Genomic DNA, 141,202 nt, shown 5'->3' with positions numbered 1-141,202 from the left:
GTCGTGAAGTTCGTTTGCTGGATTAGGGGGTTTTTGTTCATCGTTTAGGACGTTTCAACACCTGCCCCGGGATACCTTACCCGGAGTGGCTTTAAGCGAACGGATTTATGCACGCTGCCGTTACAGACGAAATGATGAACACGCTCCCCGAGTGGGTTTCGCCAGCAATTCATAATTCAATCATTCGTCGGATCAAGTTGTCATGATTCATATTTTGAGGAGCACGTTGCGGGTAAATCCGCCCCAAAAAAGGATTGGCTTTACGGTTGCAAATTGAAGTCGTTACGAGGTGGAGAAGAAAACTTAACAAGCTTACCATTACCTCTGTTAGCTACTGGGTTACTGAGTTATGAATGATCATCTTTTTTTTTGGGCTGAAAGATGATCTACATCAGCGTAGTGATTAGTTTCTTAATGGTGAAGGAAACGATTTGCAATGGAGCTGTCATTGGTAATGAAGTTTGTGTTGAGCGAGTCGAACAGTTTTGAATTCTTAAACTTATGGAGTGATTTAATTTCTTTTTTTTTGTTTAAATGATGGAAATAAATCAAGGAAATTTCTAATTTTCATTCACTTTTGATACTATTTATTCATCGTTTTAAACAATCGCGTTTATTAATTAAATTTTTTTAACTCAAACTATTACAAACATTATTTATTCTATTCACTACCACATCTTACAACGAGAAAATTAATTGCATTTCTCATCTCAAAAGAAAAAAAAACAGGAGTAAAATAAATCACAGCCATTTATCAACCCTTCGTTTGTTAATGCGCTCGTCCACAAAGTGCACTGAAAAATTCGCTTTAATTTATATCCCGACTCAATGACATGCAGTAAAAAGCAACAACAACAGCAAAAATAAGGATCTCTTAAAAAATTCCCTCTGATTTTGGCATTTATTTTCAATCACGCTAGAAGCAAACTGATGCAACGACCCCAAGTAGGGAGATGAGAAAAAAAACGAGAAAGAGTTAACCCCAAAAATTCCGCAATCCTTCCGCGAAAATGGGGCGGTATTCGGGCCAAGATTGTGTTTTGACTTGCTTCGCTCTTAAAGTCGTTTGCAAAAAAAAAAACACGCGATCCTTTCCAGCTTGAGGAAAACCGGACAGAAGTAACTTAATCCCGGCTTCCCCAGTGCCTTTTCTTCGCTTGCAGCTCTACCTCACACCCAATTACGGCTTGATTTAATGCTCATCGTTTTCTTTCACTTTTCCCGCGATGCAATTATACCCCGTTGCGTTTGCTGAATCGCTGAAATCGAAAGCAATTTATTATCTTTCCGTTCCGTATGTGTGCTCGTCCACCGTCGAAGAAGCGCATTTTTGATCATTCCCATTTTTCTCTTCGTTACTTTTCTGACCTTTTTTTTTTTTGCTTGTTGCAGTGTGCGTTCGTGTGGTATTTTCCACAAAACCACCCTTTTCCAGCGGGAAAGCGCCTCTCCACCGTCCCGTCCCTGCGCCTCGACCTGTTTTGGCAGAACGTGCGTTGAACTGCCGTCCGGTTGCAGTGCACCGTGAGGCACGGGAGTTGCATCAGCACCGATCGTAAATCGACAAACTCTGGTAAAAGCAGTGGAGTAAAAAGTAGCACATTCTCTTCGACCACTCTCGTGCGCACACATACACATCCGTACACAGTCGGTGTCAGTAAGCAGCCGGAACGATGGCGGCGCAGTACGTGCTGTTTGCGGTGTTGCTGGTGCCGCTGAGTGTGCTGATTGGGGGCGCGTACGGTGGTTCCTGCCGGGAGGCCACCCTCTGCTGCAATGGGCGCGATTCGTCGTGCGTGGTACAGAAGGCACCGCTGAACGCGATCATCGAGGACCTGAACGATAAGCCGTGCTACTGTGATCACGCCTGCCTGAAGCTGGGCGACTGCTGCGAGGACTTCAAATCGCACTGCGGAGGTAAGTTTGGGGGAAAATCGGGAGAACGTTATGTGGCCAAGGGCTACACTCCACGGGGAGGTACAAAACCGATTTAAACGGATTGAAGTGTTTAATGTGATTTAGTAATTTGTAAAAGCTTCTTGCGAGCGGGCAGACAGCACACGGTTCGCACGAAACCGATACCAACGATATGAAATGATTACATGGCTGGGTAATGTGTAAGAAGTGCACAAAATGTTTTAAGCATCGTTTATAACGCTGCATCACCCGTACATTATTATCCCATTTCATTTTGAAGGTCTTTACCGTTCTTGTAGAATGAGTGTAGAACCATTACGGTAGCTAGAGTTTTCAATTGCTCCTACTTTGGTTAATACTCAAACAAACGTGATTCATTGGTAAATTTTGAATATAAACAAAACAAATAACAGCTGTTCGGTTAGTTTTCACCATTTTTTACCAGGAAAAGTCATTTAACATCTCTTCCGTGCATCGTTTATATTTTACATTGAATATTAAGTAAAAAAATGCAGAAAAAAAAGAAATTGTTTATTCTTACGATAATTAGCTTAATCGCGCCTTAAACTAAATTGCATATAGAATGCTATCACAATGTTTAACAATATTAGTAAATCTTACATTGAGGCAACATTAATTTTAAACAGTTATCAAAACAGTTGCCAAGACATTTGAAATTGCGTACTTTAAGCTTAATGGGCCTAATCTTGCCTTAAACTGATATTTTAAAAACTATTTCGTTCCGTTTTTTTCATTTAACGAGAAGTTCAACTACAAAATAATATCAAACAAGTTTTTATCAATTAAACTACGTATACATATTTTTTTGTGATGAAACGTCACTTTTGAGAATAAAATTTTCTGTAAAAATAATGCAAATATGATTGGCATTGAATTTGTGATAACAAATAATCGTATGAATAACACCTAATCAGAAATAATAAAATTAGCTAATGAGTTTAAACGCATCTTGATCTGTTATATTTAAAATGAATTTTTTGCAAAAGTGTTTCAAAACATTTATAACTTAATGTTTGAAATAAAACCACATTGGAAAACACTTTACAACAATGTAACCCTGCCATATATGCATGATTTGCAAATGGATTCATATTTTACTTTAAATCGTTCGAAACCTTCCGATCGTGATTTATCGAGCAGATTAACAACTAACCGAGTGCAAAATCTAATCATCCATCAATCTTACTTTGTCAATTAATCAACCCGATTGCATTTACCTGCACGAAGCACCGGCCGCCCAATCCCCGTTGGCATTGTGATTAAACATGCGCCCATTTTGCTCGTCCAATGTCCTAACCCTTCCGGGCGATTGGTTAACGCACATTAGAAGACCGATTTGTACTAACCACGATCGACCGATCGTGGATCGACCGTTGCTGGACTGGTTTTTGCAACAACAGAAAATGCCATTCGAACGAAATGTAGCCCGGTTTGCCCCACCAATGTTTGATGGTCATTGATTTGCAGTATTTTTTTTGCGTTTTGTTGCTCCTGCAAATCAGAACCATTAATCCTGGGGCCCCCTTTGTCGGGATGGAGGTCACGGTCAGTTGAAAGAAGTAATTGGAAATGCTGGCGAAAGTGTACTAGCAGCAAACGCAAAAAAAGGATTAGATGCGTTGAAACATTCCTCTTCCTGATCGAATCCTTGCGCGCTTGGTTTGGTGCCGTAATAGGACGGAGTTTTTTTTTGGTTGCTCCATCCCCACTTTGCCACCCATAAATCCCACCAGGATTTTGATCGGCCCCGAACCAACGCAATGATTGCATAATTAATCGTTATGCTGAGCTATGAATCACGCTGGTACGTTACCGCAACGGAAAGATCATAAATCAAGCACTCAGGCCACACGACCGTTCCCATACGGTTCACGGAACTCTTCATATTATTTTTAGTAAATCCCGATACAGCCGATTGCTGTCTAGCTCATACCCACTGCCCGGCTGTTGCAGTCTTTGCCGTCCCGCGGCAATTGATTGCAGTTCACGCGGATCGGTACACTCGCTGGCGTGGAAGGGGTCGCATCGGTTTGGGGATATATATTGCAACAGTGCCCGTTTTAGATGTTTTTTCCCCCTTTCATAACTGCCACGTTGCGTGGTCAAAAATAATTCCTGCATCGTTTGAATATGCATCAGCCCTTGCGCCTGTGACAGTGCGCCCGTTCGCTTTTGGGGCGAAACTGGGCGCGTGAGCGCATCGATAGACAGCGTAGAACGCTCCACAATCTCCACCCAACATTATCCCACATTATTTATGGAAATTTTCACCATTCAAGGGGGTCTCACAATTTAGAACCCAACCAGCCACACACACACACACACACCGACACCGTCCAAGATTTGCATCCGGATGCAATTTCGTCAAACATTTGCCTTTCAAAAGGGCAAGGAAAATGAAGAGTCACACCGGAACGAACCGGGCTTGGAAGCCGTGATTGGATGGGAAGTTTTTCCAAAACTTTCCACACACCATCCCTCGGTGTCATAGTTTATGAATATGTTGATGTTTTTACCTTTCTGCCATTTTTTGTTCTTTCGGGTTTGCTCCGGTGCCGTAAAATCTGAATACAAAAACCAGTGGTAAAAGCAAAATAACCTGAACCCATCGTGGCAGCGATTCCGATCCTTCGTTTTTTACGGCCACTCTATGACTCCTTCTCTCCTCGCTCTTAATAATATAGAATAAAAATTTAAACAAACCACACCGTAAAATAACCATTTCCGGTCCTAACTAACTTCCCTTTTCTTGGGTAGGGGGTTTTGGCCGGGAGTCGGGTTACCGGAGGATCGTTACCGTCAACCATCAACTTGGCCGTCGTTGTCGTCATCGTTGTCATCGGCAGCATCCGATCTCGTACCGTGCGAGATCCGAGATGCGGAATGAAATTCATGGAAAAATTCATCCGATTCACGTTGCAGCGTGCCGAAACGTCGCTGGTAAAGTTTTACACATCGAGATCCGGGGAGAACTGTTCAACATAAAAAAAACAACCTCAAGAAAAATCTCGAATATAAATGAAAATGGTAATGGCCAGTTGGGCAATACGGGTGGCCAAGAAGGTGACTCGACCGCTGCAAGATGCTGGGCGGCAGAAACAAAAGGAAACCCTCCCCCGGAGCGGCAAGAGTTGGGACCGTCTTTACCGTTTGCCCATTTGTGGTGCGGAAAATGTCCAACTTTCTGTTCCGGAGTTATGTTTTATTTTTGCGTAATAGAACGAGCGAAAGGGAGGTAATGGAAGGTTTTGGCTCGTTCTATTTGTATTTGTTTCTGTTTTCATTAAAATGTTTGGTCTGACTTCCTTCCCGAGGATTTCCGCACCTGTTGGCAGGTTGCATAGCGGTTGAAAGATATGGAAATTTTTACCATTCGGACAGGTGATGTTTTACGGTAGTTTTAGCTTTTTACGCGCCAGAATGGATGGGTCGTCAAAAATAATGTTTTTGAGTTTTGATCAAATATACGTTGCGGAATGAAACTTTTTAAATTATTTTAATTATTATTTTAAATATTTTTGTTTTACCTTTGCAAAGAGGATCTAACAAACTATACATAACTAAAACTCCTCGATTATTATGCATGATGCATTTTTAAACTGCATATTTAACGCAACAAGCGCTCAAGACGGTCCAGTGCATGATCAATCCCTATTCAAATTTCACAATTGTCATACCACGCGCTGTGCGACATCCGACTTTGCATACGATCAGAACGCTCTCGCCGCTACTAGTACGTGGTTGAAAGAGCATGCAAATTTTCAATAATTCATCTTCCAACCGTTCGCCACCGGGACTCCAAGAATCTGCCGAGGGCGTGAGAGAGAAATGCAACCGAGAAATGCACCCGTACGTGCGGAGAATGCTTAAACACTGTTCTGTGGATTCTCTTTCCTTCTGTCGTGGCTTCTTCCATTCAGCAAAGATACATGGACCCGTTAATGACTGGACAGGGATGGTTCTAAAACGAGCATTTGATGATTTGATGATGAGCGTGCCCGGTGAAGACGCTGTCAGGTTCAACCATCTACCCAGACCATAACCATAACCGACATCTACCGGTGCCTTGTGCAGTACCCCTGTAAGGTAGACACTGCGCATAGCATTCGACGTACCGTCCGCCTTTTGGTAGGCAACGACGGAGCACGACTGGAATAATAATAACTCAATATTGCACTAATTCCACTTAGTGTCTTACCGTAACCGCATGGAAAAAAATATGGCCGCTCGCTTTTGCTAGACACACGGCAAACAAACACAAATAACAGAACTTCCTGGCGTCTGGCGTCGATAGAAAATTTGTTAGGCAAACAGTTTAACTCGAAGATAATGAAGATTGTTTTTCTCACCGATGGTGTGGGCGGGCCATGGGTGGCATGGGTGGGGTGGAGGTGTAAAAGTTCATCGAATGTTAGCCCTTCCCTGCAGTCTTTCAGCAAACCTTTCACCTTTTCCCAGAAAATGCTCCACGAAAGTTGTTCGTTCCCCCCTACTCCACCCAAAAATGGGGTTGGAGCTTGTGGCAAAAGGAAAAAAGACGGAAGGAATAGCATATTTAACATCTAAATTACACTTTGTTCTGGCGGCGCTGTAAATAATTTACGCCTGCAGCTGCTGCGCGAGAAGCGAATGGTAATTTCTTGTCAGGCGCGCTGGGCTTCATGCCGATGATGTCTGCATCCTCGTCGACGGTGTGACGTGAAGCTCGCTGCTGGTGCGCCCCACCGGAAATATATGTGCGGGGCGACCAGGATGGGGCGGGAAAATTACCAAAAACATAATTTTCTCTAGTGGTAGCTGTTGTCGAGCGATTGCGATCTTACGAGCAACTTCTGTTTGGGATGTATTTGTTTTTTTTTTGTTTTCGTTTAGAATTCTTTGCTCCAATACTCGAAATGATTGCGTATTTCATCTTCCTTCTCGGTTCGGAGAAAGCTGTCTGGGGTGGGAAGAACTTTTGGCGCTCACGTAAACTGATTTGCAGTCGCGAAACAGTCGTTTCGTTTTCGGCCATATCAACCCTTAGCATTAGTTGGTACAAAAATGAATAAAAAGAGGTACCCAGACCAGCTAACATAAAACGACCTCTGGGCTGGGGGTGGAGAGCCGAAAAAGGGGAACAAGAAAACCAATTGCACGCACAAAAGTAAACCACAAAATGGGGCTTGGGGCTTCATTTGCAATTCGTGTAAGTTGGCGGAGATTGCTTAATATGCGACTATTGGCTGCATACGTCTGTGGCGAACGTTGTTCCGGGCGTTCTCCACATCAAGCCTACGCAGGCTAAGAAGGATGCGTCCCTCGCTTAGGATGAGCCCTCGCGGATAGAAGCGATCTGGTTGTGTCCCAGCCATCCAACACTAACACCCACCGCATCTTTGCGTTGAATTATGCATGAACGGCGTGCAGCCGCCTTACGGCATCCAAACGTGGCCCCGCAAAAAGTTTGATAAACTCTTGCCCTAACGAGATTCTGCAGTACCGGCAAACAATGGTAAAGTACATGGGTCGAAACGTTTTTTTTTTCTGGCGAGACTTATACGAAAAGCTTTTTAAGACAATCCGTTACAGAAGATACTGCATGCGTCACTTTGTAAGTGAATAAGTTTATTGTTTTTGATAGTTTTGCTTATGCTTAATTATCATAAATTTAAGATGATGCTGTATATTTTTTTAATATCAAAAAACAATACTACAACTATTCAATTTGAAAATGAATTTTAAAATCCGCATATGAACACTCGGAATAAACTGTTAAGCCTAATGGAACTGAAAGGTTCTCAGTAAGGCTTTGTGGAAAAGCTCTACCACCTGTAGGGCAAAAACCTTTTGGGAAAATAACCCTGCGCAATTTATTTTCACTCAAATAAATAATCCCAAAGCTCCCCAGATATACCTTCAAATATGCAGGTTTTGTTTTAAAAATAGATATTCAAAATGCAACATTTATCACGATCACCACCCAGCGTGATTCAGTGAAGTTTACTCCGTGCTGAAAAATGCACTAAACAAACATATCGACCATTTCGTACTAAGTTTATTCTATTTCAAGTGCCCAAAAGTGTCACCCATATTCAGGTTTCACGGGCCCCTGGAAACATTCCGCGTTGCAATTGACATTAAAATTTCAAAATCCGTGTATACATTGTATTCATCAGTATCCGATTAAAGCTGAAAGCTTCACTGCATGGTGGAAAACTTCACTAACCACTAGGGGAAAAGGTTTCAATAACGCTTTTCGATTACCGCTTAGTACAGCATTCATCTTTCTCTGTCGTTTAAACCATTAATGTATGCGGATGGAAATAATCCCAACCTACCCAAAAATGAAACCTAACATTTCTTGCAAAATGTGCTTGTTTTAAAATAATTCTCCATATACGGTGAGCTTCACAGATTCCCTTCCGACTGCTAGCTACACTTAATTTTCATAGCGAAAACCACCCCCTCACAGCTTCCTCTTTTCGTAGTATTTAGGCACTTTGGCTTAAATAAATGTACCTAGCATGAAAATTAAACCCACCAGGAACACGCATAATGCATGCTGCCCAAAGGCATCGTACGTCACTTCATTTATTTCCTACCTTTAGTAGTTCCGTTTTCACCTCTTTAATTAGCCACTCCGGACGGACAGTAATGCTGTCTGCTATTTTTTGTAGCTGCAAGCGTTAACACACATACACACACACACAAACCTAACTGTATCCCTCAAATGGAGTGCAAAGCAGTGTCCTTTTTTGTTTCGGGTCATGTCGGTTTTGTGCTTTTCCAGCTCATCGTACACCACACGGTGCACACTCGAAACAGTGTTGCCAACTTGCCGTCGGGAACGCAGGGATATTTTTGTTTGAGGAAGTCTCGTTTTTATGTCACGTTTGCTCGACTCATTCGACCGCAGCGCGTTGTGCTGCGGTGTTACATATGCAACATTTATTTCAAATAGTAATACAGAAGCGCATACCCGAGTACGGGGATTATGCCGAAACGTTGTGGGGTCATGTCTAGGAGCTCGCATGTATGTAGCCTACTATATACTAAAGGCGCTTTTTTGTTGATGTTGCCATGACAGTTTTGCGGTAAAATAAAATTACATCGTTAGGGCGACTTATCATGCCAAGCAGAACGTGGTGCTATTTTTACCGTGCCACAAAAATCGGAAAGAAGCGAAACAAAAAAAGAAACAGAACTCAGTTTGAAACAGTTCTGCTTCGCATAATTTCTAATGAATGCAAACTTATGGCAACATGGGCACATTAAAGTAAAGTACCTTCGACTCACCTGCCAAATATTAAAGCTGCCGTCTGTTTTACGTTTGATAAAGCACTGCTTCAGCGGAGCTGATAAAGGTAGCATTTGAGTGAAAAACATTTACCATGGCGCAAGTTTGTTCCCACACTCATATTAAAGATGTCCTTCGTTTCACGCTCCTGATGCTTTGCGAAACAAACACACCAACTTGAAGCAACATGTTAACCGTGTCGCTAACGGATCGCATCCACCATCGCTCGGAAATCTGCCGGATCAAAGCGACGCCCATGGTTTTGGTTGCCATTGCCAATTTTATCGCTTCGTTGATCGTTCTCCATCGCTTTTCCAGCTTGATGTGTTGTTTGGAAAATGTCTGTGAGGTGTTTGAAATTTTGTGATTTATTTTCCTATGTCTTATGGGTATCTTTGTATTCGTCCCCCACTCTCTGTGGCTTTGTTTACAGTTGTGGTTTATGTGACTTAAAAAAGGGTGAGTAGGTTTCATTTAAAATTTATCCTCAAATCAAAACCTTAACATGCATGAGAGCATGCTGTTACAACCACTGAAACAGTTGTCTTGTTTGTGTGTGTAGGCATGCGGCAAACATAAAACGCTTTTAAAAGATCATTTTCATTTGTGGAAATTCATTCTCCAATGTCGACAAGCATACCATTCCCGGTACCGATTCACATCGCCATATCATGGTTCATATGCAATTCCTAAGCTCCTTGGGTGTATTCTACGTCTCGAAAGCATCCTTCAAACCATAGTGCTTTTCAAATTACTGTACCTTCTGGAAATTCATTTCATAGGGTTGCATTTTCTCCGCACCCTTCGAGACTGCTAAGCGCCCATGTTACACCGAACACCATATGGAAGCCATTCGTTTGCAATACTTATGCGCAGGAAAGGAATTTATAATCATCGTAGGTACTTGGTAAGCTGCCAAACCATACAATTATCACCCGTACATCGTGCTGTAACGTTCCAGCTCCACTACACACGCCATCAGGCCAATCAGGGAACTGATCGATTGAGGATTAAACACGGAGGAAGAAACAACGCTCTGGAACACCTAACGTAACTAACAATCAGGGCACGGCACACTATCGAAATTGAATCGTAAATTGTGTAGATGATCCTGTCACTCTCGTGACGCGTGTTGGCGTGACTGCGAGCGTGCCGAAACGTGACCTTACCGGTGCAGAACGCGAGCGCCAAAAGAAGCTAGCGGGAATACAACAAGCAAGTAAAAAAAACACACAATCCTCACAATAAACTCCCTCCGTAATCTTACGTCCATCACGGTACGGTATTAACACGCTCGTATTCGAATAAAAATACGCGCCAGGATTCAATCTTCGCTATTGGCCGGGTCAATCACCTGATTGCATGCAACACGGTACGCAGCACGGTGTTGATGAGGTGCTCTGCCCGTTCCGCACGCCATGCTAATCATAATAAAGCGTCCACCAGCCCTGCAGGCTGCATGACTGGTTGTTCATCGTCCGCAATGAAGGTAATAATATTTCATGCCTTGTAAAATGTAAAAGCTTCCAGCTCGCACGCTCGGAAGCTCCAACTGAACGGAATAGGGTGGGGTGGCGCAATGGCGATCGGGAAACGTCCACACCACACAGGCAGGCCATGATGCAGATTTCCAAACTGTTCACCCCGCGCTCGGTGTGAGAACCGCTCCGGTGGGAGTGTTTTGCCCGGGCAGCTGTCATAAAAGTTTATATCTGTCATTTCTAGCCGTCAACTGAGGTGCGGTTCCGCTGCAGAGTGTGCCGGGTAGTAACCGTCCTTCAGGAGCAGTCAGCTGCACCAGGGCTTCAGCGCCGGAAGGTTTTTGCTTTTATTTATTTAATTTTTAGCACTGCCGTAGCCTGGCAAGTTTGTGCACGACCATTTGTGGCATGGCACGGTCGACGATGGTGAACTAAGTGTCGATTATTGTTCATCACAATCAGCGTCTGCATCAGTAGCTACCGGGGGGATGAATAGGCACCCTTGGAAATCCGATTTGTGTCTTCGCCTTCCTTCGCTTGTTTGTGTACGGTGTGCATACGTTTAGACACACTCTAAGATGGGAATTTACGAGCTTACCAACGGGGAGACCTAAATGTGCCGGTGCAGTACGGGTATAAGTACGTAAATAGCACAATAACTTCGGGGCGGGAGAGCCCACTGTAAGAGGCATTTTGTTTGTTCACGTTCACGGTACGACGGCGTGTACGGCAAACAAACCCAGAAGAGCTTTTCCCGAGACGGGTGCACAAGAGTCCAACCGTGCCATGGACTGCTTCCAAGATGTATTGGGTGAGCTATATGGAAGGGCATCAAGCCCTATAAGTGGCTTCCGGTACACCCATCGTCACCTTCCTTTGCCGGACGCAACACGATACCGACCGACGGTTTTAGGACGCTTTGATTGGTCTTTGTCGAAGATCTGCATCATGGGGATGCCGGGTCCCCGGGAACACGCTACCCAACATTCTCGAGCAATCGAACATTACATAAATAATAAAACTACAGAACAATGGGCGGCTGCTATTGCTTGTTTCCGTTCCGGGAAAGTAGCAACACGATCAAGGGCATCTTCGCTGCTCTTGAGATGTCGAACGACTGTATTTCCAGTTCTGCTGCAGTCAGTCCAGTAAAACTACTACCGGCAAGTTTGTCTCTGTGGCGCCGGTTTCCACCACCTTTGCCTCTCTCTCACTCTGTTATACGCTGGCGTGGAAGTTTGAGTGCAATGTTATTTTTGCCTTTATTTCTCTCCAACGATACCTATTTTGTTTCCATCTGTAACGCTCCATCGTGACGACCCCTTGACGATGTTGTCCTCACCATAATAGGCAAACATTTCTGCCATTACATAAAACTGCCCCGCACAACCGACTGCCCCGACACACGCTCGCAGACAGGTTCCTACCCTACCCGGGCCGTCGTATTTTATGGCAGAAAACGTTCGAAACAGTGGAATGGTTGATTTTTATTGATCTTAGCACGAGTGCCGGAATGTCGGTGAAATATGTGGAGTCCCCGGTGCCATTCACATCCGTGGGTTCAGATTGCCCGGGCGCTTGGATTTCCGAACAAATCAAAACTTATTACCAACCTGCTGCTGTTTGTTATTGCTTGGCGCTCTATCTTGTTTTTGCTCGCCGCACTACTCGCAGGACACACTTGGAGTTGATTAATAAAATTGAATATAAATTGAAAAATATTTGTCTACGATCGGGACATGACGGCTTCTGTGCTGAGATGTCCGGAAGGAATTGAATGATTTCCTGCAATGATCTTTCCCACCCAGTGTGTTGCGTTGGAATCGTTGGAGAGGCGACAGAGGGAGTTGTTTTTCACAACTGGATATCATTAAGTTGAAGATGTTGTACTAGCTATAGGAAAACATCGAAGCCTCTCGTCTCGAGATGGAAAGATATGATTAATAGGTCAACAAATCAAGGTTTATATATTTGATTAAATGTTATAACAAAAGCAATAAAAACTTGAGTATAACCATCTACAGCAAGTCAATAATTCCGATCCGATGTCTATTAAGTAAGCCGAGGATTTACTTCAGATCTTGTTATTGCACATTCTTTGCATACAATTCCTACCGTCAAAGGTCAACGGAAATGAGAAGCAACCAACCGTATCGACTTGCAGAATTTGATCTGCTGCTTGCTGATTTACCTTTTTCTACCTCATTTGAAATCATAATTCGACGACAAACCGTTCACGCCGTTTAACTGCATTATCAATTCAACAGCTAACCGATCGCTCTTTCCCGCACCTCTCTCTTTCTCCCTCTTCCAGTGATCGACTGCATCGTCAGTGAATGGGGCCAATGGAGCGAATGTGACACGGCCTGTGGCAACGGTATGATGTCGCGCACTCGCATCATTGAGCAGAAACCACAGAATGGTGGCAAACACTGTCCGTCCCTGGTGCAGAAACGTGGCTGCCAGGGCCTGAAATGTCACAACCATCACGACCGGAAGGCGCTACGAGGTAAGTTGGCAACAAGGGCAACAAGGAAAAACAATACACCGATTCGAATCCAATGTCACGCGCAGTGGGGAGGTATGCATGTAGTTGCAAACATCAAAAAACAAAACCACTTACAACCAGGTTGTGGCCTTTCTGCTCCGGTTACATGAATGATGGCGGATGGAAATTTGCTTTTATTTTTATGATGTTTTCCCAGGTTTTTGGGCTGTTTTTTTTTTTGTTTCGTTTTCCCCGAACAGAACAAAGTCATGGTGACCAACGAAAGGTTCTATAAAAGCAAATTTTGTGCAACTGAAATGATCTTCTCGTTGCATTCATCCGTCTGCAATTGGCGCTCTCTTGTGTTGTACCGAAAACAAAGGTTTCATTTTCCCTTACATTCATTTTTTGTTACTTGTGGTTTTCACAGTATGCAAAATGTCCTTCCCTGACGGACATCAAACCTTTTTTTTATTGTGAAATGCAATCGAAAATGCAAAACGAGAGCTTCGCCGCAATCAAACGACACATCCTGTGCCATGCGGTTTGCATGACTTACAGGCGCAATTTCGTTCTGTTTGGCAGCACTGCTGTCAATTGGTGATTTTTGGTTAGTATTTTTCTGCAACTCCGTTCTCAAGCTTCCCTTCGCTTGCTTCGTCCTTCTCGACTAGTTATTGTTTCCGGTGGGCGAGAGATATGCCTTCCTTTTTTAAGTTTTTGTTTGATATCAGTTTCAGGGGAATCACTTGGCATTGTAACTGTCAAGCGTTTGTCTGTACCCAACACTGTCCAGTATATTATTTTTTTGTACATCGCCCTTTTTCCTGGGGGTCCTTCAGTATTCATGCTCCGGAGGATATCTGTCTGTTTCTTTTTTGCTGTGGATTCCGTGTTTTGTCTGTTCCCATGAATCGCAGCACACAAAAACCCTCTGGTACGCCCATTTTGGCCAAATTTAAAATTGAACATTTTATCACTCATGACAATCAATAGCTGTCAGTGGCGCTCGTTCGTTTGCCTGTCCGACCGGGCTCGTGTCCGGGCTGTCTCTGAAACGTTACAAACTTTTGGCGTACGAGCGGTTTGTTACTTCTGCCTGGTTTTGTTGTTTTTTGGCGCGCGCATGATTTCAGTCCGGACTTACAATGATTGATGGCCGCAGTCGGTGTCAAAGTTTCGGTTTCTGCAGCAGACTCGTCCGAGAAGGCATTTGGACGACTCGCGTTTGTTACACGATAAAATCCGTGCTGGTATTACCGTATGCCTTACACATCCACCATACAGAGCCCTTTCAATTCACCAAAGTTCACCTCCAAAGACGGCTTTCAAGCGTTCTGTTCGTTCCGTTTTTTCTCGCTTTATGTTGGTGCTAGACATAGCTCAACCTATTCTGGATGTACATATTTCGAGGGATGAATTATTTTTTTTTATTTTCTCACAACAACCAACTCAACACGGAGGTTGATCGGTTCTGGGGTGGTGATTAAAAGTGTAGTCCCTTCATAAAAATACGATAGGAAAGCAAGGAACTTGTAGCGATGGTGCATAAGACAGTGATTTACATTTTAATAGGGTTCGTAACGCACACTCCGTTCACATGGATAATAAAGTTGTTTGCTCAGTGCGATGGAATTCGGGAAGTTTTTTTTTGGGCTTTTTGGCTTTTGAGTGATTATAAAATTCCAATCCCTTTGCATGGAAGCGGTGATGGTCGGTCTTTATGTGTGCACGGGGTGTAAGCTCTGGGTGTTTGATGAACAAGGCCAAGCCCTGCTTAACGATGGACCTGTTGAAGCATGAACATTGAAAGGGAAACGCTACATCAAAGACAGCTTTCCGTTTGTGCTTGTGAAACAGTCAATGAAAGAGCAATTAATAGGGATTTGCTAGCTTTGTGATGTAAAGAGGTGATGCAATTATAAAATGTACATTTATAAGTGGAACTTTTGTGTGTAAACTTTCATAAACACCCAAGCGTTGAATTCCCAACGTCTGATAGCCTTGGGTAAAGAGGGACATAAACCATAGCGCGAAACGCTTCCAGAATATATGATCTTACGCTAGTGGGTGCTCGTGCTTTACCATTACACCCCTACCTGTCGGAGTTCGGAGTACTGTCCACGGATTTAACCACCGTGACCATCGTTCCATCAACCACGACACCACAAATCCATATTTGAGTAGCTTCAGTTTATCCTTCCCTGGACACCTCTGGCTCACATTTCCATACATCCTTGTTAGCGTAATATTCAGCCGAGCCAACTCTGCGCCATAAATTCCATCGTGCAACACTTGCCTGCACGATCCTTCCAAAAACACACACACAGGGACATCATAGACGAAAACAGTTTACCGCAACCCTGATTTAATGGTGCAACGGAACCGTACTTCATCCAGCCGGCTGGACCATGTCGAGCGAAACCCATTTCCTCCTCTAAAGCGTCCAGATGCAGACCTACCCACTACACCCAGTACAGGCCCGCAGGGGTGTGTCGATAGGAAACCATTTTTGCCCGCTGCTCACACCGAACTTGCGCTGCTAAAATAATCAAAAACTTTGCCTGAGCGGAGCTTGATTGCAATGCTGCCACTGGCACACTTGCTCGGTGGCGGTAGTGGTTATGGACCGCGCACTCCAATGCCGTGATGACGTGCTGACGGCAGAACTTGTACGGGATTGGATTTTCCATCCCATTCTTTTCCCAGTGCCGTTCTTCCCCGCTTACCACAAGTAGATGATGATGTTTTCTGACGGTTTTTTTTCCCTACTGTTCCCATTTTCCATTTACCAGAGACTGCACTGCTGCTACCGGCCGCCCTGTCCAAGAGCCGCCACGAGAACGATACCAGCGACATTCGGCGAAATCTACGATTGCGCTACAAGAACGCATTCAAGCACAACCGAGGAAATGAGTAAGTATTACCGAAACGTACCGAAAAACATCCGGGAATTGGAAAGATTTTCCAATCTCGACAGGCACCACCGGGCACGGCGTGAGATGATGCACAAGGTGCGCAGGATAGACGTATCGATTTATAGACGGTGTGCAGTAATCGCAACCGTTTGCACTTGATTGAACCGTTACGGGGGGCTGGGAAAATCGATACCAAACGGGGGTGCATTTGCTAATCGATGCTCGTACGGGAATTAATCGATTTATCAACGGTACGCTGCACAAAATGTGTGATGTGCTGGGGATCGTCATAATGGGGCAGGGTGTTGTAAGCGGCCAGCCGTGGGGAATCCTGTTTTTCCCGGATGCTGCATACTAATGTGATACCAATTTCCCTCATATCGAATAGAGCAAGGAAGAGTCTTTTCAATGCTACGTTATGTGTGTTGGAAACAAATAAGTACTTATCAGTTTACTAAACACTGATTAAACTATCTAAATCTACATTAAACTAGTTTAATCGGTATAACTTTTTATAGCTTATCAGTCAGATAAGCAATAAAGAAGAATGAATTGCCTAACTTTAGGCGTCCAATAGTCGGTAAAAGTATCTGATTTCACATAAGCAATGCAATATCTAATGAAAGTTCTAACAGTCTGATCGATAATCCCTTTTTGTCGATCAGTTATTATGTCGTTAATAATTGTGTTACTAGTTTAATACTTAATGGTTATGCCTACGAATAGCCTAACTTCAGGCGTTAATATTCCTTAAATTGGTAAGTGTCTGAGTAGTAGAGTGGGTTTGGATTTGTTCCAAATGGATGTTAAAGAAAGAAAATAATGAAAAATCTTTAAATCCCATTAGCAAAGATGTTCACTTTAACTAGGCTTTACAGCGAACGCTTGTATGTACTCAAACATGGCGTACTGTCAGAATTTGTGGTAAAAGGATCGAAATGGTTCGCCATCAGGAATCAAATCAAACTCTTCATTCTTGTAGCATTTTTAGTGCATACGAAAAAGCTATTCGTACGAATTGTTCGTTGAAGAGTAAACATTCGTCCAGGTCCAGGGGAAGATTCGACAAATTCTTCCTATGTGAAGCCAAATCGTACTCCGATTACATGCGATACGAAAGTACGTTCGGTAAACCCGTTACCTGTGTGTTACCGAGTACTCGGTGCCCTTCTGGCCCTGTGTACGGGGTCGTAGCCCTCGGGATGGAATGCTTCCCATTCCCGTATATGGTATCGAGCGTGTACATTTCATCTTCAGCCGAAGCACCGTACCGGCACCACCGTAGCCACTACAAGTCGCACGGTCACGTTTCGTTCCCGCGTTTCGTACGGTCTGGCGTCAGCAAGCGGGAAGAGTACCACGCGAAATGCGAGATGCGATGGTTCTTCCGAGGTCTCTGCAGCCATTTCGTTCATTGACCGCAGGCGACGGATGTTATTCGAGGATATGGGGTGTAATATTTTGCCTTCCCATGCCAAGTTTCCGCCTATCGAAACTTCATCTGCTCGTGACAACCCGCCCCGTGGTTATGGTGATTCAATTTTTTGGGACCTGATAGCAGCTATCATCTGCACCGCTATTGCCATCGGTTCGATTTGCTGATGCTGCTAACCATCACCTTTCACTTTCCGCCTTCACAGGTACTGCGTGGAGTTCGAGGTAATCAAAGCGACGAAGGCATGTCACAAGGACAACACCTACCGTGGATTGGCCGAGGGTGAGCGAGTGATCGTACGCTGCGACCTGGAAGCGCTGCACGAAGACAAGACGGTCGATACGCTGTCGAGCAACTCGGTGCAGGACGACGAGGAACCGGAAACGCCCAAGTATCGCTGTCGGGGTGATGGATTGACGGGGCGCAACACACGCTTCACGACGCTCGCCATGCCGGCCTGCCGGGGCAAGTGGATGCGCCTTACCGTGGGCCAACCGAAAAAGTGTCCCTCCAGCGACGCTCAGTTCATTTTCGTCTAAGTGTGCGTTTTGGTACTCCAGGTACTCCTATCTCTTTCTCTCTATTTCACCTGTTTTTTTTCCAATACCGTCTTCCCCGGGAAATTGGGCTGGGTCGGAAGACCCGACACGTTTCGAGCGCTCTCGGACAACTCGCTTGTTCATGCGGGATATTGGTACACCCGGCATATCACCCGGCGTCAGTGGAACGCCCAACCGTCTAAGCTTATCGGCCACCCGACACACGCTCCGAAATTCCTCCACTACAAGTTCACTCTTAGTGGGGTGCTTCGTTTATTTACCCCGATCGGTCCCTTGAGTGTTTCATTTCCCTTTGTACTCGAAAGCAGGAGTATAGACACAAAATGCCCAACGTAAATTGGAAGGCGGTGCGTATAGGCGTAGATACTAACACGATTAAGTAAATTGTACTTCTCTACCAATATACACACACACTCAACCCCTCACGCAGTACCAGGGGAGCAGACAAACGTTTTAAGGTTAAAATTTAATAACAAGGAAAGGGACAACCCAAAACACGCACACGCAGATACGCAATTCATTACTTACAGTGTAAAAGAACGCTAGACAGGTGTTCTTTTAAGGAAATAAACGAAAGAATAAATAAACCGTCTGTGAGGATAAGTCTAAATAAGAAAAAGAAATAGGCAGAGCCAGTCAGCCGATGGCGTTGTGAAGCAAAAGCGGCGTAATTATTCGTTTGCATCACATCAGTACGCTGCTTTCAATCTGTTCGTTTATTCATCTTTTTGTTTAATAGTTTCGTTTGAATTTGTTTTTTTCATTCGACCTTTCTTTCAATTAAATTACTATCAGAACACTTGTAAGAAACCGAAGGCAGCATCATGGTAATGATTCCCTTATCGAAGCAAAAAAAAAACAAAATGAACATCTACTTAACTGTAAATAGTATTTTATTAGACTATTTTTATATGCCATTAAGCCGGTTAAATAAGAAACTGAAGTATTTATTAAAAATAGGAAAAAAAACAATAACCTTTTCTGCGTTTGGTTTTAAAACTTCCCTTGTAGCCTAGCACATCAACATCCGAAACGTGTTACGCGTCAACGTGCCTAAAAGGAGAAAACAAGCATCGTGAAGCCTCACCACCCGGTTTCAAGATGTTGGGCGAGCTGCCCAAAAGCCTAACGCCAGTTTTGCCGCAACACATTCAATTACCCCAACATGGCTAAATGGCTTCCGGAAATGGGGCCGTGTGCCGTTAGTTTGATGATCTATACACACCTAATATTAGCTTCGCAGCTCGTTCACACCGTGTTCGTCTTATGCATTTAGACGATTCGATTATGTTAATTATGTGCTTTGCCAAAAAAAAAACCCATTACATCCACACCATCCTTCTTATGCGGGATGATCCGTCACACTTGCTGCCCACGGACGGTGGTCGCACCCGGCTGCGGAGATCATCCCGTGCTCTTAATTTATGCACAACGTCAATCGATCCTACTTCAAGCGGACGCTTATCTCTATGCGACACCGATCGTCACAACATCGATTGCCGTTTGCCAGTTTGTCGAACGTTTTCATCGATTCACTGTGCGACGTTAATGGTTTGCGCGGGACGCGCTCTGAACCATGCATAATTAGGTTTTGCCGTGTCTGTCAGCCGTTCTGACGTTTGGTGTTTTTTTTTCTACGACTCCCAAACAAACGAAACGAGTAAAAAAAAAAACAGATTGAAACGTTGACTTTCGGCTGCACATTTAAATGTTAATGAGTGAAAGTCTTTGATCGGGTACAGCTGGGCCTCGAAATTCGTCGCGTGGGTGCGGCTAATTATGGATGCTATCGATAACAAATTTGTCCAGCAGCGTTGAGTGTCTGGCTGGGTTTTCAAGAGGCCCTGAAAATAATATCTATTTGTTTAGCAAACATTGAAAGAAAAAAAATCCACTGTACCGGGCAGGTTAGGCTTTGCTAGGCTTAGTAACCTCTTGGTAACTCTTGAACTGTCAGGGTTATTTTATATTCATGCTGATAATTATTTCAGAATAGTCAACATTCAGTGAGTGGTTCAGTTTCAAACGGTTTTGGATAGCGTTGGCTTAAAGTTGAGTTTTCAACTTTCATCGTTTATGTTATTACGTACTAAAACATAATCTTATCCTTTATTCAAAATTCGATGTAATTCTACATGTTTTGCAACAGAAGGCTTAATGGTCACTGGCATAATTACAGAAGTGAAATGTCAGTCACGTCTTTGACGTCGGTTATCTGGGATTATCCGTGAGTTAGTAGAATATTTTAGAGTTTTTTTTACCGTTTATCCGTTTTGCTCGAGAAATATCTATAAATAGTTTATCAATTGAAACTCCCTGGAAAATGTTTCTTGATGACAAAAAAATATTGAAACCAACCGAATGTTCTAAGCCCTGAAGTATAATTTTCATCTTCAAATATTGCACATACAAACCTGAAGGACCTGTTATCTGTGATTTATTTAACTAATGCCATATGTTTTAAAATAATACGTTGTACCGTCCAGGAGTGGACTTCCTTGACGTTAGTGAAGTAATTTCTTTATCTATTTGTTATTACTAAAAATGCATTATTTAAGGTAATTTAAAGAAAAAATAAATATAGGAACTATTCCTTAATTAATGGCTTAATGTTATTTGTTATTTGTGAATACCTCATTTTGTACCACTAGCTCACTCAAGAAAACTAAAAAAAAACGATGCAAGTGAGATCTTTGACAATGTATCTATTATGTATTGAAAAATACTTATGTATTTGATTCGCCATTTCTATTACATTCTTCAATCCGCCACATATTTGATGTTTTTCGATATTTTCGTGGTATAGAACACTTAAAAGCATATTATCATTTAATTTGGTAAAAATTGAGTTTCTATCACTTCAAAATACCAAGAACACAAGATTTCATAAGCCTTTGCTAGTTAAATTTAAGCTAAGAAACTCGAAAATACTTTGCACCCTCCTTAAATCCGTTCTCTGTAACAGTCACATAATTACGCCTGTTATTTATATCAACGGAACCAACGGAACGACCCACACTAAAGGACCCACAAACGATCAAGTTTCACTTGTTGCTCGAATACTGCCCACAAACTATCGTGCCCGTCCACCTTGCTCGATTGTTTTCATTAGCCCACACTGCGATTGATCAACTTTTCCCCGGAGTTGTTGCAGTATTTATCTTGCAACAGGCATAATCGTTCAAGTTTTGCTACCGCGTGCGCGTCCCCCAAAAAAAAAAAAAACACGAAACGGGCATTCGTCCCGTGGGCAAGCAAGACGATAAAGTTTGCATTATCAAACAGATCACTTGTCGGTTTTGGGGCCTGTATGCCATTGCGTGATGCGCGCGCGGGAACGAGAAAGCAGCACGGGCGTGTGCTTAATTAACAGAACTGCAATGGCGAAACTTTCCACGCATCCACGGGGCGCCCCGGTGTGGTTGGGAAAACGGCGGGAAAACTTTACCATCCCGGCGATAGTGAAACGATGCGACGATGCGTCATTTTGGTCGGTCCATGCTGTCACTGTGCTAGCGGTTGATCGTTCCGCCAGAAAGTGGGTGGACGTTGATGCGGTGCCATCCGATGGGAAGGCAAAAGCGGTCGAAACACACACAGCGGGATGGGAAAGGTTCGCATGGGAGCGCAACTTTTACATCGGTCCAAATAGTGCTGCACCTGTAGGAGAACTGTAGGGTTCAGGAGAGTCCCTTTTTTCCATCTCTTTTTCACTTTCTCCCTCTTTTTTTGTTGTCGACTGTCTCGCTTGAGCAAATGTTTGCCCGCTCGGTTATTCAAAAACATCTTTTATTTACGTTTTCACCAAAGCAAATATCTTCCGCGATGAAATTCCTTTCATCGGGCCCATCCGGAACGCATCCGTTTCGCGGTGGGTGGCGTATGGTGTGGGGTCCCTTTTCGTTGCTGCCTGCTTGCTTCTGGTGTGGTGAGCGGAAATATTGAGCCACACAAACGCACAAACGGTGAATAAGGGAGTGGAAAAAAGCTCATTCTTCTCCACACAGGGCAGCAAAAAAAGAAAAAAGACCCACCACAAAAGTTTGGCGGTCGGTCCCGTGCTCTAGCATTCTATTCTAGCGAAACGCACGGAGATGGAGAAAAAAATAAAGCAAACCAAACCGTAACATAAATGAACATCGCGAACATTATCAAGCGGTTGATACTTGGCCGCCATACAAAGGATGTGATTACTTTTCACTCATTTCCGTCCATTTTTCCATCACCAGTCGGCACCGTCCACACTCTGCCCACACCATTGCAGGGTTTACACGCGGCCGCACGAAGCAATGATGAATTCCGGGCGCAAAAGCTTCCAGGAATACATCAGCCGCACGAGCGCACACACTGCAGCGGCACGTGTAGGATGATGTTGGGTGTGATTTTACGCCAGCGTACGTATGTATCTTGCGTGTCTTGTAAATTATGGTGGAAGTTTAGCTATGGGAGGCATCTTTAGAGTTTTCCCGAGAGTTACTTCCAGAGCACAGCACGCTTTCTCGAAGCGCTCCGGTGGTGTGCGCGATTTCCCAAGTGATTCATTTGAAATAGCAGCAACATTGCAATTAATATCGTCCTTTTTTTCTTCGTTTAATGGATTATTTACATAGTCTGAATTTTGTTTGCGAGTTGGTTTTGTTTTAGGTATTTATACTTGCGTCCGTGTCTAATTCATTCATAGGCAGTAGAAGAGGGTTGGTGGGTTGTGGACACACACATGGGGAAAATCTGAAAAAAATGTTATCAAATACTACCAAACAGCCCTCATCATGAAGAATTATTACTAAATGTTTACTTTCCGTTTTCGAATCATTACAGCACATTAGAAGCAATTAAATTAATGTGTTAATGTGTTTAATTAATTAATTTATGTTTTGAATCAATGATGTAAAAATTTGTTATATTTTTATTCATTTTTATATCATTTGCACTCCATTTTATACATTTTTAGCTTAAAATAAAATCAGCCCTTAGTTTAGATTCGAGAGTTAAAACAGTATCATCCATTGGGATAAATGTGTCAGCACTTTGCCATAATATTTTAATCTATTCTGTTAGTCTCCTGTTAGGTATTGTATAGTCCGGTAGCGTCGAAATTTCAACTAAAACCCAGCATGTTTGTTCCATTTCTCAAAGAAAATGCGTTCAGTTTTTTGTTCGGTGTTAACATTGAATAGTTAGCATTCTTGAAAATCGCTTAACAACATCTTTCATTCTTCTCCATCAGTTGTATTGTATGGTTGACAAAGCATCTCATACAAGCGGTTTACAATCAATAAAATACAGCCTTATTTACGACGTGATTTTTATCTTAGTTCCAAAAACAAAACAAAAAACCTTCTAATGCTTCGAGCAGACTAGGTCCAGGGGCAACTTTTTGGTGTACAATACTCTTGATTATCAGAATCATAACACCATTCTAACACACCAACCATTTTCCCGTTTCTCATCTAAAGTACGAAAAGTGTACGAACCTTCGCATTCTACCGCATTTATCAACACGTTCCATCTTACACGTCGCCCACACAACGAACCGATCCGACGCTGGGCCAGGTACTGGTTTTGTCGGTATTTCGATTCCTTCTGTCCTCTGCCGTCTTTTCTGCACACGTGCAAGCTGGTGCTGTTTGTAGCTTTTTTTCTGCTTACTTTTTGTGTGAAAATTATCCTAACGCGCGTTCGAAACACTTTAACTGCGCCGCGGGTTCTTTATGCTCCATCAAACTGCAATTCACTTTCATCACCTTTCGCGGAATGATGATGATGACGACGAGGGCGACAAGCGAAGACGATCAGGTCGGTATCGTGTTTCATACGAGTTTTAAAAAAGCGGTATAAAGCCACCCGTATGCTTCTGCCGGGTTGGCCGGAGGGTCGTAGGTTGGCTACAAATAAAAAAGCACCAACCGAAGGAACAGGGAACGCCTCCCAGTGACGGATTCCTGCGGCGATGTAATGTGGCCTGTAAAATTTGCGCAACGTTTTACGATACCACCGAGAGAAAAACCGAGCGAAGCCAGTGGATGAAGAATGGTTTTGTGAAGAAAAGCACAACCCAAACATGGTGCGAGGCCATGGCGAGAGGTAAATAAAAAGTTTGCAATAAAAGACGGCGAGAGGCTGTGCTGAGCGGTGAGGGCACTAGAACATACAAGCAAAAGTCAATAAATCTAAAATCAATTTGATTCCCGTTCAACGATGGCGGGCGTTCGCAGTTGTCAGTAGGCGCTTGGGTTTGTTTCTGCCCGATTGAAACCATCCGTGCTGGCTGGCTGGCTGGCTCTCGGTATGGCAATACCCCACGACGGAGGCTTTAGAAAAAGCTTCAAAACAACAAGAAATGTAAAATCCACCCGCCCTGAAGACTAATGGCTTTCGGGCGAACGGTGGTCTGTTCCTTGTGATGGGTCGTAAAAAGTTTCGCTTAAGGATTTTTGCGCAATGAAGTACAGACGGTCTGGTGAAACTTCATCCACCTTCCGCCAGCAGGGATTGTGTTGCTGTGTTCGTTCTTTAATTTAAGCGAACGAACCGTATGCTGAACGACGATAAAAAACAACGAACGTCAAAACCATCCATTTCTGCACTCACTCGAGCGCCGGACGCCGGAGCTGCAACTGAAATGATGAAAATTGCTACCACAATCGAATGAATAATCGCGCAAATGAGGCTGCTTCGACAGTTATTTGATTGATATCGACCGGTGGGTGGTGGAATGATGATTTGTGCTCGAAACAGATATATCACATGTAGTGGATCAGGGGTGTAAATGAAATGAGTGTTCAAGTAATAAACAAAGTGCAAAACAGAAGCTGGCAGGTGATGCATCAGGAGCGATTTAATCACGTTTGCTACAAGGCTTTCATACCAGGAGCTCATGTTGAGGCAATTTCTAGAGCTGTTTAAGTTAAAGTGGAATATTTAAAGGTAGATTTGACAGTTTTTCAACATAAGTGATTCCAAGCAAACCTGTCTTAGCTTCAGATTTTAAAGATTTCTCATCTCTAAATTCAAGTTCAACTAGAAAAGAGTCTGGGAATGGCTTACACCTACACAAAACTTTAGCTCGAAATCCTGCAAATCGTTTCTTTCTCGATTAATATGTTCAAATCATACTAATTTGAAACAAAGAAAATAAAATTTCCAATGAAAACTGTACAATTAGTAAATTATATATAAATATAACAAATTTTCGAAACCGGAGTTCAGTTAAAGTTTCTTGTTTCGGTTCAAGCTCAATGGGACCGATTAATATTTGAAGGTTAACTTAGTCTATTTCATTCGTTTCGTTTCGTTACGTGGTTTATTTTTAACAAATTCAATAAATAAAAATAACTAGATAACGAATTATTATTTTACACAACCGTGAAATGTTACATTTATTTTATTTGTATACTATATTAAAAACATTAAAATTTATTCCTACATTCCTACATTAGTGAATACGAATAACATTAATACATTTTGTAAAATTTAAATAACATTTACCCAATATTTCCTCGCACACTCTACAATAAAACACGCAGACTCCGACAAGAAAACAAAACAAATACATGTCAAGGGCATATTTATCTCAGGGGAGTGTTTCACTCAAAATGCATGTTTTTATCGAAACAATAACTCTCCTTCGACGATGCATCGTCTTCAATAAGAGAATCATGCTGAACAACAACAACAAAAGCACGCATACACAACAAATTAAAACGATCGAGACACGAAAATCCATTCGTAATCCACACTCCTGCTGTTGCGTTAATTACGGAAACGGTTTCTGAGTGGGTGTGAGCGATGCTATAATTCCCGATAAGTCATAAAAAAAACCCCTCAGACAAGAAAAGCGTCTGGGTCTGAGCTTCATCTGGAAAGGGTACGTACTCTGCCACAGAAACAACCCTGTTGATGAGGGATACGCTTGAAAAAAGAGCTGAAAACAACAAACCAAACAGCAGACGGACGGCAAAATATTCGTGTCGAAGATGCTGAGTGGCACGTCTCAAGGATGAGCTACACCGACAACTGTTTTATGCAAGCAAAAAAACAGGCAACCCCCTGAATGTGTAGCAGCAATCGCACACGGATTTTGTTTCCAATGGGAAGAAGATGCACGGAAACGATAAATTATTATTAAGTAAAAGATACCGCACTGACTGACCGTGGCCGAAGCGAAGTGTAGAGATTGTTGCTTTTGTCTTAAAAAAAAAAAAAACATTCCCATAATACCGATCGGATCGGCACACCGTTCGGTTGGGCTCGCGTCAATGACGGATCCTCGTCCAATCTGTTGAAGAAGGTCAATAAAAAAGCAAGCGGATGAACCAAGATGAAGGGCAGAGCCTGCACGAACCGCAAAAAACATCCCTCTTCGGTACGACAAAACATTAAGCTCTTGCTCGTCTTTGCTGGAAATGCAGCAAATGGAATGCAGGCTACTTTGGATTTATTTGACCGAAGCTTCGTGGAAAAAAGGCTTAGAGATTTGAAACACAGAAACCGAACCCGGGAGACAGGTATGTACTGATCGTATCAACAACCGTCTGATCTGGTTGGTTCCGTACCGCAACAGCTTGCATTCGGTAGAAACGGATCGATGCAACCAGACGAATGAGATGGCCTTGCACAATAATTGACGCTACCGTCAAAAGGAAGAATCATATTTCTCCTGAAATATATTGATCTGTTGGAGGTGTGTCAATAAAACTGAGCATCTTTTTCCTGATTAATTACCACAAGAACTCCCCCTTCGGAGCTGTAAATATGAAGAAAATGGGAAAGGTCAATATTTACTAGTAATTTAAATGGAAATAAATTCCTTAAGTACTTAATTCTACAAAGAGAACTGCACTCGTCTTCCCATTGAGTGCATTAGTCACGGTTGTCTGATGGCGTGTTCCGCCGAACGTCCCTGGCCATCTGATGCACTCACAACACGCACCTGCAGCATCAAGAGTGCTTGTAATTCATAATGGGACTAGACGCATTAGCATAATTAGAATTGAGTAGATGCTCGACACTGAGTGGTATCGGGAAAGCTTCAGTGCGACTTGCTTTCCCAGTTGCTACACCCGCCAAACAGTGGGCAAGAACATTCCCAAGCGTTGCATTTGTGGTTGGAAGTAAATAAATAAACACTTTACATTTAGCTATGGCACGATGACGTTGACGGGATTTCCGATAGAGAATGTTTTGAGGTGTTAGTTCATATTGTTGATATGTTAATTCAAGATAATCTGATTTACGTATTTGATGTTATTATTTTCGCGAAATAAATTCATAATTTTAATTAGCTTTGTGGAGAAGGAACAGAAGATTCTAATAAAAGGAACATCCCTAACATCAGCTTATAAGCTTGAAATTGGCTTTTCTTGGAGGATTTACTCGGTTTTTGGTATGAGATGATAAATTTGGAACACCTTCCGAAATGTTGATCAAATTAAGGGAAATATGTAAAGGTAAATGTAAATGTTTTCCGCCTCTTTTGGGTATTTGTTAAGTAAAAACAGGTTTGTTTTGTAAGCTTTCACTATTGACACATTTGCAAAACATTTCGACCTAATCGATATCTGAATTAGGGAAAATTGTTGAAAAGCATCAATTTCATTCTGATCAACTTCAAATGCAGCAAATCAAATGCAAAAAAACATTCGATATCTATCTCCAAATATTATACTTCAACTCGAAATGAATTTAGAAATGATTCCATCAAAATTGATACAAATGTTGCTCACTAGTTTGTAAATACGGTTAAAACACTACAATAGCGAAGGAATTTGAAAAAAATCCTGCATAAAAAAACTAAAAATAGTAATGAGTTGCTTACAAGTTTTAATTATCATTTTTGCTCATAGCAATAACGGGATTTACATGGAAAATACAAGTTCCCCTTAAAACTGAACAAATAACCAAACAAACTCTCATACACCTTAACATCCCATAGTAAAATGTGAGCCGAAAAAAGCACATCAATAACGTGCCGCGCCGGATCGAATGCTTTCATTCAAATGCGTAGCCCATCCCCGGTAACATGTAAAACTTCTTCCGGTGCACACCATCGCCTCCGGGGTGGACAGAATCTACTCGGTAAATTATTCATCACCAGCCGATGGCGGTTCATGTTCATCCAAATACCCCGCAACGACACACGGTGTTCCCACCAGTTCCAAAGCTCCTCCATTATATCTAGGACAGCAACCTGGGCTGGGCCTGATCTGGTGATAATTTTCCGATATTATTAAATGCAAAATCTCTCCAAACATGCACACACATACACACACACCAACACACTTCTCATTATTGATTCTATATTATCGGCCGAGATTGGGCGTGCAGTGATTGAACATTATTCATGAGCGCTTCAAGTGGGGTTTCTTCTAGATCTCATTTGGTGCGCCCGTCTACGATGGCGGCTTGCGGAACAAATGCCACGTTCCAAAAATCGAAATCTTCAATGAATAGAATATACTACGATCGCCCAAAGGAAACCGGAGAGTTCCCTCCCGGCCATGGGAGCGTGATTAATTTTAAATTACAATATCCCAAGGTATGCATGGGCGAACTGGGCTGGAGGGGCTCTGGTGTCCAAAAATTATGCTTTACATTCAGTAGCCGATGGCACATTTTATCGGGAAACCTTGAAAAACAGTGAGTATGCTGGTGAATGGAATGCCTGCCGATGGATCAGGGAGTATTACAGGTGTGCATTGATTTAAGAGGAAATGTAAGAACAACATGAACCGATTTAATGAGCAATTTGTGTGATTGGTTTGGACATCCTTAAAACATGCTTAAAACAGATAGAATTTAATTCCCTTTAAGGTGCTCTTAGAAAACATTGTGGACGGATATGTTTGTGTGAGTAGGTATAACATTTAACCGCTCTTAATTTATTTTATCATCAAATCAAACAGAAATCAAGAGAAGCTTAAATCTGGTATGAAGCTTAATACGTCCATTGCACGATATGATTTCTGCGAATTCTCGGAACTTTAAAATGCTTTCAATTCATCTTCATGCTATTATAAGGACAAACACTCAACTGTTTCTGTTACAATAAACCCAAAGCAAAGCTCTTCTCGCACGATATAAAATTCTTAGAATCGGTCACCTTTGCCATAGTTCGTTTCGCTTTCGTTTGTTTGCAACTTTGCTAGACAAAGCAACGGCGCTATGAATGATAACGAAACATACGTAAAAAGCTAGCTTTGCTCAATGGACTGACGTGAAAGAAGCTTAACAAATTACGCTATTGTTGCACAACACACCTCCGGCCATAAACGGAAGAACACGACGGTCTTACGATGTATGGTCTAACGGGCAAGATGTAGGATCGAAACACTTCCGAGACGGGATACTTCCGCCCTAGCGTAGCATGATCATCTTGTCTGACAGACTCACTACCTGTCACTCACATCGTCCGACCAGACCGTCCGGCACAGTGTGACAGAGTGCCGCGTGTTTGCCCACGACAGTTGGCCAAACCGTCCAACGCAACCATATCTAATTTTCACCTAATTAATTATATCATCACACTGGTGTGATGTTTGCTGCCACTCAACAGCAGCAACACGAACCAAATGATGGACAGGAGCGAGAGAGAAAAACACAACGAACACTCGTCTCCGTCATTGGAAGGAAAAACTACGAACAACCGCTTACTAGGGGGGAAAAAACTCGATTATTTATGCCCGGAAAATATGATTCCGCATATCTATCCTTGTTCGAGTTTTATGTGCTTTTCCTCCTGTTTTTTTCTCTCTCTCAGACCACTCGTTGAGTGAACGATGAAAATGACAATGATGAACGATTGCCGACCAACCGCAAATGGAGGAGGATGCCATTTTTTCCCTCTTCATTCTTTCTGCATCTGGAAAATTGGTAATGATGCAAATGGTGAAAAACAGAATTAGAAGCACATTGTGAAGAAGATTTCTTCGCAAAATCAAGTCTACCAGATACGCAATCAAGTCTAACAGATGTTCAATAGCGGGAACTATTTGCCACAAACACTACGTCCCTACGACTGTGATCGAGGTCCACACCGATCGGGGGTAATTTATTCATTTTCTTTACGATCGTCACGCTTCGAGGAATTGAGCCGCGCTATAATTTGACTTTTGTGTGTTGGAAAAACAAACAAAAAACATGTGGAATGGATGTTTCCAATCATCCGAAAAAGTATTTTTGCGGGCGGGGATGAAATGAGAATAAAATAATATTTTCATAATAACTTGGAAGCTTCTTTCGGGGCGGAATTAAATGTCCTTTGCATGGGTAAACAAGGAATAAATAACATTCAACCATTTCCTCCTTCTGGAATGCTCTGTTTTAATGGTACTGTTTTTGTGTCCCTCAACTACATTCTATAGGCGCACCGGTAACATCTGGAAGAAATCACAAATTGTTCGTCCTTCTTTTTTTTGCTCCTTCTCATTTTTATACGTTCCATTACTTCTTATCAAATGCACCAGAACGGAAACAAACAAGCACCGAGCACGGAGCATGGAGCTATCCGGAGGCAAAAAGTTCCGTAGGCAATGTTTTATCGCGACGGCGGAAAATTAAACAAACCACGGTACAGGGTACGCAGTGGCAATACCAAAACCTTGGTTGCAGAACGTCGAAAATAATTGCAACCATGTGTGCCGATTGCATGCGCCAGCGTGCCAAAGGAGCAGGTTTTCTTTGTCTTTATTGTTATGCCTGCCCGTGTCTTCTTGCATAGGTTTTTCTCATGTTGTTGGTCGACCATATCCAGACGGACAAAGGTGGAGCCCCTGGTGCAGGACGACGTTTCGTCTGCGGGCGCTCCGGTCGACGGACGAATGATGTGTATCTCGACATGCTGGGGACACATGCATCACGTGTCACCGCGGCTATTCGGGGAGCATTTATCATTCGGCTATTGCGTCTAGCGTGCGGACGATGAATTCACTGGATGTGGTGCCCAAACAGCAACGGATGGAATGGTTCGTCACATGTGCCACATTGCCCAAATAAAGTAACACAAAATATGGTCAAGGGGATTGGGGGCAAACAAAGCGCTCGGATCGGGAGTAAGAATCTCAACGCTCGCTACAGTGTGGTTGAATGGTATAAGTTGTTTTGATTCAAGAAAGAAAACTAGAAATTGTTGTAAATTAGTTTAAATCATTGAATAATCCCTACGTTCACAACGCTGCATATCGAAAATATGTGTAAACGCCGAAAGGTATGCAATTGAATGTTCATCCTAAACGTCCTATGACCGCTTTCAAGGCAAGTGTAAAAAGCCTGCAATACACATCTACCACACTGTACAAGATAGTCACCAAACCATTAGATTCCCAGCCCCCGGCCGAGTGGTCGCCGGCTTATGAAATAGAAGCAAGAAAAAAATTCTATACCGCAAGCTTTATGCATACAAATAGTCCTCTTTTTTGCTTAATTCGGTCCTTTAACTGCGAACAGGGCAGTCCTATGTTTTGTAGACATTTTATTTAATTTTGTTTCCAACAAGAACCCCCACGAACCTTTTCTTCCCCGACATACCGAGTTCCGGCTCATTTGACATGACAGACACTTCCATCCGTCCATGCATAGCAAGTGATGAGCAAAGTTTATTGCTAGTTCTGGCACGTTCATCTTCAACAATGCGGGCATTAGAGGTATGATTGATTTTCTTAACCATCCCGTCGGTGAGAGTGGTTTCTGGAAGCCAATGTGTACAAAACGCATTTACGCATTCATCCTCACGAGTGTGTAACCACTTCCGAGCTGACGGTGGCATGTTGCTAACAGTATTTGCTATTAATTGCCCATCGACAACAGTGAATGGCTTCGGCAGGTGAATCGATTTCCTGTTCGATGGTAAACGAAAATTCAAAGCCAAATGGGAAAGGTTGACTTTGCGTTAGCTAATGTTCAAGGAAAAACGACCGATTGTTCTGTGTAGCTGCATTACTTCTGTAACGTGTATCAAAGACTCCTTACGCAACCGACCTTTCCAGCGTACCCGGTTGCGTGTGCTTAGATTAGCTGAGCTCATATGTTTGAAATAATTTAATTTAACACGCACGATTAACTGCACGGTGAGTTGCAGAAGCTTGCAAAGACGATCGTGTTTGTTTGCTGTTTGTCAAATTAAACATGCGTTCGATGTTTGCCTTTCCAGAAGGCCAGCACCACAAATCATGCGGAGATTGTTGTGTGATAGCATGTAATCATTCATGCGTCCTGTAAACTAACTACCTCGCAGTGTAGTTTTAGATCCATCAATTCTTGTTACCGTACCATGTGAGTCATTATTCTAAAACGATAAATTTATTTCTCACCTGGAGGACCTTTGACGAGTACTAATGAATTAATCTGTAATCTGTTAGTCAATTAACAGTAAACCATGTCGGTTGTCTCAAAAGCGTCATATGTAATTTCATACTTAATAATTATACAGGAGTAATTCTCTTAAGCCTAATTGAAGGAAACTCAAAGTCCAATTTATTTACACCACTCAGAAGGCAGCTATACATCATTTGCTTCCACTTTCAGAATCCTTGATGTTATAACTCCGGTTCTATACTGTATTACATACTAACTGTGTATATTTCAATGATTATAGTTCAGATTAATCGGACAGGACTTTCCAGAGCTTAAGAAGTAAATGAAATATATCTAATCAATATTAGTCTTTGATGGTATTTTGATAGTAAGCTAAGGACTTCAAGATGTCTTGAAGTGTGAGTCTTTAGCTAGTGAGTAATATTTATATTTATTAAGTTTGTATGTCTGAGTTTCCATGATAGCCTAGCCATAAGGGTCATTAAATGTACGGTATTATCATATACTCGTCCAAAACATCAAATGCAGCATTCTTATAATATCAATGGACTAGCTATATTCTATCTTATTGAACAAAAACTTCATTTTCGAAGGCCTTTGGATATCTATATGACTATCGAATTAGATCCAAAAGTGACACATGAATTCAACGATCTCTTAAATATGTCATAAGATAAAATGACTAAACAACATAGCAATTCAATCTCTTACAAAATACTTGTTGGTATGCTTTAAAACATGAAGAAATCGAACCAAAATAGTCAAACTATCATTAAAGGCCAAATTTTAGACATTACTTATTTTTGGTTCACTAGCTTTAAGGTTTAATCAAATTAAGTAGAACTCGCAGTAAATTATAACCCCAGTTTCAATGAACGCAAATTAATTTGCTTGCCCTGCCATCATTATCCACCAATTAAGCCAAGTAGAAGATATTTATTCAATCGATAATTGATATTCCATGCGTGTATGAGTGTGTGGGTTTTGTGCGCTCTTTATTGCCATTTTATTTATATCAACAACCATGGTATATTTAGCCAGTATTCCATATCGTTCCAATCATCGAAAGGGAACAATTTTCAAAACGAAACGGCATGTATGGTTTACAAAAAAAAAAAAAAACGATATATTCCCATTAACCCGTCATTAATTTTTATAACTTCTTTTTTGCTTCCACAATAGATAAAACCGGGCAGCACTGGTTATCAAAAGACAGGCAACAAGTTGACCACTAAAGCAACAGCAAAAACACACAAAAAAAACGATTCCATAAAACCAGGGACCGTGCACAGAACTCACCCGATCACCCGCTGGAAGCTTGTCATTAACACTTATGAATGTTTAATTTTTTCCTACCCACGGCATTGGCTGCTAGGATAAAAACTAACGTACACGTGATTGAACTCTAGGGCACTTTTGCTTCAAAAGCTGGGGGAGGGTAGTTAGTGGTGCTATATTTTTTGGCTTCCATTTCGATTTGTTCGCGCATTCGTACGTGTGTTTGGTGCAAAACTTTCAAACCCTATTCTCCATTAGATGGTTTTCCCGGAGGGTGTCCGCTACGGATGGTGCAGTAAAACAAACAAAAAAAAAGCTGTTGGAAAAAATACCTCTCTAGCAAGTGGGAACATGTCTGCGGAGCTGAAACTGTAACAAAAAAATAGAAAAACGAAAACTCGAAAAAAAAAATAGTTCCGACCAACTTGTGTCAGTCTAAAAAACGGAAGTAAAATGTCCAGCTAGTTGGAACGTTTTCCTAGTGTGAGCAAACGATGGGTGAAAACAAAAAAATATATAAAAAAGACACCCAAAAGAACAACAAAAACCGCCTCGAAAGCGCAAACGACACCGAAAGTTGTGCGAGCAATGGAATGAACTTAAATCACTCACAAATTGCCCACCGGGGTGCACTTTGTTAAAAGCTCATTTTCAAGCTAGAAGTTCAGGAAAACGGCCCAGGAACAGTTCACGGCCCGTGCTGATGAAAGTCAAAATTGAATTTTGTCCATCAACGCAAACACACAAAGGGGGTTGGGAAGACAACAGTCCACCATTGAGTGTACGATTTCGAGGCGTGAATGTAAAGCCACATCATCACCATCATAATTGGACTCATCGTCCCGCTCATTAGTGTTCCCGAAGGATTAATTAGGAAGGCTCTCGTTCTTAATCTTGACTGATTTGCATAGTTTGTTGCTAAATGGATTACCATTCGGGCTTTGGATCATTTGGCAAGATGTAAATAAAACGAGAGCATTTAGCGAATGTCCACCATACATGGAACATATCGTGGATCACCAAATTTACTTAATGTTTTCTTGTTTAACCCCGAATACTAAAGTCAGTTGTAGCCGATTCTGCACTTTGTAGAATATCGTTAAGGTATAGGGTATTCATTAGAATTATATTAAGTTATATAAAGTTAAAGAATGTTCTTTATCTGTGTTTTTTTCTCGACCAGAAGTAGAGATAATATTGTTGTTTTTTTATAAAAAATCAAAATCTTTTGCTATGTGGTATAAAAAATTTGTGAATTGCTAAACGCATTTAACTCTCTTTGTGAAAGTGCACAGTAAAACCGGTACTGTGAGTGCCCGAAAATGCTGTTTTAAAGTAGTTAAAAGTAAAGAACTGGCAAAATACACATACTGGAAAAAAAATTGGAATATGCGTAAAAAAATCAGCAAAAATATTGAGATAGAAAACTATGCGCTGGATCTCTGTTTTAACAGTTTTAAGGAAATAAATATTGCCCCTCTGGTTATACTTCATTGAAGCGAATGTTATTAGATATTAACAAGAAACCTGTGTGATTTTCATTCAAAACCATTCATTACAATTTGTTAACGATATTGATGTGTATAATCAGCGTACTACGGGTTGAATTTCACCACTGTTTTAATAAATACGCCCCAAATAAATCAAAATGCGAATCAATCTTTGTCAACATTAAATGTCATGGATTGTTGTCCTTTTGAAGAAACATAAAACAACAATGGAATTCTATCATCACCACAACCAAAAACAAAAAACCAAACGTAACAACATTAATGCTGCTTTTACGCAAATTTGTCCTGCGCGTTGTAGTAACGCATAGCGCGATCATAAAAATAAATGCCCTTTAACATACGCACTTTGCACATCCGTAGCGCAGCGAGGCTCAACCTTTGACCGCAATAAATTTCCTCCGACGCGTAATAACGCATCAATACCCTTCAATCATACACCAGAAAAGTGGTGAATATCCTGCTCCAATCACCGCAACCAATGTACCAGCAGATGAAATTGAACATAAAACCAATCCTGTATCGATGCAATCGGACTGCATTCTCTGTTCAACGACCATTTTTTTATTAAATTTTCTTTCATTACAAACACACTGAAAACTGTCCAACCGCAGACGTGTGCGAACGATGCAGATGTGAAGCATCCTATCGGCAAACATAATCGAAAAACACAAATACATGTCCCCAAACTAATGGCGACGCCGGTAGTGATTGGTGATAATTAATTTTACCACCCTTTTCTGCACCGAACATCCCATCCGCGTATATTTATTTATTATTTTTATCACTTTTTGTTCTCTTTCCATTTGGAATGATTGTGCATTCGATCATTGAAATTTTGCGCTGAAAACAACAAGTACGACACGGCGGTAAGTTTGTTGAAATTTGTGTTTGCTTTGCTTATTTAATCAATCGAATTAAATCACCTGCATACGAAATTCGGACCAAATAAGGCAACAGTTTTAACATAACTACTGTTGCCGATTGCAACCTCATCCTTAGCCACCGGTCATCGAGCTTGAATGAACCACCGGATGACATAGTTTTTCCTCGATGGACCATCGAAAGGCATCGAAGTTTGTGAAGTTAAAAACTTGTTTTATCGACATTCTTTCAATCTACACACTCCCACACGCACAGCCCTACTCGATGACACGGATCAACTTACCAAGACCCATCCCCATCGTGCCGAACAATATTCTTCGCATCAGGCCCTTGTCTCTACTTGTTCTGTGAAGTGGAAAAGGAACTTTTTCCACTGACCACACTGGCCGCTTCCTGGTGACTTCCAGCAGTCGGGAACTTTGGTCCTTGTGATTCATGCCCCCATCCCCGCACAACAATGCCTGCACTCGATGCGGTTCGATTTCAATGCACCGGGCGGCACGGGAGCGCCTTTGGGCAAGAGTCACAGGGAATTTATTAAAAAGTTTGCGCTCGAACCGATCGTTCGGCTGCGTTCAGCTTTATCGAAATTGGAATCTTCGTTTCGAGCTCCGTGTTGTCGGTGTTTGGTTGAGTGGAATTGTTGGAGTCTCGTTCCGTCAACCATCAGAAAGTCATATGCAAGTGAGGTAAAGCTTTTTCTTGGACATTCTTTGTTTCGAGCGGTCGGGCTCCAGCCCGGAGGCTTCTGCTCCAACGAAAGCTTTGCAGACAGATTATAAATAGTTATGCCGAACGGGTAGACTGGCCGGATCAATACGATTCCGGAACGACCATCTAAGTGTACGAAGAAATGTGCATTACCATCAGTTGAAGAGTGCTATTGGATGCTGGAGTTCTACTTAAACAAGAACCACATTTTCCGAAAAATAGAGTTCGAAACATTCTTGTGTAGACTTTGTGGATTGTTATAAACTTATAGCTACCAACCACCTCCTTATATATATAATACAAATCCTATTTAGGATAAGGAAAATAAACTTTCTCACACCGTAGATTGTTTTTGTGGACCATCTTCTTTACGGACAGCAATTAGATTGTCCTCTTTATGTTGTCCTTTTTGGGTGATATGAACCTTTTCGAAAAAGATTATTCGATAGCGATAAAAAAATACTTTCTTTTTTTTAATGTTTTGAATCTTTCCTTAGTCTACTGGCACGGTTTAGAAGACTAACTTTACACTTTTTACAAGCAAAACGAGGTGCGACCGTTAGCAGTTTTAAATCTTTGCCAGTTGACAGGATTTTATTTTTACATTACATTGCATACCTGTAGGCGTTCTCACCAAAAATTGTCTATTGCTGGTGGTATGATTAGTATTGTTATGACGATAAAAAGATCAAAATTGGATACTTCTTGATTACTTTCTAGTTCATTTGAATCATGCAAAATATACATCAATCATAGACATCATAAAAATATACTCTGGAATTATGTTGAGGCCGTTATGTCCACGAATGCTTGTGTATTCGAGACTTTTAAATACATTTAATATTAAAGAAATATAAATAGCTATTTAAGAATATAAATTGCTATTTAAATAGCTATTTAAGAATATAAGCCTTTCCCAGAAATCCTTACTTAAAAAACAGTTTTATTTTAAACTATCGTAAATTCAAGTAACCATGAAGGAAAAACATCCCAAAATTTCACACCACTCGGATCGCAAAGTCAATGCTCAATCGACAACTTGGCGCAAGGGTATTGACAGGTATTTTCAACACCTTTTCGCACCGCAGGTAAGCACCCAAAATGAACACCTTCAGACAACCCGAGCCAAAACTTCATGCTCGGATTACGAAACTGCCTTAACCCATTGGCGGGTGTTCCGAGAAGCAAATGGCATAAATTGAATGCCTTTATGTATAAGCCTCGATGGAGCGGCTCACACTTCCCAACTACAGCAGAACCAGTGATCCGGCACAATCCGGCTGGATGTGGATTTCCAACACCAAACGCTGGACCACTATGCCTTCACGACGGTTGAGCTCTGCCGGGCACTACACATAACCAACAGCGCCAGCAGCTTCCACCCGTCGAAGGATTACGCCTGCGGTAGTTTATCGAAACCGGAACTCGATCCAATATCCGTTCCGTTCGCTCACTCCGCGCTGCGGTTTTTGCTCCAAAAACACCAACTTTGACAAAGGATAGTTTCCTACGGTTTGTTCGATTCTTTTCATTGCACTGCCGGAGTGTCGAAAAGTGGAACAACATTGCAAACTAACGTACGGCCAGCCTCTCCGACCACAGGTTTGGTTGTGAAAGTTTTAAGTTGTCGGCCCGGGCGGAAAAAAATGCCATTGAAGAGGCTGCTAGAACGATAACCACGTTTAAGGAGGAAAAAGCTTATCGATATAAACAGAAGGTAAAGCAATGACTATAAAAATGGACATCGGACAAGGTACTCTTATATATATTTATTTAGGATTGCTACTTGCAGTAGGTCCATAACATGTCCATTATCGGTGTACTAGTAAAAGGTGGTCAAAGGTTTACTTCTGATATTCCAAGAAGGATTGAATAAGCTTTATAGCTTTTAATAGAACCAGCCTAGAACATAAAGCCATGCGAATTGCATACTATTCAGGCTATCAAACGAACTCCCCATAACGTATGCAATTTAATTTTCTCACTCCCCTTAATGCCAGCAATCTGCAAGACATAATTATTGTTTTTATGAGATTCCGGATTGAACACTCATTTGCGTTTGCTTCAATCTATTAACTCTTTCATCTGCAATCAGAAAGTCTGATCACTGCATTCATTATTCAGTCCCAAGATGTCTTTGAGTAAAATAACGGAAAGTCTTTTGAAGCTTTTCAATTTACACTCCAATTTATAACGATTATTAAGTATAATCCTATTAGCCATCGTTACGTTTCAATAAGCTAATCGTTTTCTACAACACTTTAACTGCTTCCTCCAAGTACCACACATTAAAGCCAAGCTCTATGACTTAGAAGCTTCCATCCATTGACGACTAGCCATTTACAGTGCTTCGACTCGTTCAACACATTAAAGCATTTCATTGTGCCATTTTCCCAAATCCATCCCTGCATCACCATTAAGCTCCACGTCGACGTGAAGACTTCAAGCAATCACCCTCGCTCGACCTTCGAGCGCCACAAAGCAAATTTAACTAAAACAGCCAATTATCTTCCAATTACGTACTGCTTTTTTCATTAAGCGTTCCCATTCACTCCAGGGGGTCCATCACCCGGGAGAGAGGCGTTGTGCTGAACCTAGACTGCAGACGGAGCACGGAGTTCAGTGCCGGAAAAAGCTATGATTATTAATTTGTTTTCCCAGTGCCCGCAGCGTCGCCGGTCCCGAGGAAAATCACGAATGCGGGCAAATCCGACGTGCTCAATATTTCGTTAATCCTCCTGTTCATTATCATTATTGATGGGCTGATAGGAATGGATTCATCCGGCCAACCGGGCGAGATTCTTCCTTTCGATGAGTATGTGTTTACCGTTTCTTCAGTATGGGAAAAATAAGTAATCCAATGTTTGTGCTTTCGCAAGGCTAAATTTCCTTATTGAGTTTGCTCGCTCCAAAGCGGAAATGAAAAACTGAAACAATTCCATTCCACCCACGGTTTCTGGCGGTAATGCATGGTTGCGTAGAGGTTTCCCGATCGTAATTGGAAATTTTCACATCAAACGACAAATTGCAGTTGTTAAAGAAATAATCATAAAAATACATCCTACTCACCTGAACCCGAAGTGCTAGCAGTCGTCTATTTCCACCAATCAGAATTTGCTGAGAACACAAAGCCGAAAAGCATATAATCCAATTTTGATAGGTAAACGTCTTTAGAGGTTCATTTTATGATTCAATTTTTCCTGTTCCGCTCTTCCTGTTTGTTCGCTTCCATTTTTGCTCGCCGACTGAAACTTCTCAGTGGTAAAATTTTCGTAGCAATTTAGCGTCACAAAGCTTCAAGCGCTCATTAAGCGCTCGGCTGCCGGTGCCCAAGACCAGGAGTGCTTTTAATTATCGAAAAAGCAGCGGTACGAGTTTCGCGTGCCCTTGTCACTTAGCCGGTGCCCCCCTTAGCTTAACGATAATGAACATTTTGCCGAACGATTGATGATACTGACCGGTTTAAAGGCGGGCAGAACGTTGGTTTGAAATTATTTTAGCACACCTCACTTCATTCACAGCATGAACCACAGCCTTGTGATACAAATGGGTACCGAGCAGTACTGTTTTCTTTCATTCGCTGCGTGAAGTAGGCTTTTCTTTGAAGAAAAGAAAACGTAAGACCGTTTTCATGAATACGTAATCCGCTTCGGTGGGGAGGAATCGGTATGTTTTCTTTTATTTATTCCCCCGCGGAAGCGGGAGTTGGTACTCATTCCGTGTATTTTTTGCGTTCTTCTACGCTACCCAAACATCCAGACGATCCACGCATTCCCATTCTTGTTGTGGTGTAAATTTTCAATCGACTGAAACAATTTGCGTTGCTCCTTGGGGGAAGGAGCAAACAAGAAATTCGGTCTCGAAAGGTCACAAGGATCTTTTGGAAGGAGAGATCCAAGCACATGCTATTCTTGCGATACGATGTTTACTGGATGTGTTTACTCCCGTACACTACCTTCTGCCAGTAAAATATGTATCCAATTGTATTCTAATTGCTTTGTGGAAGCTTTGCATAGCAAATCGACCGCCTCTGCTGATACTTATCAATGATGGATCATGAAGCATTGGACGTGCGTTCTACAACTTACAGCTAAGTTGACATGTCCCCATTGCTACATGACGGTAAGCGCCCGGTCAAAGCTTGACACAAACGAGCAGCTATAAACTTAACTTCATCTACCGAATCGCAAACCCGCCCGCCCCGGATTCCACTGCGCCTCTAGAAGGATCCGTGACGGCAGTAGATGATTACTGCCGACACAGATCAACAGTGCTCCGGTGTGCCAGCGTAAACCACCGTGTAACAATAAATGTCGTACGTGATCTGTTGTCGTGCGATAAACTCACCGCTACAAATCCTTCAATTCCTCCGAGTACTGTTAACCAACTTTATTTTTCCACTTCATTTCGGTAAGCGGTAAGCTGGTGTTACTGTGCACCGAGGGAATCTGATTTCAATCGATGTTCCTGTTGGGATACACACATTTTGACAGGTTGGTTATGTTTGACGTTTGCTATTCACTTCAACACGCATTAGAGCCGTGGATGTCACACTCCATCTGTGCCGTGATTTCTCGATGGGATTGTAATTTGATAAAAGAAGACAGCCAGCTTGTTGGGGAGTTTCAAAGTTTTTGTTTGCTTTTTAAGTAAACTGTTCCGTAAGAGTATTATTAAACTTTTTTTTATTATGAATGTTGTATTCCTGACAGGAATTTTATTGTTTTTTGAAGTTGGTTGCTCGAATTCGAGCTCGCCTACTGAACTGGGTCAAAATGATGACATCAAAAATTTTCACTATTGCATACTTTTAGGGGCTGTGAATTTAAAGCTCAACCTTTCGATGAACCGTCGTTGGGAGTCTTGCACTGTTATGAAATATATTTATTTAATTTACTATTTTAATTGTAAATAAATTAGTAAAACAAAGGGCAATTTTACGTTTTCTCAACAAATTGAAGCAAAGTTCAAAAATTCATAGCATGATTGTAAACAGAACAACAATAAAATACGTCCTAAATATATATAAAAATTTGCACTAGAATAATCCGCTCCTACGTGTACGTCTGTTTTGTTCCGAAAAATAGCCTAACGACCGCTGAACACCGCATGGTTCAACTAAAACAGCGTTGTATCTTGATATCTGCATTATTTTAGGCGTTCAGAACATAACGAATTGAATATCGACGAAACGCCTTTAATAAATATCCCTTATTTACATGACTGTAACAAAACAAAAAAAGCTGATTCTTCCGTAATCAAAAACTGTAAAATAATTCATTCTCACAGCTAATTGAAAACATGGTGCGAAAATGCATCGCCCTATCGAGTTTTACCACAAAAAAAAACTAATCATAAATGTATTGAAACTCTATCCTGAAACCATCCGTTCCTGTCGAACCCGTCTGTATCGAGCAGATTTAATTGATCTTTCATCGTCAACCATTTCCGCCAAGCACACCAGTAACGCACTCCGTTTGTGGTCCATCCACTAAAACTGGCGTTAGAAAATCCCCAAAATTGATTAAATCTTATCCCAACCGGGTAAATCGATAGGAAACTCGCCTCCCGCACCCGTGATTCTTCCACAGTTTGTGGACCCAAACCAGGACCAAATAAACTGGGAGCACATTTTCCACACAAGCGCTTGCTTTCATCTGCACGCTTTCCCATCAACCAAACCGAGGCGTACTGTCGAGGAAAATTGACGTGAATAATTAATACACCGCAGTTCGTTTATGGCAGGCGCGGGTTTTTTCGGGATTCACTTTCACCGTTTAGCGAACCTTCGTTCGATCCTGCGGAATGGCTGCGAACCGTGCGGAGATAAACAAGAAGAGACAAAAAAAAACAACTACAAACCGGCACGAAAGTTTCTCCGCCATTTAACGCTCGAAACGATCAATACAGGTGTCAATTTAGTGCTCGATTAAACTTTTCATCGACTCGCTCTCGGACAGATGCTGCTTGGAACGGGTGGTCGGTAATGTTTGCTAATCTTCGTCTGCTTCATTTTGGTCGTGTTTTTTTCTTCTCAAACCCCGAAAGCGTGGGTGTATTGATTTCAATACAATCAATGTCCGTAAAACTGTGCGTCATCGAGTTTAATGTAGTGTAAGAGAGATGAAATTGAATATTCATTGTGATAATTGATCATCATTTGGAAGTTTTTGGCGATTGTTTTGCGACCCATTAAGGGTGTGTAAAAGTGTCCCCATAATAAGATTAATTGGTAGATACATCAATAATTATCCGGCTGAATTCGTATCGTTCGAGTGAACTATTAATCATGCTGGCACAATATATACACATATAAAATAAAAAATAAAAAAAAAATAAAATAAAAATGATAAATGATAAATGATGCACATTCTCTTAGGATGCTGTGAATTAATAAAAACGCTGTCTGATTGCTTTTGGAGTGTGGGATTAAAGAAAACACAGTTCAATGGAATCGAACTAAGGTTTGATGTGTGATTATAACGACCACTACACTTTCCATCGGATGTGTCATGTTTGCCATTGTGGTGAACCATGTCAAAATCAAACAACATCAGCGTTTACATGCTCTCAGGTGTATTGTAGCAAAATTAATTGGTTGGTCGAAGGATTATGGATTGCAGGCCAACATTTCCTAGTCATGTTTTTCACGATCTATCCATAAGCATAATTAAAGCAATTCGTAGAAAATGTAACACACTGCCTAGCAATTTTCTGTTATGATTTGGGATTTGATTGATTTCTACAAGGCGATTTAGATTCTCATCATTGAGCTGTGTGAAATGTTAGTCTCAACAATCAACACTTGACACCTAACAGCTTTTTTTTATAATTAATCGTTTTATTATATCGTTTATAATTTTTTTCAATAGCTGAATGTTTAACATTGCTGAAAAATGTGCTAACAATTATGTTACAACCCAAAAATTGCACTCATTACCTTACGAACTCGGTAGTTCTCATTGTTAGAATGCGCTTTTCTCATACCTTCAAGAGTCCCCAGATTTACTCGGATACCTCTGAAGCGATCGATTAGAAATTTTCACCAGATACATACTAGATACATAGAGTTTTCATACAATTTAATAGTACTTCATGACTCTTTCAAGTTCAACCGTCTATTACTTCGTCGTAAATTATTACAATAAATCTTTATGCTATAGGTTATAATTCTCTATAACCACATTCGCGTAAAACAATAAAGTGCAATGCGTATTGCATACTCTTTGGCGCATACAATCCCTAATTAACTTTATCATTTGGAATAAATTTCTCTCTGTTTTTTTAACAAAATAGTGAAAAATTGCAACTTAAAGTGTGCGTCCTTTGAAAATAATCTGAAATTGATGATGTGAGGTGATGGATTTAAGTTTCTCCTTCCAAAATATTTTAGAATTCTTGAAATCTATTGATTCACGGCTCTGACTTAAACATCAGTATTTGAGTGTTTTTAATAGTATTTCTTTTTACTGTTGAATACGTTTACCTTCCAATGGAAGCACTACACATCCAACATATAAGGCATTATAAAAAAATCCAATAAGTTCACTTTAACAAGCTTCTGAATTCTCCTTTAAAAAAATGAAAAGGGCGATAACTGAAATTTTCTTTCCCCTTAAAAAGCCATGATTAAACTCCCACATAAAGCTGCCTTTTACCTTTCATCTAAAACTCTTTAACATGTCAACGTCTGGTTAAGCGCAACCGATACTTAAAGTAACTCTATCATTCTCGTAAAAGCTTATTTTAATACCACGGTTTCCATAAACGGGATATCGTTTCGACACTGCTGGCCCGCCCGTACGCGTTCCCATCGAAACGTGTTCGTCAGCGCTAGCCAAAACACACTAACCGAACCATATGCACCTGCATATTGGGCTAAATTGCATCCCCGTAACGATCGCACGGCATCTAAACGGCATAGCGCAAAAGCCAAACCATGTGTGTTTGGCGCTGGGAAAGTTTTGTGTGCTGCCGGGGCAAGAAAGAGCGAAAAAATAAACTTCCCGTGATGAGATCTTTTTCGTGTGTTGGCGCTCGAAAACGAAAAACAGCACAATAACCGTTAACCGGTATCCCTTCAACGAGCTTGATGCTGCACATCCTGTCGGGCACGTGCGTCTTGCAATGGCCCGTTCTAGCTCTCGCACGCCACGAACTGCTAGACTGCACCAAATAAAGATACGCTCTGCAGTATGAAGTAGACGAGCGCAATTTATAGACCGCTCGCGCTGCCAGAGTTCAGTACTTCAATAAACCCCGGGGTACGGGTACGATATTGCTTACCGGCGGGCGCTATCCGGTTCACCGAAAGCGAACGTGTTCTGGAGCCGTAACAGTTGCTGCTGCACCGTTTTCACGCCAGCGGCAATGTTTTCCAATCGCCACAGAAGGTAAGCTTTCAATTACCCTCCCAAAAACCTTTGGCGCTACATAATTGAGCAATTAGACCAGACCAGGGAGCATCTGGTCTAATGCTTGGACCCGCCGGGAGGTTCTTGATCGGGTTTCGGCAAGCAAAAAGCCATCTCATTATGCACAGCGAAACCATTTCAGCGCACGGTTTGCAAAGGTTTTGACGGGCAGCTGGGAATGCCGCAACGGACGAATAAATTCTTACCTTCGGCAGTACTGCCAACTATGCGCAATGGTACATTAATTTTAATGCATCGAATCGTGGAACATGCTCCAACAGATGAGGTGGCATGTTTGGTTAGAAGGAATTTTAACAGCGAAACCTGCTAATAAATTAAGCAACGTAATCATTCTGCACACGCTGCAGTTTTGAAGCGAAAATTGTGTGCACGCCTCAAAGTATGCAATGGGCAAGGCACAGCCAAAGTGCTCGAATATTTAAACCACTCGATATCGTTTCCATTCATTTTCTTTCTGTAAAAACCACCATAAAAATCCGTTTTTCATCTGGCACTTGATTAGTAAAATGTTTTCTTAGCTTTATCTTAGTAAAATGCAGTTTCACATTTTCCAACACAACCATTTCGGCGTTACTCGCTTTACAAACATTATAAGCAATATGGCAATCCGCTCGATAAAGGAGCGAATGTTTGGGACAATGTTTTCTAACCCCGCATTATTTTTTTTGTAATCCCCAACTAATTGTTACTCTCACAACACTAGTAAATGGTTTAATTAAAATACAATCGAATCATTAGATTGATCACCGTCAAGAGGATACTGGCTCTGTGTACTGTACGGTCTTCTGCTAGCTGGCAATACTCTTCACGTTGACGTGCCCTTGTCACCTTCCACATGCTGCTCACATTCAGTCTTAACTTGGCTTGTTTGTATAGTCGCTTGGTCGGCGCTCTCTACAGCGTTTGTTTGAGATGCACCGTGTTTCTCTAGTTTATCATTACCACCGTCACCAGTTTCAGTGGTCATTGACTCACTGGAAACATCTGCCACTGGACCAGTACGATGCTCTGCGTCAGAATTTACCGTCGGTATTGGATTCATTTGAATGACCTCACTGCCTTCCGGTTTCACAGTGCCATCTATTGGTGGCCGATCGATCACTTCCGTCAATAATGGCACATCCGCGATTTGTTCTTGCGACAAGGTGTCACAACACGTTCGGCTAGCGCACTGGGCAATGGTGCGACACTGGATCAGGCAACCCTCGGTACCGTTGCCAAGGGTGCGCCTTTCGTCCCTCACCTTGAACTCGGGTTGTATGGTGACCTGATTGATACCTTGCTCGTGGAAGAACTCGATCACATCGGTCTGGATCTTGAGATACACCTGGAACAGAAGAAGTTGATTACTAAAGGTAATTCTAGCTTGTTCACCCTATATATCTTGACCATCTACCTTCGGGTTGTCAAAGATGATGTGCACAGTTGAGACGTACTGATTCCCACTCAGCTGCCAAATGTGAAGATCATGCACACTAACTATATCCCTGAAACCATCCAGCAGGGATTTCTTGAAGATTTCTATGTCGATCGTATTGGGAATGGTTTGGAGCAAGATCATTCCCGACTCTTTCACTGTTGAAGAATATAGAAGAGAGAGTAATATTTAAAGTTGTTATGGTCCTAACAGAATGACTTTCGGGCATAACTTACTGTACGGATAGCTTAGAGTAAGCAGGATAATACAAGAAACTATCGAAAGAGCTGGATCTACAAATTTGGCCGTTTCTTCCGTTGTGTAGTACACGATCAGTGAGCAAATAATGACCATCACCGTACCTGTAACATGGTGGGAATTGAGAATTGAGCTCTGGAATTTTAATAGCGAGTGCATAATAAGAACTTACTGCAAATATCGCGCATCAGCTCACGCACGCTCTGCCGTTTCGATTGCTCCCGAAGTTGTGAAGGTGAAACCTGTCTCCGGGAGCCAGAAAGCCGCCGATCGCCTTTACGAACACCATCACCGGTGATGACGTTGTCCAGGATCACAGTTCCGCTCGATGTGATGTACAGGAAGCTGCCCTGATGGTACGTGTACCCACCGATCAACAGATAGCAGAACCCGTTCAGTATCAAACCCATCGCACCGAGCACGAGTATGTGAGCCGGAAAATGCATCGCATCCTGATGATGGATGTGGGACAGTGTTTGCAGTGCTTCGATGATTGCCGAGAAGCAGAACGACGCCATAAAGATGCACACCACCAGCATCGTGAGGATGTCGATGCGCGTCCAGCCGAATGTGTTCTTCAGTGTACTCTCCCGCGCCTGCCGTGCTTTCACCTTCACGTTATTCTTGATCTCCAGCGCATATTCGGCACTCTTACCGCCACCATCCGAGCTGTTCTTGCTTCCGTCCATCGTGTCTTGGCTGACTTCCGCGAACTTATCCAGCCCATCGCCTGTTGTCAGCTGTTGTGAGATTGAGCGTGCTTCCTGCTTCAATGGACAACTTTCCCGTCCAGATGGTATGGCACTTTTCTATCGAAGAAAAAGATGAAAAGAGGAAATAATTAACCAACACGTGCCAGGTGCTACAGTACGCTTAAAGTACTATTATCGCCTTTGACGACTGTACAATAGACAATTAATATTTGTTTGTTGAGGCAGTTGCTATGCTGTAATCGGGAACGCAAACTGGTTGGGTTAGACCGAAATCGATAACGTCGGTAAAGCAATATCTACAGTGAGCGATAATTATTCCTAAAGAGGCTCTTATCAAGATCTATCAAGTGCCTTGGAAGCGATGGCATCAATGTATACGGTACTTGGGGAAAAATGAATGTCTAATGTGTGTTGATGAATTTCTAGACGCTTAGTAACCAAGAAATATCTGTGAAGTTGTTCAAATTGTGGTTTCTATTGCGTAAAGCTAATGGGATGTTTATAATTATTAAGCCGCAAAAAGGTCATAGTCAAGATCAATACATCTATGGAACACATGGTCAAAATATTATATAAGAGTGATGAAAAGTGAGTTTGGAAAAAAAATAATTAGAAGCAACAAGGTAAACGTTTTAAGTTTAAAAAAAAACACAAGTTTGGACTGGAAATGAGAAGAAGTTTGTCGAATCTAGTCAAAGTTGCAGTAATAGGTGCGGGCAATAGTTGATGACAATTGCAAGTCCAACTTTTTACAGGTTTTCAAGAATCTGGTGGAATTCGATGGATGAGTTCACTCTTTGCCAAATAAAATAATAAAGTAAAATGTAAAAAAATCATAAAATGTGACCTACTGCCTGAATAAACCTGCATTAAGTATCTAAAACAATGTTTTTTTAACTAAACGCCGCACAAAATTATTTTCGTTGATACTGATGGTATTTTCAACAGCTCATAAAATGATAACATAAGTTATCATTCAAAGTACACAAGATAGGTTAGACGGTATTGCTAGTACTAAAGATGTTAACACAGAAAAAAAAACATCAGTACCAGATAGTAAACAACACAATCAACAATGTGCGCTCATTTACCATTATCCGCCCCCTAAACACCCGAAAGTTATGCAATGTGCATAGTGATCAGTTTTCCCTTGCCAGTACTAAGCTTTATGTCTTTGAATGTTTCTTTCCTAAATTCTTCTCCAAGTTTCTCTCGTAACACTTTTCTTCCCGCCCAGCAAATGAAGAAATGCAGTTCCATTGTGAGAGAAGCCGAAACAAAGCCACCCCGTTGATAATGGGTGCATAATTACTATCGCTTCCAGTGCTGCCAGCATTGCGCAGATAGGGCGGGGAAAAGTGGAATCGGAAAATAAAAACACACCCCACCGGGTAGATGATGCAGTGCTGGATGCAGCGCCGGTATGTGTGACGGTACGGAGCGGAAAATGATTGCCCCAACTACGATGCGTTTCATTATGAGTCGACAAACGCAAACAAATGCCACGCGCCTACCATCCTCAACGTTGGTCCCCTCGGGTTACTATACTCAGATGTGCGAACTGCACAATCACCGTGGTATGAAAGCGAAAGTTGGGCCGTAATTCACTCGGCGGACCCGTTAACTACTAAAGCCCAACGAGCTCGAATACCTCCCGATTGCATACTGCATTTATTCGCATGGTTAGTAGATTTGTGTACGCTCTTTTTGTTGTTACTTAGTTCTCTGGCTTGATTTACGTTATGATTATCGTGTCCGGCAAATGTGGGTACCGTGCAAATGCCAGCCCGGCCGGGAACTGGTTCCAATTGGACCACATCAATTATTCCGCCCATCGCGAAGGTGAACATCTGCCTTAATTGCTAATGCAACTCCTGCAACCAGTGCCGGTGTCTTATCGGTCGTATTCGATCGTAAATTTAATCACTCACCCGAAGTGTCAATAATGTCATAACGCAGCACGTAATCGGGTGGGCAAACATACATTGAATCGAAAATGAATCCACAAACGCTAACGCTATTGAGCGTCCACTATGCAAGGCGGCAGAGCAAGCAATGTATGAACATAAAGTTGATGATAGATTCTTAAACTAACTCACCTTAATGGTCCATATGCACCCAGTCAGGGCAATGATGTTGCACAGCATATGATAGGAAGCGACGAGCAGTACCAACGAATGGGAAACATGACTCAGAAATAGCTGAACCAGAAAGTAAACAGACGATAGGGCAAGCACTATGTAGAGTTGCACTGGCTGCAACTGGTAGATCCACTCCTTCATCGGCATTTTTCAGCAGTTTGAAAAAAAAAACACACACACACACGCACTCTTTCACTAACAATACCACTTGTTCCGGCACCTCTTCATTAGGCCTGAAACGGAGACATATTTAAGAATTGTTTGTTAATTTTTCACACATAAAGAACATTTTATTCTTCTATGTCACACACTGAAACGTCTGCTCCCCAAAACTAGCCAGTTACACCATATTGGGGAAATATAAATAAGCCTCACGTGCACAAGCCCCTTCAATCATGCTGTTCAGCTTGAAGTCAGCTTAATGAGCCTTGCATAAATCAGAATTACATTCTCGGAGAATTTCCCACTGCCAACTTCAACGAAGGATCTTATGTTTTTTTTATGTTTGTTTGCCTTCACCTCCCTTCGCCGCAGGGTTCCTGAGGGTTGATTTGAATTGGGTGCCAGAAAACCAGTTTCCAAATTCTTTCGCATTATTTGCTGTTTTATTGGTGGCTTTCGGAATTGGTTTTTATCATAATTTTTGATGCGTAAACTTCATTCTTGGAAGGTTGCAGTCCGCTTTGAAAATATGCTAAAGGAGCAATGGCCATTCTTTGAATTTAACGCTCAACTGCAGGTGCGATTTTACGGATGAAGGCGATATGAAAAAGGGTTTATATTTTACCGCTTAACGAACAAAATGGAAACATTCCACCGATGCACCGAGCAGCAAAAACTGTGCAATGGTCATCAGACTAAACAAGTGATTTACAAAGTTTGGAGTCAGTGTTGTTTATATATTGTCGTTAAATAAAACTGCTCCGTAAACAATAAGTTGGAAGCAAACACATGTGCTTAGCAAACCAAATCCATCATCAACCGTGTGGGTTTTAAATCGGGCTTCTTTAAATACCCAAAATCATACGAAAAGCCACTTTCAATGCTTAATGAAGTAACTGAGGCACCAGAAAACTTCTAACCTCGCCCATAACCACAACGTGACTTGCGTGCCGCCAAATGGGGGGGGGGGTCAATATTTTTGACGAGCTCGCATAACGGATAACGGTCGTTAGCGCGCTTAAATTATCGACAATAAATAGGGTTCGTGCGTGTCTCTTTCCCTCTGTAGGGTCTGTACGTTAGCTTCAATACTGGGCCGACACAATAGCTCAATTGAATAAATGCTTCCCCACTTCGGGTACGGATAGAACGGTAGGCAACCGTCCACCGAGCGCAATCCACTTTCGCTAATCGTGTGCGACAAGCTCACCGGGGCGTAAACAAGCCGTTGATAAGGTCGGAAGCGTTCGTCAAGACAAATTTGACTTAACAGAGCGCATAGCTACGCGTGGTGAAGCATGGTGTAATTGTTCACCGAAGATGCCACGTTTCCCTTCGCTCTGATACGGTCTTAAATAGGGTGACGGGCTAGCAGGAAGATATCACTGAGGGAAAGAGGTAAGATTGTGCTTTAAAATATTATTTGCATAAATTAAATGGACCACCTTTGCTTTGCTCACTGCACCAGCAGTTTTTTGTTGGTGTCGTGGTGTAAAAGTAGCTCAACTTACCATTATTTATAACCCCACCTGTACTTTAGCAACAACAACAAAACCATGGCCTACTATGTGCTATCTCTTGCCATTATTTTCCTAAGCTAACAAATTACCATCAATATACGTTTCGCTTTGTTATCATTTTAACTGCCTCAACCACCCGAGATGCATGGTGGATTAATTTATGATAGAAAATCAAATTCTGACGGTTTGTAACCACCGGGAGACACCTCTTATCGTACAACGGTGCAATTGTAACGCTGGAAGGACCAGCAGACAAGCCGTGGTACCGTGTGTTATGTTTACACGCGGTACAACAGCGATAGAGCCCATCTTGCACGCGATAGAAATGCGGACAGGCACACAATTGCTGGGCCTAATCTAAACGAAAAAACCATGCCATTAACGCAAGATTAGCGGGTTGCTCGTGGGAGTTTCTGAACGGAAAATAAACCAGCTTCTTCGCTACGTACAACCTCACGCCAACCTTTGTGCCATTGTTAGTATTGACGTATCGTTGATAAGACTCTTCGATCATTTTGCTAAAATGGAGCAAACAAAATGTTGCAAACCATAGGATTTTACTGAAATAAATCGCAGCAACATCTGTAGCTATTGCTGATCTTTGATGCTTCCATGCAAATTTGTTTGTGAAAGCTTTATACTGCATAGGAATTTTACTTCTTTATGGGGTTTTAGGTCACCCAGCAGTGACTTTAAGCTAACTTTAAGCTGAAATAGGCCTTGGTCGCATCTGGATTAGAAGTTACGATAGCATTTATGTACTCAAATGGTAAATATGTCTGGAAGAATCCGAAATTTTCAGATGCTCAGTAGGATATTGAGGTCCTCGATAGCAAGTATATAAGTATTACATTATATTACTGTCGTATAATCACTACAGACGATGTATAAAACCATATTCGACAACGAAAATTAAAGACTTGACAAAATATTGAAATATTGATACACATGTTTGGTGGGAACTTTCGCGAGGTTTCTATTATGAGCCGCTTAACCAATCTCAGCACTACACAAGATAATGTGAAAATAAAAGTCTAAAGAGAAGATTAAGTAGATTACGAAACATCTATTTTTTGCCTTGATCATTCAAATTTTCTGAAATCAAGGAAATATGACACTTAACTAGATATGAAAGATAATTCTACGAGACCCGTGATACATATGTGGGAGATCACAAACTTGGGCGTTGGATTTTTTTTTTCAAATCTAACCTTACCACTGTGTGCAAAAAAAACGTCCGTGATTTATCACGAAATAAATTATGCACATAGTTAATCTATCTGGTGGTCATATTCACTGCAGGTCTACATCTGCAGAACAAACAAATGTCGATTAGGCAACAAAAAAAAAACAACCTGCCGACATTGTAGCTTATTGTTGGACAGTTTTTTTTTTGTCGTCTTCTATGCAGATTACGCAACACACCCACTAGCGGTCTGTGTGTGAGCAGGCAAAAGATCATTCCACCATATAAAATTCTGCAACAGTTATCTGTCCTGCCCAACGAACCTCACGCTGACAGCCATAAAACTCGTATCCACGTTTTGTAGAGCAATCGTACACAGACGCGAAAAAAATCGATTAAACTCAAGCGACAATCAACCTTGTCCCAACCGTGTGTTGCGTTAGCATCAACTGACCCTAATCGGAACTATTCTCCCACAACGGTGCCACGATCATGTCCAATGGAGTTCACGTTCTGCAGGGAAAGAATCAATTTGCCAACAGCGTCATCTGTTTTTGTTGGTTGCTGTGCGCCCGTATATTTGCAAACGATGAGCTACTGGTACGCTGAGCCAGTTGTTTTGTACCAGCCACCGCTACTGCTACTGTTCGACCGATTTGCGCAATCGATTTCGTGGATATAATGTCATGTAAAAGAACACACATATTCTCGCACTGTAAACAGTTGTCTTAAACTGGCACGTGCTAAATTTATTCACCCGGAATAATACTTCGAGCACGACCAGTACGTGGTTAAATTTTCATTCAAATAAGTCCTCAACAAACATCTAAAATGGTAATTTTCCGCAGTGAGCACCCTTTTCATGGGTTGTCTAAATGACATGCCAATCTACCGCTTGTCGTTGAACAGCTGATCCACAGCTTAAGCCACAGATTGTAGCAGATTTAAGCAAAAAAAGCTACTCAAACTGCTGTTGAAGCAAAACACATCTAAAAAACTAGTTTTTTTCTGACCGAAGAAAGTGTTCTTTGTTCACAGATGTTCAGTGCTCATTGTAAAATAAAATGTTTTGTGTGTCAACACACGGCTCGAGTGTCCCCATTTAAGCTTTGCCATAAATAAAAAGGCATCTTTATTTCATTTATCAATATGACATCACCAATGCTACAAGAATATCGTTAAAAAAGCAGTAAGAAATATTCCACTGATTGCTTTACTCTTCCAATAAAAGATTTATTGTCTATTATTGAATTTCCATATTCGATTCTAATGGGTCACGTTGTACTTAGACTTCTGCCTTGGTAGTAATGTGCTATAAAACGTACAACGATGCATTGCACAAATCACATTTGTTATAGCAATTGTTGCAATCTCATCACGCACAACACGAAGGTCGACAGTGAAAAGATACGTGCGCACTTTCGCTCTTACGGTGAAGTTCGGGCCGGCATTCGAGTGGACATTCAAACTCTGAGCTCCTCGCATTGCGCTCTGCCACGAATCGGGTCAATCGATGAGCTTAACCGTACCAATATGGTTGATGACATAATTCGCCCAAGGTTACAACTGCATATTTGTGCATTCACCCGGCGTCAACGAGGCCCCAAATGGGACACAAACACAAACCCCAAACAATCTTTCCATATCACCCCCTTTCCCCGCTTAGTGTCAATGACTTTTGCCACGTGATAAAGCGCACCATACGCGATTCACGTTTCATGCGCGGATAGACGAATGTTGATCCATCCAACATCACTACCCCCATACGCATACGTAAATTTGGACACAGTTCGATAAGCGCCGAGCCGAAGGTGTTAGCGGTTTAGGTGGACAAACACAACACCTCATTCATGGTGGGCAACATCATTGGGATGGAAATTCGGCATTCGGCAGCTAAAGTCACCCAACGGGAGACGAGGTTAAGGTGAAGTGCTTGTTGGAGACCTTTTTTGACTTTGAGGAGAACTCGTCTTCTTTTCTCGCTATCCGAACCACCTTGAGGCTTGACCGTGTGGTTCGAACCAAACCCAATGCTAAGCATCATCCCACCAACCTTTCGAAGGCGGATTGGAATTAATAACTATATTGATGTGCTTTTTTGTGATGTTGCCTTTTCCGTAGACCGTACCAAGCGAAAGCCTTCATCTTTGTTTGACATGATCCATAGTTTGTCACTAATTTAGTCAAGCTTGCTGACATGTGATTGACGGGTAATGATCTATTAGACAAATTTGTGTGAGATTTTAACTTCACCACGTTACACTATGGAAGTAGTTCATTGAGTGTCTAGAGGATCTGAGAATATATAAGAATATAGTGGACAGCAAAATGGTCTAAACATGTTGTTATGTCACCCGGCTATCATTTGATATTTAATAACCGTAGATCGTAGTGTTTACTGATGATTAAAATATATGCGTATCATTGATTCAACTATTTCAGTATATACTATATATAGTATACTATTTCAGTAACTATATTCTGCTGTTTCAGACACACTTTTCTTCGTATTCTAATATTGAAAATTATAGTTTATGACATTTTAGCAGACTTTCGAAGTTAAAAATATTGAGTTTTGACAAACAATTTGTAGGAATTCTGTCTATAAAATGAAAAAAATCCAGTTTATGAAATGGGTTCTCATTAAATTATAGTAAATGATGTTTTCTTCCACAATTGCTATAAATTGTATGTCAATCAAATCGTAGGTTTGAAGGACATCCTGAAGATGACTTTACAATTCGGGTTATAACTTCCCTATTTGATTGGATATTCCTAAGATCTTGAGTTCTAAGGTATAGAAACCCAATATCTATGCTTACGTAACATTCCAACTGGTTTTCTGACCCTTTATAGCATCTCTTGGGGATCTCGTGGAATTATCAAACTAATAAATTCTATTCTACTAATAAGCTATCCTATCTTCAGTTCGGACCAAAAATGCCATCTTTAAAAATTGTATTATTACTACTTAATAATAGCACTACGGAACACTACCATCAGATACACATTGAACCCATACCGCTCGCGTACAACGCGTAATCCATTCCAACCGCTAACCACAACGCCAGTCGAATTCGCAACTCAATTAGCGAGATGATTTATCGCCATCGTCGCCACATTAACCTGTTGATAGGGAAATCAAACCCTTCACGGTCAGATTAGAAGCGTGGGATAGTGAGATAAGTGTGCATATGCGCCCATTCCTGCACCCGGTGCTCGCAATTCGCACGCGGTAATAGTGCTACTCAACTGGGAAGTAATAGCGCACAAAGCTGTCGGATTGTAATTGCGATAAAAGCCGGCCGGGACTCCGATGTACACTGAAAGGATGGACAAACACGAAAGGCACTTCGGTCCTGTTCCATCTCCCTCAGGTTCAGCAATATGTTGCTGGGCCGCTGAACTGTGGTCAACAATCAGCGGTGGCGCGCACGTGCCGAAAATTTGACCATTCAACGAATGGGTCGGAAAAGCAAAAACCTAAAACTACTACACTAACACAAATTTAGGACAGCGTAGTTGTTATGCCATAAGGGAAATATATAAATATTTAGTATTTTAAAAATTGACTTAGAGGTGGTCCGTGGGATTTCATGGAATGACCATCTTAATTTACTAAACCATTCAACAACTTAACACTTTGTATCATAACATCATCTACTAAATTCTGACATGATTTGTAATTCTCTTCAAGACAATCTTGCAATCTTTAAACCAGTATGGAGCGTGAATTGTACAAAATTGCCATCCGCCCTCCATCGACTGGAACCGGGTCTTACGGCGTTCCTCCGAACATATCACTCCACCGTACTTAATCGACGAACAATAAACAATTTTTTTCACATTCCATAACTGTACAACTCTTATCGTCCCCCCTGCCAATGTCGGGAGGGAAACCTTTCGGGCGATATTTTAGATTTAAAAAAAGGAAACCGCATTCTTTTACTTATTCTCACACACGATCACGCATGGATGGCATCGTAATGCTGCAGATACACTAGCTACTGGTTGGTTTGTGAGTTACGCTGGCTCCCCAGAAACGGTTGATGGCGATTGGATTTAAAAATTTAAATCAATTAAACAAAAAACACACTTTTCACAACACACACACTTCGAACAATCGAGCGACAAATCCGGCCATTAAAACATTAAACAACATTAAAAGACACTTTTTTTTGAGCACGCGGCAGGTCATTCCTCTTTACATCCGCTGCATTTACAACAAAACCAACAAAAACTATAGTCAACAAACACTAAACCGTTTATTTTCCCTCCCCCCGGCCGGTGAACCAGTTTAAGTTCTAAAAATACTAACACGCGCCTCCGAATGAAACACACGAAACAAAAAGGCACAACCCCTAAAACACGGTCAAGTTGCAAACACTAGCACACACCGAACGGTCGCGTGGGTTGGATTTTTTTTTTCTCCGTGTGGTTGGGGTTCCGTGTATGTGCGACCGATCATCGGTGGGTGTCCGCCGGGCTGATCATCCGCTTCCGTCACTTGTTGAATGCGAACTGAGCCGCGGTTATGGTGCGCGTTATCGCCAGAGCATAGCCGGCAGGCAACAAGGCCGCGTGTGAAGCTAGACAGGCGAATCCGCACACCAATGCACGGCTGCGTACGGACGCCGCGGTGTATTCCAATCACCCCAAAACCACCCTTTGGTTGAAGTGTGTATGAATTTTGATTTCCGAGTCTGATACCTGATCCCCCCATGTGCGTGTACGTGCAAGAGGATTATTATTATTTCACGAGAATAAGATGGTAGACGCCTAAATATTTGTTATAATATGGAGGTTTTTAATACTATTTTTTAAATTAAATACATCAATTCAGAAAATCGGTTCAGATAAAAGTATTTTTTGGTCGTCCAGCTCCAAGAGCGCTACCATGATGACGTGTCTAGGGGTCTAAACTATTGCATTGAAGGTCAATGATCGAGTCTCTTCCGTATCAACTATTCCAACAAATGAAGATCTAAGAGATTATCAGTGGCCCTTGCATCTTGCGATCGATTTGCTCACATTGCTCACAAATTCTCGGTCAAAAAACAATAAAGTCAAGTACAATAACTATCCCAAGAGAATCTAATCGTTAAGTTGATAATTCATTCAACAGTAACCAGATCTACTGGACCGCGAAGGATTACCGTCTAATACAACGAAGAAGAAACTTGATCTGGATATAATTCCAACTTCAAAGCTTTCAAAACTTCAAAGCAAAGGACAATGAATAATTAACACAAATTAAATTCTGATGTTGCTTTTGCGGTGAAATAGACGAAATTGGAACCATTTCTAAGTTCTTCTCAACTTGGAAGTTGGAATATGCAGAGAGGTAGATGGGGAATCTACCTTCTACCTTCTCAAGCAAGGTGAGATACCCTTTACAAAGCTATCTGACTTACCGGATAGGTTACTTAAATTGAAAACTTTGTGTAGAAGTTCAAGTTAGACAGCGTATCCTGTCAGGGCACATCTTGACAGTTTATGGACAAGATGCCATATATACTTCTAGATATTCTACTTCAATATGAAAAGAGTTCAGACATACTGGAAACACTACCGATTCCTCTCACGCATCTTTCAAATACTTAAATAAAACTGCTTAAATCCTTGACGTTAGCGTTCCGTGTAACTGATCCCAAGACTTTTCCCGTGACATCTCACCGGTCACAGCTGTTGCCTTTGAATCAAGGGGGGAAACACATGGCCCAAACAATATGCGCCAACTAAAACAGGGACATGTTTTTCAAATGCTTCCATGTAATAAAGGAACCGTAAACCAATACCAACACGACCCAACAGGGGAGGGAAAAATAACGGCACACTGGGTCGCCCAGGCTCCCATCGCAATACGCAGCATCGCACGCAGCGTAGAAGGTATCCAACTCTACATCGTGCGCCAATATTCTACAGCTGACCAGTCGCTCACGCACACAAGCTCTACAACCCAAACTGCTACAGCCGGTTTGCCAAATTCCGTATTTCGGTTCAACATAATTAATGCTCTATGCTAGTAGGCAGGAGCAGGATGACAAAAAATCTAATCGATTCATATATTTCCATAAATAGTAGGAATAAAACGATCAATCTTTCATCGACCGCGGGATTCTCAAGTATGAACATCATTGTGTCGTTCGGCATCTAGTTTCCATGACTTCTCGTGGATCTCGCTAAAATCGTGGAAACACGTTACAACTGCTGCTTATCAACGATGGAATAAGGTTCGGAAGGAAAGTTCAGGTTGTGTACACCGCAGACATTATATTAGACTAGGATTAATATTGCTTCACTGTTGATGTCAGAGCAGCTGAGTGCGTTGCTGATCACGTGCAGATCGTGGCCGGTATTAGAATGTTGCAATGACGAATGCAGGCATCTAGTTCTTTTACCATTTACATTAAATACAAAGCGAATTTTATATTTATCACTGTGATCATGTCGTGTGGCAACCTCAAACACTTTTTTTCATGTATCTTTTTAATTTCTGGAGGCAAGAACTTCAAACGAACCTCAACAAAATGTCTATCGTGATCGTGCACGCAACATTACCTTCAACACACTCGATTTTCTGTATTTCTCACTTGCTTGTTACAAAATGTTTCACTTTTCAGCTGTTCAGTTGCACTCTCAGCTCGAGTGATCACCTTTAACTGCATTCCGTTTATTGTTTTTTCCCGTTTATGCAAGCGTCCTTCTTTTGCGTGTTCTTTCGCCTTCCTTTTCTTTTGCTTTACGCTTCCCACGCGGAGGACTTTGGTGACGTATTCACAGGAGTGTGGGTGCGATAGGATATCCAGCACACATACAACCCCGATAGGATGCTCGGACAAGGATTGCCTGACTCATGCGGGTTTTATGGGAAATCGTTTCCGCTTATCTTGCGTTATGCTTATCTACCGACTCGCAGCGACTTGTTTCTGATGCGGATTATGGATGTATTCGCTTAGACAATATAATCATATCTTGCGTACATTCGTCAATATTGGAATTCCAGAATATGTTCCGAACAAAGCATGAGAAACTCTGTAGCAAAACAAAACACGTTCCGACCATTGGCACTCTGACGCAGGTTGTACCTTACTTAAGAGAAACCTGTTTCTCTGGATGTTCGATAGTTTTGGGAAGTTTTTTTCTGGAACAACTTCTAGCATTATGACGTGTTTGGCACACGTGGGATGTGATTGAAGTTGTGATGCTGGAACAGTATCATTTTACAGCTGCAATGCTTGATGTACTTTTTTGTTGTTGTAGAGGTTTTATGTGCTGTTCTCACTACGACTATTGGATCTTGCAGGTTTTAGTTGGGAAATTCTCCAAGGTTTGCGATACGGCAACTCGGCGGAATTGAAAAAACCCAGCTACGAGGTTTTCAATGACGTTGACTGTTTCTTGGGCTGAAAGCATTACGAAAAATTTGCAAAATTACACAAGCATTCTTTATTGCTAATATGATGGAATCAAATATTGATGCATTAGCTATTTTAGAAAAAATGGAATTTCTCTGTTCCTCGTCTTCTTCTAGGCTGCGTCATATATTTTAAGCCGAGCGCCATAGTATTCGTGACGTTTTAAAAGCGTGCATTGAAATCTCGTTACGATTTCAGCACAAATATTTGATTTTATTCATGTTTTAACGCATAATTCAAATTTGTTGAATTTAGTCCCATTGTTTGCCACCCCTGGCCCAACATTTGGTCGCGTTGTCATTTTGACAGCGTGTTGACACAACATCGCTTGTTGTGCTTTTTTGTTTTGATAGCGATCGATTTGCCCAGAACCAAATTCTACAACACCCCTCGCAGATAATCCAATTTATTCATAAAGGTACGCGCGGGTCGTGGGTTCGGTTGAACGGTGTCGTGAGTTAACCTAGAATAGTGCATCCTCTACGCTAAGGGTGAAACATTTGCTTGCACGACAGTCGTGATGGATGCGGAAAGTTTAAACTGTTTGCTCAGCGGCGAGTACGGGCGGGTGAAGGAAGCGTTGGTGAAATTCAACAAACAGGTAAATTGCACTATTCCCACAGCGCGCGAACATGTGCCAATCACTTATCCTTATTTGTATCCTTTGTTCCTGGGGGAATGGTTTCAGAATTCCCAGGTGTTCAACTTCACGCACTTTACCAGCACGGGCCAGTGGGTGCTCATATGGAACAAATTGTTCGACTATCTGGCGGACCCGTCCATGCCGCACCGCGTCGATTGTTTGATGGCTATCAAAGTGCTTGCCCGCGATAAGACGTATCTGAATGAGACGGTTAGCGTGGAACAGCTCGATGGGTTGCTGCTGTTGGCCGGTATTGGACCCGCGGATGGGTGTGACGCACCCGAGGAGGTGCAGGTGGAAGCCCTCAAATGTCTCAGCAATATGATATTCCAAAGCACCAAGTGTCAGGAAATGTGTCTCAACAATGCTTCCACCGAGGGTATCATTAGGCGCGTGAAGATGTACAAGTACGTGCGAGGGCTGTTCGATATTTCTAAGCATGGTCATTCGTTTACTGACAAATTATCATTTTAAAATCGTAGAGAGGCACCGTACGGATACGATATCAAGTATTTCGACATGAAGCTGCTGTTTCTGCTGACAGCGATCAATTGTGATATACGAGCCAAAGTACGCGATCAACTGCACGGACTGGTGTACCTGGTGGAAACGCTTGATTTGTTCATGAGCCAAGCGGCAATATTCAAAGAATTCAGCGTATGTATCCTTTGCAGCTGTGTTTAGGAGACTTTTAAGCTAATCTATTTATTTTCCCCCATCGCACCTAACAGGACAAAGATCTAGATCTAATTAATGAAGTGCTGAAGGTGTTATTCAATCTGACCGTGCGCTCATCGAACAATCTCGTCCCGGAGGAGGAAGAAGCAACGCAATTCCATCGTTTGGTAACCGTACTGCACGATCTGTTCTTTTACCGTACACTGAACCGGGACAAGATCGTCCTGCTACACTCGAACATCGTTAACCTGCTCACAAGCGTCCCGGTAAGCTGCTACGTTGAGCTGGTTTCATCGCTGACGGCAAAACACGACTGTTCGGGTGCGGGTGATGGTAGCGATCCTTACACTGTCGTACCGTTCGAAGGAAACAATGTATACGTACTGCACGTGTTGGTAGAATTTATGCGCAAAAACTTCCAAAAGGCGGAAAAGAAATCTGACCAATACGAGATGCTGTCGCCGATATTGACCGTGCTGATAAAGGCGGTTAGAGCGGATGGTGGACATCGCCGGTATGTGAGATCGATCATTTTGCCACCGTTGCGTGATGTCCGTGATCGGCCGGAGGTTGGCAAGGAGTTACGGAACTACCTGTGCTCATTGCTGACCAGCCCGTGCACTCAAATTGCCGATCTGTCGGCGGAGCTGTTGTTCGTGCTGTGTAAGGAAAACGTTGGCCGAATGATCAAGTACACTGGGTACGGGAATGCGGCAGGCCTTTTTGCCAACCGCGGACTGCTCGGTGGACGTACGGGAAATGGTGGCGAACAGTACTCCTCGGACAGCGAGGATAGTGATACGGAGGAGTACAAGCAGATACAGCACGCCATCAATCCGGTGATCGGATGCTACGAACCACCGAAACCGAACCCACTGGAAGGAATGTCCGAGGAGCAGAAGGAGTACGAAGCGATGGAGCTGGTGAAGTTGATGGAGAAACTGCAGCGCCAGGGTTTGATACAGCCGTGCAAAATCGGTGAAGATGGCCGACCGCAACCGGTTGACCATATAATGGAGCTGCAGGATGAAATACCGGAGCAGCAACGAGATCACAAGCGAAAAACCTAAGCACACGCGAGCCGAAGGCGGAATTGCATTCCAACAGAGATAAGTATTTATCCACTAGGCCCGGAACCTTCATTTTCTTGTGTACCGGAACCAACCACGACGCAACCACCGGGTTCGTGCATGCAATGGTTTCAACAAAACCCTCTGCAGTATTTAACCAATCAATCTACGTAGAGCTGCTAACGAAGTGGAACATACTGAACGGCTGAAAAGTGATGCCAAAAAAAACACTATTTAGCTCAAATATTCATCGCTGCAAAACGGGCACGGCGGATATTCCGGCCCGTCCAAGCGATCGTCTCTTCTGTCTCTTTCTATCTGCACCATTTTGCCAAACAACAAAAAATCATTCGGGAAACCGGATTACCGGGTATACCGAGATAGATTACACGTGTAGAATTAATGTTCCTCCTTCTTTCCTCCCGCCGTAGTCGTTTTCGCAATTTGTGTTCCAAACAGCGGGCATCTATAATTCCCACAGCGAGGGGGTTTTAAAAAAAATAGATACCACTTCCATCGAGGAAAAAGTTTTTAACGATCGAACTTCATCGCATAACTGAATGCGATCAATAATTCCAAAACAGGACGCGCGTTGAAGGAGCGACGCGACAAAAACGTTAACATGGGCTTCTCAAGCAAACGGCACCGGATAGATATATACATATATATATATATATATACATGCATCCATGTTTATCCATATTTCCATTCACATCACCAACCCAATGGCGTATCCGCTCCTGTAAACGCTACGCTAAACGCGCCATGGCCATTCGATGTTGTTATTTATTGTGTTTTTTTTTATGGGGAACTTTCAGGGTGGCCCATTTTTTGTTTTATTTTGTTTTTATCTCGTATCTCCTGAATGTTGTAGTCTGTTGTATTTATATCGAATCATGGATCTCCAGCCAACTTCAGCCAATAATAAAACATACCTTAATTATGTGACGCTACATGTTGTTGATTTTACGGACCTTTTTTTTATTTCCTTTCATGTTTGAATTATTTATTTTAACGTTTTTACATGTGGTACGGTTAAACTGCTCACCATCAGAACGTAACAGCCAACCACTCACATTCGTGCACTCGCTCGCTCTACACTAGAACACGCACGGATCTCGTTCGTTTTCCGGGCAACCGGGTGAAAGCAAAGCTCTCCTACTGGATGTACTGTGGTGGTGTTGGTTTTTCGAATTCATCTAGCTCAGCATCGTAGTACAGGGCTGCACGGAACGGTCTCAGCTCCCATGGGACCTGTTATTAGGGTAAGCATGTACGATTAATCCGTGGTCTGACGCTTGCACCGTTTGTAGACACACTTACCTGGTCTTCCATGTACGTCAAGTTGACGCCCAAATCTTCCAGCGTCGGTACACCTTTCTGCACCTCGTCGTTAACGTACTCGCGCTCGACACGCTCCGTGTGCACATCACCGATCGGGAACGATGGCGTCAGCATTTCCGTCAGCAGCACCTTCACGCGGAACGTCGGATCGTAGCGCAGATCGTACCGATAATAGCCCCACCATTTCTCGTCCTTGCGCATCACCTGATGGAACCAGTCGACCAGCGCCGACAATTTGTACCGACGCGGACCGACCGCCTGATACGTCTGGCCCTGGCTGTCCGGATCCTTGATCGCATTCACAATACCCTGCGCCAAATCCGAACAGTACACCGGCTGCTTGATGGTGCGTTCACCCTTGTACCACAGCGGCATGGCACGGAACTGTCGGCGCCAGATGTGCGCATAGTAGCGCAGGAACCGATCCTCCTGCCCGTAGATGTCCGACGGACGGAAAACGATCGCCTCGGGGAATTCTTCACGCACCGCCAGCTCACCGTAGTACTTGCTCTGCAGGAATTTACTACCTTCCTTCGTGAAGAACGGTTGCGGATGAGGCGTTGCATTCAAGCTGGAAACGTGAACGAACTTCTCCACACCAGCTTGGCGCGCAATGCGAGCCAACCGACGCGCACCGTCCACGTGCACATCCTTAAAGGTAAAGTTCTTCGTCTCCCAGTCGCGACCCACCAAATTGATCACAACGTTCGAGTGTTTAACCGCCTTGTAAATCGCTTCCTCATCCCGCAGATTGTACGGATGGAACAGCACCTGGCCGAGATCACCGACCAGCTTGAGGCGCAACGCTTCGTAGTGATCGGCACGATACGGGATAATGACCTGACTGCCAATTTTGCCCAGCTTGTTGCACACGTAGCGACCCAGGAACCCGGTGCTGCCAAACACCGTCGCTACGATCCCGTTGAAACTCGAACGGCCACCGGTACCACGCTTCAATGCTGCCAGGTTGGTGGTTTTCAGCTTGTGCGGTGCATCGCTGCTGTAGTTTGCCTTCAGGCACACGATACCCAACAGCCCGGTTTGTTGTTCTGCAACAGGATACGAATTACCGTGAGCCGATTCGATTAGCAGCATCCACAACAAATTACATAACAAAACGGAAGGATTGGGTCGGCACATTGAAGCAATCGTTGGCTACAATGATGGCAAATAGTGCCCTGATACTTACTTGCCAACTGCACCCCATTTACGAGGATTAGAGATGCCATTTTCGGGACGGAAATCCGAATTTACGGGGCCTCTCGATTCAGTATCGTCGTTTGGATTCCTTCCCTGCTGTGTTTTTTGTTGGGAAGAAAAACCATTTCCCAGCTGTCAGAGTACCGTCGCTCTGTGATGACGTTTCCGAAACGTCAACATCATAAAATTCGTCTAATGCAATATGAATAATCTCCTGAACTAATCTGTAATTGTGTAAATTATTTGTATTGTTTGAAGATACTAATATTAGCCAACATTTAATCATTCAAATTATACAAATTGTTCTCTAGATTGGTAATTGGTTGTCAGTGGTTGGTGACATCAGACGTTTCATTGTGGGCTGTCAAGCAGTCGCCATCAGACGTTAAAAATCATAATATTTACATTTTTTTATCGGTTTCCTTTTGACAGCCGGCTTTCGCAGAGAATGTGGCGGCGAGTAAATTTCTGCTAAACAGATTTGTTAGTAATCAACCTTCATCTGGACAAAGCAATATGTTACACAATATTGTTAAATTTGGTCACTGTCGAAGAAAAGTGTTTCATTTCTTACCACACGTACGATGGACGCCTCGAAGAAGACTCATTACTTCTGCACTAGAAAGTCCTGAAGTTGATGTAGCCCTCAGTACCGGGTATGTGGATGGGATATTACGGAACATTTGAAGTAAAACCTGCACTAATAGTATCTCTATTATTTTCAGGAGAATTTTAAAGATTTCGTCCGGGAAGTATGCACGTTTCGCCGATGGATGTTCTGTCGTTACGATAGGCGATACGGCGGTAATGGTGACGGCTGTAGCTAAACAGAAATCACAAAATGCATCTTTTCTACCGTTGGTGGTCGATTATAGACAAAAGTCGGCGGCAGCCGGTCGCATACCGACAAACTTCCTTCGCCGTGAACTTGGACCATCGGAGAAAGAAATCCTTTCGGCAAGACTAGTCGATCGTTCGATACGGCCCTTGTTTCCTGCAGAGTTCCGGTACGACACACAGATCGTTTGCAATATGCTGGCGATCGATTCAGCAAACCCACCGGATGTTCAAGCGATAAATGGTGCATCGGCCGCGCTTGCTTTGAGTGATATTCCGTGGAATGGCCCCGTTGGAGCCGTTCGTGTAGGTCTCGTCGACAATGAGGTGATCATCAACCCGACACGCAAAGAAATGCAACTAAGTATGCTCGATCTTGTTGTAACGGCAACTCGGCAAAATCTAGTCGTCATGCTTGAAGGCCGCGGTAATGTAGTAAACGAAAACGAGCTTCGAATGGCCATCAAAAAGGGCACGAAAGAAGCCCAGCTTATTATTAACGGTATCGAACGGTTGCAAAAATCGTACGGAAAGCCTAAGCGACCTCTGGAACCACTTCCGGCGGTGGATGATGAAATTCAAAACGCCGTCCAGACAATGTCGGAGATGAGATTGAGGGAAATATTCCGCGACTTTTCACACGACAAGTTCAGCCGCGATCAGGCAGTCAGCAAAACACGCACGGATACGATCGATAAGGTTTGGTCGAGCTATCCAACCGCCGATCCGAGTGTTATCTCTGAAACATTCAACATATTTGTAAAGGGTGTGTTCCGGGATATGCTCCTCGAAGAGAACCGTCGCTGCGATGGCCGAGGGCTTGATGATTTACGCAAAATTAGCTGCTCAGTGAACCTTCACAAACCCCTGCACGGTTCCGCATTGTTCCAGCGCGGTCAGACGCAGGTGTTTTGTACAGTAGCTCTAGATTCTCCCGAAAGTGCGTTACGATTGGACCCGATCGCGTCACTCGACAGCGGTATGAAGTCGAAAAATTTCTTCTTGCATTACGAATTTCCACCGTACGCCACGGGGGAGACCGGTAAAATCGGGCCAATAGGACGTCGTGAGATAGGACACGGAGCGCTAGCTGAAAAAGGTCTCTTACCAATTATTCCGAACGAACATCCGTTCACGATACGGCTTACCTCGGAGGTGTTAGAATCGAACGGTTCCAGTTCGATGGCAACGGTGTGTGCCGGTTCGATGGCATTGATGGACGCAGGAGTTCCGGTGCAAGAGGCAGCCGCCGGTGTAGCGATAGGTTTGATTACCAAATACGAAAACAACGACACGAAACATTTGGAGGACTATCGCATACTTACCGATCTGCTCGGCATTGAAGACTACATGGGTGATATGGACATGAAGGTTGCCGGGACTCGGCGTGGCATGACGGCAATACAGGCCGACATAAAGGTGCCCGGCATACCATTGAAAGTGGTAATGGAATCGCTACAAAAAGCGATGGAGGCTCGCTTTAAGATTCTTGACCTGATGGACGAGACGATCGGTACGGCACGTACCGTCCGGAAGGATTGTTGGCCCGTGACGGATCGATTGGTGATCGAAGCTCACCAACGCTCAAAGCTGCTCGGTCCCGGTGGCACCAATTTACGAAGATTGTACCTCGAAACGGGTGTACAGCTAACTTCCGACGATGAAACAAGCTTCCGGATATTCGCTCCATCCGAGGCAGCAATGCACGAAGCTAAGGAATATCTTGAGAATCTGCTGAAAGCTGAAAAGATACCGGATCTGGAGTTTGGAGCCATCTATACGGCTCGGATAGTGGAGCTACGAGACACGGGCGTGATGGTCACGTTGTATCCTTCAATGCCACCGACACTTCTTCACAACTCGCAACTCGATCAACGCAAGGTAAGTTTTTGGTATGGACAAAATCTTGATCTCCCCAGGGTTTAATGCCTATCCGTTATTTCAGATTGCCCATCCGTCAGCGTTGGGATTGCCAGTAGGTACTGAAATACAGGTTAAATACTTTGGACGCGATCCAGTTTCGGGATATATGCGCCTTTCGCGTAAAGTATTGCAAGGTCCTGCTACTGCCATGATTCGGAATCTCGATCGCCCTGTTGCGGCAGCCGGTGGAACTGGGGCCACGAATCAAACAAACAACAGTGCGGATGATGTGAAAAGTTAGTCTTTATCATTCGAATTCTTGTGCGACTAAACTAGGAAGAAACCCCGTGTACCGGTTGGTAGGTAGGTCAAGACTAATAGGGAAATAAGAAATAAATGTGTACATATTGTATCCTTAAGGGTTAATCAAGCTTGCAGTGCAGGAAGGAGTTTCTTTGGTTCCACTACTAATAGCTTTCCGGGACGATCAACGCTATGCCGGCCGAAATCAGTTGTGTTTTGCTCAATCCTTGCGCAATCTCCATCGTTATCGTACAGAGCAGTACGTCACGTGAGATGTTATTATATAGCGGCACCGGTAATAAATCATCCCGCGTGGATGTTTTGCTAATTGTTGACGATTCACGTGGCTCATAGTTTAGTTCAAACGCGCCAGTCGTATTAACATCCGGTCCTTGGTGTAACGCTGATTGATGGATAGCTAATTTATTCTGCTTCAGAGTACCTCCATCAATCTGGTTAAAGTCGCAAAACGAGATATAAAATACGTTTAGTGTAATATTTATCATCAACTTCCAAAGGAAATTCTTACCAACAGTGATGCCACTAATATTCCCTTTTTTGCCGAAACACCAACACCGAACGAAGCGCGTAGCGACAGTTCGGTGGTGGAAATTGCCGCCTGTTTAGACCTGCTCAGCTTCAGCGCCGTCAGCATCGCTTCCACGTTGAACAGCTGGTTGAAATCGATTCGATCAATGCTAGCCCGTTCGAGCAGCATTCCATACATTCGCTCCGTATGGTGCGTTTTGAATGAAACCGCTCTCAGATACTCGATGACCGTCTTCGGTCCGCTCCAAACACGGCGCCACCGGATCGGCACAAGATTGTCGCAAATTGTCGTCAACAGCGAGCGATCCTTGGCGTTCAGTAGGCCAGCATCTTTCAACGCAACTTTCAGCGCCTGGAAAGTTTCGCTGATCGTAGTGTAAAGATTTTTCGCCACCGTCAATTCCGATACGATGAAAATCATCCACGGATCGGTACTGTCTCGTGAACGTTCGATAAGCGCATTGAGCTTGGCAATCACTGACGTAACAGTTCCGGACGAGGACGAACTGTTGGACGTAGTGATCAGCTTGTTCCACAAACTCACAATGGGCCGAAGTCGTTTGTCGAAGTTCTGGACGGTTCCGGAGGAGAAATACTGCGAGCGCAATATTTTCAGCGTATTACGACAGAATATAAGATCCCGCGAGGCATTCGTTGAGGCTGGAATGCCATACAGCGTTGGACTGTCCGTATCCGGGAGCTGGTCAAACGCTTTCACATAATCCTGTTAATAACCGAAGAGAAACAGATGGAAGTTTTTAATATGTTGAGGTTTGCTTTATGATTGCTCCTAACCTCCACGTGGCTGGAATTGGGTACATTTATATTGAGAAACATCGACTGCCAGCGACTGGTCATGATCTTTTCATCGACAAATTCTCGTATGAGACATTCTAAACGGTTGAAATCTTGATCGTTATCTATTCTCCCACCGTAGCTTAGCTTTTCACTTAAGCCTTGTACCAAAGGCCATGGGATTTTTTGAGTACTTCCGCTGGCAGAATTTTCCACGTACTGAATCATGTCCATGGCGGTGCGTAGATCCGCGTCCGAGAAATCATATCGTTTGCTCCATCCTGCAAAAAAAAAAATTGAACCAAAATAACTCAGCAAATCCTTGCATGGCAATAAACAAACAGAACTTACCCTGCGGAATATAGGATCGCCTTTCCTGAACGATGGAGTGCAGCAGGAACAGTCCCACGTACAGTTTGATGGTTTTGTAATCTCTCTTCTTAGCGCCAATGCTGTGAGCGTGTTGCTCGAGCAGTAGTTTCAGCTTGTGCTTCAAACCAGCAGGCGGTTCGTACAGCACCTTGTTGCACTTCTTCTGGAACGCGTCGCCAATATCGCGATCCGACTCCGAGGTCAACCAAAGCCGAAATCCGTCCGCCAGCGAAACCGTTTTGAGTGCATCGTCCAAAGTGGTCGTCAGGAATTGCGGTACCGTGTGAACGTTTTTGATACAGATCCAACTGCCCGTGTTGGCCGCATCCTTCACCAACTTTAGCGCTTCCATTTCCTGTCCCTTGCCGATCGAGAACTCATTGTACTTCATCAACCCGACACCGGGAGTCTGTCGCGCATGATCGCGGATTTCTTCCGAAGGATCCATCCCGGAAGAAGTTACCAGTAGCAGAGGTTCCGCTGCAGTCGACTCTTCCGCAAGACTTTTGATCGATGGCCTTGTACTGTGGAGACCCTTCACACCCAGTATGTTCCGGACGGATCGATGGATAGTTGTTGTGAGCAAATCTGGGCGGAGTATTTGTGCGATCAGTATCTGTTGGAACTCAGTTAAAGGCACCGGGGCAACAGCTTCATCCGCTTCGATGTACTTCTTCCAGGCCGTTTCATTCGCCAGCTCAAGGCGTCCGTAAAGTTCCGGGTGCAAAGTTTGCAAGGCTAGAACTTTACCGCTCAATTCTGATCTCACCCACCGAGGACATTGACCATCGGTGGTCGACGCGTCAACGTTGGTGAAATTATGCACAAATGATTCCCATTCGCGCTCGGGAAGCAGCTCAGGAAAGGCTTGCTTGCATACGTTAAGCCCTAGGATGATCTGTTCATCCTTGGGAATGCTTCGGCTCAGCAGCGAGAACACTCTTCGAACCAGTATCCTGTACAGCTCATCTTGGGCCGCGTGCTTATCGTTATCAATCACGCTCAGAAATATCGAAACATATTTGCCAACGTTCATCGCATAAAACCGACGGAGTCCCATGTACAGCCTGGCGGCCAGCTCGCTGAGCGCGGTCCGTTGCGTGTAGTGCTCCATTATTGCGTCACGCACATGCGTAAATTCTTCGAGCGATTTTTCAATCGCACTCGCACTACCCTTGATGCTGTTTAGCGTGTTGAGCAGCGGTTCGTTCTTGAGAATATCGCCCTGCGCTGACGAAAGTTCCTGCAGTAACTTATCCTGCAGATTGAGCTTTTCCTTCATGAGTTTACCCTCTTCCTGTAGCAACTCGGTGCGCTTCCGTTCGATTTCCGGCTGCTTCGTGTGTACCCAGTTGTACGTCAGCACATCCGTCAGTCCGGCGGTGGTGGTAGTGAACTTCAGCATCATCAGCTGAGCTCGCACCTCCTCATCCAGTGCCAGTGTTTCGTTTTGTGTGATCAAAATCAGCTTAAAGTCATCGTGCAGATCGACCGTTTTGTTGCCCACGTGCAGTAGCTTCTTGTTGAAGTGGCTCTGCACGGCCGTACAGAACAGTGACAGCAACGGCGTCTGTATGGTATTCACATTTTTAACGATCAATATTTTACCGAACCGTACCGCCAGTTCCAGGCTGTAGGCGAATCGATCCGCACCTTGGCTCGTTAGCTCGTACGTACGGTTCAGGTACGTCAGGTAGTTGGTCAACCACTGCTGCCCATATTCGGACGGATCGATCAGCATTGGAATGGGCGTGGAAAAGTACGAAAGCGAAAGGCACTTTACGAGCATTGCGGCATTTTCGCGATACTGTTGATCCGCACTTAAACCCATACTTTCCCAAATAATCTTGTCTTGGTTGGTGATCAACTGTTGGTCTAAATCGAACTCGGGAGTATTTGTTATTTCGGCTAGTTTGGCCATACAGGACCTTAAACAATAGAGTAGCGACATTGTTAGTTAAATATTTAGGTCTTCACCGGCAAAAGTTACCTTCTTTCGTCAAGACCCATCTGCGAAAGTTGGGTAATGTTTAGCGCAGTCATGAAACACCTTCCATCGAGATGTGCAATTGCATCGTTCAATTCATCCAGCTCCTTGCTCCAGCTTGTATACTCGCTGTTCAGATTTTGCACCAGTATTTCTGCCGTGTGAAGTGTATTTCTGCAATGGAAAGCTGATTAAGTATAATTGCCCACATATCCGCGAACAAGCCGGTTTGCTGTACTTCGCTTCGTCCAATTTAATCTCCAACATGGCTGCCTCCTGCGTGTACACATTTAGTTGCTCGGACAGACTACGCACGGTATCGTTCACATTATCCAACCCACTGGACAGCGATTGCATGTCCGATTCGGCTTTGTCAAGGTTTTGCTTCAGCAGAGTTTGTTCGCGTTCGAGTGGCTTGATGCTCTGCATTACCTTCGCGTACTTAACGTTCGCTATAACCCAGGCAGCCAGTGGAGCTGCTGCCGCTGAGGCACGCTTCGCATTGCGCTGTTCGTACGATTCCGCCTTAGCCTGCAGCAGCTTCTCAACGGAGGCACAATTTTCCGGGCTTATGCGCGATGGGTCCAGTGAGCGGATGTCCTCCTTCACACCACGCTTGGCCAAAAACGTTTTCATGCTGTTCCAGGAAGTGTCCCGGATACCCATCAGGCGCAGCACACCTTCCAGGATGTCGCGTACTATTTCTGGCGGAGCGCGCAGTGAGCGTATCTCAGATAGGGCCTCGGTTTTGATCTGTCCCACAGCGGCGCTTGCCTCGCGCAGCGTTGGTTCCACCAGGCTGAGTTCCTCTTCGATGGCGCGCTTCCGCTCGATAAGCTTCTCGCTGCTCTCTTGTGCCTGACGCTGCAGTTCGAGCAGTTCCGTTTTCTTATCGTTTGCCGAGCTCATCGTGTTGGAGATCATATCGAGCGATTGGTTCGCTAGTTTGCGCTTTTCCGCCAAAGCTTGCTGCTTTTCTTGCGCCACAAGCTTCAGCTGCTCCACCACGCGATGCGTTTCCGACAGCTTATCGACACCGATCTGGATCTTTGCCTTGTACTGCTCTTTCTGGGTCTTTTCCTGTCCGTACAGATAGAAGTACGCGCGGATTAAATAGATACGCCGCAACGGGCAAGAACTCCAATCGGAGAGTTTCAAATCAATTAAATCGTTGAAGTACACCGGCAGTGGAACGGTCGCGCCTTGTTCTTGTTGGGGTTTTTGTACTGCATCTCCAGCATTTCCAATTACCGTGAGGTAACTTCTTAAACTTTCCTCACTGGATACGGCTTCCGGCAGCGTCCAAATCATTTCCGATTTCTGATGCAACGCAGGATAGTTTTCGAACAGTGAACGTACGGTGGGCGACCCCGACTCTAAGATCACCACCAGGTGGAAGTTCGACCGTAACCGCTGAATGAAATACGCCGCCAGTGACATCTGGTACGATTCCAGTGCGGCTTGTGGTTTCAAAGGTGCCGCAATATTCTCTAAATCATCGCCGAAAAAGTCAGCCAAATCCCCGCCGGCTAGTATAGCTTCACAGGTTTTCATTGCATCCGGCAGATAGCTGGCAACGGCATGGTGCAGAAAGAACGCGACGGGCTCATTCTCGAGGGCGCAGTTTTGCATAACTATCTTGAGGTCGTTGTTAAACTCGCCCATCGAATAGTGGCGCGACATCTGGGGAAACGCTACGCGTACGTTAAGCATTGTGCAAGCCGTATACAGAGCCTGCAGTCGACCTGATCCCGCTCTACCAACCATTACCAAATTCACGCAGGGTCGTGACAAGGCACGACAAACAGCTGCAATTGTTTCGCAGAAAGCGTTACTCATTGGTACGTCTATCAGGACATTCTCGGCATCTGAAAATCACAACAAAAGAGTCATATGTAGTTGCAACACTTTTAACACAAAACTAGTGTTGTGCTTAATGAATCTTTCGCGAGAAGTCCTTTGAATCATAAGTCGACTATAAAAAGATTCACGAATTTTGAGGGTTCATGAATCTTTAGAATAGAGAATCAGATTGAGCTATGATCATGAGCCTGAATCAGATTTACCCAGCACTACACAAAACAGCTTTTCAGAGATACTTACTGCAAATTGTAATACTATGATCAATCATACTGCGCCACTGATCGAATAATATCATGTGCATGTCTCCGGCCCGTTGAGTACCGTCTTTTGGCACAAACAGCTCACCTCGTTCCATCCGCTCCAGCATATGGAATTCTTCGTGAATAATTTCCCCAAACTGTTTACGATCGTCTTCCGTCACTAGACGATCGTGAAAAATGCGACAGCACTCGTGCTGCAGGGCTTTCCCAAAGTTCTCCTCCGTGTAGAACAACAAACCCGATATCCACTTCTCGATCATCTTCGGTGTAAAACGGTAGTGTGTTGTCTCGCTGTGTCGAAACCTTTTGTTGATCCTCATGTACACGTTGATGATGGAACGTACCAGCTCGTGAAGCTTCAACCGTGAAGTGCCCTTCACCAGCTGATTGTACACTGGAAGCAGTATGCTTCGAACGATGCTTTCCATGTCCTGCTCGGTCGGTTGCCCGAAACGGATCAGACGGCAGATGGAAAGGAATCGTGGAGACAGCATCGTCTTCTCGAGATCCGTCACTGACGCACACACCTGCACACCGCTTACACTGATCCATTCGACACCATCCGAGTAGAAGCCGTGGCGGTTGATGAGCTGTAGCAGTAGCTCAACAACTTCACACGTACCCCAAGAGTCCACCGTGCACAGATCGATGTTCTTCAGGTACAGCACAATGCGGGAGAAGTTTGGGCGATATTCCTTCCCTTTCACGGTCGTGACGATCAGTGAGTTTTGTTTGAGCGTGTAGAGAATGTTAGCGGTGGTCAGTTGGGCGCTACAGTTGATCGTAACTAGCTGATAGCCACTAAACTCGCTGACGATTGTTTGAAGTAAGAGACTCTTCCCATTACCGCTTGGACCAACAAGCAGAGTCACGTGGCGTTCTTTGGAAGCAATGATATGTTTCAGCAAATCACTATTCAGCTTCATGAGCGGAGTCCTGACAAGCACATTGACAAAGCTTCCGTTTTCAATGGTAGCCCCAGTAATGTCATCCGTACTGTACATCTCGATCATGTCCCTGAAGCTGTTGTAATAGTGATACTCGGCCACCGCACTGTCCGTAATCGCAATATCCGCCCAGGCGTATACCTGATTCGCGAGCGCATTCTTTGCCGCCTTGTCCAGCACTCCGCTCAGTCCGCACAGCAAATCGGCACAAAATTGGTCCGCGTTTTTAGCGCTCCCGATCGCAACGAGGCCGGCCTGTGCGAGACTCCCCAGTGAATAACCGGACGGTCTTTCCTGATGTTCTTCAATCCAATCGATGGCGCGGTACAGATGTTGATCGAAGTACGACTTCAGCATATCGTCTTGCGCGTGCCTTGCCAACCAACCGGACACAATCAGCTGGTAAGGTAGATCCTCTGCATTCAGATTGATAATACCCATGCGAGAAATGGTAGCTGGCGATGCGGTGGAGAGGTCGTGTGTTTCGAAAAGGAAATTCACATTGCTGCCGAACTGAATGCGCCAGCCGGAGGGCAGTGTTAGCAGTCGATTATCATCCAGCACCGAGTTGAGTGCTTCGATCCACTCCGGATCGACATCACCATCGCAGATGATCCACGATGTAACGTTGCGGCTCTCCGCATTAACTGCAACGGCCATCGACGTCAGCACACCGTCGGTCCATTGGCGCGTGTCTGGATCGAGCTTCCCGAGCAGCTGCACACGGTTCATCGATTTGGGTGAGATGGTGTGGATGCGTATAATCTGTCCCTGCGCTATCAGTGCCTCCTTCAGCAGCGCGATTATGGTCGTTTTGCCCGACTGTGGAGGACCTATGACAACCACTCCCATACGCTTTTGAAGCTGAGCGTGAAGCTCCAAACATTTCTCCACCTGCCGATTGTTTTGCTGCTGGCCCAAAGTAGAGAAAGCATCCACAATTTTCGCACGCAGTTCTGCATTTGCACGGGTCGCAATGGGTATTTCCGGGAACACGTTGGTTAGCAGCACATCAAACCGCTTGGCATCCGATATTGTGAGTCGACACATTAAATTCGCACGAATAACATTCACCACTAAGGCTGCTTCTTGTGGGTATTCACGCGAATCAGCCTCTAACAATTTGAGAGCTCCACCACATGCCAACAGTACGGCTTTGAGCTCTCTGAGACCCCAATCGTAGTGCCTTTGCCGGGACAGGATCTTGTGGGATAGCTCGAACAATTCCACTATTTGAGCTCCGAGCTGATCAGCATGCTTGAAACCCTCCACAAACAGCGTGACACGGGCAATCTGCTGGGGTCGTGGAGCTTGCATAGCAATCGGGCGAAAGAGTGCCTGCAGATTGAGCGGTAGTTGCTGCCGACCTCCGTACTCTTCGCCAGCCGGATTGAGCGTGACGAACACGCAGCAGTGCTGATCGAGTGGAATCGTTTCACCGCCCATGGTGACTTCCGTTTGCTTGTCTTTGAGAGCCCGCTGGAGCGGCTGTATCAGCATTGAAATGGACGATAGGGTCGCTTCCTGGAGACGATTGAACTCATCGAAACATCCCCACGCGCCGCAACGTGCCAAACCGGAGAGTATTAGAGCCATCGCGGCCGTGTCGATGTTTTCATCGCAGTTAAACACCAGCACCAACCGACCGAGCATGGCACCGAGCGATTTAACGCACTCTGTCTTGCCCGTACCGGCCGGTCCGAATGGGTTACCACCCAGCCCCAGCTGCATGGCCTGCGTTAGTATCAAGTAGCAGTTGTGCGCTAGGGATGTGTACACCAGCTTGCTGTAGTTGCCCAGAAACTCGTACGAGTATCGGAACTCGGCGTACACCATGCGTACCGTAACGTTTGCCTTGGGATCGGCGTAGAACTTGAGCTGCTGCAACCAATACCAGTCGCTCACGTTTGTCACGTTGTGTGCGAGCAGGTAGTCGACCGTGGTTTGCTGGTACACCAGATCGATTAGTAGCGATCGCAGTTTAATGCCTGTAAGCTGACAGTTGCTGTGCTGCAGTAGCGCCGAGTACTTTGCAATTTCATTCTGCACGTGCTGTTTCATGTTTGCCAACTGCATGCCAATGATTGCTTTTTCCGTTCGTTTGGTGAAAGCGATTGAATTGGCCAAGCAAATGATTTGCATCGGAAACCGCGCGATTGTGGCGGTATCGAAGGAGTCAGTCACTTGCAGACACTGCACGAGTAAGGTGCTTAACGTATCCTTAATCTTCTCCACCAGTACATTTAGCCAATCCTCGACGGGAATTCCTTGGATCGCGATGGGATCGTTCAACCGTAGTTCGTCTCCTTCCTCGCTAGCGAAACCAACCACCCTGGTAGAGTTATCCTCCAACAGGAGACGATAAACACCGGGGAACAGCTTTCGAATGTGCTTCTGCACAATGCTCTCCTTGGACGACTGCCCGAGCAGCTCTAGCAGATCATCATCGGACAGGAAATAAAAGCGCGAGAAAGCGTTACGTTTCGATTTGATGTACGCGCTGAGCGCGTTTTGACACCGCGTAATCTGTCCCTGCAACGTTTCGATGATCGACAGCACGTTGTTGATCTTGTTCACCGAAACTACTCGCGCATCGTCCGCAATCTCTTTCATGATGTAGCGAAAGTTTTTATCGATGCTCCGAAACACCGCTTCTTCCTTTTTCAACGTTCCCACGCCGAAGATGGGTTCCAGGTAGATCCATCGCTTCTGTATCTGGTTCAGATGCGTCACGATGTAGTCGAGATTGTTAAGCTTTTCTTCCCACACATCCGCTTGGTCGGAAAACGACTCGAAAGATGCGGAATTCTTCGCAGACTGTAACAGAAACTGATTGTCTCCTATTTTGTTCAGTGTCTCCACGTAGTCTTTTATAAGCTTCATCGCATTACCCTTCGAGTCGGTGTAGTCAATCAGCTTCAACATGGCGGTAGCACTCCACTGCTCCAGCTCCACAATAGCCTGCCGTATGACGTGCTCCGATGCTGCACTGCGCACGATAGCCTGTATCTCCGCTGCCTGCTCGTGCAATCGGTCACTAGCTCCCAATACATCACCCAAGCACAGATCGTGCTGTGACTTGGAATCGATCGACAGCATCATGCATAGTTTTGCCCAATGCTTCTCAATCAGTGCATCCGACTGCAGTGTGGTCAGTACGGGCAGGGCACCTTTATATCGTTCTATCGTGGAGTTGATGCGAGCACTCGCAACGCTGACCGGTTGCCCGACGGGTGTCTTTTCCCAACGACCGATAAAATCCGTCAACAGATGCGGTCGCCGACGATAGATTGTCCATTCTTCGTTCGCCACCGTATCGTAGTCGTTGAGGAATTCGTTGAAAATATCCCAATTTTTACCCTGCTCCGTAATGTCGTGCTCCAATTTGGCAAAGATTTCGTTAAACTCCTTCGGAACGATTATGTTGAACTTTTCCGTTTGCTTGCTAAATGATAAGAGTGAGAAATGTTAGTAAAAATACGTGTTTTGTAAACCTTCGATATAACTTACTTCAAAGTTTCCCGTTTACCGAGTATCTGTTTCCATTGGCTTTGTCGTTCACGGAACAGTGACATGTCGGCATTTTCATTCGTCTAGAAAATATGAAGGAAAACGGCTCCCGTCTAAGATCATGCTTTACAAAACTGAGCTTAATCTTACCTCTAAATCGCGAATAGTTGATTCCCACCGGATGGAGAACTTTTCCGCCTCATCGTTCAGTTCATTGATTTGCCGTAGAATGTTCTCCTTTATAATGTCCAGTCTGCCTTGCAGTAGCGTCTGATGATTATCAATCAGCGGTTGCAGCTGGTTCCACTGTAGCAGAATGCCGCCCAAAGCCGATACCCGTTCCTTACACCAACCCGCCAAACAAGAATCTTTTCCTTGAAGAGACTTCATCAGCTCACCCATTTTCGGTAGATCGTGAATGATCTTTTCATACTTTGCACTCGATTCAGCTATTCCCAGTTCGTCTTGCGGTATGTTTTGCAACACGTTGAACGAGTACGCCAGATACTCCTGGATCTCTGCAATACTGTCCAAAATAGACGTCCTCAGGCTACCAGCCAAGGCTTCCCAGTAGCGTCGGCTAAGTGCTTCAATGTCACTACACAGAGGAGCATAATTGACAATTAAACAATCGATCTCCTTCTCGCGTTCCTGTATTCTGGCCAGCTGTTGGCTAAACCGCTTGCAGGCACGAAAATTATTGTCCCAGTGTTGCCAGCTCGTACAGTGCACCGTGCAAAGTTGCTCCAAATCCACCATGCCAAGCGCCACAAATGGTAGCCAACTGTCGCGAAATTCCAACAACTGACGGAACACAATTTCTGCCTTCTCGTATATAACGCCAAAGTGCTGATAGTTCCGGTCGATCATCACTCGAAACAGTGTACCGCTCTGATCCGATAGACCCTTGAAATTGACCGGTTTTTCTATGAATCGCCGCACCTGCGAATAGTACTTAGAACGAATCTCTTCTAGCGTAGGTCGAAATTGGATACGCTGCTGGCGAAATATTAGATCCACGTGAATTTCCGGCAGCTTTTGATGCACATCTAGCAATCCTACAATGTACTGGTACTCCAGCACCTTGTACAGTTGATGGTCCCAATGTAGCTTGAAGGGATTTAAATTGCCGTATCCCTGGCGTTCCATGTGCACGATGATATCGCGTAAATTGCGCATCTCTTCCTTCCACACGTTCGCCTGCCGGATGAGATCCGTGTCCATCAGCTTCAGAATAGCCTTACGCGCTTGCTCATGATGCCCGGTGAGTAGATTGTTGTCCTTCAACAAGCGCTTGACCGCCTCCTGTAACGCCTCGATGTAACGCTCCACCGATTCTTCCTCGCCCCAGGAAACGGACTCACTTTTCACAAGTTTCGAAAACTCGATCGCATTTTTTAACATGATCGGCCGGATGCAGGGCACCATAACGCCACCGATGGTGTTGTGAAACGTGGCCACCTGCTGCAGCCGCCGGGCATGGGCAACAAACCGCATCGAATGGGACACGTTGCGCAGGATTTCGGCCGAATGCTTCAGTCCCAGATTCTGCAAATGGCGTGCTTCGTCGATGAAGGTGACCAGTTTCGCTCCGAACGTTACCTTCATGAGCTGATTGTCCGACTTGTCAAATACCACGACGGGTTGGTTTTCTCTTAAGCTGCAATGTCGCCACAAAGGTTTGATTAATGATCAACCATCAGTCTATTGTGTGTGCAGATGCAATTGGCTACCGTACCTCAACACACCATCCCGTATGGCCATCATGGAGTTTTCTGTCCACGTTTCAAAGTTACCTCGGATGAGAGCCTGCATTTCCTCCTTGAACTCGGTAATGCGCTTCAGCGCTTCCGCTTGTCCGTCCCGGTCACGGCACAGGCTGCTCACGATCGATTCAAGCTGTACCAGCTCATCCTCTACCACCCTGTAGCACCGCGTTTCGGCAACAATCGGGGTCACGTTGCTCACGGTAAAGTTCGTGGAGCTAAGCATCTCGCGCAACTCACGTATCATCGAATCGATACCACGAAACACTTGATTGCGGTCCGAGGCAAGCGTTTCCATGATCAGCGGTCGCGTTAGAATTTCTTTATAGCGATTAAACACCATCACCGTGTGGCGAGGATTGCCACCGGTTTCGAGGATTTTCTGCTGCAGTATGAATGCCGCACTTTCGTCAATCTTCGCGAGCGCGTGCTCCATTTTGGCCTTGGCCGTCTCCCAACGTTTGTTCCCGAGCGGTGTAAGATCGTAAATGTTTATACCTAGCAAAAAGGGAAAACAGATTGTTTTTTATTAAATCGAATGAACAATTTGAGAAGAATTCTTACCATGAAATGGTAATGCAACTTCATTTGCCAGCGGAAAGTATTTTTCACTTTCGAAGAACAATGCGTACAGCAGGTCTTTCACATGGCGGATTTCCAGTATCTGTAACAATGCAATAAAAGAGTTTTAGTTGGCGTATCTTAAGTCGCCCAGAAGGAAAGAGACAGTAGGCACCTCCTTATATCTTGTTTGAAATTTAGTCAAAAGCTTCGATCGGTACGGTTCTCCTAACCAAGGATGTGCCTCACAATTGGGCCAAAACAAACGCGTCAAAGAATCGAAGGTTTGTATCCAAGAGTCGAGTGTTTCCTTGACGTGCCCAATCGCGTCATCCAACGATACCGTTCCAATATCCCAAACATCTAGCTCAGTCAGGTGTTCCGTACAGGAATTTACGACACGAACGGCTGAAAAGCAATACCGAAACTTTAGAGTTCACTCCAACAAAACAACCAACGCAAACACCTACAGATCATATCGAAGATGCTACACATTCGGTTCTGTGGGTAATGATTTGGCAAGCGCCATATCTCATCCAGCGCAGACTGACAAACGTCGATCATTTCATCCAGTTTAGTCAAACTCATTGCCTCATTATCACTGTAATATAAAGAGATGGTGCAATGTTTACGTTCCGTCGTTAGCAACAGATCAATACTATTACCCGAATTGTTGACTAATCCGTTCCAAAATGGTTGCAAACGATCGTGCCGCTTCCCGGTCCGCCTTGATCGGCAGTGCCTTCGTTTTGTGCATCCAAAAGCTAACCTCATCGTGAAGCGAAAGAATACCGGACTCCGTAAGTCCCAACGATAGTCCCAAGCTGGAATGCAGATTCTGCAGCAAGGTGCGTATCTCCGCCGGATATTCACATTTCTTCAGTATGTACGGCGAAAATACGCGCTGCAGTGAGTTGTAGATGGACTTCGCCAGTCCCCCTTCCAGCGTGAGCAATCCAATCTTGGCTGCACCCGTGTGACCACTGAAATCGAGGTTCGGTATCTTGTAAAACAGCAATCCGTACTGGTTCTCCACCGGCACACTGTTTTGCAGCAACACTTCGCCATCCACGGAAACGGCCGCCAGCACGGTAACATCCTCGTTGTCAAGGAACTCCTTTATGACGTCACCGTTTTCCAGTGTCGTCACACCGAAGAACTCAACTGTGAGTGAATAATGGACCAACAAACAGTTACAGTTTTAACGATCTTACTAAGCTTGTACCACTTCGGAACCACTTACCACATGCGTTGTAGACAAATTTGTACCGGTTGGACATTGTTGATTGGAATTTTTTACATGAGTTTAATCTGCAAAGGACACCTTTTATCGGAAGCGTAACGTCCGTGCGTCCAGCTCGGACCGCTGACTTGAAGAAAACTGTTTTTGTTGTCCCTAGCAGATCGCCATGGAAACCAATGTCAGGAGCGTTGGCCAGGACACAGTTTCGGAGGTCAGGACACAGAGAAGGCGGAAAGAGAGGAATTTGTTTACATACGTGTTTGTGGTCGTCAGCGACCGGGACCGAATAAACAACAGGTGGTTGAAATGTGAAGGAGTATCGGTCTCCCTGGGCAACGAAATAATATCGAAATGTGTTGTGAAGCATGAAATTGTTGCGATCAAGAGAAACATGTGGGGAAAACATACAAAAGCAGTTACTTTCAAAGCTTTATTTTCATATGCAACAAATAAAACGATATAATTAATAACAAATTCAAATATCAACGAAATATGGATTAATATTTCACTTTCCGATGTGTGTCCTATTCTTTAGGACAAAGCAATATGAGATGAAACACTCAGTAATACAGTGATCAGGAGGAAAACAGATGGTACTAAAGTCGTGCCGAAATCTGAAAAATAAACAAAATTTATAATACACCCGCAGTGTAACAACACACATATAACTTACTTGCTTTGTAGCATATGTTATTCTTCTCAACAAATCCGCTCAGACATACGCAAGCGTTCATGAAACATTCCATCGTCTGCTCGTGCGGTCCTACGTGGAACTGGTAGCAGTTTTGATCGTCGTTACAACTATCTCCGTGCACTGCAAGGGTAACATAAGATGTTTGATCATTAGAATGACTTATTACTGCATCGCATGTTAATCAGTTGATCAAAACGAAAGGTAGGATTACTTCATATAACGTCATTGCATCATATTAACGTCGAACTTTGTTACGCGAGAGGCATTCATCTCAATTCCTCACATAACTTGAAATGTTTCAAATTAGCTGCAAACCATTAGGTGCAGGCAATAACTTCTACACACCGGCTTGGTAATTAAACATCGCCAGACCAGCCAACCTGCACAACCTACCGATTTTCCGCTCGCAAACATTCTGTACCCGGTGCTGACCGGACGTTTCGTTGGTGAGGTGCAGCGGAAATTGGAAGTGATTGCTATCGCAGACGCACTTCTGCTGATAGCAGATTGAACCGACCCCGAGCGAGGCAATGCACTGGTTCGAATCGATGCAAAGTTGATCGAGCTCGGCCACCGCCAGACAGCTGCTGTTGGTTGCGTCCGTCACATACCCGACGCCACAGATGCACTGGCCGGTGTGGCAAATCGAATTAGCCGTCCCGTTCGCACAATCATCATCGGTGTCACAAGGCTTCGTGAGGTTAGCTACCGCTGGCGAAAAGAAAATGAAAGAAAAAATAAACATCAGTAGGATGAGCCGATAGATCAGGTCAGCTACCTACGAACCTATTATCGAACGGCATGCTCCCTCGTAGATGATAAAGTGTTCCTGACACTGGCAAACCTGTTTGGAACTGTCACAATCGGCGAAATGGTCGTGGTTGGAGCACTGCTCGTTATTTTCACACTCGCCACCCAGCTGTACGGATTCTGTTATTGGGTTATCGGGACGAAGAAAGCCACGGGTTGCAATTGAGGGGGGGAGGGAAGAAAAGCGAACGCATGAGCGAACGAACGATGTTCAAATGTGAGGTTAGGCGTTCCACCAGCGATGGCACACTTACTGTGGATACATTTCTTCTCCACCCGGCTCGGGAGAAACCCGTCCTTGCAGACGCACCGGCTCGTTTGCTCGTGGCAAAACGAATTCGCAACCTGACACGGACATTGACCACCGATCTGGTTGGAAACTCGGTTAACCTTCAAAGGGAAAGAGATGAAGGTGAGGTATCGAACGATCCGTCAGCTACCCGTGATTGGTAGGGATGCACAGGAAGGTCACGCTACTTACCAGCGGCTTGCACTCGGTGGCATTGCCGTCCTGCGACAGGTCACTGCACCGGCAGTGCTCCTGTACGCACGTGGAGTTCACTGACGCACTGCGAAACGGTTCACAGTCGTGATCGCTCGTGCACGCCAAGTCCACAAGATCTGTGTACGTGTATGTTTACAACGCGATCATAAAGTAATTATCGGCCCTTTGGGGCGTAACGAAGGGTTGCCATATACTTACCGCTGGATCTTGCAATATCCGTGGCGAACACGATCAAAAGAAGTATGGCAAATCGCTCCATTGTGGATCGCGTAAGCAAGATTCTCCGTACCTGACCGGTATGTTAGCGACTCTAGTGATGGACGACACTGATCGATTGCGATCGAATAAACCGTTGGGGAGTTCGATGACCGATCAAATTCTTATCGTATTATCGTCAGGTTCCTGTTTATAAGTTATCATGGAATAGTTGATCGACTGACCACTGACTGACTTTTCGAAGTTATGGGCTCGATGTGTCAAACATGTTTTAAATCGATCTCAACATTGTGAATATCAAGATCTAAAATCTTCCGTACACCAGATCAATATCATGTAATAACTAGCTCCATTAAATGCTCCACGACCATCTCGGAAGGCACGCAAATAACCAGTTGCAGCTACCTGATAAGCGACATTTAGTGAGTAGTAGGGCTATAAATTACTCGTCTCGCAAACTATGCCGCCCATCGCTCATAAGCGGATCATGCGTGACCATGCGCCTGGACGGGATAACAATGACGAGCGTGAGAATAGGCAAAGGTATAGGGTAAAAAAAATACTCACACACACTCAGTTCATTCTTCTGCGAAGGAGCTGCTTGCGTACTGATCGATCTACAAACGCCCCACAAACCTAGTAGTGCTGACTAGGTCGGGATGCGTTGCACTTGGGAAACACGTTCGCTTTTATTTCCGTATTTCTGACCGATATAAAGGTTCGGTACAGGACCGAGGCTCTGGTCAGTGCTTTTGTAGCCTCTGTTGGTCGTCAGTGAATTTGGAAGATTCCGTGCTAGTGATTGTGGTTCGTTAAGATAGCAAGTATCGCGCAAGTGCACTGTTTATCATACAAAACAGCAGTGATGAATACTGAAACAATCGATACAGGACCAATGGTGGAAGGTACTTTGAATGTGGCCGAATTCTATCGCGATGCTACCGTGCTGATTACCGGTGGTACGGGTTTTATTGGCAAAGTGTTGGTGGAAAAGTTGCTCAGATGTTTCGAGGTGAAGAAGATCTTTTTGCTGATCCGCCGTAAAGAAAATGCTAGTGCTTCGGATCGTCTACAGCGGATGCTGGAGGGACCGGTCAGTTCCAAAACGAATTTCGTGAATTTGAAGTTCCAAAAAACTAATCGTTTGTTTCGGATGTATTGCAGATATTCGACAGGATACGTAGTACGGCACCGGACGCGAAGGAGCGCTTTGCAAAGGTGGTCGCTATGGACACTACATTTGAGCGGGAAGACATTGTCGACGATGTGGACAAGGCAAAACTGTGCAATGAAGTGCAGGTTCGTGTGTGTCCGTTGTGCCAATTCTGTCAAATGCTAACTTTTTGAACTCGATTTTAAACAGATCGTTTTCCACGTGATGGCATCCATCCGGTTCAACGAGGTGCTTGATGAGGCGATCGCCATTAATGTCACCTCCGCCCAACGACTTTACGCGCTCGCCAGCTCAATGGCGGAACTACGGTCGATCGTACACGTGTCGACATTCTACTCGAATTGCGATCGCATGTACATTGAGGAGCGCATATACGATGACGTACCGTACGGTGGACTGGACCACATTCAGCGCTTCTTCAAGAGTCTCAACCAGGGTGAAAAGGAGCGCATCACACGGCTGGTTCTGGGCGACATGCCGAACTCGTACGTTTTCAGCAAGAAGTGTGCGGAGGCAATGATTGGCCAGGAGTTTGATAAGCTGCCGATCGGTATCTTTCGACCACCGATCGTAATATCGAGCTACCGGGAACCGGAACCGGGATGGGTCGACTGCTTCCACGGTGCTACCGGGCTTTGTGTGCCGGTAGTGCTCGGTAAGACCATGTGGTACTATGGAGATCCGGACGTGAAACCATTCATGTCACCGGTCGATCACACCGTTTCGGGCATGTTAGCAGCGGCGTGCGATATTTACCGAAGGCAGTGCACGATCTTGCCGGTCGAGAAACCGGTTCCGGTGTACAACTTTACGTTCGACAAGAACAGATTCACCTTCGGTGATTACGCGCGACTCGTTAGTTCCGGTCTGAGGAACCCATTGGATCGATGGTTGAGGTAGGACCGAACATAACATACCTTGAATGGCATGAGCATCCGCTCTGATTCTCATTTTGCATTACAGTCGCATCAAATATCGCATCAGTCTTTGGAAAATATTTCCCCAAATCCTGCTGTGGCTGATGACACTGCAAGCCCGTGCTGCCGATGAAATATTAGCCTGGTTCGGAAAGCGTGGCAGGTAAACGATCACTGCTAGATCGCATCAAGCATTCCCATTTCTAATCCGACTGTTTTCATCCGCGCATTATAGTAACCTGAAAATCGTTTCCGCCATCACCGCACTGGCCAATGCCGTCGAGTACTTCCGATTGCGCATGTGGACGATGGATAACAGCAATGTGAAGCGGATGCTGTCGCTCCTGTCCCGTGACGATGCGCAGCGGCTTGACTTTGATGGCGAACGGATCGATTGGAAAGATTATCACAAATCGTACGCCAAGGGTATCGCCATGGAGCTGATGAGAAAAAATCACCGCAGACAGCAATACCGGAAGTCATCGTTGCAGTCGTCGACTAAGCGTAATTGAGGGTCGTCGTACGGCTAAACGTTTGTTGGATAGTTAAATATTTATTCAAATGATCAGTGTTTTGTTTTATTGAGAATTTTCGTCTGAAGTCCACAACATAGCGTTTTATTTCATCCAAGCAATGTTGCTGCAGTGGTTTGAATATCCGAAAAAGAAGAGTAACCTCGGTACTTCTGTGTGTATAAAAGTTGTTAGAACACAAATGTTGCGCCATCCGTTATCAAGGTGTTTGGTTTGAAGGTACGCGCTAGCGGCATCTCTTGTTTGTCTTTGCACAAGTGTGACGTCTTTGTGAATGAAATATGCAGATTCGTAGACGATCGACAGATTAATGACGATTTTGCAGTGTTCGTTGAAAACTTATCGAAGGAAGTACATCACTCCATCCGCAGTTTGTGTGCTGTCTCATAGCTGATCCTACGCCTCACCTCGCTAATGTGTAGTAGCTAATCCTGCTAAACTCACCACACAACGCCTTATACATATCCGTACTTGAACTTGAACTGTGAAACGAAGGATATCATGAGTAGCGAGCGCTTGTACAATGCCAAATAGTCGTGCTGCTTGTTGAGCAACAAGTGCTGCCAACATTAGTTGACTCCAGTTGGATTTCACAGCCCATCGTTTCCAGTTCTGTTCGGTACTCAGCACTGTGTGTTGTTGTGTTCCACAGTGAATCAGTTTAACTTTAGTTTCAATTACTGTTAAAACATAAAAAAACCTCGAAATGAATGCCAACGAAAATGGGCAAAAAGTCAGTGATTCTGGCAAAAGTAAAACATTACACGTTTCGGACTTTTATCGCGATTCCGTTGTCTTGGTTACGGGTGGCACGGGATTTCTCGGCAAAGTGTTGGTGGAAAAATTGTTGCGCAGTTTTGCTGTAAAGAAAATTATGCTACTGATACGCGAAAAGCGGGGCATTAGCTCCGCACAACGATTGCAGCAAATGGTTTGTGATCCGGTTAGTATTGTTTCGGGATATAATAATTACCAGCTGGGACTTGATTGGCGTATGTGGAAATTGGGTGCTCATAAGCAGTGGTTCATTGAACGTGTTGCTGCATTGGCGCCCGGTTTGTTTGATGTGGCAAGGATATATTAAACAGGTTTACGGTTCATGTGCTGGACCCCACTGCCCAACCGTTTGCCGTGCCCTTGAGAGCGATGAGATAAGTTCGTCTAACTATGATGAAAACTTACGATCACGTGCTTCATAGCTGATGTAATCGATAAGCGCAAACTCGCAACAGGCAATTATTTTAATTGCAGTACATGTACTGAACTGCATGGCATGCATTTGTTTTCTTCTGCAGATATTTGATACCATCCGAGCGTCTGTAATACAACCTAGTAAAATTTTTGACAAGTTGGTGGCAATCGAGACGGATTTCTCCTCGCCGGATTTTGTGAAGGAACCTTACAAATCTGACATATTGCACGAAACGCAGGTAGGATGGTATACGATCTGCAAAGCGATAGCTAAAACAACTGATCTGCTTTCATCAAGGTTGTGTTCCACGTAATGGCTGCAGTAAGATTTGATTTGGGAATCCAACATGTGATGGACACAAACGTCACGGGCACCGAAAGGTTGTACGGCTTGCTTCGGAACGCATCACGTCTGCAAGCGATCGTGCATGTCTCCACATTCTACTCCAACTGCGACCGATCCCACATCGAAGAGTGCGTGTACGACGACATTCGGTTCGGTGGATGGGATAACATCCGGCGCATCCTTGAACCACTGACGGAGACGGAAAAAGCCAAACTGATGCCGACCATCATAGCTCCACTCCCGAACAATTATGTGTTTAGCAAAAAGTGCGCCGAAGTGATGATACAGCAGCAGTTTGCCGATCTGCCGATCGGGATCTTTCGTCCACCGATCGTCACACCCAGCTATAAGGAACCGACCCCCGGTTGGGTGGACTGTATACAAGGTATCACGGGATTATGCATTCCAATACTGAAACAACGGTTGCTGTGGTACTATGGAGAGCCGTCCGCATGTCCAGCCTTGTCACCGGTGGATTATTGCACTGCCGGTTTGATTACTGCGGCTTGCGATATTAGCGAGCGACACGAGGAACATCGTGTACTGGAGTCTTTCGATCGGCACGTATCTAAACCTCCGGTGTACAACTATTGCTTCGACAAAAACCCTATCTCCTGGCAACAGTTTATTGGGCTTGTCGGGTCTAACCTTCCAACTCCAATGGGCCGCAAGCTAAGGTGCGTTTACTGAATATTTGTATGCACTGCCAGTAGTATGACATTCCTGACAACTCATTCCAGCAATCTTCGCACACGGGTAACACCTTGGAAAATTCTATCGAGGATCACATTCTGGTGGATGTATTTCGTGGCTTACATCGGGGACGTGATCCAGTCACTTTTCGGCAGGCCGAAAAGGTTTGTTCATTCCGCACAATCAAAGTCCAACTTTTTTTTCAAACGATTTCACAACCATTTTTTTTTTGCACTTGCAGCAATGTTCGGCTTGTTTCAGGACTCAAAACGCTGGCCGACGCCGTGGAACTCTTCCGTTGCCACACCTGGACGGCGCGTAATGACAACATAAAACGGATGCGATCACTACTTTCCAAAGAGGACGAAGCGCTGCTAGAGTTTGACGTTGATCGAATAGAGTTAGAAGATTATTTGAAACAATACACCAAGGGACTGTTTTTAGAGCTGGAAAGACGAGAGCTTAGGCGGCGACAGAAAACAAAAAAAGAAAATAATGTAAACGTATAAGTATCTTTCTTGCAACGTATGCCAGCTTTCGTCTAGTGGTCATTGCGCCTTAAAGTATGCAATCTGTTTTTTGGTAATCTTCATAACCTTCTTTTTCGAATTACAACGTGGAGTGAAAAAAAGGAACAATTGCATACCTTTAGGCGTATTCGCAATTTTCGCATGTGTAACAACTGCCTGGTAAATTACCGGAACAAGTAAATAAGAAAAACATTGAAAAGAAATAAGCAATTTTATTGGAATTTTTCAATCAGATATTAACATATATTATATCTTAAGATCTGTATATTAAAGGTCACTATTGATTGAAAATTGATTGATTGACAATAATTGACAATAAAACTAAATAATCTGCATCATATTGTAACATCTGTAGTAGTTTAAATTGTGTCTTCCTTTTCTTCTTCTTCTTCGTTATGCTTATAAAGTAATAAAACAGTCACTCGCATACAACACTTCTTCACGACATATTTACTGCTCTCATATCTCGACATTCAAGAGTATTATTTATAATTAATTCTTCCGTTTATCGATTAAATCGTAACGCCATTTAACCCCCCAACTGTTGCAACTACACGTCTCGTGTCCTTCTATCTATGAATCTATCCTTCCTTCGTAATAATCCTAAAATCCATCAAATCCCCAAACAGGGGAGTGTCCGGATGATAAGAATTGGTATTTGTAAAAAAAAAGAAGATAATTCCAAATACCTAGTGACATCATTTCAGAATATTATATCACACTAGGCGTTGTCACTATAGCGGCCCAGTTACAGTTTGTGATAGCTTTTGGGGCAGGTTTTGCTGCTAACCGGCAGTTCACCTGCAGTATCAATGACTAATCCATCGATCAAAAAGGGCGACGACGACGTACGGTTAACCACAAACAGACGCATGAGAAATGGTGAGGCCGATCTGTTGACCAACGCTTCGCATTGATAAGATAAATGGTTCCGATGTAGTTCACTGTATGTCTATGTTTAGCCAACACTTCCGGTGCACATCGTTGGTTCAACTGTAAGATGTTGGTTAATTGCATGCGTTTTGGACTGCAAAATAGGCAAATATTTAAATTCAAATATTCAAATCAGAATATTTGATAGCAGTGCGAAATATTTGAATCATTTGGATTCTCCCACTAGTTTCATTATAATCGCCTAAATGTATGCAATTGGGCAAAATGTTATATTGCTTGGCTTGGTTCGTTTGGCTTGGGAGAATGAACCAAATACAAGTATTTACTGTACGTAATGTGTTTTACTTCTTAATAACGATACTATTGATAATGACCTGCCCTATTACAACACTCGACAGTTTACTTATGTTACGGAATAACCGTCACTATCTAATTATCGACACTAATTTTACACAAACAATGTGCAAACAATTTCGAACCATTACTGCTCACAAAAAAATTAACCAGAGCTTGCGTGCATCGGTTAGCATTAATTGTACGGAACAATAAACATCTCGCGCACCGCCGCATCTTTGCGTTGGCCACTATTCTTCTTACGGTGCACGGTAGCTGCCCGCGTCTATTTTGGTGCACCAGCGGCCGTTATACGGTCCCGGCCCATCTCAGCTGATTGTGCGGTGACGCTTTTATTTATGTACGCATAACCGAAAGGAGAGCAAACATGTGCCGCTGCTGGAGCACGCACGTGCGTCATACGCAACCGAGGTAGCGAGCGTGCGAGCGCGCGGGTGTCCCGGCTCGGGAATCGCTTTAACACAAAACAAAACAGAGAAGAAATAGTAGGCCAAATCGTATGAAGAAAAGTGAAACCAAAAAGCAAACGGTGATAAAGAAATAAACCAAAAATATCAAAATAAGTAACCTAAGTTACAAAGACACCACACGCACACTAAGGTGCGCCCGTACACGCAAAATCCCACCCAAAAAAACAGCTTATGGGCGCCAGTGGGACAGCCGCTAAATTCGCAACAATCGCACCCAGCTCACCTTGCATAACCGTCGTGGCCGAAGTTTTGGGTTTTTTTTTTCTTTGGCTGCGCGCTGCTGTAGACGTGGAAAAGTGAAATGAGAAAAAGCACATACTGGCATCATCATTTGCGCGATCATCCGATCGTACTCTGGGCTAGGGGAGGGTACAATCGGTGAACGATGTGGGGGTGGAGCCCTCCACCGATCAACAAACGCTTCTGATGTGCGGCCGGGCCTCCGATCTGTGTGTTTGTGTGACCCGTTATGGAGGCCAACCGTCAGACGACCGAGACGAATCAGTGTCAGGTCGGTGTCAGGCGTGATCGCGAATCGACCACATCCAAAGACCGTTGAGCCGTTGGAGACTGTCGAAAAAAAAAACTGAAATCATAATCGCCTTTTTGTAGGACACGGACAGGAGATTTCGGTTCCTGCAAGCCACCGGGACATTCCGGGACCGGGTATATCCGCCTGTTGGACAGCATTCCAATGCCTTATGATGAAAACAGTAAACAAAAGGCTCTGTAACAATAAAAAAAAGCTTGTCAGCAGGGAGTCCGTGCCGTCGCATAGCGCATGGAACACCTACCTTGGAAGTGTTGGTCGAATAGTGATCGCGGAATACTGGGAACAAAAAGTATGATATTTTATGTTATCGTTTCAAGTTGCGGCTCGTGGTTGGCGAATTGGGTAATTTGTGTAATATTTCGCGATCACCCTCGCGTTGTTGGGGGATTGGAAGACTTATAACCTGAAATAGGCTTATAGCTTAAATAGTAGGGCCATTTATTGGGATTTTAATACCATTTACATTGGAGGAAATTTCACGGAAATTTTGATCCAAATGGCATGAAACTTTACTGTCCATCTAGGAATGTCCCAAAATAGATTGGATTTCTTACTAAAGTTAGGTTGCATGATTTACACCTGTACAGTGCGATCAGTTCTTTTAAGTGAACGAACGAATTTGGTTCTTTAATTATGTTACTACAGTTCACGAAAGTCCTCAGGATGAACTATCTGTACAGATAGTTCATCCAGTGTAAACGCAATCAAAGGTTCTGTACAGCCTGCTGAATGACGAAATGATGAACGACTTGTAACGCAGGTAACATAGGTGGACTAGCTTCTAACGCAGGTTGAACTGAATTGAGCGCATATTGAACGAATGTAGGTGGAACGACAGGTGGAACAGCAGGTCGTGGGAACTGCCTGTTGATGATAGATGCAGTATAAAGAGCGACCTTGAACGACGTGTTGAGAGAACTGCCCGTCGAATGTAGGAACATTTGGTGAGCGACCTGGAACGGCAGATTGAACGAACTGTACGTCGAATGAAGGAACATTTATAGAACGACCTGGAACGGTAGGTTGAGCGAACTGTATAAACGAGATGAAGGAAGACAATTTTTTTTATGAGATACAAAAGAACGAAAGAGCTGCACCATTCAGTTCAGTTCTTCGCAACGAACGTACCAGAAAGCTCCACACTCGATGATTTTGCCAACTCCAATTCTAATGGTTTTCTATACTATTCTCATCCTACATTAAAACAATATCGAATTCTTTTAATTTTAATTTAGACGATTGCGTTATGTTTTAAATTTGGAACATAATAGTAAAATGTATTATTGCTTCTTTAAAAAAAACTGCTAATTAAAAATCGACTAACTTATCATCAAGCAGGTCAACTTTATCAAATTGCATTTAGCACACCGTTTGTCACACTACCTGGCAAAGCGATATGTACTGTCGCTAGAACGGAATGAATTATTAACGATTTGCATACAAACTTCGACTAATCAATCTTTCTGCCAACACTCACTCACACGCCAGTGCGTCACTGCATGCGAAACGAAGCACAACCACGCTTAGCAGTGTCAGGGTTCGAAGGCGCATTGCGTAAAAGAATGCCCAAAACACTCCGTACAGTGAACGGATATACATACTCTATTTTTATGCCACAGCCATATGCGATCATTCATATCGCGAGACGAGGTGCCGGCGGTCATTTACGGGGCGCGAGAAAGCATGTTTGCCTGTATATGCTAGAATGCTTAGCTATTTGTCAACGAGTTATGTTGGCGTCACCTTTTATTCTTTTGGCGAGTGTGTGTTTTTATTTCATTGTGGTGCTATTCACGACAATTCATTGTAAAATATTGGTGGTCTTTATTCATTTTTGACACCCTTTCCGTCAATTGTCACGTTTGATTTGAAGAATTGATGTTGTTATGTTTCCGATATGTAGGTAACCCTTTGTTTTTTTTTAGTTTAGAAAAAAGACATCTGGAGGCATGCATTTCACTTTTTTATCATCTTTAAAAATTGTCTATCAACAATCCGCACAATGTGCTTTGCATACTTCCAGGCGTTATCGTACTGTTAGCGTTTTATGCATACTTTCAGGCGCTTCAAGCTTTGGCAGAAGTAAGTTATCTTTTCATCTTTCACTCTCCAGCCAATTATGATAGAACACAGGAACAAATGGTATAATTTGCACCTCGTCTTTAGGCACGAAACTTCCTATTCTATCGCATCCATTTACACCTTACGGTCTTCAAACGTCACGATTTCGTATAGCGAAGATGAGATGAAACAGCGAACTAGTCTAATACGCTCCTTGACCGCCAGAATCGACCGGCAACCGGCAAGATCCGGCATCAATTGGCACACACGTGTGACAGGCCCGGAACTACTCGATAGCTGGAGCGGCACAAACGCGCAGACGCGCTCAAATCCACGTCCCAAGCGTATTATATCGTCTTCTGTCCCCCCCTTTTCACGGAGACCGGAGACGTGACGTTTCTGTTACGTCATCGTGCCGCATACACACTAACGGGGAAAAGAGATCAGGACCCCGCAACTGAATGAAAATACCGTGAAGGGTACTAGCGATTTTCTCATCTTCTCAACGGCCTTTATTTTGTTGTTGTTATTAAATTTATTTTTAAGAATCTTTTCATGCCTTGTCAGCAGCCGAATTCCGCTTGCCGAACCGAAGACGTATTAATGCGGCTTGTCATGTCTCACAAACACTCTTGGCATCGCTGCTCCCTCAAGATGCCCTTTTTTTCTCTGGGACAACCCGGCGTTTCATTTACACCCTCGAAGACGATCCCAACGCTGGTTAATAATAATAAACGATTTCAAAAAAAAAAGTGCGTGCCGTACTCCGGGGAGATGAGGACTCGCGGTGCAACGCACGGGAAGGAGGGGACCCGCGTGTGTTACGTAAATTCTAATGCCTTACATCGCGAACCGGCCACAACGGCGACGCGAACACCGTACGTTATTCGCGGTCGCGGTTCAGCTGGTTCGAAAATCTGCCCAAAAATATATACCCGCCCGATCTCCGCACCGCTGTGGCCGGCGCGCACCGTTTTCGGTGCCGTAACCGACGATGGGGGGCTTGGAAAGTGACCGCTGACCTGAATCTTCCGATGGGTCGAAGCCGTGCTCCACGATGGTGATGATGGTGTGGTTCGGTTATTCGGTTACTTCATTCATGCGATTAATTCATCGATTTCGGGCGGGCTTCACGAATACGTTAGCTGCGACGGGACCGCACGAAGGGAGGAAGCGTACGGTCAGTGTTTGTTATTAAAAACACACCTACAAAGATGTGATCGAACGCCTGTGAAGCCTTCGAATTTTATCCAAGTTTTATCTCCCGTACCGGGGAAAAAGTAAGGATGAAACACAATGTGGAGCGGACAGAGGAACAACAGATGTATAACAGATTATAACAGGTAATAAACAGTATATCAGAAACTTTTGAAAACACTAAATGCGCTTAAGAATGCTGGAACTATTTATTTAAAAACCTGAGGCAAATTCTTAAAAACAATAAGTAGACTTTTTTAAGATGTTTTAAATGTTAATAAACAATTGAAAATTAAAAGATGTAATATAGATGCAATAAATATGTTAAAACATTAGAATTATATTAGTGCCTTGGCTTGAAACTATGTTGGGGTTCTGCAGGTCTCTAAAAAAATCTAATAAAAAAAACAGTCTATAAGCCTATAGACCAAGAGGAAGCTTATCCCGATTACGATTTAAATATTCTCAACAGCCCACGTATTTCTGAACGGCTGCACCAGTATTTAGAATTTCTGCAAATCCCAGAGTTCCTATAAGATTTAAATTATTATTAGGTGTTGATACTAAGATCTCTTGTTTTTAAACTTAAACTTCAAACTTTAAACTTTAAACTGTTTTCTTTTTTGTTTTGTAGACAAAGTGCTCCTAAATATTCATGAAAACCTAGCTCTTTTTAACCGTTCGCCAATTTGTAATGTATCAAAAACTTTAATGTATTTTTATTATTTAAAGATTGTTTTTTGAAACCCCAAAGAGAACCGGAAACTTGTTTTTATTCAGAACGCACTGAAAAACACCTCCGGTTTTGGGGTTTTCAATAGTTTTGCTACCTTCGCCTCGTCAAATCAAACATTTGTAATGTTTTAAAAATAGAATGTGTTTAAAAAGGAGACGTTTGTAGTGTTCCTTTAAGAAAATCGTAGTATTAAACTTATTTTGAAGCCGCTGAGTGTATATGGCAGAGATACTTCAAAGATTTCGTTTTCAAAAACACACTACTACTGGATCATATCGTAAAACATAATATATATTTGAATATGATAAAAAAAAACTCATGACACTCATACCTACACAGCTAATTGTCTCATAACCCTATAAACAATTCGCCACTCAGCAGAATTTTGTAGAAAAATCCACTAAACCTACAAACAAATCCAACACTGTACTTGCCGCATCTTCAGCAATGAAAGAGACATTTGATATCCTTAATTCCCTGCCTCGTTCTAAGCGTTGATCCCAAATCACCTTCTTCAAGGCTTGTGCGTACACCCACAAGAAAAAAAAAACCTAAGAAATTTGCTGCCCCGAAAGAAGCTTTTCCCTGGAGCACTTCCCAACTTCCTTCCCGATCGCGCCATTACCAAGCGCCATTACGTAACACGTGCGCGCTGCCTGGGGTTTTCGTATGTGACGCTCTCCACAGCCGGGGAAGCACGCAAACACCGAGACCCCCAAACCGTGGTCTCGACTAACGGGGATACGACAAAATAAATGTATAAAACAAATCCCCATACAACACGTACCAGTCTCTGCGTGTGTGTGTGTGTGTGTGTGACGGGTAGATCAAAACTGAATGTTGCCTTGCTACCCTTTCGCGGCTTTTAAACGTTTTTTTTTGTTCACCACCCGAATCCTTTTCCTTTCATCTTTTTATCACCTGATACGTAGCTGTAAATTGTGCGTAGTTTTACTTCATGTTTACAGCGCTTTCGCCTTCTCCCGGGATGTTTGCGAAGGAAAAAGCCATTCGATCGTTCCCTTTTGTAATTGCGCACATAGGGAAGGGAGTCCCGCAAATGGGTAGAGGGGTGAAGAGGCGGAAGCCGGGGGTGGGGGTGGGGAGGGGAGGTTGATATTTCATAATAATCACATCCCAGTGGGGCAAAAATTTCGGCGTCTGCCGAACCACCCGATAATGATGCTGTGCTGCGGCCCAGCAGTACGGGGGAGATGTCCGAACGGTGGTGCAGAAGCGAGGGATCGTTCGTTCTCTTTCGGCAGACTGGAGCTGGAGAAGCAGTTTTGGGCCGGGGTGTAGTACCACTGGCAAAGCCGAAGAATACCGCGGGACCGCACCACTGTGTTGCGGTCGCTTTCTCCTGAACCGGACCTACCGAACCACATTCGAAACCACCCCGGGGTCCTATTCCTGTGTTGGTGGTTGATGGCTTCGCATCGTCGCACGCTTTTTTTTTCATGGCCGCGCACCGCTGTTACCTTCAGTCGGGTGGTGCCCTTTCCCTTTCAGCTTTTTTTTTTTTATTATTTTTTGTTGTTGCTTCGGTTTTGTATCTTGTTCGTTTGTTTATCTTCTCGATTCCATTCACTTTCTCCCACGACCGTTTGGGGGCAAGGTTTTAGGGTAGCCGTTGTACCTTCTCCTCGACATCCTACGGAATATGCATCCGCGCAATGCATTCCTGGCATAGTTCCTGTGCACTAGCGCACTTTTACTCAAAAAGTGCTTCTAACATACTAAACTTACCACTGATTGAATTGATTCAATTATGCCAGCCCCTCCCACGGTCCCACAAAAAGGGCAGCCAGCGGTGATGCGCACCCGGAAGAATAAACTACCGCCCGGGGCCCTTTAATTCTTTAAAAGGCGTCTAATAAAAGTGGAGTAACAAAAGCATAACATCCTGCATCAGAAAACGCACCCCAAAGCACCCCCCACCCCCTCCCTTCCGCCCCATAATTGGGGCACATTATGCACACCAGCAGCATTACAGTTCAACGTCCCAGCTACCCGGCGGCTGAATCTGTCCATCCGTCTCAACAGTGCGCCGTGTGAGTCTCGTGCCCGTTCGCCTTTTAACCTTCAGGCCGCATTAAGGCGGTGTATTAACGGTAGCATTACGCTGGGCAGATAATGCACACACCACGCACCCAATCGTGCTCACCCGAACGGGACGGTTTAGCTTGATTTTGGTAACGTTTGTGGCGAAACAAACCCTTCCCCTCCCCCACAACGCAGTGTGTGGCAGCGTTCCACACTACTGGACCTTTAAAAAGGAATTTAAAAATGTCCCCGTGCGTTATCTTTCGCGTAACAGGATAACGGAAGTGCAATTGCCGATAGTGTGTTGACAGCCCCTGCGTTTGACAATCTGCCACCTGAAGGTATGACATTTCACTCGTCCCACATACACACACACACACACAGTTCCAGCTGCAATGGGAGTGAGACAGGAATGTGGCACCTTTCCGGCTCGGTATGCAATGCAAAACCTACGATGGCGCAAACAATACGAGCGCGTGGCGACGGCGGGATTTAAAATCTGCACCTGAAGAAGAATCAAACACCGTATGTTCCAGCGCACGTTCGTGTGCGTGTGTGTTTGTGTGGGATAGAGCGAGAAGGCGAGAGAGTGAGACGAAACACGTGCGAAGGAGAGTGAGACAGGGGAAATCGAACACGCTGGGAGAGGAAAACATTATTACGCGGCCGTAGCGAAAGTAGGACGAATCTCACGGTGAAAGTTTTCTACTCACTTGCGCTTCTCTTGCCGTTCGTGTGCGTTTGTTCATTCGGACGAAACCTTCTCACCGCATCGAATGGGAGCGGATACCCGTTCGGAGTTGCAACCGAACTGCCTTGCCTGTGTAAATATGAAACCGTTTCACGTGTAGGTTTTTTTTTTGGGATAGACTTTTTGCCATAAACAACCTTCCAAGGATATCAGAATTCTTTATATGGATATTGCACAAATGCTCTATAAACATGCCTTATAATTTTGTAAATTCTTCTTCTTCTTTATAAGCACAACAACCTCAAGACCTGCCATTTATGGCTTTCTGTGACTTTATTTAACCGTAGCAGGAGAGTCAGTCCTGCACACGGGGGATTGGTCCCCGGATGGGATTTTGGACCGGTCCGTTCGGGTGAAGACCGGCGCCACTACTATCATATCCCCTGGCCGCCCCAAATGACACATGATTTCAACGAAGCAATTTTCACACTTTTCTGCAGCAACGCAAGACCATGACGAGTAAATAAATTCAACGAGTAACTTCATGGCAGAATAATGACTTTATCCACATTTCTCTCCTTTTTTGATTTATTTGTGAATATATACATTCATTCATGACTCATTATTACGCGTAAATAATTCTTTTTTTTGTTGTAACGACCCTTACTAGGTCAAGCCTGCCATCTTCGGCTTTCGGGACTTATTTTACCACATTATTTTTCTAGACTTTTTTGGGATTTCTAACGGGTCCTGTCGTGTGAAGATCGGCGCTGATACCAATTGATAAACTCTGCCGCAGCGGGCCGATAAATACTAAATACTAAAATTATTCTCAAATCATCAAAACTTATATCAGGAGACTATACATGATGCCACAAGAAACTAAATGATCAGTATAAGCAATGAAGTGAAGGTCTTAAGTGGGAACTTGAGAATATCTCACGGATGTTCAGAAGATATCTTATGAATAGCCTCAATAATATCTCGATAACTTTGTAGAAAATCACAACAATATAATTATTGTTGTGTATACTTCTCTTTAACAGTTCGGGGAAGGAAATGTCTCCCAATGTCTAGATGAAGTTAATCCTATTTATAAGCAAGTCAAAATGGCCGTTCTTGATGAACAACCAATTACTAAAACTCAAAATATCTTCACGCCGTTAGAAGGAGTTTGCGGTTTCATTTTTACGCACCTGGCCATGGATGACCACCTGGCTGGGTAAAATTTCTCACCATCCAGGGAACTGCGCATTCTGAGAAGAGCATTCACGGCATCCCCGTGGATTCATTCATACGTATTCATTTCGAATTAACACGCGAAACTGAGCGGACGTGCGTGCGTGCGTGCACCCTAGTTCTCTCTGAAGATTGAAGACCGTAAACAGAAATATCAACTACCCCCCAAAAAAAAAAAAAAAACACCCCATCCCAAGGATACCCCCGAAGTAATGGAGCTATTATACTTGCGTACCTTTGTCGTCAGTGAACAGTTGTCTTAACATTTCCATTCGGTCTTCCTGTCCTGTGCATTTGGCTATCGAGTGAAATAAACCAGACCAGAGTGAGACGGTCTGCATAATCTCCGGGCTTTTTTTTTCTTGTTTAATTTGAAGTGTGCGAACGGTGATTCATGTGGTAGAGCGTGATGCAGCTCTACTTTACAGCCGGCTTATGGATGGGATTTGCTCAACCCGTCTGTTGGGCGGGTTAGAAGAGCGCCAGCGAGGTCCGTGAGCAGCGTCAGCGAACATGTTTCCGAAGCGAAAAGGGGTGGTGGTTGTGCGCACCTGCATGGCCCAAACCATGCTAACGGCGCGGGTGCCCAGTGCCTGACACCCGTGGCGTTCAGTGATGTTTTGGATGTTGCGTGCGCTCGTGTCGTGCTGGTACGGTCGGTCAGTTGGTCAGCAGTCGAGAGCGAACCAGTCGGTATCGGGAACTCCCACTAGCAACACCTTCTCCCTAGGAACTACCTGACAGGTGAACGGACGTACCGGACAGACAGGCAAAACCCCATTTGCCGAGACCGAGTGTTCTAATCACGGTTCTGGCAGGCGTGTGTGTGTGTGTGCAGGTTGTCGTCTATGCAACGTGAAGTGATGAGTGGATTTGATTTTGTGCATACATCGCGTTGATCACCAAACATTAAGAGTTTTTGGTCCAGCGACTCTCTACGGAGGCATCGTTCTGTACCTTCCGAGACGTATCTGACGCAAAGGACGACTGCTTGTAGAAGATGCAGCAGTTAAAAGCGTGCTCGTGGAAGTCCTGTTGACCCAACCGTAGCCTGCAATACTTTGTGTTCTGTTGGAGTGTCCTTCGCGTTACCTGTGAAAATTGAATGCAATTCCAGCCGAACGGGTAGCCGACCCGTTCGTAGCCTTCCAAAACAGAAGGGGTGCAATAGCAGAAGGCTCGAAAGGACCACGCACCGTGCAGAGGAATAAAGTGTGTTGAATGACCTTAAATAGCGATTAGACGGAAAACCGAGAAAAAAAAACGTTCCGGCGTCAATTGCCTGTCGGCACCGTTCCCTGATTGTAGGGACATACAGCGGTGTATTACCTAAAACAAAATTAAAAAAAACAGCGCCACAAGCCAGAGGAACAGGAACACCCGCAAAGAGATTGTGTCAATCGACGTTCTTCCCCGCATAAACATAAGGCAACACACAAAACAACAAAAGAAACAAAAAAAAAACAAAAAATAACACTACCACCCTCCACCCTGGCGACGTGACACGTTCCGGGGTGTTGCAGAGAGTTGCGCCCGGCCGCGAGTGTGCGCACAAAACGAAAGGGCGAACGGAAAGGCACTGGTGCCTTTCGATGGCCTTTTTGGAAGTTTTGCAGCAAAAATCACGGCCAGCAAGGATGCTGGTGAGGTGTTGCGAACCTCCTCCTCCCCCCCTCCTCCCCCCACACCCTGTGGGTGTTTTACGGGACATCTCTCCACGGTCTTCCTTTTGCGGGGGTTGCTCGACGGTGTTGACTGCGGTGCGGCACCGCGTGTGGTTCTGGAGCTCGTTATAGATTTTTGCATTCATTTAACAGATATTGGCACGGTTGACACTGGCCACGCAAAACAGCCACAAAAACAATTCGCCGCGTTCCGAAACCTGGGATTGACCGGGTTTTAGTTGCTGTGTTGTCCGGAGCGGCAGGAAATTAGACAAAACGGGGGGGCAAATTATCTTCCCTAGCGCGCATTGCCTGCCCGCGACAGAGACAGCGAAAGTGTATTTTTGTTTGTGTGTGTGTGCGCGAGTGTATGTGTGAGTGAGTTCTACCTTCCGCATGGCGATTTCTTTTTATGACATAAACGATGATACAAGACACAAGTGCACGCTATCGGGTGGCCGGGCTGGTGATGTCGTACGCCTCCGGTGTTCAGGCCCTTCGGCGACCCTAATCTACCCTAATCGGTCGGTCGACACTCTAGGCGTGGTGATTGAAGTTTGCATGATGCAATTTAGGCTAAAGGCCTGGAAGGAGCGGAACGGATGTTTGAGACGCGTAAAAAAGGGACACAGAAAGAGAAAGACAGAGAGAGAGAGGGAGGGAGAGAGAGCTTTAGTACCAATTACCAAAACCATCATCCGTAATGTCGTCCGACCAACTTTCAACGCGGGCCCGCTAGAAGACACCGCACATGCGGGAGGGGGAAAAGGGGATGGGGTGGGTGGGGGGGAAGGCACACATGCGCACACACCAGCGTGCACGTGTTTCAGTTGACAGAGAACTCCCCGGTTTGACATTCCGCAAAAATGGTGTGCTCCTACCGCAAAACAAAAAAAAAACCGGTGCCACGGTGCCCCGCAGACCAAAAACCGGAAACGGTGTAAATTGATTAAATCTTTAAAGTGCAAAAATTGGAGCCGCGCACGCCTCGCGTAGTAAGCGAGCGAGCGCGTCGAACGCTCGGCTTTCTGCGGCTGGTAATATACTTCTGCTGGTCCATTACCAAGGGAGTAGAGGGGGGGAAGGAGAGGGGGGGGGGGGGGGGAGGACATTGGAGACACTCGCGTCACCGTGTGCAAGGGCGGCATTTGTTTACATGTCGATGCACTTGCCACATCGTGTCTGGTGGTGGAAAGGATGTCGGTGGTACCAAGGTGGCAGAATTGTTGATTGAAACCTTCCTTTCACCAGGGTTTCACCCCTTCTTCAGCCAAATGCGAGCCGTACTTCAGCTGGAAGAAGGGGACTCACTGCTCTCACTGCAAAGGTACAGGGCGACTACCACTGTACAAACGGCACACGATAGTAGATAAGCAGCGCTAGCGTGTGACGGTGGACGAAGTTTGTGCGCGGAACGCTAGAACTGTTCGGCAAATGGTCAGAATGCTTGAGTGCTCAAATTAAAAACACCCCATTTCTCTTGCCCTGCGCGGTATATTCTTGCAGGAATACTTCGACATTGTAGCTTCCAAGTTGTGATTCGAGTGTACAGAGTAAAGCAGTGCAATACAGGGTGTCCGGCGGGTGTTCGAAAGTTACCAAAACAAAGGAATCCGTGTGCTTCATGTGTTAATCTGCTCAGGTTCTGCAGCACCGAGTGAAGAATTTCGTGTGCTATTGCTTTTATGCATTTTCCTACGGTATCAATGATCGTTGGATAATACAAAGTGTCCGTGTGTGTGTATGTGTGTGTGTGTCCCATCTGGTGTGGTGACAGCGTGTGGTGGTTCCGAGGTTTGTTTTCCCGAGGTTCCCGAGTGAGGTGAGTGCCAACACCAAACCAAACGGCCTGCTTGGTGAGCGATCGCCGTGCTGTCCGGGCCCAGGGGTTTTCGCACCAATTAGTGTGGCCGCGCCTCATTAGTCCATCGTAATCGACGTCGGCCAGCTCGCGTACATCATCAGCCACCATAGGGCCTATCAGGGTGCAAAGGCAGGAAGCAGCAGCGGTACGTTCGCAACTGCACAACGGACACGGCAACATGAGCGACACCTGCGGCTCGAAGGTGATCGAGTTCTACCAGGACTCGGTCGTCCTGATCACCGGTGCGAGCGGTTTCCTCGGCAAGGTGCTGCTGGAAAAGCTGCTCCGATGTCTGGATGCGCGCAAGATATACGTGCTGATCCGTCGAAAGCGTGACTACAGTGCACAGATGCGATTAGAGCAGATCCTCAAGTCGATGGTAAGTGAGGGTGTGTGTGTGTCCCAAACGGCGACGACGGGTACGATTGGTGGCGTCGACGGCTCGCGCGGATGTGGTTAAATGAGGCAAATGAGTACGGGAAGAAGCGGCACACAAGTGATCAAGATACACGGTCTGTCCCCGGGGCACTATGGAGGCCTGGCGTGCAAGGTCGTTATGCTTAATTAAGCGTCTTAAAATGCGTTATTGCGCACTGGTCCGGGGACATTAGGAACGCGGGACAGTTCTGTTCGGCCGGGAAACATCGTGATGTGATGTTTCTTCCTTCCGTTGGCTTGCTTAATTTGATGGATCCCGCCTCCATCCTTCCCATCCCCATCGTCCATTAAGATTCGTTCCCCCAGCCAACCTGTGCCTGACTCTGGACTTTTTTTTTATCCTTGTTCTGTCTCCCTTGCGCCTACCCATTTCAACCGGGGAAACCGCTAACAGCTATTCGACCGTGTGCGGAACGAGACCAAGGCAGCGAAGGCCCTATTTGACAAGATCGAGGCGGTCGAGGTGAACTTCGAGCGGGATGATCTCGGCCTAGAGCCCGGGCTGCGCGATCGGATCCGGCACGAGGTGGAGGTCGCCTTCAATCTGCTCGCCTCGGTGAACTTCAACGAAGCGCTCGACCAGGCGCTGGAAACGAACGTCGAGTGTACGCGGCGCGTGCTCAACCTGCTCAGCGGTGCCCGCCGCATCAAGTCCATCATCCACGTGTCGACGTTCTACTCGAACTGCAACCGGACGCTGATCGAGGAGAAGATCTACGACGACATCGGTTTCGGCGGGTACGACAACATCAAGAGCACGTTCGCGAAGCTGCAGGACGACCACAAACAGTTCCTGTCACCGGTCGTCCTCGGCACGTTCCCGAACTCGTACACGTTCAGCAAAAAGTGTGCCGAGGTGGTGGTGCGCGACAAGTTCGGCCACCTGCCAATCGGAGTATTTAGACCACCGATAGGTAAGTGGGTATGCCGGGCTGGAGTTATGTCTATGCGTTTCAATTAAACGGGGCAAACCATTACCAAGCGTCTAGACGAGGTATTTAGGGCTTCCTAGCACGGAATTTGGTCTAATAATACTGCAAGAGCTTGTCTGTGTTGTGGTGATTAATTGGAGATAGAATCGATACCCATTAGCGTTTAATTAGTGTTGTGCTTAATGAATCTTGAGCGTCGAGTCATTCTTATCTTCATCTTTTTGAGGATCTTCAGTGAGGAGTTATTCAAATTCAACTTGGAAAAGATTAATCAATCCTCAGAACAGTGACGGATCATGCCTCTGCGAGAGATCAAAATCAGAATGTTATTTAGACCCATTTTGGGTAACGACGGATAAGCTCGTAGGTCGGAAAGATCTTCAATATTGGATGATTCATGAAACTTTGAACTAGAGATTCAGTGTTACCAGTGTTACCCATTACCAGTAAACATATCGGATTAGACGCCAACTTAATAGGCAAAGTGTAAAATTAAGAACTAAAATCGCTACTTCAAAACAAGATTAGTATTGTGCTTTAGAGTGAGAGTTAATCATGATGAGATGTATGAGATGCGATCCTCCTTTGATCAAAAATGGATACGATCTTCTTAGTGTTGCCCAAGGTCTTCCTCTCAAGATATTCGTCTCAAATATTTACTGATCACATGGGACGATACTGGGATGCAGAATTTAGTCATGTAAATTTAGTTAGTACTCTTGTCGGAATTAATCAGGCTCAGAAATCCCCAAGATAAGCCATACCTACACGTGATTTCCTTTGGAGCACAATGTTTTTTTTTATTGTTTCTCAAGAAGAATACCTAAGCAAAGGTATTCTCGCACGATTAACTTAGGCGGTGCGTTACCTACATGGAATAACATTAAGAACCACTTGGCAACTCGCGAGATATTGACCGATAACAAAAACACTGGGTGATTTTGCCCGGGGTTTCCTCCCAAATTCCAGTGACCTCCAGCTACCGGGAGCCCGTACCTGGATGGGTCGATAACTTTAACGGACCGAGCGGTATGGTGGTGCCACTCTCCCAGGGACTGTACAGTGCCGCCCTGCTCGATCCCAAAAAGAAGCCGTTCATCGTACCGGTCGACTTCTGCGTCAATGCGCTGCTCGTGTGCGCGTACGATGTGAGCAAATCGAGCGTCACCAAGAGCATTCCCGTCTACAACTACACCGACGACTGCAACCTCTGGACCTGGGACCAGGTGATCAATGGGTTCTTTAGCGGTCTCGGACCAATTCGGAAACTAGTGGCGTAAGTAATCAACCGGTCACCGGTGTATGGCAGACTGGAATTGGTGTTTGATTTTCGTTGGGTTTTGCTTTGGGTGTTTCTCCACAGAAAATACTTCACCGGCACAATCACGGTCAACCCGGTGCGGTACGCAATCTGCAAGCGAATCATGATGTTCCAGGCATTCTGTCTGGATCTGATCCGGACCTTCAGTGGAAAGGAAAAAATGTAAGTTGCCCTCCCCGATCCAAGCTTAGCAGGCATCAACGCACAGCTATCAATTGCGAATATCTGCACTAGTGTCGAGTCGCCATCCTGACATGGTTTGGTTTTCCAGTGGCCGTTACCGATTTATGCGCTATACATACAACTTCTTTCTTTCCTTTTTCGCAACTCTGGGGCATGAAAAGAAAAGCACCGTAACGGATCGCTTTCCCTAGTCGCGGTCGGGAAGCTTCATCCCATCCACACGCGGCCGGGGAGTCTCTCATCAGCTGTGCCAGATAGCTGGCAACGGTTGATGCTACTTCTCGAGACCCCAGGTGTGCGGTAACGGTAACTCAGTTCCCTCCGGGCTGCAGTACCCGGTGTGGCGCACACACATGTGTGCAGGCCTTTTTGTGTGTAATTTTCTTTCCACCTCGCTGAAATTCACTGACCGCTGAGGCTTTCTGCTGCGGCGATAGATTATACCCCGTGGAAGATGGATGGAGTGGTTTCACGCAAAAGGGAAAAATAGCACGCCAGATGGTGGTGGCGGTGCTGGTGGCTAACACACATACACACACTGCAAAGGTTTCGCGAAATTCCGCAAGAGAGTTTGTTGCTCCGGTTTGGCTTCGGTGGGTTCCCGATACCGCTTTGCACTAACTGTGCGGTTTGCTAGTTGCTTCCTGAAGCACCTCTGAGTGTGTGTGTGTGTGCCTGTGTGACGGAAGGTTCACTGTTTAATCAATGGCAAAACTGGGTTAGCCGGCACGGATAGCGACCACGTCCACGGCGGGAACTGCGGGACGGGGGAGGAAAAAAATTAAAGCGGATTGTAGCGCCACGCAACCGCGCGGTGGGTCATCGGATTCGTTCACTTCCAGCCGTGGTTTGCGGTACGGTAAATTTAAACACAGTACGGCGTATAACTTAAAACCTTCCCAACAACTGCAACGATGGAGCAGGTTAAGATCCGGCGCAACGGAATCAATGTGGAGAAGATAGACAAACATGAAACTGTCTTGAGGGTAGTTGGGAATGTATGGAACGCGTTTTTTTCTTCTTTCGTTCGGTAATGCAAATTGCAGACCGCGCCAAAACCAGGTTTCATAAAGCTTTCACCCGTACGATCAAGCGCGTGCGATCGATGAACTCGATCCCGTTCCGCGTGACTCATCGGGCCACAGTAGCAGTAGTAGTGGCGGATTGCAATTTTTCCTTCCCTGCTTGCTTTATTGGATGCTTTTTGGAGCATCTTCGCTGCTCACGGATAGGTGGAGGAGAAGAAAAACCCAACCAAGAGATCGTTAAATCATGCCAGTAGTGGTGCCGTGTTTTGTTTTTTTGCTGCGGAAAAACCTCTGTTGTATTTTTATTATTGCTGTTTTGTTGTTTTTTTTTTTTACTTTTTCGTCCATCTGATGATGAGTTTTCATTTCGTTGACACAGAAAAGCTATACCCAGTACGAGTACGGTCGTACGTAATCGGTGAGAAAGGTATGCGTTTGAGTTTTTGGGCACAGAGCTGTATTCGATTTGTACAAATGAAGCCATTATTCAATGAGCTGATAACATATTTATGATGGTGAGCGATGATGTATGAGCAGTAATTAATACAAAAGCAAGATTAAGTAGGATCCAATTCATGTACCAACAGAGTCCTTGTAAGTAAACTGTTTTACGAGATCATTATATTGAGTTTAAAATTACTTTTTAATACATCCATTAAATCAAACACTATAAAAGGCGTCCCTATCTCTACTCCCTGATGAACCACTCGCTGGTGGAGTGGTAGTTGTGTTGGTTTTTTACACCACAGGACTTGGGATCAAATCCTACCCAGAGCGTTTCGTACGCGCAAGGCTTGGCTGTCAAACAAATAATGGAAAACTATAAGCTGTTCTCTATTTCTTGAGGTTTTAGTTGCTTGAAGGAAGAAAACTTCATGATCTATCCTCTCTCTCTCTCTCTTTGTAGCCAATTAAAACAGTACAACATTTTGCAACGAAAGAATACAACTGTTTAGAATAAGAAGATAACGATTTTCAGTGCGAGAATCCGCAATAATGACTTTTCACCGCCAGGCTCATTAGGACTATATCCATCTTTTACACACGGCTTTCCAGTTCCCGTTGGCAGAAGCAGGGTGCAATCGGGAAAATTACTGCTTATTAAGCTCCCGCTAACAGCTCAACACATCTTCTCGACTGTTACTGATATTCGGATGAATCTAGCCGTTAATAAAGTGCACACGCAACGTGAAGAACTTTGATGGCAAGTTGTGAAATTGTGTTCCTTCCCCCAAACTGGCAGAACACTAAAGCAACATGAAATAGACTTCGAATTAACATATTCTTGTTAGGTTTCGGTTGCTTCGGCGACGGCTCGAGGTCGATCGATCTTTTAGGCACCGTCCCGTTACGGGTTACAATAAGCAAACACTCGAGTTCCTTTCCACTTGATGCAGAATTCATTCTGCTTCACTGTAAGAGAGAGCCGTTCCGAAACTGAGCTGGCTTGGGAAAGTTGTTTGTGCAAAATTCAAATACATTAAAAATTGAGGGCAATCATGTTGGGAATGGGAGGAAATTCATGCGCCGTTGGGATTTCTGCAAAAGAACTTGTAATGGTTCATGTTTTAATAAACACGAAAGATACGTGAAGATATCGAAGATTTGACGATGTTTTGAGAATTCTTGGAATTGGATTCGTTTCCTTGACTATCTTCAACGGAATAAACCTGGACGTATCGCTCGTAAAGAGATAGTATCGAGTAACAGACCGGAGACCTTCGGCATGGCGCAGAACGTTGAGCAATCGGGCATGTAATGGCGCCAATCGGGTTCGTGCAACTTTAAATGCTGTCTCCGTAACAAATATGATGCTGGCGAAATCGGATGGCGACAAACCGCTACAACGCGTCTAATGCAGCGCGCGCGCGCGCGTAAGAACACGCGGGGCACGATCACGCTCCATGGTCAACGGGTTTTCAAGATTTGCGGTGTGAATGAACTATGGTTCAAATGTTGGAGGGATTTTTTCTTCTTGCAACCTCAACTAATCTGCTCTGCAATTGACGGCAGCTTCCCTTTCCCGCGCCAAGCACGATGATGATGCCCTCGGTCATATGCTCCGGCTCTGGAGATCGTTGGGAGGTGACTGGAGGTGGGCAGGGACCGTATCCTCCGAATTCGGACACGGTTTCCGAAGGCGATCGAGAGGTGTATACAGCTGCAGGTGAGATCGAGATTGCATAATTAGTGCCGATCTATGGTGCCCGATCCGCTGGCCAACCTCAAGAATGGTTGGCAAACGATTGCATCAGCTCTGCAATTGCGTTTATCGCGGGGACCCTTGAAGGGTTCTTTACCGGTTTCCAAAACGGTTGGGGCAATTTCGCAGCAAGTTGTTTACGCCGTCTCCTTCAATCAGCTGTTCCGCAACGCCTGTGGTCAACTTTGTTTGTGAGGTTCAGTGAAGAAACATTGGTTTTGTCAACTTCTGGTATGCCAACTGAGTTGAATATAGACTCCTGAACCTGAATAATTGAATAATGCGCATCAATAGCTTAAATATGAGCTTGATATTTACAACGCCTACTCAACTCCTACCAATTATTCCCACGCATTGTTTACGATTTCATGCACTACCCGTATGGATGGATGGCTGGTGAACGAAACCGTTTGGCCTCTTTCTAATCTGCGCTGGGATGTTCATATGGCACCCGCAACGGAGTCTATGTCCCGCAACGGAGTCCGCCCCTGACCGCGGACGGAGTTTATGTAACCTGTGACCCAAAAATTCACACAGGGAAGGTCCCGACATGTGGGCCCAATCAACAGGCCGAATCATCACGGTTCCTTCCCCCTACTCCCATACACTGACGATCCGGTTTTGCAAATGGCTGGACTCGCATGAGATGATGCTAATTTTTGGGAGCACGAAATCTCGCGACATACCTATTACATAGCACATCGCATTCAAATGGACCCGAATTCGGTTATGTCAGCCGTCGACCGATGGCCAACGCATGTCGCAGGTTTTTCGTACTTTTTTTTTTTGCTTCAACGATCGTTTGTTTTCGTCTTGGCGGGGAAACCTTCACCGAGAGCACTAGTACGGCGAAAGTGCCTCTTGGAAGGTGCAATTATTTAATTTACTCTTCGTACGATCCGATGGTATTATCTGCGTACCGCGTTAGTTCATGTTGATGAGTTAAATGAATGGCCATTGATGCTAGAATGGTTAGCCATCTACTTATCCTTCACAGTGTCCACAAACAGTAATCTACAAAAGAGCGCACAGTTATGGTTAATGTTTTCCTTCTGCGTTTTTGCTTACCGTTCCAGCATGCAACGATTGTTCTCCAAGATGGTGACGCTGAGCGAAGTGTTGCGCTTCTTCTGCCTGAACGACTGGAAGATGACTAACGCCAACATCCGCCGGATCAGCGACGAGATGTCACCGCTCGAGGCGGAACTGTTCCCGCTCGACATCAGGAAGATCGACTGGACCGAGTACTACCGGAACTTTGTGCCGGGCGTGATCAAGTACGCCGTCCAGCCGCGCAGCCCGCGCAGTCCGAGCATCAGCGAGCGGAAGCTGAAGGAGTCGAAGCTGCGGGAAACGAAAAAGCTCAACAGTGGCCTATTCTACCTGCTGTGGAGCTCCGTGTTTATTATCGCGCTGAAGATATTCAAAAATCTCTTCAACAAGGTGTGAAGAACTTTCCAACTCCAAGTACGCTTCCAATTTATTTAGGTTGAATTTAAGACGGAAAATGGGACACGAACACAACAGCATCACACGGAACACATTTTCACAAAACCACACACACAACACACTGTCAACACTCATACACTGTTTAAAATGCTGAAACGGGAACGGGATATATAGGGCAGGATGTATAGATCCTGCAAACATGGCGCAACCACGCATCAACCAACAAGCAGCCAGCAAAGCCAGCGAGCCGCTACAACTATTTACTACGAACGCATGTAATCACACGAACAAAACAACACACACACACACTACACTTTGAAAACGGAAACGGAAACATCAACATCACGAAAAACATCATTTAAAGTATAGCGTAATAATAACAAGAAAAAACAACAACTTTGCCACTAGCTACGTAGAGCTAAGATACCTGAAGTTCAGTGACAGATTTTTTCCACAAATGATAACGATTAAATTAATTAATGAATAAAATAAAACATTTTGTAGGCTTTTTTGTATCCGGTTCCGGGTTTTGGTTCTTGTTTACCTTTGTAGTGAGTGTATCACAATCAGGGGCTAGTTGAAGGATGTTCTTTCTGATGTCTGTGGGAAAACTTCTGCTAAAAAGAGAGACAGCGTATAAATGGAGTACTTTTCCTTCAATAGGCGAATATTTTCGCACCAATTGCTCACTAAGCAGCGTTGAAGATATTGAGGAGTACCAAAGCAGTTCAGCGCAGCTCTTAAACAGCTTCTTTTCGAAATGGTCATTGCACGATTATGTTTTATATTTTTTTCGTTTTGCTTCATTGAAAGAAAAACAAATTATTCTAGATGCTCTAGTTATCACGTAACTTTTCCCAAAAAAAACTTCATTTAGGTTTGCTCCGTGCAAAAGTCCTCTGTAGTGTATCGGTGCCTTAAGATTTTCCAGCTGTCACCTCGCCGTCAAACGCGCTGACACATCCAAACGTCACTCCAAAAACCCGCGCATTTCAAACAAATTTTTAAAGAAAACAAGAGCAGAGCTGTGCGTTGGTGTTGTTTTGGTGTACATAATATTAAGTTAAATATACAGTTTTTTTAGGAGTAGAATGAGTGCATACTTTGCGGACATCGATGCCGTCTGTTCGACGCTCGGTTGGATGGATGGCGATGTGTACAAGATGGATCCGGAAGCGGTACAGGGCTTGAAGCATCTGATTTGGATACTGAAGCAGGACAGACCTTCCCACGAATGCCGTCGTTACATCGGTGGCAAACGTATCGTACAGACCGATCTAATACCAATGGTTATCAGCAATTTCGACAAGCCGGATGTGGTCGATGTACTGTTACGACTGCTCGTCAATCTGTCCTTTCCGACGCTGCTGCTGTACAACGGAAACTATCCGCGCGATGCAGTGGAGCAGAGAAAATTCATCCGGCTCATAGAGATTTGTGAGGAGTACAAGGAAGCGTTTTCGTTGAAAAGCTTCTGGTCGGTGTTGGGTGATCGGTTAGAAAAAATTCTCCGTACGGTGTGTATTTATCCCTTTTTCTTATTCTATTTAAATATTGTTTAATGCTTGTTTTCCTCTTACTAGGATTGGGCATTACGTAGCGAAGCAGACGGGCTCATTATCGAACGTATCCTGGTGTTGATTCGAAATGTGCTTCAAGTTCCGACGAATGTGGAAAGAGAGAAGCGCTTTGACAATGATGCCAGCCAGCACGATTGTTTGCTGTGGGCGCTACATCAGGCAGGTATACTGGACATCATTCTGTACATTCTTGGTTCGCCGCATGAAAATCGTTTCCTCATACATACGCTCGAGATCTTAAGTCTTGCCTACCGCGAGCAAACGGCAGTTCATCTTGCGGATGCGACACTGCAGCGCACCAACATCGAGAAGAAGACGGATGAATTACTGTTGATAAAAGCGAGACAACCATCGGCAGCAACGACAGCCGCACGCAGAAAACCTAACTCAATGCGCCATTCGTGGTTCCGCGGTACGTACACGTACAATAATTTGAAATCCATCTCAGACAGTGACGCGGTTTGCCATCAGTCGTTGGGCAAGATAATACGAATGGAGTTCAGTGCGGAGAAGCATCGCCAGAAGGTATCTTTCCGGCAGGCCAAAGAAAATGAAACGATCGAACGGAAAAGCATCTTCTCGGTGCGTCTGTTTCTGCGCGAGTACTGTATGGAGATACTGCGTGTGTACAACAATATGGTGCGACAGGCAAAGCGCCATCTAGACCAACATGGCACGAGCGTTTCGGAATTCCATGATGATTCGTATCTTCTGTGGGCCATACGGTTCTTTCTCGAATTTAATCGACACTGTGGGTTTAAGATTGAGCTTGTGAGGTAAGGAGTTTGGAACGCTTTGATCAACCTTCTTAATTACATCCCAAGCTATATTTTTCAGCGAATCGCTAAGTATTGACGCTTTCCACTGGATCATAGTGCGTATGGAAACGTATATAGAAAACATTACTGCGGATAAAACGCGCAAATCGATCTGGGCACGACGACTTCATCTGACTGTGCAGGTAATTCATTACTATTCCATAAACTGAATTTGCAACGAAGCAGGTTGTTATCACTGCTTGCGCTTATACAATATTTTACTCTTCTAATCCGCAAATACTTAATCAGACGTACCGGGAGCTGTTAAACAATATGTATGCACTGGAAAAAAACAAGGATCCTAGCGCAACTGAGCTGCTGTCCGTACTACAAAATAATATTTTTTACGTCATGGAATATCGCGAAATGGCTGTACATTTGTTGACAAACTTCAAAGAAACCATCCATACGAGGTAAGCACCACCCAAACGGTTATTATGCTCTCGAAACGATACAATTCTTCGATATGTTGCATTCTCTATTTCTAGAGCGTTTATTAGGGATGTTGTCGAAGTCGCCCATCTGTTCTTTAACATGTTGCAACGGTTCTGCAAGGGTACGGTGCGAGTACAGCAACGGGTCAAACCAAAGCGCAAGAAAACGGCCAAGAAACAAACCAGAAAGGAAAAATCTATTGAAGAACAGGTTTGTAATTTTCATTCTTTCTCTGTAAATGCATCTGCTGACGAATTGTTCGTTATATAACAGGAAAATGCGGAAATTCTATGGCTGCAAGAGGCACCAACTGTTGCAGCACTGTTGGAAAACAGCGAGCTGAAACAAAGTGATCTTCCAACACCATTCGACGCGGCATCGTCCGTTCCAGTTGACGAACAAAAGTATTTTGTGATTCTTTTAAACTTCATTAGCATGATTGAATATTCTTCATTTTGGTGATTTTTTCTCTTTAAGGGGGGAATGTGTGAAGCGCATCCACGTACTACTTCGCGATAAACAGTACGAGCAAGCAATTAAAATGTTGTACGCCGCAAGGTATGCAATCCGGCGATCTTTCTTCTGGAATAGACGAAGATGTTCCAATAATGTCTTTTGATTAACGTTCACAGATCGGTTTGGACGTTGGATGATTGCTTCGGCAATGAGACTTCTAGCCCGGATGAAGATTTAATAACACTACGCGACATATTTACCGCAAATCTGTCCTCTGGTAATCCCTTAAATCTCGTTGCGAACTTTGAAAGTTCTCAGTAGATTAAAAATGCCCATATTTTTCATTTCCAGAAGTTGATCAAGATGATAACGGTGAGGATGACTTACCGATCGATTCAGAAGACGAAGACGAAATAGAAGCATCGGAAAGTAAGCATATTTTCATCCTTTTTTAGACATTTTTGATAAACACACTTTGATATAATGCATTGATTACCTTACAGGACACGTACGTAGTGCGGAAAAAGATTTCAAATTTGAAGACTTCTCCAAAAGGTGGGAATCATTGTTGCATTGCACATACGCTGACTGCCCCCATGATCTATTCTTTAAATAATTAAACAATTATTCACGCCACTCTTTGCAGACTCGTAGATCATAGAGTAGTGTATGCATGTACTACCGTCTTACACGATTGGGAAAAGATTAAGACACCCTGTCTGAAGGCGGCCGTCACACTGCTATACCGGATTTGTGTTGAGCATAAAATGCCGTCTTTGCTGTTCCAGGTGAGAAACGTTTCATATTTGAAATGCACTGAATACCATCACACACAAATAATAACAATAAATCCCTTTTTCAGGTTTCTCTTCTACGTGTATTCCAGGCTGTGTTGAATGCACCCGATGACGATCATGCACGTGAGTTGCGACGATTAGCCATCCACACAGTGCGCCAACTGCAGCAAAAGGTCCTAACCGGTGCGGCTGACGATGGGGGTTTGCTGTTTGCCGAACTGCTCTTTGCTAAATCGATGCGAATTGCAACGGCCATGGAAATTGGCTATGATGAGGTGTTCCAGGATTCAGATAGGTAAGAATAACTTCTTAGCTAAACAAAAAGGCATCTTACTTTAACTCCCGGAACGTTGTGTTTCGTTTACAGGCGATCGGAAGCTTCCAAGAAGGCTTGGACTGAAGAGCAAGAGGAAGAACTACGAAGGCTGTTTATGGAAAATCAAGAAAATCCTCGCACAGATCAAGGTACGCAATTGGATCTCCATGGAGCTCAGCGTAACATTTACTTATCGTCCCTTTTTTTGGCAGATGTTATCGATTGGCTGCTGGAAAACCTCATCGATCAAACGCGTACGCGTCGGGGAGTAATGAAAAAGCTAAGGGAACTGGGGCTTGTCTTTAAGGCCCCTACAAAACGGAGCAATGCAAACCGACAGCAACAGGGCGGTGGCTGGACGGCAGAAGAAGATGCGAAACTTGGCGTGCTGTATGAGGAGCTACGTTTGGATAAAAATCCTCTCAAGAGCATTGCGGAAGGGTTCGACAAAAAGTTTACTAAACCCGCCATCGCACGTCGCATGGTTAGCCTCAGGCTGATTGCGGATGTGTCCGAGATAATGCCAACAAAGCGTAACAAGGAACGGCGTGGCAGCTATGAAGAGGGCAACAGCAATGGTTCGCAGAGCGATGAAGGCAGTGAGGAGGGTGAAATTGATGAGGAGGAAGAAACCAGAGGAAAGGGTGTACAACAATTAAACGAACATGAAGTTAAGAAGCAGCTTAGAGCGCTTGGTACCGACATGAAAGAGGCCGTCCAGTGGATCATCACATGTTTCGGCGATGTGCTCGATCTGTACGAAGATTCCGATCCTTCGGAAGACTCCGAGGGCGGTATTCCGATTGTACCGATAGCACCGCATCAAACTGATGCTTTGAAAAACGCAGAATTTAAGCGTCTGTTGCGATTGCTAGGCGTGATGGACAGTGGCAAACAGGTGAGATTTAACTGTTCCAGAAAGGATCAACGGTAATTTATCGTTATGCTTTTACTTTCCTCTTCCAGTTTATGTATCATCGCATACCTTTTACAATGACACCGGAAGCTATAAAAAGACGAGTCGAAATACTGACCGAATATTGTGAGGGTTCTATTACGCTTACACCGGAAAAGTCAGACCATACAGCGAAGAAAAGAAATTTGTTCTCGTCCATAGTTGATTCAGACGATGATCTGGATACTTCTATTTCGGAAATGTCATTAATGCAAAGTCGCAAAAACGACGGAAACGGAAAACCCAACCAACTCCTCGCAGAAAACGAACGACGATCCATGTCACCGCTAATGGTGTCGGAAGATGATCTTGAAACTGATCTCACTGCTGACCGACCAGAAAGCACACGAACTGCTTCTGTACCATTAGCAGTGTCAGAGGATGAATCCAATGGGACAGATCATGCCGCGAGTGCCCTTTCCACCAAACGTAACCGGTCGGACTCATCCGATTCTGGAGCGGATATGCCGGTGGTACATAGACGCAAAAAGGTCAATCGTTTAAAGGTTCAGAAAGTACAACCAGAAAAGGAACGAATGCTGGTGGTTTCTGAAGATGACAGCGATACGATGGCCCCAAAGCAATCAGCCTCACGACTTGTAATGTCGGACGATGAGTCCGATAAGGAGTCTTCAATGGGAATAACCAAGGAGATGCCCTCCCAATCGGAGATACCGCAGGAAGAAAGGATTGCAGCACAGAAGGTGCGCAGAAGGGCCGTCATCAGCAGCGATGAGGAGTGATGTTGGTTACAACTCCCGGGGAGTGATATCATACAGTTGACCTGTTATCTACTTAAATGATTCGATTCTCTAGTTTTGTTTATGTATGTAAATAAATAAGACTATTATACTAACTACGAGGAAGTTCGTCAGGCAGGCGTGGTAGATTGTCATCCTTCATCCACAAACTTCAAGAAAGAATTCTTCAATATCTACCTAAGCAGTTCGACGGATGCATGGAGAAATAAGGTAACGAAGGGATACGTTTTCAAGGACTGCTGAGAATATGGTTGTAACTCAATGGCAAATGATATATGGAAAATTGCTTTTAAATAATTTCTCTCTACAAAACTAAACATGTTCACAAAATTAAACCTTTTACTTATTTTTGTTGTATAATATTTGGCAACAGTAATTATTGGACTTGAAAATAATACATCTGACCTTGGTATCGACAAAACTACATTGAAGTACCCATTCGTACGCTCTAAAAATAACAACCATCCCTATGGCAACGCATGCTACTGCACTTTGTTTGTTGAATAACCCGTCAACGCACTCCGTGTTCTTCTGCACGCTCAGTATCGGTTGTGCGTTAGCTGGGGCAAAATGTCGAATAAACCGCAGAGACTGTTGGAAAAATATGAGCTGTTATTGGACCAATTGGATTTTGATTACATCCGCCAAAGCAACAACGGGCGCGAGGTGGAAAACATCTTAAAAGTGCTACGTTCCGGAGAAGAAGGATACTTCCCACAACTAACCGCATTTGCCGAAGAGCGGCTGAAATCGTTACGTCCGGACAGCAAACTGCTGCGCAAGGAACAACCCTTAGCCACGCAACACACCATGCCGGAAGAGCAATGGCAAAACATTACCACAAGGCTAAACGAATGGCAGACCATGATGAAAGCAATCGAAGAGGATTTACGCTCCATGCAGGACGAAGTGGAAGATCCCACAGTACCGCGCATCCGAAGTATTCCTGTGATTGATCTGGAGCAGGAGATTCACGTTACATCAAAGGCAGCGTCTCAGTCGAAATACATCAGATATTGCGATTACGACAGATGGGACAAGTTTGATGCTGACACAGCGATGCTAAAGATGGACCTGGACGAGGAACGTCATCGGGAGATGGTGCGGATAAACAACCAGAAGAATAGCGAAATGCCGAAAATTGTTGAACTTCCACCGCAGGCAAAGCTGTCGCACCAGGAGAAGCAAGTGATTGCCGGAAAGTTACGGGAAAAGGGTAACGATAATTTTCGTGCCAAGGAGTTTAAGGAAGCTGTGGAGGAGTACGACAAGAGCCTGGATTTGTATCCTACCGCAGCCTGCTACAACAACCGAGCCATAGCATGTAGGTGAAGTATTTTCGATTGCTTTATTCATTTTTTGTTCACAATTCTTAATTCTAACCTCAATTGTTACCACGGAGGTATCCCATTGGAAAGATATGCTAAAAGTAGGGTTAGTTTGTACTTTAGCTTGTGTCTTAATCTTAAACAACTGCCCATAATATAATCAAATACCTGATTGTTACCATTGTAGACATAAAACTACAACGCTATAATGAAGCAATAGCGGATTGTGATCTCTGTTTGATGATCGAACCGACCAATCTAAAGGCACTCCTGAGAAAAGCGCAAGCATTTACATTGAGCGACAAAAAAAGAGAGGTACTTGGTGGTATATTCTTGACTGAGTCGAACTATACTTAATCGATTGCTTTATCGTCACAGGCCTACCAGATCTACTGTGACGTGCTGCGTTTGGAACCATCAAATGCGATTGCACTGAGCAACACGGCCAACTTGCGGCGTCAACTCACAGACCTGCCGCCACCAAATGCCGTACGGATGGCCATCGAAGAGGTAAGCAATGCCGAACCGGACATAGACTTCCGCCAGTTGGTACGTCCGAAGCATGTTATCAAAGACAAGCTGCCGGAGAGTATTAAACAGCTGAAGAATGATACCATCACCTTAGTACGCCAGCATGCAGAAGCGTTGGCCAAACGCGACACGAAAGAGATGACCCTATCTACTGAACCACCTCGACGAAGTACTCCACTGATCGAAGAATTGTAGATTCTAGTAGTACAGCGGCTATTGTAACAAAATCTCACGTACACTCCCACTTTATGGTATGACAAACTGGAGAGCTAATAGTAGTAGTTAATAAATGGTAACATAAATGTTTAACCTGCAGGTGTGCAGAGGTATCTCCCGTTTAAGACGTTTGTGCGCGCATACGTTGTCGCGCTGTAGATTGTCGCTTCAGCGCGGCGGCAACACCCGTTACGAAAAACCGAAAATAGTCCTTCCAATCAAGAGTTTCGACGTCGAATGGAAGTAATTGTCTATCGTCAGCCGGCAACCGGTCCCACAGTGTACGGATGTTTTCATTCTCCGCTGTCCATGAGTGACAGCGAAAGTAGCTTGTGGATTCTTCCAGAGCTACCACTCGCTTGATTGTATCATAATTTCTGGAATAGGAAAACATATCATAACAGGATTGAAGTATGTCTAAAGATTGGTAATTATCGGACGAACATACTTTGCTTTTTTACCGATAAGTTTGTTGAAAATGTCTGCGACGCAGGCTTGAAGTAGCAACCAGTTGATGAACAGTCTTCTCATAAAGGTTGAAGATGTGATATGGATGGTGTAACGGCTTGAAGGCAAACAAAGAAGATATTACAAGACAATGAGTAAAACGTTGATACTTGAACTCACCCAAATATTCTTCCCAATAGGGAATCGATGCCATGGGCAAGCAATGCCCCAACTTCTCGATTTCGGAATACATTTTGTCGGAAAGCGTAGTTGTACACCGGGACAATCTCACGCATTGTAGGCAGAAGTGTTCGCTTCCTACAACAAAACAAATAATACAAACTGTTGATGCAGTTATCGCGAGCGTTCGATGGAACATACCGTTGACTATTGTCCCATCCAACGGTCAGTAGTGCGTTGACACAGTAGTCAACTGGAACCATGTGAACTGTAGCATCATCTGCCCCGTAACACCAATACACCTGGCCACGTATAACCGGTACCACCATGCCCGCCGGTCCATTGAAATTGTTCACCCACCCGGGCGTGGGTTCCCGATAGGCCGACGTTACTATCGGTGGTCTAAAGATGGCGATCGGTAACTGAGCAAACTGCTGCTGAATCATCACCTCAGCACAGCGCTTGCTGAACGTGTAGCTGTTCGGCATTGGACCAAGAATGATTGGCTTCAAGCGGTCCTTCTCTTCCGGCGTTAGGTGGCGAAAGAGGCCGAGAATGTTTTCGAACCCACCGAACGGTAAGTCCTCGTAAATGCGTTCCTCAATGTGTGATCGGTGACAGTTGGAGTAAAACGTCGATACGTGCACGATCGTTTGGATGTGGGGAAGTTGCTGAGCGAGCAGGAACAACTTGCGCGACGATAGCACATTCGTATCGATAGCCGTTTCGATGTCTTCGTTGAATTTTATCGAGGCCATCACGTTAAATACAACCTGGCGTTATTTAATGATAGGAAGAAACGATGCATGAATGTCTAACTGTTATCTAGTGAAGTGCATCTTTCTTCCCAACAAGTTAGTCTAATATCAACACACTAACCTCCACTTGTGCTGCTAGTAATCGATGGTAATCTTCTGTTGATATAACCACTTCCGACTGGAAATTCCCCTCGATGGGGATCACTTTCGATAAATGAGACTTACCACCTTGCGGTGATGATTTGATGGAGTCGAATATCTGTATGCGTTTATGGCAAAAATCGTGTTAGAAATATTGGAATTGTTCCACCACACCAACTCGCGCACATTAACTGACCACATCTTCAAACACCTCCCGAAGTCGTTCGTCCACCGTCTTGTCACGCTTTTGCCGTATCAGCAGGAACACCGTTTTCACCTCGAAACATCGCAACAGTTTTTCCAGCAACACTTTACCAATAAATCCTGTTCCACCGGTTAGCAGGATCGTTGAGTTTTGGTAAAACTCGCGGACACTCTTAGCTCGCCTATCGTCACCTGCAGATGCACTCACAACACTGATATCACCCATGGTTCTCCTTTTCGTCCGGTGTAATTCCCCGTTTCGAAGATGTTCACAACCTCCTGGTGTGGATTTCTAGCACATAATACACATCCGGGCAGGATCACCAGTTCCTCTCTCGGATGCGATTGGAATACTAATGAAAGTTCTTCTGTTGGCGAACCGTGCTTATATCGTTCTTGAGCTACCATCCCCCAAAAAATCTCCATCGCATCCAGGCGCTGTACAAGTGGGCTTGTTTGTATTGTTTGAGGTGTTTTTTTTTTGCGTCATTTTTACGATGGGCAGATGTGTGGTTCTTCTTTCTGCTTCCTCATTCGACTGTTCCGGCCCCAAACGTTCGTAGACTTTGTGCCGATAACCAAACCTCCGTGAGGTTGTTTCTTCTCGAGTGCTATCAAAGTATCGTCATGCTACTGATTACGCTTGCTTATGAATGGACGATCACGCGTACTGTTTCTAAGCTCCCGTTCGTTTCGCATTTGCATGACGCACACACACTGTGGAACACTGCAGTAGCTAGAACAGCTCCAAAACAAAAATTAGCTTCCCAATCGTTTCGAACACAGATCCTCACGCCGGTAAACTGATCTTCGACAACTAACCGAACGGGTGGAATCACACGCCGTGCAGGTAAGTGTTTACCAGTTTACCACCATTCAACACACCACTAGACAAACGCCAACAAACAAAGCTCACGCGCATACCAGATGCCTGAAGTCAGGGCACTGTTTTGGGGATTTGTTTTTTGTTGCTGTTTCTACTTTTTTTCCCTTTGGTAAGGTGCTTCGAGAGATCGATCATCGTCATAGCTCACCGTGGATCACATACCGGAAAGTCAAGTGCCCGTTCAAGCATCCTTCCTCGCAGTGTCAACGATTCTTTGGTTCGTTTCACACACTTCACCTTGAAGATTCCCTCGATCCGGTTTTTCCGCTCCCGGATTCCCAACAGCGCTATCACTGTGACGTTGGAGCAGATGGAGTGGATCACATCCCAATTTCCCCGCAGAATTCGGAGGTGAAGAGCCTCCTGTTTTTGGAGATTTCAATAGCGGAGATTCATTTGGTATAAGACGCAACTATAAAAGATGAAGGTAACAATGTATTTTCGTAGATAAAACAGAGTATTTTCAGTAACTACCAAGTAAACGCGACTTTTCTAGCTAAGCTAAGCTTGTGAATACGCCTAAGGCTTGTGTACGATCAGATCCCAGGTATCCTTAAGGCGCAGCTCGAGCACATCGTCTGAAGATAGAGCCGTAGTTCCGTAGCTAAGCACGCTGTATCGTTGGAAGAAGTACAGCACACCGGCAAACCATGCGACCACTATTGCCCGGAAGATGCCCACCACCACCATCGGCTGTTGGACGAACTTCCTTATGGCCAGCTGACAGTGGTCAATCACAAAACAGAGCAGCATCACCTTGAACAGAAGTGCCGGTAGATAGTTGTACAGGAACAGCGTTCTCTCGACGAAATAGTACGGCAAATAGTGGATAAGATATCCCGCTAGGAAGATCTCACCACCGAGCCGGAATCGATCCCATTCGACGGGATCCAGATCGTACACCTCACGTCGCCGACGGATGAGATAGAACACCAAGAACCCTACGTACATCAGGATGGCCATGGTAGCCGAGTACCAGATGACAAGGTTCCCTAGCAGATGCACCTGGGCATTTGATTCGCCAGCAATCCAGTAAGCAATACCCTTATCCATCAGTGGCCACTCATGCGGTTCGGAGGAGTACATGTGGCTCTCGAGTTTGTCCGCGTGCAGCAGCATCTTCAGCTGCAGCTCAGAGAACTTATTCCAAAACGACAGCTTCGTTGGCTCCGTCGGTATCATCTCGGTCGCGAGCAGCTTGCTGAGTACTTCCTTCTTGTCTTTATGTTGCGTATACCGATGCTCCTCCACGTTCCAAATAGTGTCAATGGTCTGCTGACGACGATCAGCTGCCACCTCAAACTGATTGAAACCCCAGTCCGGTAGCTGTTCGCCGGTGTACTTTAGGGCAGCCGTAGTGTTGACGTGCACCAATCGTACCTGGGACGTGATCGCATGCCACTTGTTCTTGGATTCCTTCCCATTCAGCAGCTCCACGCGCCACAGTAAGTTGGCCGGCATCGAGATGTTGTAGTCGATGTAGCAGGACACTTCCTGGCAGAGCGGTGACATCGGGGAGGCCACATCGTGTGAGTTTAGCGCACGGCTTGTCACACCATGCACCAGCTGGATAACGTCACCGTGCTCGATGTAATCGGGTTCGTCATCCACCATCAGGCTGTCCTTGTTGGGTCGCTTCACAATCCACCAGTTGTTGACGTCCTTAAATCCGTAGCACGTTACCTGCTGCTGATGACTCGAGCCACGTCCATCTTTGTACTTAATTGGGTACACGGCGGTGTGCGAATGCAACCAACAAACGCGTCCGTGCGTGTGTTTGAGCGTGATCTGCGAACCATGCTGAACGCGCAACGGTTGACCCTTCGTGATCGATGCTAAGCCACCTTCAAGAGATGCCTGAAAAGCGCTAGTCATCACATTGTCGTGAGGTCCTGCCTTGTAGAGCGTAGCAAAATGCAGATAGAAACAACCGACGTAAACGGCTAACGATACGCTCACTATCAAAACGGCTTTAGCGATCACTTTGAACAGAATGTAAGCGTTCGAGTTCCGCCGATCGGGTAACTCCATCCAGATGTGTCGTCCCATGATGTACATCGCCAGTAGGTAGCTGTAGAATCCGACAAATTTAACGCAAACAGCTGCAGTGAGCGAGGCGGATGCGATCGTTCCCAACGTCCACCAGCGCACGGAGAATGGCTTAGCCTGAAGGAACCGGAGCACGGTCAGAATGCCAACTGCTGCGAAGAACAACAGCATCGACTCCATCAGGATAAAGCGCGAATGCGTCAGCAGAGCATTATCTGGAGGGAGGAAGGATTGTTTTAATGAGATTCTGTATCAGATTCATGAATTTGAATGAATCTTTCAGTTGAACGAATAACTCTGAATCTCTACTGTGAAGATCCATGGGTCCTAAAAGAGTCTTAAATCTTCAAGGAATCATGATTTTACCGCTTTTAATGTTTTATTTAATCTATGATATTATAATACGATATTATAATATACGATGTTATAAAATTCATTAACCTTTGCCGATTCAAGAGTCATTGGAGATCTTTTTAGAGATTATTCGAATGGCTCCTCTCTGATGATTCACATGAATACTTCTGTTCAACCGATTCAGCTCAGCACTAAAAACGACTATTAGCTCTACTTACCCAGAATAATAAGGAGTCCACCTAGAATGCTAACTCCTTGGCCGAGCCTCACCTGCCGAAGTATTGAATAGACGACAGGGGCCAGCAGACTGCCACATAGAGCCGGAACGAAGCGCAACGCAAGTATGGGCACCGACTAGAAGGAGACATGTAAAACAATCAATTTAATGTCATGAATGAATTCCTTGCAGACTTCCACAATTTTTTGTACTTTCAATGATTTTTATGTCTTTGTCTTTGATGTCTGCTCCGTGCCTCTCAGTGCGTTTGAGGTGGTGTCTTTGTATTTGTATTTTTACTCTTCTGTCTTCCATGATGGATATCTTTTCCGCCCAAAAGAGTGACACTGACATTTACTTAACAATCAAAACGAATCAAACGAAACCTCAATCGTAATGAACTTTCATCTGCACTGCAAGCTGGGAGCAGGCCTAAAGCTAGGAGTATTGCAAGGTGAGCAAGATTTGTTAAACGCCACTGCAAACAGTATGCACGTAACGCGAGATGCTTCTTCACTTTCATCGTCGTTGAACGGAAGGGAAGCAGTCCGATTAGCTCCCAACCGCCCATCTCAACGACGGCGAAGGTTACGGTTTCATCCCTCAAAACCCGCTCCACTGTAGCGCACGGTTCATTTGTGTCGCCCATTGTGTGTGCGCTGCGCGCTGTCGCAAAACTGGTTCTCATTTGCGGTATGAAGATTGCCCAATGTTGAACCACGTAGCCGTGCGCTATTCGCCATCACTTACCGCATCATATTCGCTGCCGATTTTTGGGAACTCGAAGCTCCCACTGTAGCCGACGGCACCTGCAGCGCCTGCGATCAGCAGCTTGCCGAGAGGAGGATGCTGATCGAAGTAGAAGGTATTTTTGAGGTACAGCGAAACGAACTTCCCGAAATGTATCTCATCGAACCTGGAAGGGAAAAAAAACGATCGAAGAAGGTGTTAAACGAGAGGTTCATTCACTAAAGAAGCGTTTTTCACACTTACACAACGCCCCGTGGGTGTGTGATCCGATAGAAGCGTGTCAGGAATGACAGCAAAAACAGTCCCATCGTAGCTGCATTAAACTCCAGACGAAGGGAAAAACTGAACCGATCATCCTCTTCCTCGAAAATCGCATTCCGATCACTGCTATCTTTGGGGTTGGCATCATTCGGCTTTGAACACTTTTCGGGTTCGTCGCTTGTTTGATGATGTCTTTCATTTACATCCGTCTCCATGGATGTCGATCGTCGATTTTTGCTATCTTCACTAACTTTCTGTTGCTTCTTCTGTGCCTTACGGCCGCGCACTGTGGCCGTTTCGGTGGCCTCACTCACTGACTCCATCCGTTTCGCGTGTTAAGTGGCTTACCCTGCACCGAACGCAAATGCCACGGCATTTAACCACAACCACAAGCTCGAGAATTGCGATCGTGAGGATGGCTACGTTTACGCAACACCAGTGCTGCTCGTGCGTGTGATTTTTGGTAACTGAAGTTGAGGGTCTCGTTTGCTGCGTTAATCTGCCAGCCTGCAGCAGAAACACACACAAATACTAGGGCGATCGTATAGCTGAAAGTGAATGGCAGTGGAATTGTGGTGGCAGGAGGAATATGAAACTGTTTGCTTCTGTCAAACTGGAGCAGAAATGCGGAAGAAAACACATTAAGGGTTGTGATGTTGTTTGAGAGCAAAAGAAGCAAGAAAAGAAATCATTTTGCGGTTAGTTTTCTGTAAACTTTGAAATATTTTATACGATGTTGAACATTTTTATTTCCATAGAAATCGTGCGGAAACTTGTATTTTAATAAACAAAACTACATCCATTTATTATTTTGATAAAGGTAGAATACCCTCCGAAGCAATACAAATATATAAATGAAAATGTTTGTAACTGAGTACAATTCAACCCTTATTTATTAGCAACATAATTAAGCATGTATGCACGATTGCATACATTACGGCGTTTAACCAGAATATTCATTGTTTACCGTTTTGTTATCCAATTTTTACGTGTTTTATGGAATGTTTCTCATTTTCCGTATTGAAATTGAACAAAGTACTTATTATAGCTGTTAATTATTTGCATCTTAGTACGCAAAATAATTGAATAAGTTTAATAATGAAAAAAACCTATCAGTATTTCTGTCCGGCCTATATTTGCAATCCGAAAATTTATAACTTTTTGTAGTTAAAGTTCTTATATATTGATGTGCTATTTATATGCTTTTCTATTACGATCATATTTTGTTTAAGTTATAATTGGAAAAATATAATGGCAAACTTTGTACGGCTCGATTATCCGTGGTTTAAAACAATGTTTAGGAATCCCGAATGAACGAGAGCGCATTATACGTGTACAACCCTTAACGATACACCCATACTTGTACCTGCAGATCGACGAGCTCACCTGAGCAGGGTTTTTGACTGCATATGGCCGATCGGGAAAATTTATATTATAGCAACAAATTATATTATTTAGTCACGTTGTGAAAAGGATCAAACTTCGAACGAATAATTTGATAACATTAGTTTGCTTAAAATAAGATTAAATTGTGTAGTTTGTCTCTATAAAATATCAAACTATGCATCTTCATCATCAACCCCTGCAACACCAACACCACCACTACCGCACACTGCATCTGTGTGCGGCTAGAAAGTTCAACTCCCTGCCATACGATCAACACACCCCTACAGCAACCGAGGGTGGCGTGGTGGCTCCGATCGTAGTGATCGTTTGTTCCGTTTGTGTATCGGTCGCGTCCGGACAACTTCTGTGCCCGCAGCCGATCATGTTTGGCTGTCGGAAATCTCGAACCGTTTCTAATTTATCGAATCATTCTTCAACACCAGCAGTGCCGTGCGCTTGGTGTTCGTGCATTGTGTAACCGTGGTTTAAAATAGCACAGGACGTAAGTGCATCCGGTGACAGTGACGGCCGCTGCTGATCGACCTGAAATCTGACTACGATTGCGCATGGTAAATGAGTTTTGTGTCGGATGGAAGCAAAAAGAACGGCAGAAGAAAACGATCGGGTGCGAGCGCGCGCTAGGGCACACACATAGGAAACGGTTGAGGCAGGGAGAAAACGGTGTGTGTTGCTCCATTGTTAAACCATAAGTCTGTGATTTGCAAGGCGATGAAGGTGAAAATATTTCGTGTGGTGGATTTTTAATCGTGTGCCCGTCCGCTTCATTCTCACCCAGCACACTGGGCACCCTCCGTCCATCATTCCCTTTCAACGGGATTTTTTTCTTTTTCGCGGAAACGTCAAAAACGTTTGTCGCGAAAATCTGTATGCGATCACAACGCGCACAACGGTCCGCGAACGTGCGTGTGGGTGCGAAGGTGAGCACAGTTTGAGTGAGTGTGTTGGTTGTTTTTGTTTTGCTGCTAGCCGCGGAATCGGAATCAGCCGTGCAAACCCTCCATAAACGCGAGTGTGTGGGCAAGAGAGCGAAGATCGAATATGAAGAATGTGAAATTTGTGAAAGGAATTTCCCTTTTGTACGGCAACGATTGTTATCCACTGGGGGGTGGGGTTTTTATTTGGGGCGGACTGGTGACTGGTGTATATGTCTTTTGTCTCCACGCCATCCTTCGAAGTGTGTGCGTAGCTTAAGCTAGGCAGTGATTGAGAAGAAGTTGAATGGTTGCCGATCCAATGCGAAGAATTGTGATCGTTCTGCCTCGCGCGAACAATAGGCAAGTGTGCAAGACACACCGTTGTATTTCCCTGCCATTCTTTAGCCCCACACACGCTTGCGCGAGTGTGTTTGTGCGCAGTGATTCGCGTGTACGTGCCGCCTGGTCCCCGCGTGTTGTACGCTGCTAAAGAATGAAAATATGCAAATCGTTCAAGGCGCGTTTTGCTAGCCATCGCCGTCGTGGGTGCGTGTGGTTGTAGAAGAGAACGGAGCGCTAAAGGTTACCACAGTCGCAGCGATTTATAGCCCGCTCGCTCTCGCTATTTCACGTGCGCTTTTTATCAATAGTTATGTCTCGGTTGTATGTGATTTTTTTCCCCTTTTCGTTGATTTAAGGAAATGCATTCGCCTCGGCCTCTGTCTGGTAGACGTTTAATTATTTAAGTCATTATCTAATGCGTATACCGTAGGCATTTGCGACTGTGTGCCGTCTTCGCGGCATTATATCACAGCAGACGATGCACACACCGTACGCTGCGAGTGGTGCCGCCTGTTGGAAGAAAAGAGTTGAGTGGCCGTAGTGGCTGGAAACCCGATATGTGATTTTATTTATTTATTTTTTTTTGCTGCAAATCAAACATGCAGCTAAAATCGATTTTTTTTATCGCAAAGTATTGCTTGGTTTTAGAGTCAGTTAAATTAAATTAGTACTAAATCCATCATAGTACTAATAAAGTAATTTTCAATCATGGCGTAATGGTTAATCATTAATTAAATGGTCTGGTTACATTTCCAAGTTTATTAATTATCAATAAATATATTATTACTAAATTAAGCAAAATGTCCAGACAGTAAGTTAGTATTTTCTTAATATATTATTTTAGAACTACAGGTTAGTAGTTCTTCACTAACCAATTATTAGTACTAAAATAGTATGTAAATTAAATATTTTTTTTTTTCATAAATTGAATTTTGATTTATAAAATTAGATAGCAACGTTCCAACCGTTCTAAAACCAACCACCTCAGTGTCAGCAAGATGATGTTGGCTAGAAGGCTAGCCCGAGAGTGTTCACCTGACCTCAATATGATTGCGCTCCTCCCCAGCACAGGGCGGCTGCAAAATACTGTTTGCTGCGGCGGGGCCCGCTCGCGGAGGATTATTGTCAGCAAACTGGGGCACGTTTCATCTGACGATAGGGGACCAAGTATCAACCAGGTTGAAACGAGACCAACGAAAAAAAAAATCAAGCAAGCAACGTTGTTTGAGATGGTTTTTTTTTTCACCGCTTGGTCGCTTGTTAGTTTCAATATTGTTAAATGGTTTGGCCCGTACGTACACCAATGCACCTGATAAACGAATAAAATTGCTTGCACGTAGAAGCCACCATTTGAGCGACATTAATGTAAATGTTTAGCTAAGGTACGGTTAGGAAATGTTATTGCTATTGCCTTACAGGCACGTCACGTAATACGCCATTCTTCTTCTGAGTGCACCTCCCTTCGCAAATGTGCTCTTCGAAGCAAAAAGAGACCCCTCTCGGGTTGATTTAATGCACAGTTTGTCACTCACAATTACGGCCCCCGGTTGCATCAGTTTGCCATCGGCCAGAAGGGATCATGGTTTGGCAAGTGATCAATCCCGGCGGTATGGTTGAGCGAGACGAAAATGGGACCCTGAGGGTAATTGGAATTGTAATCATTCGGCTAAAACCGCACCCGGCTTAATCTGAAGATGGGTTAGTACATCGATCATGATTCGAACCATTCCCGCAGCAAGTTGTTTGGTGATGTCTTCCGTAGCAGAAACAGGTTAGCACCGCCGAACGACGCTGAGGTTGCAAATGAAACCATCGCTCCACGGATGGAATGCTGACATCATCACACGGCCAAAAGATGCTCCACACCTGGTTGGACGAGCTCGTGATGCAGCTTATCTGTGTTTAGGCCCTCTGCCACCATTGCAATCCGTGCCGGGAGGAAAAACAATGTCATTTGGTAGCATTTGGCACGTTTGCGGTGCATGTTTTACCATGGTGGCCTGAATCGAGAGGGACCTGAATTTTGTGTTACTCTGTATGTTACATGGGTTATTTCATGACTGTATACCGTATAATGTGTGTCATTTGGATTTTTTCCGTTGCTATCCATAACTATTTTTCATTCAATCATGAGATTTAAATTGTTTTGTTTTGTCTGATTAAATAGGAGAAAAGTAAATATAAAAATACCATAATGGTTTTTGTAATTCATTGGTATTTCTTTCCAAAAGTTAGCAACATTAATTTCATTTCTTTTAAAGAGCTTTAACATACAGTAAAAAGTAAATTTCGCCATAGTTCTTACGATTTCGTTATTGCCCATGTCATCAGTAAGTATATTTTAAAGATTGATTGAAGCGATTTAAATTTTGAAAGCTAATACTGCGAAAAACGCTCTAAAACCATCTGTTTCGATAATGTTTAGATAATATTTTCTTAGTGTGGATTGGCAACTAAATTTTACTCTCTAACTGCTTTACTTTACACTCTTCTAGTCCATGCCTGCCATTTCTGGCTTGAGACTGATTATTATTTTAGTCTTAGACTTATAGACTTCTTTATCACATAAAGGAGAGTTAGTCCTTGCTACAGGAGGACGATCCGGATGGGATTATATCTCGACCCTGTCGGAATCGGAATCAGTGTCGCTTCCAAATACTCCTACGTTGCCGTTAAATTTTGCCTCTCACACATGAATGTTGGCCTCCAAGTCACCAATTTTTGATAGCGCTTATCATTTTCTGTTTCTACTGCATTATTTTATTCGTTTATTTTTATTATATACATTAATTAGGTTTTAAATATTAAATTTGTGGAAATTGATTCTGGAATCTGGTTTGAATTTGTTTGAACAAGAGTTTTTAAACCCTTAATTCTAGTTCTGTTTAATTTTTAATTTAATTCTGTTTAAAACTGATTGGAAGACTTTTCGATTAAAATATTCATGGCACTCAAAAAATCATTAATAAGTAAAGGGCATGAAACACCAATATCATAAATTGATCTTGAGACATCTTTAGCATTTTAGTGTTAAGATGAGCTTTAACAATGAGAGTTCACAACGTTATATTACTGAAGCTTCTATTCAAAGTATATTTTTGCTATAATTGTCAATACTTAAGCTATATTCATTCAATTATATAAGATATTGGATAAAATTTACATAGAATATTATTTTAAAACTAAATTAAACTAAAACTAAAAGTTATTCTATAAATTGTCACAATGAATCTGATCCAACTTAGTCCAACCATAATCAACTCTTAGTAGTAATAAAGCTAAACTGAAAGGTTTAGAAATTATTTCTTTTAAATGTTCTATTTCTCATTTACATTTACATTTACAAGCAATAGTCAATAAACCAGAATAAATGATTAATGTGTTTTGTTAATGTGCACGATACTTGATGAAGCTTTCTTTTCTTTCTTTCTCACTCTGGATCTTTATTCACAGGTGCTTTGCCTTTAACTGGATGGTGCTAAGACCGACTCTTCCCTTGCGTTCAGCATGTAAACACGAACAACTCGACGTAAACTAGACGAGTGACTATAGTGCTGCCACACTGCACCTCAGCTCAATGCAGAGTGTATCGATAAGGCAAACAATCAATAGGCAAAAACCATCAAACATTACAACAACCATCACCGAAACGGGCGCAATGTGCTAACAAATCGCGTAGCCTTTGCCTTTTTACAAGTCGTGTTGTTGTGTTGTCGGTGGCTGTTCCCCATCCGCGTGCAAAGCCCCCGTTCCCGCTAACATGGCGGGAGAAATTTTCCCAACACCCTCCCTGATCGACGGGTAGGAAAATCGCTATTACGCACCAGAGATCGTGCAGATTGCGCAGTAGAAAGGAATACGTACACACACACAAACACGCAGCAAAAAAAGGCAAAAGAATCAAGTACATATTGCTACAAAATCATCCGAGACACAGCGCCAAAGCGAAAGCTTCGTCGTCGATCGAGCGTTGAAGTTTTTCGTTCGACTGTGACGCTTGTGTTGGTGGCCGGGCGATCGGAGGGAGAATGGATAAAAGAAAGGTAGGAGGTAGGTGTATTTTCGGTGTGCCGGTGAAAAGTGAAAATTCGATATCGGAATAACGACGCCCGTGCCCATGCGAGATCGTGTTCCACCGTGCCTCCAGTCAAACACGTGCACGTGTATCGAGTCTCGGATGCAAGTGTCTTCAAATGGTTGTTACTGTGTTTTTTTTTTCGTGTGTGCAGTGTTCAGTTTCGATTGGTGTACGCCGTCTGTATGTGGCTGTGTACGTGACTGGGTGTGCCGTGTGAAGGAAAATTAGTTAATGCATAGCCCCGGTGGGCCACGGTCGCATCCTATTGTGAAGGAAATGTGAAAGTGCAGCAGCCCAACGTTGCCGGATCTATTACGAATCACTTTAAAGTCTTCAGCGCACTGTGTGTGTCGCTGTGTGCGTTAGCAGTTTTGGAGTGAGTGCAGGGTTGAAAAAAGAAGTCCCCGCACACGAAAAAAACGAAGGCCTTTCGGTGTTGTGTTCAAGCGCAGATGGAAATTGTGCTCTCGTGGTGAAAATTGCATTCATCGTGTCCTTGCACGAGATCAAGTGAAAAAAGTGAGCAACGCGAGGGGTCCCGAACGATTCACCGTACAGCATCTGGGCCGGAGTATGGATAACCGTTCCGGCGTACCGTGCCGTCGACCCGAACGGATACAATGAGCAACGGCACGGCGGCGAGCGGCACTGGCGGCGATGCGGACAGTTTGGTATGATGTTTGGTTTTTGCTACTTTACGATGTCCTTCCTTTTAATTGTCCTTAGATTGAATCTACGGCGTGGCATAGATGGACGGGAATAGTAATTATTGTTTGAACATTTATACTTCTTCGATGTCATTTATTTGGAGGCTCTTACCTCTTATGCAACCAATAATAAGCACTTGTGTGACTGATTTATAGGGGTGAACCGGTGGTGAATTGATAGCGATGCCGGTCTTCACACGGCATTCCTAAATCCCATCCGAAGTAAAACTCCTTACGCCTCAAACTACGGGTAAATTAGTCAAATAATAAAGTAAAAAAAGTCGGAAATGGCAAGCCTACACCTCTTGAGGTTGTTGTGCCTCTAAAGAAGAAGTACAGTGGAGTGCCGATTATTCGGGTGCCGTGTTCATGAATTTGCGACGGGAACTGTCCTCCAACAAAGATCATTTGGGATCTTCTTCAATTCCGCTCTGAAGAAGATATTGGTTACCATAACGAAATTGAGCGACACCGTTTGTTTGTACACATATAAAACCTTGGAATAATGGAATAATATCCATGCTGCTTTTTTGTAAAAAAATAAAATTGGAGAGCACTGTGTAGCGTACTAGATATTCTTAAGATTAAGCAGCATCATTAATTCTGAAGTTATCCCGCGTAACGACCTTAACGACCTGCCATTTTTGACTTACTAGACTTAATTTTACTACGTAGACGGATAGTCGGTTTTTGCTATGGCGGTTTGGGCAGGATGGGATTTTGGATCGGTATCTGTAGTGTGAAGACCGGCGCCGCTACCAATACACCACCGGTCGCCCCACTGAACTCTGAGGTTATTACAACATATAAGTGGATTTAATACTATATAGGAAAATTCTAAGACAACTATATTCATTTCGTCGAAAGTCGACTTTAAGTAACTCAAGCATTACAAGTGCTTTAAAGTACTTAGAATTTCGGTTAATTCTTATAGCTTTTATGTATCTTTTATTTTTGTACTCATTGTGTCTGATAAAAAAAAATGCATAAATTAACATTTGCTGCAAACCAATTGGAACGAATAGCCCTTTCTTTTTCGAAGAATCCCAATTGCGTCAAGAAAAGGAAAACAATGCGCCTCTCATCATTACTATTATTGCCGAAGGTTAGAACTCGAAAATGACACCTATAACCACCAAACAGCAGCAATTTACACGCCGCACGCAACCGCCAACAGCAAACATTCGCTCGGTGAACTTGTGAAAGAACAATCTTAAAAATAGAGACCGTTTCTAGCTACCATCCAGTGTAACATCAACAAAAATCCCCATCCTCACCGACAGCAACGTGTCGACTCCCGGGTCGTTGCGCTGCATTTCGACATCCCGTGTGAACTTTCCGCGGTGGCCAACCGCTCCAGATTGTGTTACGCCGTGGGATGCGTTTTTGATATTTTTTTTTTTGTGTGTGAGTGCGAAAGATTTAACATTTTACGATGCCGATCCGAACGAGATCGGTTGAGCTGGATGCTTCTTTGTCCGCGTTGAATGGTGGCGCATCTTCCCCCTTTTTTTCGCCCATTTCGCCTTCTTCGGATGACGGTGATGAAAGCTGACCGAGCAAAACCAGGGCAATGGTTTAGGGGTTGCCTATTTTTTCTTGGGGGTTTTTTTTTGTTGGAAGTCACTCAGATATGGAACAAACTTTTTGGAGATGAAAATGGCGCTCGTCTCCCACAGTGACAGGACGCTCCAGTTGCGGTTGGGTATGAAAAATGAAAACGCTGTAAGTTAAGGGTAGAGAAATGATTCGTCTAAAGGGGAAGACTGGCGGTTCCCATCGGTAGCCCAAGACGACACGAAACCTTTCGAGCCAACGGTAATGTCCAACGGGGTGGAGAACTTCTCTTTTATTTCACACCGGCTGAATGATGCCCGAAACTTTGAGCTTTTTTTTCCCATGGCCTACTATCGAAATGTGAATAACCGATTTAAAGCGTTTTGTTGTGTTTACGGTGTTGAATTGAGCTGCGATTGAATTGTAAATCATGTTTATCTTCTGCTATCAACGAATGTTTTGAAGCACTTTGGTAAATATTGGAAGTTTCTGGTGTAATAGCTTGGGACTTTGTAAAGTGATTCAATTCTAGCCACAAACTCAGTTCAGCGGTTATATCTGCTCAGTTGGAAAATGAGTTTGTATGATTGGCCATGTACTTAAAGAAACTTTCTTCATAACAATTTCCCTACTAAATCGGCAAATCTCAGAATTTCTGCTATGTTTTGCACACCTTCCCGTTCATCGCAAACAGCTTAAACTTGGCTTCAAATGGAGTGGCCCATCTATTGACCACCTTTTTGCGCGTGAACGCTTCGGCATTCCAACCCATTGCATACCGTCGTGAATGGACCTCCACCGGGCGGTTATAAGCCGGGCACGGTGTGTACGTGCGTATCTTCATTTTCGGCGCAAACCAAAAGCGAGAAGTTTAGTTGCGATTGTGCCGGAGCAGAGGTTACCGCATTCCACACGCAGCTCAATCAGCTTGAAGTCTGTGGTGTGGTACAAAAAAAAAATGCTTAACTTAATTGAAGGTACCCCACCACGATTGCATTCGACCACATGATGACCTACATCGGAAGGCGAACGCAAACAGAAAAAAAATGCCACTGAACGCTGGTGAAGCGTAAAGAAAGTCAAGGTGAGAAGTGTCTTCTCGCGGTACGATGAGGTGTTAGCGCCATTCTGTACGTTCGATTCCTGGTGAAGAGCATGCTGAATAACTGTGCATACTAATCTTGTCCATTACACGTTCATAATGCCGTGTTTTTATGCCATCTAATCGTCTCACCACCTTTGCGCTGATTTAGCGCTGCATAAGAGCTGCACGCATGCGTGGCAGTGACATTTCCATCCAAAAAACGCCAAACCTAAGGAAACAATTTGCCCGTGGGTTCATTGGCTTTAGGTGTGTGTTTGTTGACGCTCTGTGTGGGAATGCAACCTTACAAAATGCTGCATTTATTACACGGAATAGCTTGCCCAATCGCATTCGCTCGATGAATGAATCACAGAAACAACAAAACAGAAAACACAGAAATGACTGTATAAAAATGATTGCAAAATGCCATCGGTTGTTGTGGGCGGTCTGGGTAGAATGGGGGGATGGCTGGTAACCTTTTTTTTTACCCTTCTTGCAACTTCAGTCAATGAAAACTGAAAGCTTCCAGCAGGTGACATTCGACGGGAGATTACTGCTAGTATGTAGCAGTACGTACATGCAAGTCAGACGCACTTGTTAGCCTTCATCAATTGGATTTTTTTTGTGTCCGAGTGCGAGCCGACAATCAAAAAATGTCTATTCGCTACACTTGCGGTTCGTGTCTTCGCGATCGTGATGTGAAAATAAAATATCAAACACGCTTTAAACCTTACAAGTACAACCTGGCTCACCTGCAAGACCCATGCTCATTACCAGCTGAATTAATCCACATCTCGCGTTGCATTCGTTTCACTTTCTAATGCCAACCAGGTCCCTCCCAGGTACGGAGGGGCCCTATTATGGCCTTGGAATGTTTATGATCTGCACCAGCCCAGGTTGCCGTCCCCTGTAACTTCCATTCCACACCGAAACGGCTACCGTACAGAAGCAGGCCGTCCATTGAATGGAATAGACGAAATTGTCGATTCGAATGCCGGGGGTGGCCGGGAATCGTGCGAGCATCAGCTCGCGCCATGTTTCGCCGGACATTTCATTTATCCGGCCCAGTGAAAGTGTTGGCAGTGTTTTGGAATTGCCTCATGCTTCTATCAAACCGTCCACACGTTCATGAGCGACGTCGATGTTTGCTATTTTGTTGCAATTTAAATGCTTTCATGAAACGCCTTCGGGAAAGCTCTTCTTTTCTTTCCTTCATTATGCAAATAATTATTAAGTTGTTATGTAATGGAAGGCTTTCTGTTTCTTTTCCTAAATTATGCATTCGCTGCTCATTATCAATCGATTGCAGCACGTGGGAATTGTACAACGACTGCGAAGATATCCGAGCTCCAAGTTTTGTGAAACCGTTTGTATTTCATAGTTAATTTCAATAATTAATCAGCTTGAAGATTTTCGACAATCCAACAGTCATTAAGAGTCCAAGCTGCAAATAAAATCGTCAGCAGCAAAAAAGAAAAATCCTATGGAATTTCTCCTCGTCGCAGGGAAAATTAATCAGCCCTCCGGTTTGTTTATTACACCACACATCACAACAAACAGAAACCCATCTCCGCTTGCCACGCTGGGCCGTGTGTGAAGGCCACACTAACCCGAAAACAGGTTCCAATAAACTTTCCAAAAGCCAAATTCCACACCCCGCCGGGATGTTATGCAGGGACGGTGCCTTACGGGCGGCATCTACCGGTAAAAATAGTAATTAAACAAATACCTTGCCACTCCGGTCCATTTTCGAGCAGCGATAATATGGGGTCCCGTATCGGACCATGAAACCAGCTTGCTGGGCTGTGGGTATCGTTGAGGAATAGGAAATTCTTGCAAAGCTCCCTAACCTGCGCCCAATCAGTCGGAACTAGCTAACCCAAAACCTTCTTATCATCAACTTCACATAAGCTGGCAATTCCTAGGGAGGAATGTGATACGGGTCGTTGGGCTATGGGAGGAAGAGGACAAATTTCTTGTGCGGATAGTCAGGCGCTCTGTGATCCGGTCTGTAGCGAAACCTCCAAACCTCTCCAAACCGGAGGACCAGAGGAGTTTTGTTGTATAGGACCGATGAGAAGTCAACACGCGTGAGGCGTAAATAAGTAAACTAAACCCAACGAGAGAAAGATACTGCTAAAGTAATCGCACCTGAACATCCAGTACATCCCAAGAGACAGATCCGGTCTGTGGCGAAACCTCCAAACCTCTCCAAACCAGAGGACCAGAGGAGTTTGCGTGTTCGCATTGAAGGGAAAGTTCGGATCGTGTACGTATATGTCTGGTGTTTACCATTTAGACGAAGTCTACCCCCCCCCCCCCTCTCCCTCCACACCCCCAACCACCCCTCCAAAACCCACCACATCCGGTTGGAGAAACTCGACAGCGGTGAAACAACGGTTGCATGGAGTTTTAGACTCTAAATTTTTATTCGCACCCAAAACACACTAAACACCTCCACCACCATTGACCACCATCAAGCACTAAGAATGTTACGCAGGAATGTCACACTTTTGATATTGGCCACTGATTCATTTTTTTTTGTTTCTGATTTTTTTTTTTCGTATGCAACGCTTGATCTTTTCTTTTAACTGGAGCCCTTGTTAGATATGCGCCATTGTCACACTATATGGAACTGATACTGTCGTGTTTCATATCGGGGGGGGGTTTTTTTATCAGGATTTAGCAGGATTTATCAGCAGACCACATTACCGCTCAGATCACACTGGCGCAGTTGTTGGTTGAACAGCAATCCTGGCGGGCATTCGCGCTCGTTCGCCACACCCTGGAAGCAGAGAACGTACTTCTGGCAGGTGGTTGGATGCGACAGGTTGTAGATTCCGGACGATGGACACGAGAAGCACTCGCTCACCGTCGACTGCAGGCAGGTTTGACGACGCTCGTCGAACCGATGACCCGGTCCACAGATACCGTAGTACGGTTGGCCCTCGAAGCAGTAGTAGTACGAGCGGCAATCTCTCGGGTTGGACGTCAGATAGTTACCGGTCGGACGGCACGTTGGTTCGGCCGTGGCCTGCTGAGCTAGCACGCTCACCAGAACCAAGATGGCGAACAATACAGCTCCTGATCCTGCGAAGATATCCAAACGTGGAAGTAGATAATGGGGTATGGGTGAGCTTAATGTGATAAGAGACTTCCGAATTTCCGGTGCACAATCTCCGGTACCTTTCATCGTTACACCACCAGAAGGACACTAGTCCCATCCAACTGGACGTCGTCTGATTTTATAACGTGCTTAGATATCTTTGCTATCGGGAAGTGCATGATAAGAACACGATAGTGGCACGCGTTCGCTGGCTAGCAGCCGAGCATTGAAGGTTGACGCTGCACACATCCATCATCATGTTGCCCTGTCTGGTACGGTCGGGTTCAGTCAGACTGGCTGGGCGGTGGCTCTCTCTCTGGGTCTGTTATCGTAGGCGAATACCGATACCGACTACGATACCGGGGCTTGTTCTCTTTACGCTCATGCTCGGACGTCTACACGAGACTATTGCCGGATGATTGATGAAGTGTGGCTCATGTCCATGTCGGAAGGTCAAGCAACCGGTGTACCTCTCTCCTTCACCATCTCTTCCGGCTGGTATGCGCCACACCATTTTCTTCGATGCTAAAATTAGTGAATGAATTCACTGCGAGCAGTGCAAAAATCTGCTTTACTATCATACGGAGCATTGTGCACTACACATGGCGCTCTTCTGATAAACGGCAATGTGGTGGTGTTTTCGTTCCCTACAACCCAACCAATGCGTTGGATACCTCCCGGTTCGATATATGGAGATGATATGGTCGAGGTCCATTAGCAATTCCTAGAATTGTGAAGGCTCGCTAGTGATTTTAAAAATACATTTGATTAGATAGTGCCGAAGTTTAGATAGTGCCATTTGTTGTTTATGCTTTCTTTTTCGTGTGTTGTATCTTTGTGCGGTGCCAAAATCGGTCCCCTGCGCATGGAAGTTAATGACCGATGAAGCAAGGAGACTCGGGCGAGATTAAAAGATAACTTTGTTTTTGGGTGTTTTTGGCGCCAATTTCACTTCAAGTAATAACTCTGAAATCACTCAGTTTTAATAACAATTAATAATTCCTTAACAATTGAAATAGAAAAACGGATAAAATGGAATCCAATAATGATCGTTTATTGTAAACAAATCACTATTTTGACAACAATATCAGCTATTGCCTTGCTGACCTACTGAATCACTGATGCTCTTCCCACACTGCCAGGCTCTTTGGTAGCCAGTATTTACTGTGATCATCGTAAACCTTCACAATTAATGTTAAATGATGAGCGATCTCATTTTGAGATCGTAATAATTTGTATTCACATTGATACAACCCGCTTGTGGCAGCCAATTCGTGGACAATAGGAGCTTTCCTCCTGGATCTCTTCTTACTTGCATCGTCAGATAGTAAATTGAACAAAGCGATAGCACCGTTCAACCGCGTATTGTACATAAAAGGCAACTACCCTCAACACATTGTAACCGTTTTGTTCCTTCCCAGTTCCACCGCAATCATCCAACACCGCAGCGCACGATCGATGAGTAATTGTTGAACCAGCTGGTGCGTTCTAATTACAGCATCCAGTTGGCTAGTCTCGATCCCGTCCCGTTCCAATCCCCTGTTTTCGGAGTTCAAATAAGCTAAATTAAAAACAATAACACTCGTTCAAGCCTCCGCACGGAAAAAAAAACCATATCGACTACACCGACTAACCAAACCGGGAGAGCATCAAATTGGGTCACAAATTTCCACCGGAGATGTTTTCACGGCTTTCCGAGAGAATATAAATGGATCCGCTCCGCGCCGGATGTGCTACTGGACGCGCACAGGTGTATGGGGTGCGGGCATTGTGTTACGCTGGTACGGAGGAAAATGATTCAGCGTTCAGTTTTGGCCGACGTTCGATTATGTGTGTGCCGTTTTTGGTAATTTCATCAGTGAGCTAATTGCGCGCAATGTACGTGTGGAAGCGAGGCGTTAGTGGCGCTTCGGGGGAAGGCGCTATAAAGTGGCGACGCATTTTGTAGCTAATGTAGTTTTTTATGACAGTCGAAGGTCAGATGGGGATTAAATTGGAGTTGTAGTCGTCAGGCGATGGCAGCGAGCGGCATAGGAAATAATCCACTCAAGTTACAATACAGATGTCATTTTAAAACATCTCGTAGTTTTGTACTAATTCATGAAGAAAATTTCGGTGCGCCGTTACAACCGAGTGATGTAACAAATATAGTACTATCAGGTTTGGAATTAATATATTATTGCTAGAATTTTTCATGTTTAAATTTAGTTGTTTTATAATATACTATTACGAATATTATACGATATTTTATTTCCTTGTAAATATCCCAATACTGAGAATTCAATATTCAAACATCCCTCTTCCTGATAGATAGCTCTGCTTAACAAGTTCCAGGAGTTCCAGAGAAATTGGCATCAGTCGCATATCAGCGAATACTTATTTGAACGGTATGAAAACATTGAAAACGATTTGTTTCTCAACTGCATACAATTCTATTAATAAACTTCATTTATAAAAGCTCTTAACAAACTCATTTAATCACGGCTATAAAAAGGTTAAAATTCGCGAATCTCCGAAACTTCAAGAATTAACGAAAGAGCCTATTCTGCTGTAACTGAAGTCTTGGAGCAATAATTTACTGAACTCTTCTTAATTTGAGAAGTATTGAGACTACCTTCATCTTTATTATTTCACTATGATTAATTTAAAAAAAGTCATCTCTCAGCCTCGTATGTGGGTAGACTATTCCTAAACTGGGTTATTCATATTATACTTTGCATATGAAAAATCTAGAGATTCAAAAAGAGCAAAAATGCGTGTAAATGTAGTGTAGAGTTTCCCGGGTTTCCTCAAGTATTCCCCA

General features: G+C 44.2%; 14 protein-coding genes across 14 annotated transcripts; 7 read left to right on the top strand and 7 right to left on the bottom strand.

Moving 5' to 3' along the window:
- The first annotated feature begins 1,673 nt into the window (after window positions 1-1,673).
- On the top strand, window positions 1,674-18,078 carry LOC128719880 (somatomedin-B and thrombospondin type-1 domain-containing protein). The gene is made up of 4 exons (XM_053813520.1): window positions 1,674-1,917; window positions 13,013-13,207; window positions 15,982-16,102; window positions 17,745-18,078. The coding sequence occupies exons 1-4, from the start codon at window positions 1,674-1,676 to the stop codon at window positions 18,076-18,078; spliced, it is 894 nt and encodes a 297-aa protein (XP_053669495.1).
- A 27,953-nt stretch (window positions 18,079-46,031) lies between these two features.
- On the bottom strand, window positions 46,032-49,902 carry LOC128718588 (proton-coupled zinc antiporter SLC30A1). Its single transcript, XM_053812210.1, has 5 exons — window positions 49,714-49,902; window positions 47,074-47,710; window positions 46,880-47,005; window positions 46,623-46,801; window positions 46,032-46,553 (listed from the first exon to the last, which is right to left on the bottom strand). The coding sequence occupies exons 1-5, from the start codon at window positions 49,900-49,902 to the stop codon at window positions 46,032-46,034; spliced, it is 1,653 nt and encodes a 550-aa protein (XP_053668185.1).
- A 10,659-nt stretch (window positions 49,903-60,561) lies between these two features.
- On the top strand, window positions 60,562-62,432 carry LOC128708564 (synembryn). The gene is made up of 4 exons (XM_053803542.1): window positions 60,562-60,642; window positions 60,730-61,091; window positions 61,167-61,341; window positions 61,416-62,432. The coding sequence occupies exons 1-4, from the start codon at window positions 60,562-60,564 to the stop codon at window positions 62,430-62,432; spliced, it is 1,635 nt and encodes a 544-aa protein (XP_053659517.1).
- A 1,158-nt stretch (window positions 62,433-63,590) lies between these two features.
- LOC128718986 (NADH dehydrogenase [ubiquinone] 1 alpha subcomplex subunit 9, mitochondrial) lies at window positions 63,591-65,005 on the bottom strand. The gene is made up of 3 exons (XM_053812607.1): window positions 64,966-65,005; window positions 63,756-64,825; window positions 63,591-63,686 (listed from the first exon to the last, which is right to left on the bottom strand). The coding sequence occupies exons 1-3, from the start codon at window positions 65,003-65,005 to the stop codon at window positions 63,591-63,593; spliced, it is 1,206 nt and encodes a 401-aa protein (XP_053668582.1).
- A 487-nt stretch (window positions 65,006-65,492) lies between these two features.
- LOC128719895 (polyribonucleotide nucleotidyltransferase 1, mitochondrial) lies at window positions 65,493-67,977 on the top strand. The gene is made up of 3 exons (XM_053813535.1): window positions 65,493-65,632; window positions 65,702-67,694; window positions 67,759-67,977. The coding sequence occupies exons 1-3, from the start codon at window positions 65,493-65,495 to the stop codon at window positions 67,975-67,977; spliced, it is 2,352 nt and encodes a 783-aa protein (XP_053669510.1).
- Window positions 67,978-68,143: 166 nt separating this feature from the next.
- On the bottom strand, window positions 68,144-81,869 carry LOC128719795 (cytoplasmic dynein 2 heavy chain 1). The gene is made up of 15 exons (XM_053813432.1): window positions 81,833-81,869; window positions 81,255-81,753; window positions 81,060-81,190; window positions 80,765-80,997; window positions 80,593-80,692; window positions 80,001-80,526; window positions 78,413-79,922; window positions 78,263-78,345; window positions 73,786-78,197; window positions 71,921-73,550; window positions 71,686-71,856; window positions 69,675-71,623; window positions 69,324-69,604; window positions 68,509-69,252; window positions 68,144-68,431 (listed from the first exon to the last, which is right to left on the bottom strand). Exons 1-15 carry the CDS (start codon window positions 81,867-81,869, stop codon window positions 68,144-68,146), a joined length of 12,594 nt encoding a protein of 4,197 aa, XP_053669407.1.
- Window positions 81,870-82,363: 494 nt separating this feature from the next.
- Window positions 82,364-84,100, bottom strand: LOC128708292 (prion-like-(Q/N-rich) domain-bearing protein 25). Its single transcript, XM_053803267.1, has 7 exons — window positions 84,040-84,100; window positions 83,818-83,957; window positions 83,591-83,726; window positions 83,313-83,456; window positions 82,920-83,237; window positions 82,506-82,646; window positions 82,364-82,446 (listed from the first exon to the last, which is right to left on the bottom strand). The coding sequence occupies exons 1-7, from the start codon at window positions 84,098-84,100 to the stop codon at window positions 82,364-82,366; spliced, it is 1,023 nt and encodes a 340-aa protein (XP_053659242.1).
- An 852-nt stretch (window positions 84,101-84,952) lies between these two features.
- On the top strand, window positions 84,953-86,660 carry LOC128718587 (fatty acyl-CoA reductase wat-like). Its single transcript, XM_053812209.1, has 5 exons — window positions 84,953-85,150; window positions 85,222-85,356; window positions 85,421-86,127; window positions 86,195-86,311; window positions 86,384-86,660. The coding sequence occupies exons 1-5, from the start codon at window positions 84,953-84,955 to the stop codon at window positions 86,658-86,660; spliced, it is 1,434 nt and encodes a 477-aa protein (XP_053668184.1).
- Window positions 86,661-87,387: 727 nt separating this feature from the next.
- On the top strand, window positions 87,388-110,816 carry LOC128718586 (fatty acyl-CoA reductase wat-like). Its single transcript, XM_053812208.1, has 8 exons — window positions 87,388-87,624; window positions 87,977-88,170; window positions 88,254-88,895; window positions 103,340-103,589; window positions 104,043-104,562; window positions 105,550-105,856; window positions 105,944-106,063; window positions 110,392-110,816. Exons 1-8 carry the CDS (start codon window positions 87,388-87,390, stop codon window positions 110,762-110,764), a joined length of 2,643 nt encoding a protein of 880 aa, XP_053668183.1. The 3' UTR covers window positions 110,765-110,816.
- Window positions 110,817-111,855: 1,039 nt separating this feature from the next.
- On the top strand, window positions 111,856-116,864 carry LOC128710174 (protein timeless homolog). The gene is made up of 15 exons (XM_053805216.1): window positions 111,856-112,281; window positions 112,348-113,120; window positions 113,182-113,305; window positions 113,412-113,575; window positions 113,651-113,807; window positions 113,871-114,001; window positions 114,075-114,155; window positions 114,230-114,330; window positions 114,405-114,482; window positions 114,557-114,608; window positions 114,700-114,841; window positions 114,916-115,145; window positions 115,218-115,315; window positions 115,379-116,064; window positions 116,133-116,864. The coding sequence occupies exons 1-15, from the start codon at window positions 111,856-111,858 to the stop codon at window positions 116,862-116,864; spliced, it is 3,975 nt and encodes a 1,324-aa protein (XP_053661191.1).
- Window positions 116,865-117,452: 588 nt separating this feature from the next.
- LOC128708610 (sperm-associated antigen 1) lies at window positions 117,453-118,936 on the top strand. Its single transcript, XM_053803590.1, has 3 exons — window positions 117,453-118,206; window positions 118,398-118,525; window positions 118,589-118,936. The coding sequence occupies exons 1-3, from the start codon at window positions 117,453-117,455 to the stop codon at window positions 118,934-118,936; spliced, it is 1,230 nt and encodes a 409-aa protein (XP_053659565.1).
- A 142-nt stretch (window positions 118,937-119,078) lies between these two features.
- LOC128718585 (fatty acyl-CoA reductase wat-like) lies at window positions 119,079-120,913 on the bottom strand. The gene is made up of 6 exons (XM_053812206.1): window positions 120,680-120,913; window positions 120,464-120,601; window positions 119,786-120,357; window positions 119,585-119,722; window positions 119,406-119,522; window positions 119,079-119,334 (listed from the first exon to the last, which is right to left on the bottom strand). The coding sequence occupies exons 1-6, from the start codon at window positions 120,911-120,913 to the stop codon at window positions 119,079-119,081; spliced, it is 1,455 nt and encodes a 484-aa protein (XP_053668181.1).
- A 1,179-nt stretch (window positions 120,914-122,092) lies between these two features.
- LOC128706700 (protein O-mannosyltransferase 1) lies at window positions 122,093-125,527 on the bottom strand. Its single transcript, XM_053801641.1, has 4 exons — window positions 125,187-125,527; window positions 124,944-125,109; window positions 124,195-124,330; window positions 122,093-123,837 (listed from the first exon to the last, which is right to left on the bottom strand). Exons 1-4 carry the CDS (start codon window positions 125,525-125,527, stop codon window positions 122,093-122,095), a joined length of 2,388 nt encoding a protein of 795 aa, XP_053657616.1.
- A 12,461-nt stretch (window positions 125,528-137,988) lies between these two features.
- Window positions 137,989-138,486, bottom strand: LOC128718584 (protein obstructor-E-like). The gene has a single exon (XM_053812205.1). The coding sequence runs from the start codon at window positions 138,484-138,486 to the stop codon at window positions 137,989-137,991; it is 498 nt and encodes a 165-aa protein (XP_053668180.1).
- Window positions 138,487-141,202: the final 2,716 nt, after the last annotated feature.

Source organism: Anopheles marshallii, chromosome 2 (assembly GCF_943734725.1).
Source record: "Anopheles marshallii chromosome 2, idAnoMarsDA_429_01, whole genome shotgun sequence".
NCBI lineage: Eukaryota > Metazoa > Arthropoda > Insecta > Diptera > Culicidae > Anopheles > Anopheles marshallii.
This window is presented reverse-complemented; position numbering and strand designations above follow the sequence as displayed.

Excerpts from the sequence above, each read along its gene's own strand:
- LOC128708610 (XM_053803590.1), top strand. The coding sequence starts at position 117,453 with ATGTCGAATAAACCGCAGAGACTGTTGGAAAAATATGAGCTGTTATTG. Across the intron at positions 118,207-118,397 it reads CAACAACCGAGCCATAGCAT|ACATAAAACTACAACGCTAT; the intron begins GTAGGTGAAGTA and ends TTACCATTGTAG. Across the intron at positions 118,526-118,588 it reads TGAGCGACAAAAAAAGAGAG|GCCTACCAGATCTACTGTGA; the intron begins GTACTTGGTGGT and ends TTATCGTCACAG.
- LOC128718586 (XM_053812208.1), top strand. The coding sequence starts at position 87,388 with ATGAATGCCAACGAAAATGGGCAAAAAGTCAGTGATTCTGGCAAAAGT. Across the intron at positions 88,896-103,339 it reads CCAATGGGCCGCAAGCTAAG|GCAGGAAGCAGCAGCGGTAC; the intron begins GTGCGTTTACTG and ends CAGGGTGCAAAG. Across the intron at positions 104,563-105,549 it reads AGTATTTAGACCACCGATAG|TGACCTCCAGCTACCGGGAG; the intron begins GTAAGTGGGTAT and ends CCCAAATTCCAG.
- LOC128706700 (XM_053801641.1), bottom strand. The coding sequence starts at position 125,527 with ATGGAGTCAGTGAGTGAGGCCACCGAAACGGCCACAGTGCGCGGCCGT. Across the intron at positions 125,110-125,186 it reads ACACACCCACGGGGCGTTGT|GTTCGATGAGATACATTTCG; the intron begins GTAAGTGTGAAA and ends TTTCCCTTCCAG. Across the intron at positions 123,838-124,194 it reads TGGACTCCTTATTATTCTGG|ATAATGCTCTGCTGACGCAT; the intron begins GTAAGTAGAGCT and ends TCCTCCCTCCAG.
- LOC128708564 (XM_053803542.1), top strand. The coding sequence starts at position 60,562 with ATGGATGCGGAAAGTTTAAACTGTTTGCTCAGCGGCGAGTACGGGCGG. Across the intron at positions 60,643-60,729 it reads TGGTGAAATTCAACAAACAG|AATTCCCAGGTGTTCAACTT; the intron begins GTAAATTGCACT and ends GAATGGTTTCAG. Across the intron at positions 61,342-61,415 it reads CAATATTCAAAGAATTCAGC|GACAAAGATCTAGATCTAAT; the intron begins GTATGTATCCTT and ends CGCACCTAACAG.
- LOC128718587 (XM_053812209.1), top strand. The coding sequence starts at position 84,953 with ATGGTGGAAGGTACTTTGAATGTGGCCGAATTCTATCGCGATGCTACC. Across the intron at positions 85,151-85,221 it reads AGCGGATGCTGGAGGGACCG|ATATTCGACAGGATACGTAG; the intron begins GTCAGTTCCAAA and ends GATGTATTGCAG. Across the intron at positions 85,357-85,420 it reads AACTGTGCAATGAAGTGCAG|ATCGTTTTCCACGTGATGGC; the intron begins GTTCGTGTGTGT and ends GATTTTAAACAG.
- LOC128718588 (XM_053812210.1), bottom strand. The coding sequence starts at position 49,902 with ATGCCGATGAAGGAGTGGATCTACCAGTTGCAGCCAGTGCAACTCTAC. Across the intron at positions 46,802-46,879 it reads TACTCTAAGCTATCCGTACA|TGAAAGAGTCGGGAATGATC; the intron begins GTAAGTTATGCC and ends ATTCTTCAACAG. Across the intron at positions 46,554-46,622 it reads TCATCTTTGACAACCCGAAG|GTGTATCTCAAGATCCAGAC; the intron begins GTAGATGGTCAA and ends CTTCTGTTCCAG.
- LOC128710174 (XM_053805216.1), top strand. The coding sequence starts at position 111,856 with ATGAGTGCATACTTTGCGGACATCGATGCCGTCTGTTCGACGCTCGGT. Across the intron at positions 113,121-113,181 it reads TTTAAGATTGAGCTTGTGAG|CGAATCGCTAAGTATTGACG; the intron begins GTAAGGAGTTTG and ends TATATTTTTCAG. Across the intron at positions 114,156-114,229 it reads AAAATGTTGTACGCCGCAAG|ATCGGTTTGGACGTTGGATG; the intron begins GTATGCAATCCG and ends TAACGTTCACAG.
- LOC128718584 (XM_053812205.1), bottom strand. The coding sequence starts at position 138,486 with ATGAAAGGTACCGGAGATTGTGCACCGGAAATTCGGAAGTCTCTTATC.
- LOC128719795 (XM_053813432.1), bottom strand. The coding sequence starts at position 81,869 with ATGTCCAACCGGTACAAATTTGTCTACAACGCATGTG. Across the intron at positions 80,998-81,059 it reads TAGCATCTTCGATATGATCT|CCGTTCGTGTCGTAAATTCC; the intron begins GTAGGTGTTTGC and ends ATTGCTTTTCAG. Across the intron at positions 71,624-71,685 it reads ATGGGTCTTGACGAAAGAAG|GTCCTGTATGGCCAAACTAG; the intron begins GTAACTTTTGCC and ends CTATTGTTTAAG.
- LOC128708292 (XM_053803267.1), bottom strand. The coding sequence starts at position 84,100 with ATGGAGCGATTTGCCATACTTCTTTTGATCGTGTTCGCCACGGATATT. Across the intron at positions 83,457-83,590 it reads GGAGAAGAAATGTATCCACA|AATCCGTACAGCTGGGTGGC; the intron begins GTAAGTGTGCCA and ends ACCCAATAACAG. Across the intron at positions 82,647-82,919 it reads TGTTTGCGAGCGGAAAATCG|TGCACGGAGATAGTTGTAAC; the intron begins GTAGGTTGTGCA and ends TTACCCTTGCAG.
- LOC128719895 (XM_053813535.1), top strand. The coding sequence starts at position 65,493 with ATGTTACACAATATTGTTAAATTTGGTCACTGTCGAAGAAAAGTGTTT. Across the intron at positions 65,633-65,701 it reads GATGTAGCCCTCAGTACCGG|GAGAATTTTAAAGATTTCGT; the intron begins GTATGTGGATGG and ends TATTATTTTCAG. Across the intron at positions 67,695-67,758 it reads CGCAACTCGATCAACGCAAG|ATTGCCCATCCGTCAGCGTT; the intron begins GTAAGTTTTTGG and ends CCGTTATTTCAG.
- LOC128718585 (XM_053812206.1), bottom strand. The coding sequence starts at position 120,913 with ATGGGTGATATCAGTGTTGTGAGTGCATCTGCAGGTGACGATAGGCGA. Across the intron at positions 119,723-119,785 it reads GGATGGGACAATAGTCAACG|GAAGCGAACACTTCTGCCTA; the intron begins GTATGTTCCATC and ends GTTTTGTTGTAG. Across the intron at positions 119,335-119,405 it reads CTTATCGGTAAAAAAGCAAA|AAATTATGATACAATCAAGC; the intron begins GTATGTTCGTCC and ends TTCCTATTCCAG.
- LOC128718986 (XM_053812607.1), bottom strand. The coding sequence starts at position 65,005 with ATGGCATCTCTAATCCTCGTAAATGGGGTGCAGTTGGCAA. Across the intron at positions 64,826-64,965 it reads AAATGGGGTGCAGTTGGCAA|AACAACAAACCGGGCTGTTG; the intron begins GTAAGTATCAGG and ends ATCCTGTTGCAG. Across the intron at positions 63,687-63,755 it reads TGACGTACATGGAAGACCAG|GTCCCATGGGAGCTGAGACC; the intron begins GTAAGTGTGTCT and ends CCCTAATAACAG.
- LOC128719880 (XM_053813520.1), top strand. The coding sequence starts at position 1,674 with ATGGCGGCGCAGTACGTGCTGTTTGCGGTGTTGCTGGTGCCGCTGAGT. Across the intron at positions 1,918-13,012 it reads CTTCAAATCGCACTGCGGAG|TGATCGACTGCATCGTCAGT; the intron begins GTAAGTTTGGGG and ends TCCCTCTTCCAG. Across the intron at positions 13,208-15,981 it reads CGACCGGAAGGCGCTACGAG|AGACTGCACTGCTGCTACCG; the intron begins GTAAGTTGGCAA and ends TCCATTTACCAG.